Below are 143,441 nucleotides of genomic sequence, written 5' to 3' on the forward strand. Positions count from 1 at the left end.
TTTTTTCATTGTCTTTCCCAAAGAGTCGTCTGAGGCTCCTCGTGGTGCTGAATGGACAGCTCCCTAACCTCAAGTTAAAGGTCAGCGGGGACCAGAGAAGAAGAGAACGGTCATGTTTCTTATCCTGAAAATATTATATTAAACTTTTTGTTGCTCAAATTTCACCAACTCTGTTACAATAGCGGCAGATTACTTTTAAGGTTTAAAATAGATTGAATGCATACATTAGGTTAGAAAGCATTGGTGGGCTGTCAGGGCCTGCAAAGCCTTCTCTCCTGGCTTAAACAGAATCACAAAGTTAGAGCTATTTTATAATTTAATATTTGTTCTTAAATACACTACATGTATTATAATTTAGAAAAATATTTTTCCCATTATCTTATTTTCTCATTGCACAGCTACTGTCTTCCAGCTTGTTTTAAGTAGAGCTTTTATCCAATCAGATTTCACCTCTGTGTCTCTAGGTAAGAAGAGAGGCCCCCTGCAGACTCACAAGTGAATCCATGTGCAGTTTAAGTGAAAGGGGACGATATTGTTGATTGTCATAGTGTTCAACCAATCAGATCTTTAGTTTGACATGTTAGGCGTATTCTTTGACGTGTCAGAGCCTGCTAGCTGGTCTACAGCTACGTCAGCATTAACACACAGCTCTGTTTTCATGAGCAGCGCTGCAGTGAGGTGCAGGGTGCGCTGTGATTGGTCAGTGGGCGAGCATGTGACTATTTGTGAAACGAAACTTAACTTGCCAGCAGAGCTTAGTTGGAGGAGTAAGAGTTCAAATTGAAAGATATGGAAGAAATTATAACATTTTTAGGGTTTTGCTTGGTGTAGTTTATTTATTTTTTTACCTAGCTTTGTTTTATTAACACTCAACGGCTGAATAAGGAGGAGAAACAGATTTAGTGGCGGAGTTACTGACAACGCCTTTCTCAAGAAAGAAGGACATTTCAGGAAAAGCTGGGATCTGCTGCGAACCTGCCGCAGCAGACCGGTGAAATACAACTGGGGAGGCTCGACTGTCATCACTGGCGTCCATGAATCGAGAAGGACTTCTTACTGGAACTGAAACGATGTACTGGAATTAAACTAAACATTTGAATTAAAACGTTAGTTTTTTTACATAGTAACATTACTGTTCATTTGGCTATCGTGTCGTTTTTATGAATAGTATTTGAATGGCTCGTGCTCTTGTGTGGTGGAATGCGTGGATCTGCTGCAGGTTTGCTGGATTGTTGTGTCATAATGAGGTTATTAGGAGGTAATTCAACTGTAGTAGGACAGCACAGAAGGCCCAGGTATAAAATACACGGCCCGCCACTGTTAGAAAGCATGTTTCAAGTTCTTTATTGTCATGTGCACATCAATTACACAGAAGGCAAGTCTTTGGAAAGAAAATAAAATCTTGGATCTCTGGCTCCCTCCAACAATGCTCATTAAATAGTATACAAATAAAAATGAGGCAAGTAAAAATAGAATCTGTAGTGCAGAAATTAAAATATTGGGATACATTGTATGCATATACAGTATTCAATATAATGCTAATCCAACACTAACATTCCATTATGAAAATGAGAAAATATGCTACTTATAGAAATAAATAATTGTTTTGTGGACAGCGGATTAATTCTCTGTGACCGCTTCAATTAGCACAGTTATTCCTAAATAGAGCAGAAAACCAGCATGTGTGTACATGAGCACTTAGTACTGGCAGGAATTGGTGACACACTGACAGTTAATTATATGGCAATGTGGATATGGTAATAAATGGTATAATAATTTGCTTGTTTTCCACCTGATATTTATGACTCTTGTGGGGACAGAGATATCCTTTATTTAAACATGTCATGGACAGCCCGGCAAAGCTGGAGTGTACTCAGAGTTGGGTTTGGGCTATAGACTGTATAAAATAGGGTTGGGACACACAGAAAAAGTCCCAGTGACCCCCTCTGGTGCTCCAGTGAGGTCGCACCATCACCATCCATGGTTTACATCTGTGTATTTTCAAAGAGATAATCAATATACGTTTTTAAGAAACGTTTTTATCCATTTCTAATCCATGTATTATTCATTTTCATTTTCATTAAATTGTATTACATCTCAAATGTTCCCAGCCTGTACATCACATGGTTTTTCAATGTTTCAAAGAAGATATTTGTATACAATACACAACGTAACAGCACAATAATATATAGATATATATTTAAACAGTAAAATGATGTAATATGATAGAAAATATTTTAATGTAAGGTCATTTCTTAAGTTTCTTTAAGTTTTACTTTATGTATTTGAAAAGTCTGCATTTGGTGGATTCATCTGAAATGTTTTTTTTTAGAAAGGATAGAAAGTCAATCTAATAGTTTTGAGCATATTATTGATCAGGCAATTCCCGTGACGTCATCCCGTTTCTTGAAGGACCCAACCCGGAAGTCAACAGCGTTTTCTTTTTTCTCCTCCTCCTTTTTGATACGATGCGAATTTGCCACTGCATTACACTACACTACATTATTATTTAACAAACTAAATAATACAATGCCCTTATTTGATGGGTTGGGCAGTGGAGGAGAGAAGACTGCGATCGTTATTGACTTAGGAGCAGCGTACACGAAGTGAGTACCAGCCATTAGCATGTCGTGTTAGCATAATATGCTAACGTAGATACATTTGACACAATGAGGTAATTTAACCCAGAAATCAGACCAGACAAGGTCCCTGTCTGGTGTCCGTTGTGAGATAAAGACAATAACATGTTTACTGTTGTTCGAGTGACCTTAAATCGTTTTTGTTAATCACCTGAAAGCTGTCTGAAACCAAATGTCACGTCACCTATCATTATATCTTACACGTCTCTCCAGCATTTAGGTTATTTACAATGAGCACACGTTATACCAGAAATGCTACTGGTACATTATTAATCTATTTTTTTTGCTGGCAGTATATTTGGCTTCAATGCTACATAAGTTATGTCATCTTGCAGGAATTGTAGGCAAATGTATTTTATTATAAAGACGAGAAACTGTCCTGAGGCGAGTCACATGAAGATCAAGAGGACGGATTTCTTTTAATAAAGATCTCTTTGTCTACAGTTACTGTCCCACATCATTTGACACAGCTGCACTGTTTTTTTTATGCAACTTACTATAATGATCATGTCGCCCTTTGAGCCAAGTCTTTGCATGCAGTCCTTAGACTTATCTGTATTATAGAATGTCTTAAGAGTATGAATCTCAACCTTCTCGTGAAGCCCTCCAGCTGACTGCGTCTGTTTCTTGCAGATGTGGCTTTGCAGGGGAAACGGGGCCCAGGTTCATAATTCCGAGCGAGATCCGGAAACCGGGACAGCAGCAGGTGAGACGCCACTGTGCTGTGCGGAGTGTAATCATCTGGAAAGATGTTTGGAAATTGCAAAACGTATGTAAATGTGGTTATCTCACCTTCAGGCCATCAAAGTGGTTCAGTACAACATCAACACAGAAGAGCTCTATGTCATCCTCAAAGAGTTTATCCATTTACTGTACTTCAGGTGAGACTCTACTGCAATAAACATACACCGCTTTTAGCCGATGGAGTGGTCCAGCCTCATCACTCAATGTGTGCCTTCCCGTTTGTTTTCGATCAGGCACCTGCTGGTGAATCCTCGCGACAGAAGAGTGGTCATCATCGAGTCCATCCTCTGCCCGTCTCACTTCAGAGAGACACTCACCAAGGTTTTCTTCAAACAGTTTGAGGTACGAAAACCAAGCACATCCGTCTTTTACAGAAGCTGCAGAGCATGTTTGGAAAAAGTCGTAATGCGTGTCACAATTTTTGGTGTTTTCCAGGTGCCGTCTGTGGTGTTTGCACCAAGTCACCTCATGGCCATCATGACTTTGGGTCTCAACTCTGCTCTGGTGATGGACTGTGGCCACACGGAGACGCTGGTGCTACCTGTATCCTTTTCCTGTAATCTTTGACCGTTTAAAGGAATATTCCCACTCTGTAGGATACGGGTTTGTTTGCCCTCTTACCCGTCATTAGGAGACCGTTGGGTACGGGACACACAAAGACAGGAAGCAGCAGGAAATGACAAGTTCTTTTGAAGAGGAAAATAAATCCTTTAGGTTTATTGTGTATAAACTTTTATAGTTTACCGCCTTAACTGTGAACACAGGTGTATGAGTGCACTCCTATTCTGCCGGCTTGGGAGGCTTTGCCTTTGGGAGGGAACGCCATCCATAAGTAAGTAGCTCGAACATATTTAAGGAAAGTGTGTGACTTTGCATGTTGCCGTACCACTTTTGTGCACACTGTAAAATGAACACTTTTATTTTACGCTTTGTTCCATGTTGATTGCAAATCGTGTGACAATGAAGTGTTGTGCTACTTGTTCCTCTCATAACACCATGTGTCTGTGTTTATTATAGAGAATTAGATGGACTTCTTTTGGAATGCACTGTGGACACAGACACCACCACCGGGCAGAGTGTACCAGCTGCCATTGGTAATAACAGAAAGAAACTATGCACTGTGTGTCTTTGTCCTTTTTAAATGGATAAACGTGTAACTCTGATATGGACTGATTTGTTTAAAAATGCAAAAATATAATGGCTTTGATTTATTATTCATCAGAAGAACATGTTTCTGTTTGAGTGAGTCCCCTTCTCATTCCTTGAATTATACATATGCACACAGTCCATTTCAGAGTTCTCTCTCCACACCTTTTCTTGCTGGAGGAATCCAGCTGTAATATGGTGTTGAGCTGTGAGATCTACAGCTGCAGCAGAGCGAGAAAAGCTCCACATAATAATTCATCAATAATTGAGACAGACGGGCTGCTGAACGAACTGCATGTCTGCAGTAAGCACAGAGCGGCTGAGAAATCTCTGTTATCACACCAGCTGCACTGGGCACGACTGGAAATGAAAGATGTGGCTGATTTGTCACCAAGCGAAGCAAAGATAATACTTCCCCTCAGTATATGTCTTTTTCATCTTCTCCTCAGGGACCATCCCAGAGGACACTGTGGAAGACATCAAGGGTAGGTTTTGATGAAGTTGTTTTCGGGTTTAAAATCCGAACCCCTCGCTTTGCTCCCGTGAGGCTGATGGATCAAGATTTTAATTATTTCCTTCAAAGGCAGCATTCCCAAAAGCCAACGACACAACAAATACAAACTTCTACTGAGACTGTGGCTGCTTCCTTCGTTACCATCCGTCCACCGGAATATTGTCCCAGTGTTTCATAATGAAGCATTTATGTAATGTACTTGGTTTGTGCTGCAAAACAGCCCTCATCAATAATGTAATTAAAGCTTTCATTAAGGACTAATGTGCATCTTATAACCTTTTAGTTCATTCAGGACACTGGTAACATGTTCACCCTTCGTTATGAATGTTTTAGTTTGGATGTTTAATTATTTGTTTCCTGCAGTCAGAACATGCTTTGTCAGTGATCTGCAGAGAGGCCTCAAGATCCAGGAAGCCAAATTTAACCTGGACGGCACAGCTGAAGTGAGTGATTTGTTGTTTGCATGTTGGATTTTATACCTCAACTTACTTATACTCAGTCTGTAAACAAATGTTTGCATTAAATGAAGCATCGCTGTGCTTTTTATTCTCGTGAATGTGTTTGTAGCGTCCGGCCCCTCCTCCAGATGTTGATTATCCTCTGGATGGTGAGAAAATCCTGCACGTCAAAGGATCAATCAGGTAGTTCATCAAAGTGTGTCCCTTTGTCACAGCCCTACTGGTGTTCATGTCTTTCTAGAATCTCTCTGCTGCACCGTCCCATCTGTGGGACAATACATTTGTCTTTTTAACTTGCTTGTTTTCTTCACTGTGTCTTTAAGTTTCTGACACAGAGTCGTCCCTCATTAGATTCTCTTTTCTGTCCTCCAGGGATTCTCTGATGGAGATCCTGTTTGAACAGGACAATGAAGAGAAGAGTGTGGCCTCTCTGATACTTGACGCTCTGGTGAAGGTAGAGAAAAGTTCTCTGTTCTGTATTACTCGCCGTGTTTGTGGGGCAAGGTGTTATGTTTATGAACGTCCATCTCATTTAGTTTTAGATTGCACATGATAACCGGAAAGTGCGGTCCTGTAGTGGTAGAACGGCTGCTTTCCTCCTACTGCACTGGCTGTGGACACACGGATGACTGATAACATGTTTCCCTCTAATCTGTCACATCAGGGTGAAACCCATGTGAATGATCTAATCGGGTGACTGTGTTTTCCTCTAGTGCCCCATTGACACACGCAAGGTGCTCTCAGAGAACCTGGTGGTGATCGGAGGCACGGCCATGCTGCCGGGTTTCCTGCACCGTCTGCTGGCAGAGATACGCCTCCTGGTGGAGAAACCCAAGTACAGCAGCGTGCTGGCCAGCAAGAGCTTGCGTATACACGCTCCCCCTGCCAAGCCCAACTGCACTGCCTGGCTCGGAGGTCAGATATGAGATTTTTACGAGACGAGATTATTTGTATGTGGCCTCTCGTGTCATTTGGAAAAAGCCCTCTCTGTGTGTTCATACTGCCCTCTGCTCAACAGGCGCTATCTTCGGGGCGCTGCAGGACATCCTGGGCAGCAGGTCCGTGTCCAGAGACTACTACAACCAGACGGGCCGCATCCCAGACTGGTGCTGCTTGAGCTCCCCTCCTCCTGAATCTCTGTACGAAGCAGGAAAGACGCCTCCTCCACTCATGAAGAGAGCCTTCTCCACGGAGAAGTAGAATGTGATCATTCGGATAATGTACTCATCCTTTACTCTACATTATATAACAGCTCAGTACTCTTAAATGTAACATCTCAACAAGTCCTGTCAATGTCTTAAACACAGAAACAGCTCTAGATGTGTTTAAGTCTAGTCGTCACTGTGACTGTGGGCTGTGTGATGATCCGGTGAGCTGGTTTATGAGCCCACCAGACAGAACAAATATTGGGATTTTAGGCGTTTTACATTGATATTCTGCAAGGATTACAGTGTTAGAATCCCTGTGCTACATGCGTGTTTGACTTCAGTTTCATTTGAAGTCTCATTGAGCAAGACTGAACCCGTATGTGCTCACTCTCACTCTCACTCCCACTCCACTTTGTTGGCAGTTTGACTGAAACGTGTTCAGCAGAAATGTTTCAGATGATTCAAAGTTGAGCGTTATTCACCCATTTGTCAGCCAAACGGCTGAAAATGTTGCTTAACTTTGGAGAAAGCAGACGTAATATCTGACTGTATTTTGGTTTATTTGACGGTAATGTCTCATGAAGCCCCTCCCCCCCCAAAAAATACGTTCACGTATTTATTATACGGCAGTGTAAAGTGGCTGTCGACCTCAATAACACACACAGCTGTTCTCAGTTATTCCAGCTAATAACAATAACTTTTCATCTTTAATTGTTAGCACGTGTGACAGGAGATGTTTTCTATGTTTTTGTTTTTTTATTTAAACTTTATTTAACCAGGCAAGTCATTAAAAACATTCTTATTTACATTGGCGGCCTGGATGTCAATCAGTCCTCACCTGAACACATCCACAATAATTATAATCATGTGTGTCCACCGTAGTAGTGTTTGTTATTGTTGTTGTTGTTTATAGGCTTTAATAAAATATCTTCCAGACAACGCAGCCTCTCTGTAACCTTTGAATCCAACTAACAAATAAATACTCAGAATCCAATCATACGTGCTTTTTCTGTCCTTTCTGTCCTAGAGTGGCGTGTGTTTAAAATAAAAAATGACAGCTTATAGACGCCTGAACTCTGAAGTCTTAAAAACAGACTACAGACGTATTTCCAAAAGCTAAAAAACAAGCAGACTGGTTTCTGATGATGTGTCGCTCTGCCACAGATTCCCTACAAATAGACAATAAAGACACTGAAGTCACACCTAGAAATAAAGAAAACACTACAATAACTCATTTGTCCCTACCGTATCGCCACAGGTGCTGCTAAGTTCAGTTTCTACTTTCCTCCCCCGTTTGAATCTCTGAGCTATAAATTAGCTCAGAATTGGAGAGAAATCTCGTTCCCTCTTCTACGTGTCTTAACAACGCGTAGGAGGAAACACTGGATCGGTTGCCAGCATCCTTCTGGTGAAAATACAGTCAACACAAGGAAATGCACACATTCATTTATCTTGATAAACTTCCCTGACTTTTCCTTATCTAGTCTTAATTCACTGAGCTCCGTTCTCTTTAAGAGGTGAGCGTCTCGTATTAATGGAACAGTGCATTTCCTTGTTCAGTTAAACATATTCAAGAAACCCCCAACGCACTGTTGACGTCCCAGAATGGAGTTGCATCTGTTTGACCTTTTGGGTCACATTCATCCCTCAGTGTTGGTCCGTCTGGTCACTGTGGGCTTGGGAACCAGTAGCGTTACCCACAATGCACCTGCAAGCCCAAGACTGGCAAAAAAGTGTGGGAAATCCGAGAAGAGTTTGGATTCTGCTCACAGGCATTAAAATAGGACTGAACACTGAGCAGAGGAGAGCTGAAGATTATTATATTATGAATGTTGGGAGGTTTTCATCTGCCTCCCCAAAGCACTCATATGATTGCTGGGAAACATTTTCTCATTGCACAAGGTTTTCGTGATTTGTTTCATCTGTTTCCATGGGATGTAGGGTCAAAAAGAAGATTCATCGAATGAAACTCCAGATGGATTTAGGAGAGGAAAAGAAGAGCTTTGTTACTCTTTTGATGGTTGTTGTTGAAGGCGTTGACACAAGGAGTCCAGGCATCCTCCCTGTGGATGCAGGCCAATGTGTGTATGAGTTACCATGCATACACTTGCTCAAATTATCCTTTTTCTGACCATATATACCATAAGAAAACCACAGCCTGAGGATAAGCCGTATAGTCCCACCTGCTGCCTCTGCTCCAGCTGAGGGAAACCCCATCCTCCCTCCTCTAATGGGGACTGGGACTGGAGCATCAGTGTGGTTCCCAGAGACAGGAAGCAGCAGCTGTCAGTCTGACCTCTGGTTGTCAGACTGGGAGTCTGAGCAGGAAGGGGGAAACCCCCGGACAGTGGGTGAGCTGAGCCCTGCCGAACCATTTGTTGGAAGACTAGTTCAAAAGGAGCTCACACGCCCCAAATCCATCAGGATGTTCACTCAGTGTTCTCAGATGAAATCCTGACGTTAAATCCTGATTTTATCTGTATTCTGAACTGAATTAAGAGATCGTTCAGTGCAAACTCACCTTGAACTCTCTGGTTTTGCCAGGAATTATTTCACGTCATTGATATTACTTTTCTCACGTGAGCGACAAGCTGGTGCAGCATGACAGTCTACGTGTTGCGAGGAGAGGCAATATCCGTCTGAGTTTTTCAAAAATCACACCAGCTCAATTATCCTGTAAATCACACTGGCTGTAAAAACACACCTGGGCCCTCCTGGTAAACGTAGGGGCACATCTGTGCCTGTGTTTCTTGGCAAACAGGAATTGTGAAATGGCTGCTAGCACCTAACTCATTTTGACAACATAATTGGGAATCAGAATTATTTGTAACTGTAAGCATCTACAAATCAGGAGAAGCCAGGTATTGTGTAAGAGGAAGGCTAACGTTATATGTTGTTTATAGCGCTCGTACCAGACATAAACTGATGATAACAGGCATGTTACCAGAAGTAAACACACCATTGTGTATTTATGTGCCAAAATCAGGAATAACTTAACATTCCCTTCTTAACGACAAAACATGACTGGTATATTACGTTGTTTTGCGTGCAGGCAGTTCATGTTTTTCCCCACTGCTGCTGTCAGCCATTGTTTTTCATTAATTTCTGTGTTCACGTCGATGTCCATGTTTAAACCATCTATCTTCAAAATGTCAACCTTTTACGAGTGGTGAATCATGTTTTTGTGATTGTTTGTTTAGCGTACGAATAAAATGAAACACCTGATTCTTCATTTTAATGTGAAAAATAGCAAAGCAAATAGATTTTTTTTTTCAGGACAAACTTCTGAGGTGAACTGGTCCTGCTCCATTTCCACAGGCAGTGAGAGAATCCTACTGAGCATGTGCAGAGTGGCATCACTCTAACTTGTTTCTGAGGCCCCGGCCTCCCCCCTCCAGCGGGTATACCTGTATATACCTGTGTAGATACTAATTTATAGCTTTAGCTTTAGGTTAATTTATCATGAATACGGTTCCCATTACAATTGTTCAACGTTGTGTTTAGTTTAGGCTGTTATACTGCTTGTTATGATGATTATGTATTATTATGGCTGCATTAATTATTACCAGAGAGAGAGAGAGAGAGACACACACACACACTGTGGTAACTCATCCCAGCCTCTCTCTCTCTCTCTCTCTCTCTCTCTCTCTCTCTCTCTCTCTCTCTTCTCTCTCTCTCTCTCTCTCTCTCTCTCTCTCTCTCTCTCTCTCTCTCTCCTATTAATAATCAGCTGTATGTATTCAAGGGTTTGTCCCGCGCGCGCTCTCCATCCCAGTTGCTCACGCACAGCGGGACAACACGCCGCTCAAAAGAACCTGAGTCGCTTCAGGACGCTGTTATTTTGACTTTTTCACTTCTCACCGACCGACCGGAGACGAGTCGGAGGTATAACTCGTCTTTGGCACAATGCAAAGTCTCATCGGAATCTCGCACCTCTTCTCGGTTCTTCTGCTGCAGCTGGCACCTGCACAGGTAATCCAAACAAACTCAAAACATGCCCTGTGTGTGTAATGTTAGCAAAAAGAAAGCAGTTTGTATTTGTATTAAGATATAGGACATTGCACTTTTTCTAAGTTTAAGGTGTTTTGGTAATAATTGTGCAATTTATTAGTGAAATATTTGCATTATTATATTTCGCAAAGTAAAATTGAATTTGAAATGAATAAATATTCAGCGTGCTGAAGACAGCTTTAAGGTTTTTATATAAGGCTGTCTTTTCTCCTTGACTCCAATTAGCACCTCAGGTGGCACAGTGAAGCTAACAGGAGTCACATTTAAATAGCAGACTATGTCTTTCTCGATGTGAGAGGACACATCTGTTCCACACTGCAGTCTGTTTACACACTATCTGTATTTTGTCTGGCTGTGTCCCACCGTGAAGATAATATCTGCATAGGGGGGTTCGCAGTAAGTCATGTGGCACATACCAGCTTCATATGCAGCTGCTGCATGTTACAGTGACTGGGACTGAGGAAACAGTAAACCAGAATAATGCTGCCTGTCATGCAACAGCAGTTGTGGTTTGGAGACTCTGCAGCTCCAGGTCCTGCTCGTGATGAGGGTGTCTTACTGGTTTTGCACATGTGCGTGTAACAACATCTGACTCCAGGCAAGACAGATACGTTCAGTGTCTCGCAGCAGGCAACCGACTGCGCGGTGTGAATATGGTTTGCAGTTTATGTGAGGAGATTAGACTTGAGTAGCAAGCTGGTCTTTAAAGGCGGCTCTTATGGACTGAGGAAGAACAAGACATGTTTTTAATAGTGCAGTCCAGAAAGCTTCTCACAGTACTGATGTGAGATGAGTTTGCTATTAAAAGTTTAAAGATATTGTGAAATGTATTTTTTTTTATTCCAGAGTATATTACATCCATCCACAATGCTGTGTTTTACAAATGTTTGAAGTGACGTATGAATGGCCTGCATGAAGGGCACAATGTCAGTGATAAAACTATTAAAGAAGTTTATAGTTTTGGCTCCAGTTTCCACACATGAGAATTAGTTAATATGAGAAAAATATGAATTTAGCCTGCAGAATCAGGAAAAAAACATGTACTTTTAGCTTTGCCATTTTCTAAATCCCAAATGTCTTCAGTATGATAATAACCCATTGTGCATTTGTGTGGAAGTTTTGTGGAAGTTACAAAATTAGAGGACGGGAAAAAGAAACATGAGAGAAAGGACAAGAAAATACGTTTTTCCATTTTAAATGAATTTCCATATTTTTCCTTTTTTAGTAAACCACCAGTTTTAGTTCATCGTGTCCAACATCTTGCCTCTTGAATCACACTGATTGCATGTTTTATTCTAATTACAGCTGCGGTAATGCATCTGGTTCTATTGTTGGACGACATCGTGCATTTACTCTTTGGCACAAACTCATTTCCAGCAAACGTTTTTTTTAAATCCCAAAACAGCGAAAGCATTCCCTGTGTGTGACATTTAGAAGACAATGTTCCCATCGAGAGGAGAGGAGTCAGAAAGAGATTGTTGATGTTGAAAAGAAGAAGAGAGCCAAGATCAACTTTGTACTTTGTGTTTCTGCTTAATTTGGGGTTAAAAAATCCGGAGCATTGTCATCGTGAGTTTGGATTCTGAGAACTTGGACAAATACATGCTGAGTCAGGAAACTTTTCAGTGCCGTCTTTGTTTTAATCTGTGTTTATTGTGTGTAAAACTCCCATGAGTAAAAGCAGCAACTATTCTTTGCTGTTATTTTTTTCATTCTTTGAAGGTTTTTCCTTTCTTGTGATAATAAACCTTCTAGTATTACATCAGATTGAGAAATCAAGTGCGTTTTTTTGGCTGATGGCTCATTTTACTGCTTAAACAGCAACACAGTGGTACACTCCTGAAACCATGCTGCATCAATGTTTTCACTGGATCAATGTGTGTGCAGTCCCTTTTCTCCGACACAAGAGGGCGCTCTGCTATTAGAAATGATCCAAAATCGGCTATTTGAAACCATTTAATCTCTCACTTGTATCAGTTCCCTTGTTGTATTCAAGTTCTGTATCATAACAACCATGTTCAGCATTGCTGTTCATGCCTTTATTAAATATATTTAAAGCATTGACCACTGAAGATGTCAATTGTTTCTTATTATTTTTCTGTATTTTGCAGATTTCACACCCTCCAGAAGATGGTCACTCAAGAGGTAAGGGGCTGTCCCGCTGAACGGGCATCGCCACCTCTCGCAAATTGATCTAAAGACTCGGCTTGTCTCCTAGTGATGGCGTTTCGTGAGGTGATTGCAAAGAGCATGTGTCGGCCCATGGAGCAGTTGGTGGACGTGGAGCAGGAGTACCCCGGAGAGGTGGAGTTCATCTACATGCCTACTTGTGTCCCGCTGTGGCGCTGCTCTGGCTGCTGTGGGGATGACAACCTGGAATGCCAGGCCTCCCTTGAAAGCAACATCACTCTGCAGGTGCAGAAAGATCTCTAATCAGACATGATTGATCAGAAATACCAAAAGAGAGATGTTAAAATATGACATATGTGGCCCTATAGTCAGTGTTCCCTTTCCTTTGTTTCTCAGGTGATGAGGATTCATCCCATGATATCTATGCACCATGTGGAACTCAGGTTTGTGGAGCATCAGAGGTGTGAATGCAGGTAACTCTTTCTGAAACACACCAGATGCAGATTGAGATTTTTATAACACGGCTAACTGCCAGTTTTTTGTTTGTGTTTTCTGTCTTTAGACTCCGTCAGAATCAGCTGGATAATAAAAGGTCAGCGGATGAACATTTTATCCATCAGACTTGAACACGTCAATATCTTCACTGCACTTTGCACTTCCTCCACAGCAGCAGCAGCAGCAGCAGCAGCAAGTCTGTCAAGAACAGACATCGGAGGAGGAAACACAAGAAGACAGCAAACGGCTGTGGCAAGTAAGAGATGGATCGCCCTCCTGCGGCACAAACACACACACACACACACACACACACACACACACACTCTTCATTATGTCTGGACATTTATGGCTACATTCATCACTGATTCCTTTCCTTCACACTGTGAGATTATACCAGGGACAGATGAGATATTAAACAATATCATAATGTATTGTCTCTGTTGCTCTTCGTTTTGGCAGGCCTGTAATCCACCGGCCATTTATAATGAGCGTGTGCTTCTCTGTGAAGCCACGGAGCCTTTGCTACACAATCTAATAATAATCCAAGGTCGCTGATAGTTTCAACCAAAGACGGCCAGGTTCACGTGTGAGGAAAAATAACAGGAAAAAAAAAAAGAAAGGACAATGTAGGGATCAGTTGGTGAAGGGACTCAGTGTATTTTCTATGTCACATTCTGCAGCTGACGATATGTGAATTGAACAAGGAATAAATCCAGAAAGCAGCCAAATCTATCTTGTGAACAAGAGTAAAGGGTCTTTTTTGATGTAGCATCCAGTGACCTTTTTTAGTCCAAGAAATTCAGAGAAATATCAGACCATCATTTTACAGTCAGATCCAAGAGGTGGATGTTCAGTGAGTTTGGTATTTTGTTTGTCTGTGTTCACTCTTTTCACATAAAGGTGTTTATGTCTGTTGTGTCTGTTGTTTCTCTGTTATTTGATGAGGAAGATTGTTGTGTAACCAATCTTCAGTTAGTGTTTAATAAAGGCATTGCCTTAAAGAATGACTTTAAAGCTGCAACCAGGTTTGTAGAGTGTGACAAAGTGTTTCTGATAAAGGGTCCACTCCACGAGTCTCATGAAAGACAATATCCAGCTGATATAAACTGTAGCATCAAGGGCTTTAGGACAGAAAATTAACTGTTAACTCACAAGTTCCTGAACTTATTAGAAGTGCAATACTATCCCTGAAAAGATCCCAAATTAAAACAATTCCAATGGATGCATTCGGGGAACAAAATCCTCATTTGTGCAAAGTGTCATTGAGAAGTGAAGAGGCTGAGATATGCAAATGTTTAGTCTGAGTTAGTCAAATGAGTCGGGATCTCTTGGGTTATAGTCTCAAGAGGAAACTCATGTGTTGCATACTGTATATCTCCACCCTGACTCAGCAAAGAAACACTAACTTTGGAAGACATCCATTTTATTCGTCTGTGGATTTTATTCCACTTTTACTCACATTGGAATCTCATTGTGGAGGCATCTCTTCACAGCCGGTAACAACCAAGTCTTTCAACGTATAATTACGGGCATGTGAGCATTGTTTTGTCTTGAAAACATGTGAACCTCATGTGAATCCTTTACTACCTGCTCGGTCATTATAGCACGTGAACGTTTCCCTCGGGGGATTTGAATAGGTGCTCGATGTGGTGAAAACTAGGTCAACTGTTTGCAGCATTGACTAAAGTCTTTCACCATCTCCTCTGGTAAGAAGCAGAGTGAGGGGACATTGTATCCAGCAGCACAAACAGAGTTGGAAAGGAATCCATCAATCACCAATTTAACTCACTTACAATGCATGGAATATTCAACCCAAAAAAACATCTGGATAAGAGAAATGTTACGTAATAGCTATAAAACATGAAACAGGTACTTTTCATTGTTTCTCCAATGTTTCGATCTGATTGAATGATTTGAATAAATATCTAATTTTAAGGGGCAAATACAACATCCAGCAAAATGGAATAGTAGCTCAAGAATAACGTTGATTAACACCAAATGCTCTGCTGCTTGCTGGTTAAAAAAATGGACACGGATGTATTTCAAACACTTTCTGAAGTACCAATATGAATGTCTTTCATGTTTCTTTTTGTCTTTTCAGGTGCCAGTTCCCTCAGAAAAAGATAAATCGGTCCATAGTTTAATGTGGAGGAGTGACTTCAGAGGGACAAACGACATCTCTGTGACTCTTCATCTTCTGTATATCTTTCCTCAGGCATGAGACTTTCCATCGTGTCCATCTTGACATTCCCGTCATTTTTTGTTATTAATTATCCAATCAGACAACAATATCTGTAAACTCCTTTGGCTCTATCTGCTGGTTTTAACAGGCAAAAATATATCTCAGTTATAGAAAAACGTTTCTTTAAATCTAGCTGCTTTTGTGGGAGGCTTCAGAAACAGACTATGATACAACACATTCAGAATAGAGCATGAAGGGTGGAATGCTGTAAGCTTATCGGTTACCAGGGGAAAGAATAAAGACCTCCATCGTGAAGTGTTCACCGACAGAAACCTTCTCCACGACTTCATGTTCAGTGTGACTTTTGTCGTGTGACTCCTGTTGATGTGTGTTACTTTCTGTAAAGTGTCATTTACCTATGTTGGGACATAGTACATTTATATAAATTCATTAAAAAAAATGCAGTCTGATTACAAGGAGCCTCTGTGTTATCTATACGTTTGCATTGGTAGACCATGAGGATGTGAGACACAGAGCTTTTCCTCTGAGATGATCGAGGTGTGGATTGATTGTAAGGTGTCTTACATAACAGGGAGGATCCTTGTGAAGTGACGAAAAATAAATATACATATAGATTAAGTGCCACCAGGTAATCTACTTTCTAATCCTACTTTGTGAAAGCATTGTTTTGCAGCATGTGACAGGCCTATTAGCTGCTCTTACTGTTTAGTAGAGGTTGTCCTGTTTTCCCTACCAGGCATGGAGGCTCACAACTATGCCACCTCATCCTGCATTTGTGTTAATGCCGGCATGAAAACGTGCAGTAAAGAAGACCTGTAAAGAAGACCTGCAGAGAAGACCTGTAAAGAAGACCTGCAGAGAAGACCTGTAAAGAAGACCTGCAGAGAAGACCTGTAAAGAAGATCTGCAGAGAAGACCTGTAGAGAAGACCTGTAGAGAAGACCTGTAAATGAGACCTGCAGAGAAGACCTGTAAAGAAGAACTGCAGAGAAGACCTGTAAAGAAGACCTGCCCCGCTTAAGTCAGCTGCAGGCCCACCAGGCTGTTATGTAACACACCCGCACATTATGCTCCACGTCACTTCCCAGACCGGTCATTCAAGATGCGTGTGCACTATATGTCTACTGTAGGCGCACATAATGTCCCTTAATTTGCCACACATTTGGCAGTAGTCACGTTTTTGTGCTTGCTTTGCCGCGTCAGCCAATCAGAGGCCTGAAAATGTGTGTGACGTAGACGGTACTCCAGACAAGACCACGCCCGTAACCTCCCAAATATGGCTGAATGTCTGTAACTACCACCCCCCCCCCGCGTCCCTTTATTATTATTTTTACGCCGCCCAGGAACAACAACTCTCGGTAGAGTGAAAGGCTGTCGGTTGCTGCTCTTTTCCGTTTTCAACACTCACGGAGGACAATTGAACTGGAACGGTTAACGGCTGTTGCCGCTACCGCGCGCAGCACGTGTCTGAGCGGAAAGGGGGAGGGGGGGGAGCGGCGTGTCTCGTGCGGTGTACTGTGGAGTTCTGCTCGACGTCGCTGGCTGCCAGCTCGCGACGTTACCCCTCAGCGTTGAAGTCAGCGTCGTTGGAACAGAAAAAGGTACTTCCGCTTATTCTTTTTTTTATTTCTTTGTTTTTCAAACGTTTATTTGTGTTTTTGCACTGCGCTGTAACGTTCGTAAAAGAGTTTGCTTTAACGCGTGACGTTAACGTAGCTAGCCAAAGTGCTGAGTGTTGTTTACTTGCGTTTAGCTAGTAAGCTAGTAATGTTAGCCGTCATATATCGAAAGTATAACGTTGATATGTGTGTTGATGGTACAAAATCTGAATGAAAAGGATGTTTAAACTAGGTAACGTTAACCTAATATTAACTCCTTTTATTTATCATTACACTAACCGGTAACGTTACTTAACTGTTCAGTAAATTCAGAAAAGTGTCACGTTAATGCAACCTGTAAGACCAGGAAGTGACGTTTACACTATATTTAAATAACAAGCATGCACCAAATCATGATACAGATATGCTGCCCACCTCAGACTGAACGTTTAAGCTCAAGGCTTTTACGTTTTTACGTATTATTTACATATTGCTGGTGTTCTGTCATTGTTTACATAATGCTGGTATTCTGTCATTGCTGGTGTAGTTGCTGTGAGAGCTCGTCGGAGCCAAAGGACATTGTTCGTAACTTACAGCAGGAAAGGAGATGAGCACCAAGAGGAAGGCGGATAGTCACTCGAGGGCAGCAAACAGACCTCGCCTCATGAAGTCTGGAGGAACCCGGGCAGAATCAGAGAGAGACTCTGGGTTCTCAGGTCCGGCCTTGCTCTCGAAACAGTTTTATCTGCTTAGATTGTAAAAGTATCTCTGACTTGAGCCCCGTTAACACTTCTTCCTGGTCTATAGATGCAAGCTCGGAGCACATGAGCACAATGGACAACACGGACTCTGAGGACTCATCCCGACCTGTTGTACACAAGGGGCCGCAGACTTCTGGCTCGAGGCCGCAGACTCCTGGCTCGGGGCCCCCATCCTCCCAGCTGGCTGTGGTGGGAGGCTCCTACTCTAACCTCCCTCCCATGATCATCATGAACAACGTCCTCCTCAAGCAGGTACACTGCTGCTTACACAGCTTAACCATAACTCTAACATAAACCTCAGTGTACAACATAATCTGTATGGATGAATTATGGGCTTCCTGTCGGGTTCAGCCTTCAATCTTTTTAATTTCAGGCGGTCATACAGGCCGGTCACAACAGTAAGAGTTGCAGTGTAATCCCAGCTGCCTGGAATGTGTTGCCAAAAATAGACCGTGACCATTCACAACAACATAGAGAAACAGTAAATAGAAGTAACTCAAATGAATGATATTGACCTGGTTTTTTTTGTACTTCATATTGGTGCAAGTTAAACCTCAATATGACGGACTCAATGAGGTGTAACACGTGTCTGCAGTTTGTCTAAATGAATGGACTGCATGTCATCGGACCCTCCTTTGAACATGCGGGTGACCAGGGATCTCTATTACGGATGAGAGAGAGAGAGAGAGTGAAACAGTGAAACTCTATCTGATGATTATGTAACTCTGAATTTTGACTTCTTTGCAGCCTCGAGATACTTCTCCTGCTCTGAAGCCCTGGAGGTTTAGTCCCACGGTGGAGGTGGTTCAGCCGGTGGTCCAGCAGCCTCAGGTGGTCTTTCTTCAGCCTGTGGTCTCTCGTCAAGCTTCTCCAGCCTCCAAAGAGGCCTCCTCTAGACACAGGCGCCCTAAGAAGTATCTTCCAATCCTGAAATCCTACCCCAAGATCGCCCCACATCCCGGGGACAGCTCGAGTTCCTCAGGGAGAGGAACTGCTTCCTCATCTTCCTACGCATCGTCTTCTTTTCACTCCTCCTCCTCTTCTTCTGGGTCAGAGAGGGGTAGCAGTTTGAGCTCCAACAACCGGGAACACTGTCAGAGAGCGAAGCAGAAGAGAAACCTGAGTGGTGGTGCTAGTAACTCTGGCTCAACCGCTACACCCAGCACCACATCTCCTCTGGTCCAGAGCCGACTCTCTCTCCCCACAACAGAACCCAGTGCCAGCAGCAGCCCTGCCAGTGAGAGGCCTTCATCTGTTGTCAGCCAGGCAGAGATCTCCACCTCCTTGTCTGTTACTCAAGCCACTGGCTCATCGGGAGAAAGTAAACACAGTGACAGTGGTGTCGATGCAAAGAGGAAGCGCTTCTGCAACACGTACAACATCCTGAGCAAATCTGGCCTGCTCGATATCGCACTGCGCACCAAGGAGCTGCACCGGCAGAACCGGCGCACCCAGAGCGACCTAAACCGGCTAAAAGAACACACAGAGCTGTTCCTTCAGGCTCTGTGTGGCGGAGACGCCGACGTCTGGGTTAAGCTGCAGGCCGAGCTTCAGGAGGAAGACCGAGAGGAAGGGAGGGAGAGAGCTGCTCAGACCAGCTTAAAGGCAGATTAGACCCAGACTAGTGCCGGGCTGTAATCCTTTAGACTGAGATCGGGACAGGAAGGCCATGGTTTGGGGGGTTGGAGTGTATAGAGACAGATGGACCGACAGTAATGTGCCTCGCAATACACATCCCCCCACAGTCCTGTGGCCTACATTTGGGCCGCCTTAGGGTCCTGACACACCAAGCCAACTTCAAAGAATTGGTGCAGATAAAGACTTTTTGTTACTGTTAAAAGTTGCACTTGAACTCCCCGTTAAGACTGTAGCTGGTGGACAGTTAACCGCCAACATGCACATATGTTCTGCACCTGTGTGACAGGTGATGTGTTAGTCAAGCACACTATGCTACCCCCCTTTGCTACAGAATTTGTGAAAAGGCAGATAATCACAGGTTTGCACGGTCACCCAGTCCTCTCTTTAATGGCTTCTGTTACCGATTCAACGAGCTTAATCATCCAAACATAAACATGCTTGGTGTGTTTGTGATCTACAGTCCAACAAAGCAATCAAGCAATCAAGACTCAGAGAGATTTGGATCCAAAACATGAAGCGGCAAACAAACTGAAAGCACAATACAGGCTCTGAATCTGAAAGCTTGGATTAAAGACCTGATGTGTAGACGTTTTAACAGTGCATGCTAGGGGACAGACTGTCTCACTACATTGAGTTGTGTTGACAACAGTCTTTGCGCCGTTCCTGGTAGTTCTCTACGCTGTGTTCCCCTCATACTGCTTAACAGACATCCGTCAAAGTGTGTACATAATATGAATTACTTTATTCAGCACTTACAATATCAAAGTAATTCTCATGTCACGTAGAATGTGTCCAGTCAGCGTCTATAAATAGACAAACATGCCTAAAGTGTCTTTTTAAAAAAAAGTTTTTTGCTGCAATTTCAAACTTGATGTGAAAGATTTGGCACGTTGAGCGTTCCCATCATGTTGATGGCGGCTGTGTTACTGTACAAACTGGCTGGAAGTAAAGCACATTTTCCAATAACATCTCCGTGTGCTTCCTGTAGTTCATCAGAGGTTGTCTTTGTGTTTACTCTTAACTTAAGGGCAGACTTTTTCTGTGTTAAGTTGCTGTCTGTCTGCTCCTGTATGACGCATTTCATCCAGTCAGTTTTCTTGATCCTCAGCTCAGCTTCAGGCCTCATGAGTCCAGGTTTCTATTCTTTTATTTGAAAAAGAAAGAACTTTAGGAACAAGAGCTTTGTGATGCCTAACCTGAACTTTGTAAAGGTTTATAAGCTTTATGGCCTTTAATATCCAAAACCAGATGCTTGTCACAGAACTTTGCATTTGCACTAAAATAATCTGAGCAGCTCCAGAAGTCCACTGTGAGGCATCACGAGCAGCACACTGCCGGTGTGTACACACTACTCCTATCGGACAGACATGCAGCACATGACCCGTAGCTTTCTTAGGATTAAAGATGTTTTTGAATATTTTGTGCCTGTATTATACTTTGTTTAATGCAACAAAATGAATGTAAGTCTGTGACACACAGACGCAACTGGTTTGTTGCATATCTCAGCTTCTATTTTGTTCAACCAACCAGATGTAAACAGACACCGGGTTAGATGTGTGTTTATGGTCCTAGTTCCACTGAGTCTAACATTCAACCCTGAAGAGGTTTGTGGTCGTCTTACTTTCTCCGCCCAGGTTCTTGTCTGCAGAGCACCAGTTCCACTGACTGCTCCAGATAGCTTCCCACAAACTCCTCCAAAAGTCTGAGTCCTGTGCTCCGAGCATCTCGCGTCTTCCCACTATGATGAATGTGATTCATGCGAATGAGAAGCAGCCAAAGACACAGAAAACAACATGCTGACTGTACTAGCTGTATTTATTTTTATCCAGCAGATGTTCAGAAAAGCCCATAATTCATTCATGAAGGAAGCTACATGTGTTCTTTTGTGCTGGTTTGCTAATGACGCCTGTTTCCCAAACGAGAGAAAACAGAAATAATAGAAATGATTTTATGACGTAACCCACGCGGCTCTTGCAGGTGTGTCACTTGTCTTTCTTTTTCCTCACATCAAGGTTTTAAAAAGCACAGTTGGCTCATTGTGAAAATGTTTTTGATTCATGCTAAAGAAAACCTTTTTATATGGCACAGCAGCGAGACTACCGGCACTATTTCGGTCTTTCTTTGGTGAAAAAGCAAACGTCAGCGCGTTTGAGCTCTTTTAACAGCGTGGAGCCTCTACCGATGCTTATTGTGTATTTCTTCCACCAGCAACATAAATCTGTCTAAACTCAAACTATGATATCAAAACTTCTTACACAACTCATTTCTACTTTTGCAGACAATTCCTCCTCAATCCGATGAAAGACGGGGGATGTATTCTTGGTATTAATGTTTTTCTTTCTTAAAGGTTCCTGTAGGTTGCTGCTGAAATGAGATCTTGCTGTTTTTCGACTCTGGTTCACTGCCAGTGGAATAAATGATATGGAAATATAAAAAGATCAATGACATTTTGGCTGAAAATAGCACACCCGTCATCTTTTTGAGGTGGTTTCCTCGTTTGCTGCCACCTTTAATAAAGCATCAACATATTAAAAAGTAGCTCCGCTCACTGTGATCTGAGGTTAGATTTACTGCTTCTGTGACTGAACTACAAGTCTCTAAATATATGTGCTACATGCTGTGTCGTGTTTTTAACTTTCAAGACAAGAAGTTAATTGACAAGGAGTCGAGACCGGTGTTACTGGTTTGATGTGACATGCTTTTTGTTGTACATTTTAAGTTAGAGGCTCATTGCTGGTATAATAAATGTCATTCCAAAGAATCTGTTTTTGCTGGGTGTGATGTGATAAACCTAATCTTTTACAGATTATTGGTACTGCTTTATGTAGTGTATCAGTTCAGACAAACACTAAAAGCAGCGTTAAGTCTTGAGTCTTGCATGGAGGTGAGAAAGAGGAAGACTGAGATGTTTATTTTGGGAGTTTTCCACACACTCATCGCACGAGCAAAGAGAAAGTGAGAAGTTGAATGTCTGCTCTTACATCACAAACACTGAACAATGTGTGGAACTCAAGAGATGTACTCGCCAGGAGCCACAAAGCCTGTTATGCATCTATTCCTCTTCAGTCAAATATTTTGGAAGTTTATTCTTTACATTTTTGGAACTCAATCTCTGTACTTGTAAATACCCCTGAATCATAAAAACATATGTGACTCATTGATACCAGTGGTACTAGACAGGAGTTTATATACATGTGGTCAAATACAGAGGATTCACCATTTGATCTTGATTAAGGTTTAAACAATGTGCAGCTAATGATCTGTTTATCTGTTTCTTATTAATATATTGAATTTGGCTGGAGCCTCTGTACACCACCGCTTTAATAAATAAAATAAAAAAACAATTACGTAATCAATTCATAAATATTTAAACGGTGTTCTAGACCTAATCATTCTTCAATAACTTTCTGTTTTTGTGATTTCTCTCTTTACCTTGTAGTTTATAGTTTCGACCACTAGGTGGCGTCAATGACGCAACATCGGTGGAGACCGGAAGAGGGAATAATAATAAACCCAGAAGCTGTAGGTGGCAGCTCCTTCCACTAGATGGCGGTAATGCGACACCAAGGAATGCCAGCTACACGTTCAAAAACCAAAGAAGAAGAAAAGGAACAGGACTCTCACTACTTTCTTTAGCTCAGTTACACAACTAATAACAAGGTAAACGGAATAATGTCACGTTACCGACGATTTAACGACGTTAAATACACGTACAGTGTATCGTCAGCCGTTGGTATTTGACACCGGGCAGCTAACGGCTGTCTGTTAGCCTCGATAGCGAGTTTGGTAACTGCTAACCCTGCTAGCTAACAAGATAGCCTCTCGTCTGTTTGTTTATTTGCCCTCAGATTGTGCAATGGTTTTGGCGCAAAGATGACCTGCACCTCATCCTCATGACCGACCGAGAGTCTCACATTTAGCAGGTCTAGTTTGAGGTACGCATGATGTTTTGATCAGACCTGAGCCTGAATCGTAGAACACGTGTGTATGCGTTTGACGGGTCAGTGTTGATGTCTGCAGGTTCCACACAGGGTGACCCATGCTTTCTGATGAGCTCGACTCCAAACCAGAGGTGAGTTCATCACTGTCATCACCGTCGTGCTTTTAGATAAGAGTCGGTCATTCATTGCATGCTGTGCTTCTTCTCTCTTTTCTCCAGCTGCTGGTGCAGTTTGTGCAGAATGCGTCCATCCCGTTGGTGCAGGTTCTGGAGGACTCGGGGTCCAAACACTCATGTCTGCCTCTGCTGAGTCCAGCGGAGAGCTCGCTGTGCAGCCATCTGGAGCTCACAGGTGAGCAGCCTCTCACTGCTCCTGTTCTGTCCTCCACAGGTCCAAAGAACTAGCAGTAGTATGCAACTCACTTCATGAACTTACAGAGTATCTCTCACCGCTCTCGCTGCATTGTTTCTGGATGCAGCAGGCAGCTACTTGCTTCTACCTGCTCTGCACCAAACAGCAGACAGACACAGATCGGGACTAGCTGACAGACATAGTGGAGCCTTTAGCAGCTAGAAAGCCAGATATTGTCCTCAGGAGTTGGTAGAGACCAAATAAGATAAGATGAGATAATCCTTTATTAGTCCCGCAGTGCAGAACAAGTAATATAAATCAGTAATAAAAAGTGAGTATCACTTAAGTAAAAAAGTACAAAATCCACAGTAACTAAGTATAACTAAAGAATTAAAATATTATATATACAGTCAGGGTATTTGTATTGCAAAGTATGTTTCCCGCATGGGGTGGGAGGTCTGTCTCCCACCACCTCCACCGTATCCAGTGGACACCCCAGCACACTGCTGGCCTTCTTAATAAGTTTGTTCAGTCTGCTGTCGAGATGCTGCTGCCCCAGCAGACCACTCCGTAGAAGATGGCTGATGCCACCACAGAGTCAAAGAAGGTCCTCAGGAGAGCTCTCTGCACTCCAAATGACCTCAGTCTCCTCAGCAGATCGAGTCTGCTCTGACCCTTTTTATAGAGTGTGTGATCAGTCCAGTCCAGTTTATTGTTCAAGTCAACACCCAGGTACTTATAAGATCTCACGATCTCAATGTCCGTTCCCTGGATGTTCACTGGTACCGGAGGAGAGCGTTTACCCCGGCGGAAGTCCACCACCAGCTCTTTGGTTTTACCAGAGTTGATCTGGAGGCGGTTCCGCTGGCACCATCCTATGAAGTCCTGGTTCAGTTCTCTGTATTCCCTGTCATTGGCGGCAGAAATGAGGCCAACGATTGCAGAGTCGTCGGAGAACTTTTGCAGGTGGCAGTTGGCAGAGTCGTGTTTAAAGGCCGAGGTGTAGATGGTAAAGAGGAATGGAGCTAGGACCCCGTGCTGCAGGACACCAGGTCAGACTCGCACTCCCGTATCTGCACATACTGTGGACGGTTGGTGAGGTAGTCCTTCAGAAGCAAAGGCTGGATGGTGTTGAAGGCACTGGAGAAATAAAAAAACATGACTCTCGCAGTGCTTCCAGCGTTTTCCAGGTGTGAAAGGCATCTGTGTAGCAGGTAGATGAGAGCGTCATCCACCCCGATGCCAGATTGATAGGCGAACTGTAGTGGGTCCAAAGATGAGTTCACCAGGGGGCGGAGATGGACAAGGACCAGCCTCTCTAGCGTCTTCATCAGGTGGGATGTTAACGCCACCGGCCTGAAGCTGTTGAAGTCCTTGGGTCACGGAGTCTAAATATACAGAACTAAAGGAGAGTTAATATTTGATTCCTTTCACCAGGCGGCCAGAAACACGACTACAAATGAATATTTATGGTCCTCTAAACTGGTTTGCTGTCTTTAAAAGTTGAATAACTCTAATGTATGAATGTGGAACATGTCGTGCTGCAGGGACGACGTGTTTGTGTAGGATGTCAGCGTTTCCCCGGTTCCCTCCACAAAATTGGGTTAATGACGGAAAAATAAGCCCCGTAGCGAACAAACGTGTTAAATTCTTATACATGGAAAGATAATCTTCTCAAATGAACACCACTTTTATGATTTTTTTGTTTTACGTATGAAGGCATTAAACAGAAGTAAAAAGTTAACGTTAGACTAAACGAACTCCACCGCGGTGAAATGAGAGGCTGTGAAGGAGGACGACGAGTCGTGATGACGTTCAATACTTTAGTCTTTTGTTTACAACCAACGTTTTTAAGATGCGTAAAAGCTTCAACATTCACAAGAGGGGTATTTACTGACATATTATATATCCTAGAACAAAACGTTAAAGTCTCTGCAGCTTTTGTTAAACACAAACCTGATGTCAGACATCTAACCAAAAACTCATTAAAACAAAACGGCTGATTTCAAGGTGAGGGAACAGGAACTACAAAGATGCTGACTCATCTCTTGGTTTTAGGACTTATTCCTGCAGCACTCTATTGTAACGCTCTCTCTCTTTCTCTCTCTCTCTGTCTGTCTGTCTCTCTCTCCTTCCTTGGTGCTCTGTCACTTTCAGGCTCACGTTGCCATATTTCATACGTCTGTTTGCTTCCATTGCTACATTGTATGAAAGAACACGTGTTGTTCTTCGCGTTGAAGTTAAAATTCTATTCAAAGAGTAAAAATTGTGGGAATGAGATCAAGTTTAAGATATATTTTAAAGACGATTTTAACGCACTCTGAACATTCCAACCAACATCAAATCTGAGCGGGTCATTTCTCACTAATCTTCAACTAACGTTGCATGAGTTTCTAGCTCAAAGTATGATTGAGTTATAAGTGTTCAAAATGCATAACAGTAATGTAACAGTAATGTCTGAATTGAGCTGAATGTTTGAATCATCTTTCTTTTGCAATGTTAAGAAAATGTATTTAAATCCCCGACTGTGCCGGCTCTCCTTCATGTCTGTCCACACGTTTCACAGTGTTGTAGGTTTGTGGGTATTATTCCTGTTTCACAACATCTCCAGGCTCTTTAGATGTGGATCGAGATTCCCTTTAGATCCGACGAGCTCCCCGACTGCTGTAGAAAATAGGATTATTATTTGTTTTAAGACTCCTCAGCGCCCACAGCTTCTCCATTTGGATGGACAGATGCTCATTAGGACACATCGTGTCTGTGATTCCCTGTAAACCCATTTAGAAAGGAATGATATAACCAACAATAGATTAAAGAATAGATGTATTTATACATTAAAGGTGCCCTCTGGTGTTTTCTTGTAAGCAAACACAGATGTGTTTATATTCAGTGTTTCACTTTGAAAACATTTGTCCGTTACATAATTGAAAGTGTTATTTTTATATCCGTTTGTGCCACTAAAGCGATCGCTGTGCTCCTATTTTTAAACCATAGTTTGATTATTTTGGGTATTATTGACTCGCTGGTCTTCTCCTCAGATGGAGGCCTGCGCCACGAGCCGGAGTCGCTGTCGGAGTTCGCAGGTGTGTCGGAGCGAAGCCCGCTGGTGGTCCAGGCGCACTCTCACCCGCCCAGCCCGCCCCCCATCCTCCATGACCTCCAGCAGTCCGACAGCCCTTCTTATGTCCTGCTGAACCTCGCCAAAGGTAAGGAGCTCTAAATCCAAGCCTCGAATCTCCTCCGAGTCCTCACTAACAACTCTAAATCTGATCGTGAGTCAGCGCTTTGTGACTTGCAAACGGGGGTGACATATTTTCACGAGGAGCTGTGACTTATTTTTTGGGCTGAAGAAATGATCCTTTGCAGACACGCTCTCTTGGTTCATCAGACCTTTTTGGCAGGGCAGCCCGAAAAAGAAGTATTTTAGTCTCTAACATGCAGCTTCTGTGCAGCGCGCTGTGTTCTGTCTGTGACTCAGTGAGCGACGGGAAGCAGAGAAAAGGCTTTTCAGCACAAATAATCACGTTCTGTCTCTTGTGTCATTGAATTCAACTCATGAATGAAGAGGGATTGGGGGTTTTTTTTCATCGTGTTTATGTACTTTTCCAATGTTTGTTCTCCAGCATCCTCTCAGCCTTTCAGTATGAATCTCTTAACATTAAACCCCAAATTGCTGAGCATGACAGGATGACAATAATTCAGAAATGTGACCTCGAGGGGCTCAGGCTGTTGCTGCTCATGCAGAATGTTGCACTGGCTTTGAATTCATGCTTCTCCTCCCGCTTCTTCTTCTTCTTCTTCCCTCTCAGGCATCACAGCCTCCTCAGAGTCCCTGATCTTCGCCGCAGATGGCGGCGGCGAGGACGACGACGAGGGCGTCTCGTCGGGGGACTACGGGATCGACGGCAGCGCTCCGTGGTACCTGCGGGTGCAGGAGCTGGCACACGACAGCCTGATCGCCGCGACGCGCGCGCAGCTCGCCAGAGACGCCAAGGCCAGCCAGGACGCCAGGGCTGCAAGTGTCAGTAACGGTAAAGTCCCAAAAATAGACTCTTCATAACAAAGTGCTGCTAGGCTGCTGTTCTTGTATATGTGCAGTGCTGTTTACATGTGCATCCCAACCCGTCTGTGAGGTATGTAATATTAAAATAAAGACTGCTGACAAGACGCCGCACATAGTTGTGGTGAGATAAGATCTGCCGGTCTATTTAGAGACGGGCATCAGACACAGAAAGACGAGGAATGAGGTCAGCGATGAGATTAATCAACACGGACTGAGACTGTGTTCAACACTTCTCATCAAAAGTCCTCAAATCAAAATGAATTTGTAACTTTGTCTTCACAGATTTACAAGTCTTGACAGCCTGCGGAGATCTAAACGGCACATTGTCGTGAGGCGTTGATCGAGCTTCAGCACTTATTGTTGCAGTGATGTCTGTGATGATCTGTTATGTGAGCAGTTAGTGTTCTGATTAATGCTGCAGAGGGAACGTGGTGATCAGACAGACACAGGTTAGACGTCAGGGAAGAGACCAGACAGACGACACAGGACTCTCATTAGATCAGGAACACTTTTGTTAAACCCTATTGTGACTTTTTTCTGACTTTTTTTTCCAACATTATACAATATGACATTTTTTGACGTAGTAACAATTATTTTCTATGTAATTTAGTATTTATTTAAACACCATTCTAAGATGTCTTTATGACATTTCAAAGACAGTATAACGTTTTAATGAAATACCACAAATTTTAGAATATGAGTTTTTATGAGACATTTTAATGACATAATACACAATAACTTCTTTTACGTTTTAATCACTAAACTATGACCTTTGTATGACCTTTTCCAACAGTATACTATGATTGTTTTTGGACATTTGTATGAAAAACTACACTTTACCTTTTTTTACGTTTGACATACTAAACTATGACTTTTTAAAAAAATATGATACTTTTACTTTTATGACATTTAAATGACATACTATACGATTTTCATACATTTTTTATTATGACATACTTAAGTAGCTATGAGAGGCATTGTGACTCTTTCTGAAATACTATACGATGACTTTGCCAAATAGGCAAACTGATTGGAAAAGTTACCAAATCTTGAATGATAAGAAAATGTGCTAAAATGAATTCAAAGATCGCCGTGATGGTTGTTTGCTCCAGCTTCTTCACTTGCCAAAAATCCTAACACGTTGCTTACTTACTTACTTTAACTGAAGCTATCTTCTCTGATCGTGCACCGAGCTGTTGACCCACACCAGGAGTCCGGACTTCATCACGACCTCTTTTAACTTCCCTCTACAAGATAAACATGTTTTGCCCGTGACCCCAAGAGACCCTGACTCCCTCCGAGCTACATCTCTGATCTTTGAACCGAGCCAAATTGCAGCCAGAGGTCCTGCTTAGAAAGATGATACGAGAGTGAAGTTTATCCCCGTCTGTGCTCTCCCAGTATACGTCCTCCCTCCCCGACCGTGATCTCGCTGGTTTATGCTCTTCCACTCAGAATGCATAAACTGCATGTTGTCAGGTGACCATGTAGCGTCCTTAGCACAGGTGTTCTTACCTCATTAGGATCTCTCAAAGTTTATCATCTTCCACCTCATTCTTTTTCTGTCGAGTGAGAACAGTCAGCGAAGGAAGGAAGAAAACGTGTTTTTAGGTTTCCTTCGACGTGATCGAAGGGACCAAAGCGTGGTGTGTAGGACACTTTGTGGCACATTGAGAAAACGTGTCTTATTCTGAGCTAGAAGGGGTGTAAAATCATTTCTTCACTGTGGTGTCAGTGTGGGACTGAAACTCTGCTCTCTGAGCCGGTGTGACGGCCGCCCTCCCACTAACTGGCTGTAGATTGGACTCGTTCCCTCAGCAGTGGGGTATCCGTTATAGATGCATTACTGCCGGCACGCCGTATGCTGAATTGGACCTGTTAAATGCATTCACAGCGCGTGGGGGGTGAAAAGAGAGTGATCGCATTCAGCTTCGGTTGGTTGTTTCTTTTTCAGGCTGCGGTTCGTTCGGCGGGTCTCGGTACCCGATGATTGGCTCCAGCCGGGCCCCCGGGGACCGGCCTCCTCACAACTCCTTTATTGTTTTCTGCTTCCGTCCCCTTGTTTCCTAGGTGATCACACACACAGTTTGACAGCAGACGGGGACAAGCGAGAGCTGCCGTCTAGAGCCAGCCGCCCTCTCTCCAAGCAGATCCTCCGCTGCTCGTTTGAGGGCTGCTGCAGGACGTTCACCTGGCCCGCTCACCTCAAATACCACCTCAAAACACACAGGTAGCACCACACACACACACACACACACACACACACACACACACACACACACACACACACACACACGAGGGAACGTAATGGGTTCAGGCAGCAGTTGCAACAAGAAGCCACTTCCAAAGCATGAACCTTTTCCAGGCTTTCGGGGATCAATTTTCCAAATTGAAAAATAATAATGCAAGCTTGCAGCTAATTGAGGTTACAGCTTGTTATTCAAGTAATTACATTCGCAATTATCTTAGCTGTTAATGGAAACGTCGAAGCCATTATTGAATCAAAATGCAAGACAGATATTTTAGAAAACAAGGTACCATTTTAAAGTGCTTCTGTTCCCTCGGCATGAAGCATTTTATCCAAACCACTGTCCTCAGTCCACAAACAGCCTTACAAGACACCACTAATCTACATACAACATATAGAACAAGAAATAGTATATAAAAATAAAGAAAACCAAGCAGATTTTTAAACCTTTATTGTCAACGACAAAATTCTTAATATCACTGACAAAAGCATGCATGTAGAAATCCAAATAAGTACAAATAAAATGTATTTGTTCGGATGTTTTACCGCTCAAGTCGAAGGCGTGATCGCACGGTGTTTGTGGTGGAGGCAGAAGAAGGACACGGGAGAAACACAGCTGAGGCTGAGAAAGAAAGTGTGTATCTGTTCTGCCTCCTAACATCAGCGTAGGAAAATCTATTTGTGGTCATCCCGTCTGACCTCGCGGTGGGCTGTTTGCAAATGAAACGCGCACACACACCGGGTGAGACACTTGTTCCTTTTGGTTGTCTCGGGCTCCCAGGAACGACAGGATGTTCAGGTGTGGCGCGGAGGGCTGCGGGAAGAGTTTCTACGTGCTGCAGAGGCTGCAGGTTCACATGAGGACCCACAACGGCGAGAAGCCCTTCATCTGCAAGGAGAAGAACTGTGGCAAGAAGTTCACCACGGCTGGAAACCTGAAGAACCACCGACGCATACACACAGGTGGGGAGCGGGAGACACTCGGCGTATGAAAGGGCCTGAAACACGCTGGAAGCAATAACTGACTCGGGCCATTTGACTCCGCTCATTTAATGCTTCCTTGGTGCAGTCATGGCCGGAGATTTGAAGAGTCAGCAGCACTGGCGCCTCCATTTCACTGCTGTAATGAGTAACTGTACTCTTGTCATATTTTATTTAGGGCGACATTAAGATTTTTTGATGGCCTTTCTCACAGTCTGCTTCTTCCTCTATCTCGGGGCCGGCTACACTCTCCAGTGTTTATATGTTTGCCCTTACGTCTGGAAGAACCGCTTTCTGTGAGCCATAATGTCCACTTAGTCGGGCGAAAGGATCTAACGTTTGTTACGTTTTTAGTGCGTTAAAATAGGTCAGCTGTCACCGTGGGCTCCAGAAATTACTATATTAAGTCTTAATATTGTTGAGTTCAACTATATATATATATATTTGTGTGTGTGTGTGTGGCTTCTCTCAGGGGAGAAGCCTTTTCTGTGTGAAGCAGATGGCTGTGGGCGATCCTTTGCGGAGTATTCCAGTCTCCGAAAACACATGCTCGTACATTCTGGTGAGTGGGAGCGAGTTTAACAGCTGTACAGCTGAGCACTTTTCTCTTTGTAATTAGCGTGCGTCGCAGATACAAAGCGTGTTGTCACGTGCCGTCCCGTGTGTTTCCCAGGCGAGAAGCCTCACCACTGCGGGATCTGTGGGAAGACGTTCTCTCAGTCCGGCAGCCGGAACGTCCACATGAGGAAGAGACACGGGGAGGAGGGGCTCGGCAGTGAAAGCAGAGAAACAGGTCTTTGTCCTCTTATTATCTTTTTCACACACACACTGTGCAGTAGGTGGTTATGCTAATCCTTGAATTATGTGGCTTCAAGCTGCCCATACATTTAAAAAATGTGCTATAGAGATAGTGTTGGTTTAAGTTGCGTTTCGGAACATTTCTTGAATAATTAACGGCTTTAAGCACTTTAAAATGTATCATTTAAAATGTTCATTCTTCGGGGCTGAATGATGTGATGATCTAGCTGAATGGCTTTAGACTTCTGCAGGAGTGAGGTCGTTAGGGGTCGGGGAAGGTTTTCACCAAGTCGCGGTGGCACCGTAACTTAAATCCAGCTTCTCAAATGTCTCTTTGCCGTCACCGCACACGTTAACTGATCGGATACTCCAGTAAATCTCTCGTAAATCTCTCGCTGCAGCTGTGAGAAACGTCCCAGACAGAGCTCACTTTAGTGTCCGTTTCACCACCTCTTCAGAGTAAAAGCCTCTCTCAATGAGCTCTCTTATGTTCCAACATATGGTCTAACTGTACAAAACGGCTTTAACTAAATGTATTTTATCGGTGTGAAACAATGAGAGCCTCCTTGTACTATTTGTGTAGCAGTGGGGAAGCACCGCCGCTGCCAGAGCTCTTAATTATAAACAGCAGATTTATTCGGGTCAGCCTCCCTGAAGAAGCTCGTCTTTAGTAAAAGCAGAGGAAGATGCAGCTTCAAAACAGATGGTGACTGGATGAATAATTAAGTAGACTGTCTGTGTTGGAATAACTACAGTCCCCAAAAAATCTAAAAAGAAATTGTCAAAGGGGACTTATTTCGGTTTTGAACGTTGATTTCTCCGACTGTAGGTTGTAATCGTGGATTAAAAGTACAGCGTGTGTGTCTCCTCTTCGTACAGGAGAAGCTCTGACGCAGAGCAGTCTGCTGGAGGCGGACGGCGTGAATGGAGACGGTATGGTGACCATCACGACGACTGTGGAACCCATGAATCTTCACCACGCCATGCTGAGATCACCAGGTAGGCCTTCATACACGCTGGGGCGGGGAAACGCCAATACGTGCCGTCAGTCCGGCTGTTGATATTCTGAGAGGTTGGTCGCAACCCAACTGTGATTTATTACTCTTGGACTGTTTCTTACGATAATATTTTATAACTGGAGCTCTCAACAGCCAAGTTATACGGTGCAGATTCTACTGCAGTCCGTTATTGGGCCTCAATGTGAATGTTTAATGGTTACTGATGCATGTGAGGCTGACGCATGTTACTATAAGGTTGTAATATTCATCATCACCTGCTGTTTCTCCAATGTACACTGGATTATTATTACTAGTAGTTTGACTTCATAACTTAAACAAGCTTAGATTCCATATGTAATGCCTAAAGATGAATACTTCTTTCATTGGCTCAGTATTATAGGTTTAGTTGCATGTCCTTCATTATTTCCTAAACTGCCCTGTCTGCATTAATAAAAACCAGAAGGTATAAGCAGGTGGGAGCTTGCAGACACTGAAGGACAAACGTTTTAGTAGAGTTGTGGCCCCGGAAGCTGTTTACGCTCATCACTGTAGGTCCGTACCGACACTATTACCCAGCATTCACGTTGCTCTGCTCTCGTCTGTGTTTGTCCCTCCAGGCTCTGCAGACTCCGTGGTTGTTCTCTCTCAGCCACATGAATTGGTGACGATGACGAGCGACGGCCACGCGTATGGCGACGACGTGGTGACGCTGCTATAGGCCGCCATCGTGACAAACGTCACGCACTGCCGACACGTCTGCGTGTCGATAGACGAGTCGCCGACTCTCACCCCTGTAGATATTTGTAATTAGCAACCGATGATGGTTTTATTTTGACGTGCGTGAAACGGCAAAGTTTGTACAAACAACCTTTTTTCCTCAAGTTTTTTGAAAACAAATACTCCCAAAGAAATACTGAGACGGGTTTTAAAAGTTTATGAAAATATAATGACCGTGTACATTCTCCTTGTAAACAACAGTGAGGTTAAAATGCAGTGAATGCAGTCTAATAGAAAATAAGTCCCACTTACTTCTAAAATGTCAAATTTAAATGTCCCAGACACGCGTAAACCCCATTATCCTTATTATTAACTACTACTGAAGCACTGTGTATCACATTGCTGCATGTATGCGCTGGTGTAGCACAACAAGCATCAATCTCTAACTAACTGTGTACCCAGTAATGCCCAAAGCTGCATTAACGGAGTGTTATTGGTAACATCACTCAAACGTCAACCTCCAGTGCGTCGCTTGTTCTCCGAGTACGACGACACGTTACTCATTTACAGCTCAATATATTACACTTGAGAATAATTGCTTTTTTCACTCGTGAGGTTGGTTCTGCCCTCATGGAACAAGCGGTGGCTGTCTGGGGCCGTTGGATAAGGCAGCGCCGTGTTTATCAAGCGTGTTCCTGCCGTGGCCTCAGTGGATCTTCAGGTTGTGGAAGTGGTCCAACGCGGCGCCCAAAGCCCAGCTGGCCTCCACGTTATTCACTTTCTTGGTCAACTGGAAGAGTGTGTGTGTGTGGGGGGGGAGACAGCAGATCACTCAAATGCCTTTTGTATTTATTGAAATAAAAAAATAAACAAAACTTTGTGTAGTTTACTTTTTCTATTATGAACTTTTTGGCATTGCGTAATATATATACATTTATTTTTTTTTGTTTTTGACATACTATAAAAAGAATATTTTTTTTAGTCAAAGTATAATAGGTCATAAAAAAGTACAATTATAGGATGTCAATTTTCTTAGAAGTCATAGCATAGTATGTCTTGACATAAAAAGTCATTGTATAATATGTCATAAAGAAGTTTTTAAAAAGTCATAGAAAGGATGTAGTATGTCGAAAAACAAGTATTAAAAAAAATGGTATGTTGTAAAAAAGTTTTTTTTAAAGTAGCATAGTATGTCAAAAAAACGAAAAAAGATTTTAAAAAAGGAAATAGTACAAAAGTAAAATAAGTCAATATGGTATGTAATCGTATAGTATGTCGAAAAAAGTACAAAAAAATCATAGTATAAAATGTCCTTAAAAAGTTTAAAGTATTGTGTTGTAAAACATTTAAAAAAAAAAAATAAGGCATATTATTGAAAGAAAAGTCATAGAATGTCTAAAAAAGGAAATGTTGTAAAAAGGTTTTTAAAGAGGTCGTAGTATAGTGTCGAAATAATCCTAATGTAAAATGCTTGTCTTTTAATGAGACTCAATAGTTTGATTTGAACAACTCTTAAGTCTGAGCTACACAACTTCAAACATGGGTAGTTGATTTTATGACTCGCAACCTTTGGGAAAATGTTCCTTTGTGTCTATTCCCACCTGAAAAACAAGAACCTGCTGATTGTGTTGCGTAAGGCTCACCTGCAGCACAGTGCTCTCCTTGAAGCCGAACCCATCCTTGAGCAGACAAGTGATGTAGGTCATGTCCATGCACAGGAAAGGACTGATGGAAGGGTACTTGGTCATCTTATTGCACACTGAGCAGGCAAAAAGGGAGTCATGTCAGTGAGGTTGAATGATCCTCTATATTCTGCTGAGAGCGTAGGATTTCAGAGAGCAGCGAGGACACAGGTCCAGACTATTGAGATGCGCGCTGTGTTTCAAGTACAGGCTGCAGATCTGTCATAGAACGGACGCTTTGCCCGTCTCACCTTCTTTAGCTTTCTTCTTGAAGTCTCGGACCTCCAGCATCCCTCCTTGGACCCCATCTGCTACAGGAGGCGATTGGGGTCATCTTCCACACATTTTAAAGGCTACACCGTTCATTAAGACGGTAGATCCACATGCACATTTCCATAATACTAATAATAAAGAGCGTGTGTGCCCTTTCAGCTCGGACTGGCAGAGGATAGCAATTTCTCTAATAACTACACACCTATAGCTCTTCAAATCCACTGAGACGGGTGCAGATGACTCACACTTCGCTGCCTCTGTCTTGCACTAGAATGGGTAATATCCTGCTAGGTCTGTATAATTATGTACGGCGCGTGCAGTGTGTGTGTGTGTGCTAACCGATAAGGCCCGCATCCACAGCTCTGTCAAAGTAATAGGAGAATGCATAGAATACATTGCTGTCTTCGAGCTGGTACGGCTGATGAATAATCCCCTTCACGACCGTAAGTACTTCCTGATAACAGCGCTTGTATCCTGCATAACCTGGGGAAGAAAACAGACAGTGGTGTAAGGTACACGTCTTCTGTGGGAAAAACATTACGACATGACGTGTAATTCAACTCAAGTCCATTTTAATGGGCTTTGGAAACATAACTGCGAGGGGAATCTGTAGTTTTGGGCTTTTTCGACTATGATTTCTTGAGTCTATTAACTATTATTTATATGCTTGTTCCTGCTGAAAACAGGTGAGCACATCTCTAGTAAACACAAGATTTTAAGTGGTGCTTTTGCATGATTCATCTTAAAGAAACTATTTTACAGATCTGTCGAATAAATCAACTAATAGATTACTCTGCAAAATTGTAGAGTGTAAGAAGATGAAGAATTTCTTTGGTCGATGACAGCAGATGATTCTCTATCGTCACAAAAGATTCACACTCTGATATCTGACAATCATAGGTTTAACCTCATCATCATCAAAAGTGAATTTCATGATACAGTAGCTTTGATTGATTACACTTTAGGTAAACAGGAACGTACCATCTGGGTCCCCGCTCACTTGATAGGTCAGCCCTCCAAAGCGCCACTCATCCCTGAACTTCTTCGGCAGGCAGGAACTTTTAAAAACGCGCCACTCCAACCCTGTTAAGAGCGTTGACACGTCACTTGTTTTAATCTCCTAACTCGCTCCAAATGCCTCACAACTGGTCACCGCGGCGTGAGTCTGACTCAGTCACTGACACGACTTCCTCTGAAGCCCTTCGGTGATTCGTCTCAGGGTCTCACCTCAATTGTTTATCAGAGAGAAAGAACTTGAAAGTACATCCCAGAGAAAGAAAAACATCTCTCTCTCTTGTTACCTCCTCCAGGAAGGGAACAACACCCGAGAGAACACTTGGAGAACTGACTCACTGTTTGTGTCTCAGTATCTGTCTCAGACACACACCCGCAGTGAACAACACCGACCCACAGCTAATGGCATAGGAGCACCTTCTCCTCCCGCACAGCACACTACCTTCTGCACCCAAAGCGCCCAGTGTGGCCAGTCGCGCTGCCATCAGTCCATTTCCAAGGTAACTGGGTGAAGTGAAAGGATTGTTGTACAGTTACAAAACCAACCAGGAACAGGACTGTGTACGTAACAAGTAAGGCATTCTGAAAATAGGCCAAACAAATGGTGTCACACAGTGTTCACATCCTCATGACTAATTAAAAAACAAAGCAAGCGAAGTCACAAAGTTAACAAAGTCAGGAGCATTTTACTGGAGGCTAATTTTTAAAAAACAGATGGAAATTACCGTTAATAAGAGATTTTATCTAGAATTGATATCTTATGAAACATGCATTAATTAAAAGATATGTTACCTGTAAGTGTACAATTCGTATGATGTGTCGGAGATGTCAAATCTGGCAACGTAATCAGCCACAGGGACACTTTCAATGGTTTTCTACAGTGAAATATGAAGGATACAGTGTGTGACGAATCACTAAAGACTTTCATTTGCACAGAAATCTCAAAGCGTGCAAAAACAAAAACTGACCCTCAGCTTTGGCAGGAAAGTGATCTGCGTGGATCCTCCTCCCAGATCCAGGATCCCCACCGTCTTCTTGGTTTGTGCGTTCAGGTGACCTGGAAACAAGTTTCTTACTTTAATCCAGCAGCCAACAGAGAAGAGCTGATCAGTCATACCTTAGATGCTATCTTCAAAAGCCCTATTTGACACAGACTGTGCAAGAAAAAAGTAGAACATCCAGATACGGAGCCCGATAAAGATCAGAGCTTCCCCCCTTTGGGCAACGGAATCATAGTTGTATGCATTCGGCACGTATTTGTGAAGCGGGGTCTATAAAAAGACACGAGGTTACAGTACTCACCTGTCAGATAGTTCACAGATATCCAAGCCAGGATCCCTACGTTAAAGAGATGTGCAAACCAAGAACATTTCAGGTTGAACACACAAGTCAATTTTAGAGAAAAGCCGACAACAAATGTTCACAGAAATGATAAAAAGGTCACGGCATGTTCGAACACGTGAGCGAGAGCTATGATGCTAAAAAAAACAAGCTTGAAATGCTGACGAATCACTTGTGGCACAACAGACAATAACACCAATTTCTCACCACATAATTACAGACTTTTAAGGTCACAAACAACTTTGTGGTGAAGAGCAATTTTCTTCAGCATCATCACAAAAGGCCGCAGTAATCTGCTGCAATTTAGCGTAACAGTCTGCAGTCAACAGAGACGCCTTATAGAAAGTGCACAGCACACAAAGTAGGGCAGACGGATCGCTGATGCCACCTACGAAGTGCTGCAGAAAGAGCATGAGTGGCCGTGATAAGTGACGGATGTGTGTTGCTTGGTCGGGGCAGACGTTACCTTCATACGTGCCATTCATTATGCTGACGCTGTTGTCTGGGACCAAAAAAGGAGATTCATCAAACACATGTTGAACCTGTGGAGGAAGAGGAGGAGGAGGAGGAGGAGGGGGAGGAGGAGGAGGAGGAGGAGGGGAGGGGAGGCAGAATGAGTGATTGAGAGAGGGGGCGGGGGGGGGGGAGGAGAGCACGAGGGCGCCCAGGAAAGCAGCAGAGAAATGGCCTTAATGTTATCTACTGTAATGGCAGCTCAACCAGAGGTGCCCTCCGCTTGAAGGGATTAATTAATTCCCTCAGGGGGATTAATAAAGTATCATTAATCTTCCAAGGTGCCCCAGGGCCATCCATTACTACCTTATCCCCTCCACAAGAGCCTTCCCCACTAAGCTCGCACCGCTTTGATAAGCATACTTTTTCTCTCGTCTATGCACCACCTGACATCGCACTCCCCCCCCCCCCTTCCTGCCTGCTACCTCCCTGGATTAAGAGGTTGCACTTTGCCTCGAGAGTGTCAGACAATGTAGCGCCTAATAGCTCCCCTGTGATAAAGACCTGCACTCCGCTTTACAGAGGTCTCGACAGTGTGTCGTGTCCCGCTGCACTCTTGTACCTGCTCCAACAGAACCCGGGCTTTATCGGCGGCCAGCAGCCGGAGTCCAGCTGTGGCTCTGAGGCCCAGAGGAGTCCTCTTCCACTCCAGACGAGGCACCGTCTTCTTGGCCACCTTCAGCAGCATCCTCACCGTGTGTCCAGCCTTTAAACAAAACAGACAATGCTCAGAGCAGCCTGTTGACGAACAGGGTGACTAGTTAGAGTTGAGAGAACACTCGAAGTGTTGCTTATTATGCTGCTTGAATATTCACTTGTTTGTCATTTCGTTTTTTCTCACTTCCTACTTACTTTCATTCCCCACAGAGGGAGGCTGCAGTGTTTCTGAACACAATGTAGAGCCATTGGACCTTGTCGTTCAGCTCAATATAATTGATTAGATTTGACAATGAACTTACCATTTCGGGAGAGTCAGCATATGCCGACAAACCGGGCTTTATGGAGTGGAACATCTCATTGTCCAAAATAGGCAGCTCCTCTAAAAAGATACAAGAACCGCCCACATCAAATATGCAGCAGCTATTAAAACCATTAAGAGGCCTAAATTTGCTTAGCATACACATGCAGAATATATATATATATATATTAAATAGGATTATTTCTTCAAAAGTGAATGCAGTCAAGTATAACATATGTCCCCCTCTGGTGAATGATGTAGAGGCTGTGAGGACAGAGGGAACGCTGAGGAAACGAATAAAGCAAATCAGTGTGTTGCTCTGCTGTTTGCATTGTAAATGAATTGATCACAAGACATGCAAATACATTAGATGAAGCCCTGACTGCAGTAAATCCACGTGTGACTCTCACCCTAGATATTCATAACACGTGTTAAAGATGAATAGGTCTAATATTACCTGAGTCACTCTGGATGAAGGTGTAGACATGGATGCGCGTCCCGGTGCTCCCCGCATCAAACATCACAGCATAGAAGATGCGGCTGTGGTTCGCCGGTCGGCTCAGTCTGGGAAGGATGCTCCCAAAGCTGTTGGTCAAGTCCAGGAGAGAGGTCTTGACCTGGGCTCGGCTCAGCCCCGCAGCGGCGAGCAGGACCAGGAGTAGAAGTGGCGCGGTGAGCTTCATCTTCACTCTGGAGAGTCAACCAAAGAAGGGTCTTCTTGTTAGAGCACTTTAAAGCTGCTATTCTATTAAATGGGGCTGAAGCAGCTCAAACTGATGCCGACTGATGTTAAATTTCAGCAAGACAAGCGACAGAGGCGTAAGAAGCAATAGAGTTATTTATAGTGGACCACACCCAGTCAGACTCTCCAACCAACCACAGAGACATACCCCAAAATCAACCTCTCCACCTGCTGAGTCAACTCCTGCGGACCATTTAGAAAACATCGCATCAACACCATGTTTGGTGGACTTAAATCCTTTGATCTTTGATCAATACACGGCAACTCAAGCATGTTTCAACATCGCTCTACAAAAACTCAGATATCTAATGTGAGGAGTTATGATTTATTTAAAGTCGGGCAAAAACCCCTGTTGGGACAATCACTCTGCTTTAACTAGAGCTAAAGTCTGGAGAAAGTCACAGAAATGTATAGAAATGCTACAACTAGACACACCATTGGAATTAGTTTAGTGTTAAAGGACTGTCTGATAAACCCCCGCCTCTGTCCCTTTATTATTTATTAATCACTGAAACGTTTCAGAAGCTAAGCATGACATCATTCTCATTTGTGGCCTGGATGCTCATTTAAAGCTACTCTTTGCTCAAAAATGCTAAACATCAAAATACACACCAGGCCTCATGAATTTATCAAACATGACTATAGGAGGTATATAGACTGGATCTTTATGTGGCTATTCTGTAAATAAACATAAACAATATATAATAATAATTATATATATAATATATATATATATAATAATTAATAATAATAAATATGTGATAAACAATTATATAAATTGCTCGTTTTGTCGGATGTTTTACCGGTAACGTTAGCATTAGTAATACGTTAGCGTTAGCGTTAACCAACAGTCAATTGTGACTAAAGTTACAACGTAGCGTACGTAATAACGTCTACCCAATACGTATGCTCACTAGTTTTCACTCCTTAATACAATTTACAACACTTTTCCCCAATAAAACGTTACCATGCAGTTGTTTTTTTATGTCAGTGCAATGAAAGTAGAGTATCTTTGAACGGCTATCTTGCGTTATATGGATTGACCGTTACATAGCTCTTCGTTAACGTTCATTCGCAGTCAACTGACGTAACTTACGTCAGCTAGCGTAAGAATGCTACGTTAAACAAAGCTAGGCGCCGAAGTTTGTTAACAAGCTAGTTAACGTTAGCCAAAAGCCGCACTTTACTGTGTGTCGTACCTAAAACAAACTAAAACACGGTAGAGAGATTTGTTACGTTAGCTAACTTATTTAAAGTGCTTTCCGGACGCTAAACACACTCGGAGCTCACCATGATGGTACGTCCGAGTAGTCCTCACGCGGACGACTCGTCGTGACGTCACCTGTGTTATGACGGAAGTCATTTTCGGTCTCGTGCACGTGCTCAGCAATGAGCAGGAGCCTGCTCCAATGGGTCTCTTACAGCTAAATTACAGGCTGTGTATTGATGAACCACAATAAAAAGTTCAAACATTACCAACTACTTCTTGTCTGTGAAGTTAATTAGGCATTATTTAGATCTTTGCCCCAGCATACCAATATGTTGGCTTAGTGTGTAATGAATACATAGAATATCAACAGAACCAGAGGATCATTTCAACACAAATCAGAATTTAATTTAGTCAAATTATAGTTTATTCAAACTGAACTACAACTACCTTGATCTCTTAATTTTCAACCACAAATAGTCTAGGTGACTAAACTTGATGTAGCTCATATAATTTGAATGAAAATATTTGCAACATACGGTTTCATTACAATGGTTTATAGAGAATGTCAGATGTCATGTAAAACAGCAATTTACCTTTTACACCATCCATGATCAGAATAAAAGGATCACTCCCGACAATACAGTACAAAACCCTTGAACCTCTCTCTGACATACCACGTTAGTCCCAACACTGGACAGTAGGATACAATACATTTAGAGGTACAAGAACTACAACCATTATTTCAGATTTAACAGAAGAACAGAGAAACGGTGTGCGCTTTTGTTCTAATGTAGCATTTGCTCCATTTACATCTTCTTTCCAAGTATCTACACAACGCTCTGACAAACAGAACAAGCTAAAAAAAAACACGGGATAATGGTGGAAGACATTTGGGCTCATTGCTTCAAAAAGGCAGAATCCCTGATCCTTTTGAATTCTACGGTCAGTTTAAAGAAATGAGACACCCGAGTATAGTACTGATCATGAAAATAACAGAGCGTGATTACATCCATAGTCCACCCGGTCAGGACATCAACCGGAGAAAACGGCTACAAAACACAAACCCACGAAGAGACTCACGGCGCCATTCATTTCATCAGTCCAGCTTATCTCCCGCGTCGCCAAATGAGGTGAAATTTGCATTTGTTTGTGCAACATTGTTAAGGATGGATGAAGTTAAAAAAAAAAAACACCAACTAATAACCCCCAGTGTGACTATATCTAAAAAAAAAAAAAAGAGGACATGTAGCCTTTGTCCCGCCCCATTTCCCTCCATGGTCTTCATCTTAAGGCATATGAGACGTCTCTCAAAGTTACGCTAGATGTGCTGCCAGCTTAGCGTCCCATGGTGGGCATGGTCACAGCTGGGCCCGTCAGAGTGGCGTCCTCAGCCTTCCACTGTGAGGTCACAGTCTTGATCTGAGTGTAGAACTGGATGCCCTGGTGGTGAAGAGACAACTGCAGTGTCAACTACCCAAGTTCGTATCTTGATGCAGAGTCTTTTTATGATGACAAACCGCTTTTTGTTAATTACCTGCTTGCCGTAGAAGTTGGTGTCTCCTCTGAAGGAGCCTCTGGAGCCAGTGAAGGAGAACATGGGGAGGGGGACGGGGATGGGCACGTTCACCCCAATCTGTCCAAATACATAAATACATGAGGGATGGGAGATATGGCCAAACTATCACAATATAGCATGCCAACTCAAGAAATAAATTAATAGTTTATATGACAATAACTACTACTATTGTATTTTTCAGCTTTTAAATGACATTCATTGTAGTCAAGCCCTTTTTCTACTTATTCTTTAGTAATTCCTACTCGGGGCCCCCACTGACTGATTCTTACACCCTCAGGACAAGTACAGACATTTACATATCCCTGCACAACTCTTCCCTTTAAATATTCACTTTAATAACACTTGTTTTAACATATTCTTAATTTTTTGTTTTGTTTATTCTATTGTATATTTTCATATTATTTTTAAATTATGTATTATATTATTGCACTGCGTTTATTGTTATGCAATAATATAATAATCACCCAGCCAAACTCCTTGTATGTGCAAACGTACTAAAATAAACCAATTCTGATTCTGACATCATTTCTATTTATTGATTCCCAACTGGAAAAAAAGCAAATACTGAGTAAAGACAATTTCTTGAAGTTAATAGGTTCATGTAATTATTTCTCCTGTTCATACTGGCCCTTATAAAAGTCCTTTAATGGAAGAGATGGGGAGGATTTATTACAGCCAATAAAAACTACTTCAATGCACATTTCCATTATACATTTAAAGATTGACTTTAAATTTTGTGAACCTATAGATTAATGGCGCAGACAATAAGTGTGAAACAAGGATGAATTGTTAAAATTATGCAGGAAAAATCTGAGCGAGGAGTTTCACTTTCATGAATACTTTATAGCACCATTCCTTTGAGCCATCAAGTTGCTACGATAAATATTCACACTTCACATGAAGTCTATGTCCATTTCCCGTCTTTGAAACAGAACACCTCAGACACAAAACTGTGAACTCACAGTCTCACACAGTGAGGCCCAAAATAAGGCAAAATGTGACTTTTTTTTGTTTTGTTTTTTAAACCCTGACAGAGCTCTGTTCAGGGAATAGTGTTCAAAATGACTAACAATCTCCGGTGTCCTTTTATTCAGCCCTTGTAAAAGCGTCTCACCTGGCCAACGTCCACCTCATTTGTGTATTTGCGCGCTGTGGCTCCATTGGTGGTGAAGATGGCGGTGCCGTTGCCGTAGGGGTTACTGTTGATTAAAGTAATGGCTTCATCAAGACTGTCAGCCTCCAGGATGACAAGCACCGGACCAAAGATCTCCTCTTTGTAACACTTCATGCCCGGCTGGAAAGAACAGCAGAACAATCACATTAAGAGTTTCAAAAACTCCACAAGGCATCATTAACAGTCCATAATGTACCAGTATGTACACACTTTGTGAGGTTTTATCAATACATAGAGATGACTGGGAAGAAGCGCATTTAACACAACATCTTCAGGCTCCTGTTAAACAAGCAAACTCTTTCTCTAAAATACCTGTATTGTATCATATTAAGACTTTTTAGTAACTGAAAAAGGCCAAATCTCACCTCAACACCAGTCAGTATGGTGGGTCCAACAAAGTTTCCATTTTCATATCCTTTGACGTTGACGTTTCTCCCGTCCAGCAGAATCTTGGCGCCCTCTTCCACCCCACTCTGGATCAAAAACTCCACCCTGGCCTTGGCTTGAGGGGAGATCAGAGGACCCACATCTGCCCCAGGCTGATCACCTTCAGGACACATACGTACATTATATCAATACAGGCAGTATCGTGAAACTCTTAATATCAAAATGTTTGACACAGTTAACATTGAAGTTACCTGCGTTGACACGCAGGGATCTGGAGCGCTCCACCAGCTCGGGGAGCCATTCACGAGACTCCCCGACAAAAATAGCAGTGGAGAGAGCCATACAGCGCTGGCCAGCTGCTCCGAAGGCTGCGCCCACGAGCTGGTTGATGGTGTTCTCTTTGTTGGCATCAGGCATCACCACACCATGGTTCTTGGCACCCTGAAAATGAAAAATGTAGGACACGGCTCTGTAGGGTTTCTCTCCAGTTAGAATGTAGCACGGAGCTCATCACATATGTTACAAACATCAGTGATTGACGGTTAAGCACTGAGTTTTGCTCCATATATCTTTGTGTCTGTTACAACTGCAACAGAGTTTAATAAGTGGGTTATCATGGCAAACAACAGCTTCACAAGACTGATAATGCAGAATGTAAGAACAGTGTATTTAGTCTGAGGATGTTAAAAAGGTGTACTGTGAGTTCTGGTGTACCATGTTGGACTGCACCCTCTTGCCGTTTTTGGATCCCCGCTCGTAGATGTGCTCTCCAGCCGTGTTGGAGCCCACAAAGCTGATGGCTTTGACGGCCGGGTGGTCACAGATGAAGTTCACCGCTACACAAAGATGCAAACGGATACTGTGAATCCTCCGTTCTTCATCTGTGCTGCTGCACCCGTAAGGCAATACGAGAGCACAAAGGCCTCGAATACAGAGATCCAAACCCTCTTTCCTCAAACACTCATGAATTACTTACAGATATAGGCCTGCACATTTTATGGAAATTCCCCATCTACATATTGCCATGGGGTATATGATTAGTGCTTGAATCACCCGTGTACTTTTTGCCATTGGTTATTACACACACACACACACACACATTGTGTGCTTCTGAATGAAGAGGGAGACACACACTCACCTTCATGCTGGCCATGAATGATGTTGAGTGTGCCATCTGGTGCTCCGGCGTCCTGGAGCAATTTGGCCAGGAGCATGGTGCACCCTGGGACCCGCTCGGAGGGCTTCATCAGGTAGGTGTTGCCGCACACCATGCCGATGGGGAACATCCACAGAGGAATCATGGCGGGGAAGTTAAACGGGGCGATACCGGCACACACTCCGATGGGCAGGCGGTAGGTGTAAGTGTCCATGTCCCGGGCGATGGACGGTAACGTCTCCCCCAGCATGAGGGACGGGATGCTGCAGGCATGCTCAACCACCTCTGAGGGACGACGGTGAAGAGAAAAGATGATGTAAACCAATAAACTAGTGCAGTGATAGGAGGCACACAAACTAATGGATGCATGAATATAAGTTATTTAAGATGAGGTCATTTAATGTCTACATTACAAAGCATTATGCAGTTTGTACTTTAGCCTCTTACTTAAGAATAAAAACTAACTGTTAATTGATTTATTTTCCCTATGAGTGAACTCTTGTAGGAAATCTCTAATGCTGGCAGCACACCTGCTTATGTAGCCTGTCTGTCAGCTGATAAAAGTTTGCATGCCAGAATAACTCGGGCATCCCAAAACTGGGAGCTGTACCAAGTAGAAAAAAATACTCTGGCATACTCTGTCTTGTAATAATACATCTTCCATTATTTGCAAGTGTGCATGGCTTGTTTCATTTCTCAACAGGATTCTTGTTGATGAAAGTCTGCCAAAGTGCACCTTAATGAGGGGAACTGCATAATTATCTTTATATAGCATGCAACTAACAGCAGAGCCTCCAGAGTGCTTTACATAAAAACATACTAGGTAGTCACACTTTAACACCAGGTCTTAACAATGTGATGCTGAAAGGACACCGTTTCCTTAACCCGTGTTTTCTTATAATTGGACACTGTGAAAGCTTCTTGAAAAGTAGTTTAAGCTTCTATATGTCAACGTGACCAAAACAGAAGCCGTGCTACATTATTCATTTCAAAGTTTAAGTTGCGTTCGCAGGAAGTGTCTGGTTACGCGCAAATAATTGACACCCTGCAGCCACTTAGTACCAAACTTTCCTCCAGGCAAAGGGCTGCCAAAGATACAGACTTTTCATCAGGAGATACAGATACTATGGACAACAGTTTCAATGGGGGAATTTGATCTTCGCTATATATATATATATATATATATATATTCACCAGCACTCTAATCTAATCAGGATTAACTAAACCTAATAGCACACTGGGAAGCCGACGCTTTACTTACGGAGTCCTCTGAATACATCTCCCTCTGCATCGGCAAGAGTTTTGCCCTGCTCCAGGGTGATCAGTTTAGACAGTTCTTTCTGAAATATGAAGAGGAAGAAACATTGCTCTCTAAGTTGGTCTCCTTAAAATGGAAACCCAATTTTGGGAAAAATGAAAAACAAGCATGTGACACATTTCCGTACAATGTTCTCCTTGATGAGCTGCTGGTAGCGCAGGAAGACCTGCTGCCGGCTGAGGACGGAGGTCTCGGACCAGGACCGATAGGCTCTGGAGCAGGAGTCCACCGCTGCCAGCATCTCCCCCTGGGTCGCTTTGGGAACACGTCCTACCACCTCATTAGTGGCCTGAGGAGCAGGAGACGGTCAACACAGACAAGTGGACTGAGAGCAAGAGAAGTCATTACGGCATGTGCATTAATTAATCAATATTAACAACCCCATGGTTGTTCTATCCTTTACAGGTTTGATATTGTATCTGACGTATATGCTATAATCATCCATCACTGCTTTTCACTTGCTTTCTAGAGCCTTTTACGTAACAAGCTTAACTACAGCAAGGCTGGACTTCATGAAACAGGACTGGCTGTGTAGACTTTCTTAGAAATTTGACTTTATTTCCCCCTCCCCAGTGTTCATACAGTGAGTTACTACTATAAAGTTGTACTGGTTATTTGCAGCCAGCCTTTAGTAAAGATCTTGTTACTGCAGGCTGGATATAGTTCATCTATGAATACTTACAGGGTTGTGAATGTCGAGCCATTCGGAGGTGTTTGACTCAACAAACTTGCCATCAATGAACAGCTTGGTGGTGGGCTAGAGGATCACAGAGGCATATGGTTAAATCCCTTCCTGTCTGGTTACATCATGACTGAGTTCACAAGGACATCTATCCATCACCACAACGTCTACAGTGACCGTCTAAAGCAGTCATTTGAGATCTCTTTACTGTCAACTTTAAATTTAAGTCCCCCTGATCGCAGATTTCTAATGTACCGCAGCCATCTCCCAATCCCATAATACAGACTTATTCTAAGCATGTTATGAGTATATAAAGTGTACGCACTGAAACAGTAAAAGAATTACGTGCACTCAAATCAGTCAGTATGCATACTGCTATTAAAACACTCTTTCGAGCTTTCTTTGTGACGTTTTGGCAGCGGCTTTCCTGAGTCGGAGTCTAAGTTTAGTGCATGGTACATGCATGTGCTGCATATGGTTGGTGTGTGTGTGGTATGGACTTAGGACAAAGGTAATGAGTATGCAACGAGACAAAGTGCAACTTCTACAAAGAGTTCAGAATGTTGTCCATCTCACAATAAGTATGTAATGCTACTGGGAACTCCTTGTGCTTTAAACATGTTTAAATGTGCCTAAACTAAATGTTTACTTGCAGGTTGAAGTGGAGTTTCTTTCACAATCTTTTCATTCTGAAACCTGAAAAACTTTACAGAGATTTTTGTCAAATTATATCATTTCCAGTTAAAAAAACAATCAAAATCTGGAGACATCTGATGTCTGTATATATGATATTTTTAGTTATTGTGGATTTTTTTTAACTTAGTTAATATTCTTTACTGTTTATTACTTATTTATAATACTTGTTTTGCTCTTGTTTCCACTACGCTGCTGTATTCCTATAAATGTCTCCACTGCGGGAGTAATAAAGGATTATCTTATCTTAACTTAGAGCTGAACTAGTGACCAGTACAATCAGCCATTAGTTTATCGTTCTTGGATAATACGATAAGTAACAAAAAATACCAATCTGCAATTGAGGTATTTTAAAACTGTCTCTTCATGACATTGCAACAATGAAAGAAACAATGCTGAAAAGCTTATTTTTCAAACTAATTGTAAAATATCCCACTTGGTACATATCCAGGCCACAAATGTAAGTGATCCTAATAAAAAATGTTTATGTTAAATAACATATGTTGACCAATATACTTATTTGTTTAGGTTTTAAATATTGATATTAAACATACAATTAATTATGTCTTAGTGATAATATGACAGAAGAAAACAGGATGTTTGTCCGCTATTTGTAGTTTCATGGCACAAAAACATTTCAATAAAGTTATTTCAATAAAACACACTTTGTTTATATCATGGAGTCACGTGTCCAAAAATAAAAACATGTGTTAACCTTTAAAGTAATTGCATTATGCAACACAAAAAAAAAAACCTGTACTGACCACTTAGCATTCATTTATTCATTCATGCATTCATTCAGTCATTCAACTGGTCGGAAAGCGTGTCAGCGGGGGCTCTTACCGCTGATGATGACGAGTAACACATGCGACCCAGCTGGAGGGACACCTGCAATAATTAAGACACCATTAGTCAACTCAAATTCATATTTAACTGAATGTCTAAGGTCTAAGGTTAATGAATAACAGCCATAGTAATGCTTGACCCCCCGTTTTCACACCAGCATGCAAATACAATATATAAAACCTGCCCCTAAAACCGTACCTACCTAACTTAACGTGCACATAACTGTTACTTTTAAATGCTTGAAAAGAAGTAGGGATGGACTGTGTGCAACGTGTTTGTTTGGCTAACGACTTTGTTAGCTAGCAGCTGAGGTTGTTAGCTATCTTAAGTTGCATTAACATGCAACAAAAGCAGCTGTTGTGTAAAACACGAGCGTGTCGTTTGTCTCACCTTCTTGTTCGCAAGGGACCGGAGGAGAATTGCTGCCATTATGGTGTGTTGAGTTTCTCTTTTCCTGCTCCAAAAGCTCCTTCAACCCGACCCCAAAAGACACCCAGAGAGCAACTAGAAGTTCAGCTAGCAGAAGTGTAGCAGAGGACGGAGGCGGTGCTGCGCTTCAGCGCAGAGCTACAAGGACGCTGTCGGTGTCGGTGTTATTGGGTAACAGCGGCGCACATGGTTTGTTGATCTGTGAAAGCCGCGCGCGACACCATTTGCGGTTTCCGCTTTGGCGTGGGCGGGACAGACCTGATTATAACGGCCAATCACTGCGCTGGATTTACCAACCTCCCTACATTGCAAGAAGCTGATTGGCTGTTAATAAACATTAAACTGGAGTCATGTTAAAGATTTTTAAAAAACTTCTTCCTGAAGTTTAAAGCCAGACACGTTGCTTGGATTTCTTACAACAATATAATTTAAACAAAATGTAAATATTACTAAATATGTTATGACTGGACAGTGAGGGAAACACATCAATACCTAGTTGCAGGCAACAGTTTCCATAGCAACATGTCTACAGGCAACATGGAGTTCCTGTGTTGGAGTTGTGAGGATGTTGCACAATGGATTGAGTCTTTAGGATTTCCACAATACAAAGTAGGTTAACATGCACCTGACTAAACAGGTATAACGTTAACTGTTGAAGGACATGTGCCTGTCTGGTTTCATACGATACTATTTTGTTTTTTCAAAGCTCTAACCTCATTATTATACATTTCTCTCATAGGCATGTTTTACGGAGAACTTCATCACTGGAAGAAAGCTCATTTATGTAAATTGCATCTACTTGCCAAGACTTGGAATCACAGATTTTGAAGACATGAAGGTATTATTATTATTTATTCTAACCTTCAGGAGAGATTGGTGTTATTATGGAGACAGACTTGTTTACATATCAAAGCTGGAGGCTCACGCAATGTTCAAGGCAGTTTCAACACCAAGATACACACCAAGATAATGACAGCACTGTGAAAACTACTGTACTGTAGGCCCACCCACATAACCCACTCTTATCATCAAAAAGATGAATTTGTCTTAATTGATTCAGATTTTGATATGTGATTAATTATTTAAGTAGCCTAACTCATACCAAACATTTGCTGAACATCACTTTGGGGCTCAGCGACTTGTGGCATGCGTATTTTTGCTTGATTTGCTTATTCACATGGTAAAGTCAAAGATTATTTAAAAATAAAAACATTAAAAAGATTAACCTTCAGGAGAAATAATTGTAGCCACATCAGATGTATTCAAATATCCCTCTAGTAAGCTCTAAGTGGACCGTAAACATTGTAAACCGGTGTCTAGTCTGTGCCAACCCAGTTTTACATCCCATTTGGCACTATAACACTCTGTCTTTGAACACTATGATATCAATTAAAGTGTTGAAACAGAGCGTCTCTGCCAGCAGATCAGCTGTATCACATATATGCTGCTTGCAGTTAAAGCAACTGTTCTTCTTATCCATCCCTGAGGTCAGAACTAAATTGGCTAAAAGCGAGTTTATGTATTCAGCTCTGCTTTACTGTACACGCATCAAACCAGAAAAAAAAGAACTTGTCTCTCTTAGTGAGTGTAAACTGATAATGAAATAACAACTCGAGACAGACAGACTCTGTCAGGATTGTCTTTGCTCTATTTAGTCGAGATTTACTGCAGAGTGGGTTAGCCCAGAAGTACTTTGATGCGTTTGTTTTTGGGAGTGTAAAATTGTAACCTTTCCTCCCATGATGCCACAATCTTGCTGAGATCTCCTGGAAAGACGAGACACTCTCCCTCTCAGTGGGACTGCCTTATTAAGTGAAGGTGAGATACTGTGTAAACACACACCTTATCAAAGGACTGAACCCTGCTGTGTGCCCCCGCAGGTCATCTGTGCTCGTGTGCGTGAGCTGCTTGGGATCACAGAGACCCCGTGGAGTCGCAGCATCGCTGACCCTCCGCGGGACAGCACGGGCCTGTTCTTGGAAAAAAAGAGCCGGACAGGTGAACGGGCGGACGCCCTCGCCTATACCAGCGCTTGCTGGATGACATGCGTCAGTGACAGAGAAAGAGAGCGCCTGACATGAATCACAATAGTAAAGGAGTGCAGCAAAAACCAAGACATGTCAGTGTCATTTCATATCACCAACTGCTCATGATGACTCGGATGAGTCACAGGAGGCCACATGCAGGCCTTGACATTAACACTTCCCACCAGCAAAATGCTCGTATGTTGTTGTTGTTGTTATTTTATTAGGTTTCTTGTGCAGGTGTAGCCAACATGAGTGCAACACTTTTTCATACATAAATATTTGTGCACGCACGGCACAGTATGAAAAACAAGTTTCAATAGCTCTACCCGTTTCAATTCAGGACAACCATAAACCACTTAGGATATTTCTATTGATCTCAAGTGGATATGTTGAAACTGGATGGAGCTATTGATCTGAAGGAGAGATCCTCAGGGTAATTCTGTGGATGACAACAAGCACCTATTTCACAGGCCCCGGGAGCAGTGTCGTTCTCTGGAATAAAACAACAACAACAACAACAAAACACTGAGTCTGCGAGTCCAAGTCTCCTGTGCCGCTGTATTGTCATAGACTTATGCACATATGGGCTCATTTGCCAACTTGCATAAAAGGCCAAAGGATCATTGCATCAGATAGTGATGGGTTGAGTGCCAAGAAGACCCACAGGGAGCCAGGGCTTTCAGTTTCAGCCAACACAACACCGCCTTGCCAATAATCTATGTAATACATGCAGGACTGTTAAACTATATGGCTGCTATATTTGGCTTTACAGATGTTGGCCTGCTGTTCACCGCAGGTTTTACCTAAAGGAGTGGATGGATTTCCAATAACAGTCTTGTTTCGGCTTACTCTTTATTTATTTATTTGTTATAACATTTCTAGAGAATATTATAAACCTACTGCGTTTCGTGCAGTATAGTTCAATCTACATGAATAAATTATGATGCCTGCCTGTGAGAGATAGGCTGGGAGGCACTGCATCTGTCTATGCACACAAATGGTCTCTGTGCAGCTCGGAGCGCGCTGATTACCATTCCGAGCACAGCACCTCTGGTCAGAAATGGAGCCGGGTCGGTGGTTGACAGTATAGTCCGGGGGCAGAAGGAGGAGGGGTGGGGTGGGGGGGCGCGCATATTATGGCAGCAACCCTTCAGTCAATCTGGATTAACTCGCACTGAGCCCTGCGTCGCCAGCAAAAGCCCGTGAAAGCGATACGAACATCTGGCTGGATTCCGCACGGCACCATGTCACTCACAGCGCTGTAGATATTAAACAGCCTGTCGCTACAAAAGGCGTTTTCTCTTCTGGAGGTGCATATACAGGCGGATGCGCAGTAGAGGCGAATCCCCCCCCCCCCCCCCTGCACAGCTGCAGCCTCACAGCCACACCGGGACCCCTTCGGTTTGCGTTTTCCAGTATTTTTTTTTTTTTTTCTTCACGAAAGTGGGGAGCTGAGTTACATATCTCCGGTGCGAGCGGATCGGAGAGGACTCGTCCTTTACATGCTGGTCATGGATTTCTTGAAGGGCATCGCTGGTTTCGCAGGCCGTCACATGTTATAGGCGCCAAGACGCGTGTTTCGGGACACCTGAATTATCCGAGAGGCACCGTCGGTCCCATTTTAGACGAGCCGCTGTCAGGATGCTCTCAGCCCTCCTGGGAGGAAATAAGCTCAAACACACCCTCCTCTGACTTGGCTTGATGTTTCATCTGCAAGGTAAATTCAATCATTTACAGGCTGAGAATTGTGGACTCTCGAGTCTGAACTCTTTTGGGTAAACTGTCTTTGAAGAGGTGCAGTGTTGACTTGAAGTACTTCTCCCAGGACCCATCTGAAAAGGGTTCAGATTCTCCCTTGTGACAGGGGTTGTGGCTGTAACCCACCAGCCCAGGACCTGTACCGCAAGGTCAAAAAAATCCCCTCAATTACCTAGAAACGCCGTCAGATATGATTTTATTTTTAGTGTGCGCCTGGGCTGCATTCTGTGCTGTTTTCTCTCCCCACAGGTGAAACTGAGAATCCTCCCTAATGTGGCCATTATTCAGCGCGCTCTCTGAGGTGCAGGATAAGACTGAATTCAGATGTGAGATGCTTCTTTGTTTTCTTGTGTAGCCTATTTCCTCAGCACAGAGGATCCAGTGATCTGCTGCTCTGTGCTGTGGTTAAACCCCTGCTGATATGCAAAGTGCACATCAGCCATTAAGGTGTGATGAAGTCTAAATTAGGCTAAGTAACAAAATTGATAATAGGATGAGTGTGGGGGCAGGGGGACGTGTTGCCAGGTGACTGATGAAGACAGGTGAAAATGTGATGATGTTTTTTTACAAAAGGGTGAGGTATAACTGTCTTCTTATATCGAGTGTTAGTTATCACATATCTTATTATTCATGAGTGCCTGAGGCAACATTGTAACACCAGTAAAAATCAGGCCCACGCCTCATTTTGCTGCTTCTATTTGCTCTTGCTGCTATGTTAATGCACTCGGTGATGTAGCTTGTGTGCCGCTACCTTTGACTGAGGAGTGATGTGTGGTTCCTTCAGCGGCGAGGCTGTTTCTGCAGACCAGCTCTGCATTCGCTGACCCTAATTTTTACTCGCCACAAAATGCACCGTTGTTTCTGCTGAAGGAGGGCTTTCATTAAGATCTGAACCACCTGAGGTTGTTTGGCAGTCACAAACTTGCATGCACACACACCTGGTCCACATGTTGTGTATACGGGAAGGTTGCTTTTTGATTACACAACACAACAAGGAGAGGGAAGATTATGCATTATTTAACCATTTTGTTGCTGTGTGTGGTAGAAAACACAGGATCCTGATGATCGTCTTTGAAAGAGGGAAAATGAGTCAATAGGGTGATCGTGGACTTCACGTTGGCTGTCCTTATTTCCCCACATTTAGACACTAACATGAATGAAAGAGAGGTTAAGATTTGCACCCTACTCTGCACTTGAGAATTGGCCAATTTGACAGTCCACAGACGTGTGGGCCCGTACTGTGGGGAATATTCACTTGAGGAGGCCATATTGATATTCAGTGGTGGCGTTTCACAGGTTTGGCATCGCTCTTTCCGGAAGAAAATCCCAGTTCATAAGCCCCTCACATCGGGGTACGTCACAACGGTGGAAGAATTAAGATCCAAAGTCAGTGATCAGCATTTCAATTTGCCCTCCCGCTGCAACACAAGACAGCATCTAGAACATGAAGAGTGTTTTCTGTGCTTGTTTGTTTATTTTGTTGGACTGATGCTCCGGTGATGAGATAGCCAGCGTATCAAGGTATCACTGAATTTCCTGTGCGAGTGTGTGAAGGAAAACATTTAGAAATGAAAGGGGGGGGGTTGTAAATGCTGATGAACAGCACTTCTATTGATGCAGTTGGGTCTGCTTAGTATGCTATACCCCTGACACACACACACACACACACAAGCTTGTCAGACTGAAAAATTATTTCAACTCCATCAGAGTGCTACATCGAGTCATTTAGGTTTTTATTACGCGCAAGATTGGGAAAACGGTAATGATTCAGTCACTCCAAACATTGAATCCAATACAAAATTAGCTGAGTGCACAGTCTGCCTCTCATCACCACAGAGTCATAAATGGTGCCATGAGTCGGCTCTGGCCTTCAAACACAACCTCGATTGTCGAGGACTCTTTGTTCGAAATATTATTAGGTGATCTGAAAATGAGCCACTGATTACATCTCACCCAAAACTGACGTTTCCTGTGTTGCCATGGCATCAAGGCTGTCACCCAAGAGCTATCGCGTTCTAACATTGGCAGACCGTGTAGGAAAAGGGTGTCACAGCACACACCCTCGTTCACAAACACAGATGTGTTGGTTAGACGGTCCGTAACGGCATCGGTGTTTGGTCAGGATGTTTGGACTCGGGGCTACACGAGCGTTTACCCGACAAAATAGAATTCCTACCAGCTCAGACACAATATGATCCTCTTCAGCTGCTGCAGCAGCTCCATTCGGTTTCATAAAGCGAGCAGGCCGAGGACCTATATATATTTGTCGATACCATTTTACCATCATGCTGCCACATCAGTTTACCTCCTTGACCCAACAGAGCTTATTTCATGTGGTAGCAGACGCCCGGCGGCATCTCCCAGAGGAACCCAGGTGAGACAATGCCGAGACGCTGCCATGTGCCATCGCGTCGACCTGCGTGGAGGCGCAACGGGCAGGCTGCATCTCGTTAACTTCCCCTCGCAGGGCTGCTTTCCCCGATTCCCTTCCCAGACGTGGTTTTCAGAAGGCTTTCTCACATGAGCTCCAGCATAAGTGAGACCATCTGAGAACATATCCCCCATTACCTCACTGGACGACTGGCATGCAGTATGCTGCATAAGGCTTTTCTTGGCGAATGCGGCCCCAGGGAGACCATAGATATCCTCTGCTACAGTATACTGCTGCTGCTGCTGCACATGAATGTCTGTCTCCATTGCTGGGGGTTGTTGTGTAGTGAGCTACCTCTATTAGGCACAAATCCACCCACCGGTGTGCGTGTGTGGGTGTGAGCTGTCAGTCTGTTCTGTCCTCGGAGGGGGAAAAGACCTGCTCAGAGGTAGTAAACGAATATTTGATTGACTATGAAGGAGATTATGGTTAATGCATCAGTAGATTACCGGTTTTCTTGTTTATTTGTGGCCTTCCAAAGTCGCCTCACCATAATGAACAGCTCAACCTGGATAATGATTTTCTGGGGATGTGACATTTAAAGATGAAGTGTGTGATTGATGAATGCATTGATTGATTATCTAGTTATTTGTTCATGTACCTGATGAGTGCAACCTGTTATGCAAATCTCCTTGGAACAACCATAATTAAATGCAAATTAGGGAAACGGCAGCGGACAGTTCCTGCTCCGTCTCAGCAGCGAGGGGCTGTCCTTTAGTCATCACAGAACGACACTTGCAGGGATTACCATTGCAACCATTCTCTTCACGTTCGGTTGAGTTTTCAGCAGCGAAAAAAGCAGAAAAAAAAAAGCCCCGTCTCCACAGAGTGAATCAATATCACGTCTTCAGCGTCATTCGGGTCTGGAAGTAGCAGGTCCTCTCCGCCTCATTGCACATCCAGAGGCCGTGCCATTGAGAGTCAGAGCAGAAGCCGGTTGGCACACCAATACGGACACACTTGCGTACTCCTCAGCTTTCATACACACACACGCACACACACACACACACACACACACACACGTAAAGTAGTTTCCACTTATGTACCACTACCACATAGCTTTGCAGCCCAGCTTGACGCTGAAGTCATCTGCCATCTTTAAGGAGCGTCTTGACAACATTTAATAGTGACTCCACAGGCCGTTTTTCAGCAGCTCAGATCTCTGCAGCACTGCACCCCAGACTACAATCCTCAAAAACGGGGCTCTTGTGTGACTCTGTGAAGTTGTCCCGTGTAAAAATGGGTCGAGAAAGACATTGATTCATTGCTGCTCGATCAGCAGTATTCATGAAAATGTCACACCCGGTGTGCTACCTCCAATGATATCATTCCTCCATTTACCTTTTTACCCAGCTAACAAATTGCAAATGTTGTCAGTGGACACCACCAGGCTTCCTTCACTCGCCTCCTCACATCAAAAGCATGGGGGGGGCATAGTAAGGATGTCTACCCACCCATGTTTTCATTACTCCATGATATTTTCCTCATACTCCGACTGTCAAGGTTATTACACTGTGAGTTGTATGTCATAGCTCCGGTGCGACAGAGGCTTTTAAGGCATGTACTCAGTTGGCATGCTCTTTGCTGAGGCAAGACTTTCACGCACTCTCTCTAAGACCCGACATCTACAATGGAGACATTACCAGCAGACCACAAAAAAGCTATAATCATAAATCAGCCATTCTCCCCTGTAGTTAAAGGTTAGCCTTTGGAGTTTTACTACAGTTGTGGGATTGGATCTCTTGTTCCCTGTGTTTGATTGGATTGGTGTACCTTTCTGTGTGCTGTAATGGGACACCCAGAGGGCTGAATATTGCATGTTCTACCAAAATGACACTGAATTTCAGTTCTAAGAATAATTGCAGCGAATGTCACTCTCGCTCCGGTACATTGTGTCGTGCACCCGCAGAGCTGCAATCTGATCTCTGCTGTCTTAGTTTTATAACATGCTATATCCCTGACAAGGTCTCAGGATTCATCAAATAGATCCCTCCTTATCCCCATCTCAGCTGTGTCATAAGTAAGAGTAGCAGCAGAGAGAAAATCAATAGCAAGGCATAGCACATCCTCGCTGAGGCACTGGGCCCAATCATCCCTTCCTATTGGAGATATGATCCTGGGAGATATCAGTCTAATTCTGATGAGGCCTTGGACTGCCAGTCTAGACTTTCATCCTTCTGTCCACAAACATAAAAAGGACTGGCATTATCATATCAAAAAGAGTGTGATCGGGGAAGCTGGGAGCTAAAAAGGAGAGCTGTCAGAAAAAATATTCAAGATGACTTATTAATGTTTCACTCTCAAGTCTGCAGGTGAATAATTTGTTTCATGTCTGATAGCACAGCATTTATTGTTTGTTCAGACGTCGACTCTCTCTCCTGCTTAGAATTTGGACTCTGTAAATCTCAGCTGTGAGCTGGCAATGATGGTGTTTCAAATCTAGCAGAAAAGCTTTAACCTTACACAGCAGTTCGGCAATTCCCCAAATTCCCTTTTTAAAGAGGGAGCTCTCCGTGCAAGTGTGATTGGCCAACCACAGAAATTACAGTTTGATAAAGATGATACAAATAACAATCACAGATTTCCTGAACTCCTTAATGAATAATGCAACCTTCTGTTTCTCTCTTTTTGATTTGATGTGTTTTTAGGTGTATTAACCTGACTGAGAAGCCAAATGGAGTATCTCCTGGTTTACCTGATAGTCCTCGGCGTGGCTGTGAAGGCTCACAAAGTTCAGGTCTGCCCCAAACGCTGCGTCTGCCAGATGCTTAACCCCAACCTGGCGACTCTGTGCGACAAAAAGGGGCTTCTCTTTGTGCCCCCGAACATCGACAGGCACACGGTGGAGATGCGTCTCGGGGATAACTTTGTAACCAACATCAAACGCAGAGACTTTGCCAACATGACCAAGCTGGTGGACCTGACCCTCTCTCGGAACACCATCGGCTCCATCGCGCCGCTCGCTTTCAAAGACCTGGAGAACCTACGAGCCCTTCACCTCGATAGCAACCGGCTGGCGCGCATCATCAACGACACCTTCAGCGGCATGTCCAAGCTGCACCACCTCATCCTCAACAACAACCAGCTCAACCACATCCAGATCGGGGCCTTCAATGATCTGACGGCGCTGGAAGAGCTGGATTTATCCTACAACAACTTGGAAAGTGCGCCATGGGTGGCCATTCAGAGGATGCCCAATCTCCACACTCTCAATATGGACCACAACATGCTCAGCTACATCCCAGAGGGCACCTTCTCTGGACTGCAGAAGCTCAAGAGGTTGGACGTGACTTCCAACAAGCTCCAGAAGCTTCCTCCCGACCCAATTTTCCAAAGAGCGGGGGTCCTGGCCACTTCTGGGATAATGGGGCCGATGTCGTTCGCGTTGAGCTTCGGAGGAAACCCGCTGAGGTGTAACTGTGAGCTGCTCTGGCTGCGGAGGTTGCGGAGGGAAGACGATCTGGAGACCTGTGCCTCACCGCAACACCTCGCCGGACGCTATTTCTGGACAGTTTCTGAGGAAGAGTTCCTGTGTGAGCCTCCTCTCATCACCAGGCACTCTCAGGTACAACCCCCAAATTGAGCTGTGCAGACACACCACTCCCTACTGTACACTCTCTGAGCCAGACATTGGTTTCTGCCTCAGTTAATCCGAGGTGGCGCTTTATGCTTTCTTTGACTGTCACACCAAATATTAGCTTTGCAAGCCAGGAGAGTCTTACAAGACTGGTGGGACTCATCTGGGCCGCTCAGCCAACAAAATATTGTAAAATGTATTGGACTTACTTAAAAAATGTAATCAAACTGTGGCCTGTGGAGAGTTTTTAGAGATGTTCTGTTACCATTTTAATAAAGCTATATGCAGGTTTATGATGGATCCGCGGTGAAGCTCTTATTACACAGGGAAAGCTTAGAGTGGTTTAGCCCTTGATTCATGCATACAAACAAAATTATCTGATCAAATCCTTGCCAAACAACTACAGCTATATCATCTCATTTACATTCTGCAGACTGCTTTTGCATAATTGCAGTTGGAAATTACATTTTGCTTGGACTCCATCACATTCACTGCAGTGTACCGTCAGATTGATTATCTTTCCTTCATAAGCATGCTAACTCAACATCTAGACAATGATCAAGTGTTGATAATATTTATAGGGAATTAAGCTTTTAAACACAATATCATCAATAAGGGCATTGATTAAAATATTGTAAACAAACTTACAGATAACTGTTTGTCAGTGTTTTTCAGTTTCTGCTGAAAACCTTCCACTAACTGCCTTTCCTCCCTCTACTTCAGGAGCTGCGAGCCTTGGAGGGTCAGAGTGTGACTCTGCGCTGTAAGGCCAGGGGCGACCCCGACCCCATTATCCACTGGATCGCCCCTGACGGACGCCTTATGTCCAACTCCTCCAGGGCCGCCGTCCACACAGACGGCACGTTGGACATCCTCATCAGCACCGTCAAGGACTCTGGTCTGTTTGCACCCCGGGAGCTGCGCTTGTGTTGTTGACTGAACAAAATTAGTTGTTTGCTCGTGTCCTCAGAAGGCTGTAGGACTGAAGTATTTGTCTACATCAGGCGATAAAGTTTAGAGTGTGGAAGAGTGCTGGCTTGCACACTGATTGAGGTCACAATGGAATAAAAAATGACTTTCTCACATTGTTGGATAAGTCATGTAGATCTACTTTAACAAAAGGAACTTTCTTGCACCTTAATGTTTTTGGAGTTGTTCCAATACCAATATCAGAAATGCCTCCGATTAAGCCCAAAATGGTGGATCGGGTATCGGCGAGGACAACAACAACACGCGTCACACGCTACCCGATCCTCGCATCCCGACCGATCTGTACTGCACATGTGCAACTCTCAACAGAGATGAGAAGGAAGCGACTCGTTAGCTACTTCAATCATCAGCTCCCGTATATATGATCACTGAGTCCAAAATCGATGATGGAAGCTAACGAGTGAGCTTCATCTTATCTCTGTGTATTTAACAATATTTACCCTGGAAAGTAAATACCAACAGCAATACCACGACATGTTTTAACACACTGGTATCGGACAGATACATGGTATCGGCCGATACAGAAGTTCAGGTATCGGGAAAAATGGTATCAGAAAACCTCTATGAGGTTAAGTCATCACACGTTTAAAACCTCTGACTTATTTGCTTTCTTGCTGAGAGTTAGATATCATGTCTGTCCATTAAATATGAAGCTACAGTGCAGCCAGCAGCCAGTTAGCTTAGCTTAGCGGACTGTAAACAGAGGGAAACAGCTGGCCCGACTCTGTCCAAACACAACAAAAGCCACCTTCCAGCATCTCTTAAACTCACTAATTAACGAACCATATCATGTTTGTTTAATCTGGGGGGGGGGGGGGGGGGGCACACTCAAAACTCCAGTAAAGCCACCATTCGTTGTTTTTACACTTATGTTGTTGTCTGGATTCAATTGAAAAGATATAACATTATTTATTAGTGAGCTTTAGAGGTGCTAGCAGGTTCCTTTTGCACTGAGCCAGGCTAGCTGTTTCCCCCAGTCTTTATGCTAAGCTAACTGACTGCTGTAGTCTTATATTTACAGATATGAAAATGGTATCATTCGATCACCTAACTCTCGGCAGGAAATCAAAAAAGTGCATTACCATGGAGCCTCTGAATTCCAATATCTTTCATGTTGTGCGCTCAAAATAAATAAAAAGAAAAATTCTTTCAGGATTGGGGGCTTCGTATAGTTCCCCAAATGGCAAACAATTTTATTTAATTACGATTACATATGTTTATATTGCAACTTGAATGCATGTGTGGCCCTTAATACTAATCCGTATATCACAATATATATCAGGAAGGACGATAATCGATTCAGTTTGTGTTCCAGGTTCCTTCACCTGCGTGGCCTCCAACCCGGCAGGTGAGGCGCAGCAGACGGTGGATCTGGTCATCGCTAAACTCCCTCATATCACCAACAACACGGTGGCAGAGCAGGAGCCCGACCCCGGGTCATCAGATATCGCCACAGTGACCAAGACGGGTGGAGACGGAGGAGGGTTGCCTCTGGGGAACGCGAAGACGAGCCAGGAGAAGAAAGTAGTGACTGCCGACGCCACGTCCACCTCGGCCCTGGTCAAGTTTAACTTCCAGAGGAGCATTCCTGGAATACGCATGTTTCAGATCCAGTATAACGGCAGCTATGATGATTCATTGGTTTACAGGTAAACAGCTATACCTGACCTGCTGGGTTACTACAAAGCTTCTCCTTTTCTTAAAATACTGGCCGAATAACGCTGGCGAACAAGCCTTAAATCTGAGTCTGAATTGATGCCAATAAACTTAAGCTGATTTGGAATCATATCATTAAAAATCCTTCACCCTTGCTTTACCTTTATAGTCTGCTTTGATTGCTTAAATCCCTCTAAATATTTAGTCATTGGGAACTGGGTTGTCTGTCGACATGATTATTTGTGGAGTCTATTAATCCCATAAGGAAGACGGACTAATGCACTGTATCTGACTCCTTATTCTTTGACTCATAATCCCCCTTCTCCCCAGAGTGTATCATTTACTATGTGCAAAACCTTGATAATGCTTAATCAACAAAATCAAAACCGAATGTCAGCACTAAGCCGCGGACTGATAGGAAGATGAAAGAGTCTGTTTTACAAAAAGCATCAGAGGCTTTCGCACATGCCCGTCTGTGAAACCGGTGTACACAGCATTCTTTCATCTCGGCCCTCTTTCTCTCCCTATTTAGTGCTAATCACTGTGATGTGACAGGATTCGCCGCACAGACTACTTCTTTTTCCAAAGAAACTCAAAGTCAACTACACATGTGGTGTTTGGCAGTGGCTACTGAATTCAGGAGGCGGCAATCCTGACAAAAAGAGAGGCATCCTGCATCCCCAGCGACTAAAAGCAATCTTTTATCAGTAAACATGGTGGAGAAAAATAAATCAAATGTCACGAAAGATTATGCCAAGTCGGATCTTAAATAGGCTCCTGAGAGATAAAGGATTGTCATGTCATTTCATCCCTTCAAAACAACAAGCTGGATAATCTGATTTGCTTCTGTCTCCTTTCATTTAACCCTCCCTAATCTATGTCAGAACTCACCAAAGGATTTTTTATTTTTTTTTCACAGAATGATACCCCCGACCAGTAAGAGCATCCTGGTAAACAACCTGGCGGCCGGTACGCAGTATGACCTGTGTGTGTTGGCCATCTACGATGACCAGGTGACCTCGCTGACCGCCACCAGGGTGATAGGCTGCATCCACTTCACCACAGAGCCGCAGTACCTGAGATGTCATTTCATGCAGTCCCAGTTTCTTGGCGGCACCATTGTGGTTATCATTGGAGGGATTATCGTGGCCTCAGTGCTCGCCTTTATCATCTTCCTCATTGTGCGCTACCGGGTGTGTAACCAAGGAGATGCAGATAAGGTCAGTTTTGGCATTGCTTTGTTCTTTTTCTGCTCATTATTTCTTTTGATATTGACTCAGTCTAATAGCGTTGCTTTCATGCTTCTCTCCGGTCATGTCAGGCCCTAGAGATGGGGGATATCCGGTCACTGAGCAGTGATGGGCAGCTACAGGGCTGCGGGATTCCAAAGTCCCTCTCCAAGCAGGTTCTGCGTCCAGAGAAAAATGAAAAGGAGTGCCTCAGAATCACCCTGCCGCCCCCGGAGCCGACCAAGCAGCGTCCGCCGGTCGTTGTAGCCACCACCAAACCCTGCGTCCCCGACTGCACTGTCTCTAACTCCGCCGCCAGTCACAGCTGGCACCCGGCCTCCCCGGGCGCTCCGAGGCCCAAGCGTTCCGGCGCTCCACCGAAATCCTCAGAGGCTCACCGGGCAGAAGCTCAGGTGGACGTCGAGCTCGATAACATGAACCGGAATAACTCGTCAGCAGAGGTTAAAATGGCCGCCGCCGTCGCTCTGGACGTTCCCGGCCAGCCCACCAAGTGGACTGCTGTTCCCAGGGGTCCGCGGCCCCAACAGGCCCCTCAACATTACATGACTGTGCCTGCAGGGGGAGTGAGAGTGAACCGCAGGCACTCCCTCAACGCAGACTCATATAGGGAGCGCTGCTACGTGGCCTACCCCAAACCCGGGGCTAGCCTGCGCTCCAAGCGCAGCCTGTCGATGAGCGGAGAACTGCCGCAGCTGGAGAACACAACAAACATTCGACTGGCCAGGGACAAGCTCTCCAAGTCTGAGTGGCTTCTGGAGAGCACTTTATGATTTGGAGTTTATGATCTGCGTTCTCTCGTTTTCTTGGGATTTGTGGCCCGTTGTGGAACACACAGGGATTTTATGCCTTGTTTGGAGCTTTTGTGCTCTCTATTGAGGGACCTGTAAGCTTCTCTCATATTTATATATATATATATATAAATATATATATATATATATATATATATATATAAATATATATATATAGGGCAGAGGCAGGCATACAGGGTTATGGGAAACGTTTCACATTTGTTTTCTACCTTATAACCAATCAAAGTCGTCTTTATTACGACTTTTGATCAAACTTTGACGGAAGGCACAACAATGTATAAAACAACGTCATGTACAAAAATGTTTAGCTGTGTGAGATGCTGTATATCTCAGTGCAACCTTAAGTGTTCATGTGGTATCGAATACAGTAACCTTGACATACTGTATTATAACAAAGAAAGAAACACAGCCTCTGTAGAATTCGAACGCAAATCCTTGTCTCCGGATCCACAGACAGACGGTGACATGTCTTAATTACCTTTGGAGAGATTACCAATTTGCTTTACATCCCAGAGGTGTTGGAACAGAATGTAGAAAGACAGCGCTCCATCTTCTCATGCCGACACCCCGCACACACAGCACAATGCAGTATTTTTGTGGCACAAGTCGACTCAGCCTAATACTGCCCTCCGGTTTGAATCGATACATTTTTATCACATAATTACATAAATACTCAACTCTGATAGGATTCCTGTCATGGCTGATTTGAGCGACAATTGAACCAACACCAACCGCGTGAAAAGGTGCTGGACGTAATCTGATATTACGCGTGGATGAGATCCAGAGGAATGTCCCATTTCCATATTTTTTACTCACTGACGTTATCATGTCGATGGCAACCATTGTAAATGAACTTGTCGATGTAAGAGAAACGATAATCACAAGTAGGGAAGGACGTCAGCTCTTGATTTTGCTGTTGTTTCTGTTTGATGTTTACCAGTATAAATAAACCAGTGATAAAAGGGACAAACTCAGACTTTTCTCATTTTCAGCTTGCCTTGTGAACACTTCCCACCATCAGAATTAGAAAGCAGACCCATTTCGTTTGTTTAAAAAACAAAACGATAGATGCATTCCTTTAGTTGAGAAAGCTCAAAAGTAGTACTGAATTTGGGGTTTCAGCAGTCTTGCAGCAGCATAATTCCCCTCTCTCTGCGAGCGGTGGACCTCTGACAGATTCCTGCCCTGAGCCCTTGTGTTTGTTCAAAGAGAGGAGGGAAGCAGAAGATGAAAAGAGGCCATGCTAGTCACCGGGGACGCCTCCCGCCAGAGCTTCCCCGCGCTCGTCTGACAGCGCCGTGCTCTCGGACGGCAGCCACTGCAGAAAAACCACTGCAGGAGAGGTTAAACACAACCCCCACAGTGGGAGCCCGTGCACAACTAATTCTACAGTTACAGTGAAATGTCTCCCTGACAGCAGCACCGACATGATATGCATTATCTGCTGGAATACGAGCTCTGATTCACTGTGTATTTTGGTGGTCGGATTGATTTTGATATCCATGCACTGGCATGCGTCTCAAAGGATACGGCACATTGGGTTGAAACATTGTACAGGGAGACCTGTTAAGGTGATCTGCACATACTGTATGAAAGACACACATTAATTGCTGTCGCTCGCACAGGCAGGATTCAAACACGTTTATTCAGTATTTCTTGCTTCATTATGGGCGATTAAAATGCTGAGGAGCTTGGCCTGAACCTTGGCTCGGTCTTTGGCGAGAGCCAGAGGTGTGTGTTAATAATAGATGCATTTCTGGGGAAAGAGAGAGAGAGAGAGAGAGAGAGAAAGAGAGGGGAGGAGGGGGGTGAAGCAGAAAGGAGTAGATGGAAGGTTTTGTGAAACAAATACGGCGACGAGGGTGGGAGGCGAAGAGGTGAGGGTGAGGATGAAGAAATAGAGAGGGAGAGAGAGGTGCAGAGAAGAAAGCGAGACAGCTCAGAGATGGAGAAAGAGAGACGAGAGGAAGGGCGCACAGGGAGTGAGAGGGAATATAGAGCGAAACAGAACGAGGAGTGCAGGAGACGGAGAAAAGAGCATCCTTTGTAAGCCAGCCGTGCAGCCTCTGGCTCCTCGGTATTCAGTGCACCTTCACAAAGGGGGTGAGAGGAGAAGGGGGGGAGGCAGCGACGGCGGGGTGACTGTGGGTGATAGACCTCGGCTGGAGGTCTGGCAACGAGCAGAGCGGAGTGAGCCCTGTGGCCAGATCCGAACCACGCACTCCCCCTTCACGACGCTGCACGAGCCTGACCCGCTTTCCAAACCCCTATAATGTGTTTCCTGGCCTTTTGTCTGGTCGTCCTCCTCCACTCGTCACCATCTGACCCCCCTCCTCTCCTGTCTACTGTCTTGCATCATGCTGACTCACGCCTCTGCTCCTGAGAAACAACCCCCACACTGGCCCACTTGAGAGCTGAACCTGCCAATCTCTCCGCGAGGCTGACCTGCCTTCTGCAAACAGACTGGCCGATCCCTCATCAGCCTGTGCTGATTCGATATGCTGCTCAAATGCCACCGGGGTCAGAGTGACCGTCAGAAGCATTCTGATTAACTCCCCCCCCCACCCAACCTCCTCTCATCTCAATGGTAGCCTCACTGTTCCGCTGATTAAATCCATTTTATGCTGTCACTGCTAATGGGCTTTTCATTTGTGTGAGTTTCACTTGGCTCTGACAGGACGAGTCCCTTTACGGGGGCACTTAAACCAACACGGCTTCCGATGGCACTATTGCCTGCTTTTAATGACAATCATGACGTGGGGAAAATCACATCGGGGAAGTGATGTGTTCAATTTGTGGTCAATTGTCTTATTTAAAGAGATTGTTGGGCCTATTTCCACAAACCGAAGAGCCTATTAAAATCACAGTTAAGAGAGGGGTAATGCGAAGGCTAAATCTAAGACTGAGGTCCTTCAACAAGTGTGTTAGCACCTTTTGCTCTCCATGCGGCAGCTCGGTGTTTCATTATCTCCGCGCAGCAGGCGGTCTTAGTCAGAGAGACGCATGAGACATTGTTCCCCTGGCGAGCATTATCCCTGGGAGTACATGTAGAGAGAGCCTGGGGCAAGATAACCCAAAAGACCACTGATATCCCTCTCAGGGGGGGGCACGCAGAGGGGGAGGTGGCACAGTGTAAAATATGCACATGCAATTCCAAAGAGTATGCATTATTGAGAAGAGTAAATGGGTCTAGGATGAACATCATGGCTCATTAATAGTGAATGTGATTACTGTTTCTGGGAAAACAGCAGTCTGGGCAAAGGGGGAGATAATTGAAATGGTCAAACCTAAACTAAAGACTTACTTGTTTACTCAGCAACAACTGTTTCTGTCTAGTCAAAAAGTCGTGATTAAAGCCGACAACTAACTCTGCCCAGTGTCCCGTTATGATGTTAAAGGAGTCTACCCGAAAAACTACTTCACTCCCCTCCTGACCGGTGTTTACCTGGCCCTGACTCTGCAGATTTCAGGGGTTTAGCGAAGAGCTGGAGTCATTCATTTTTTATGATCTCAGCCTTTGAGTCAACTGTGCTTCAATTACCAACAGGATTTTGACAAAGCCGAGACAGAAAACGAGCGAGTTTTTTTTTTTTCTTTCTCGAAATCCCATCAGAGAGAGTCGGCTGAGTGAAGGTCACACAACAGGGGGTGCTGACTGAGTGACTTCCACTGATTGACACTCACTAAGTGACACCAGACACCAGATTTGGTTTGACGTGGAACCCAGATTATCGTTGGCCCCCCCACCCGGCCCCCCTGAGGGGTTCCCATGCTGAAAGGAACAGATGCTTCCTTCCCTTCCTCTCCTCTCCATGCCGCCTCCCCTCCTTCAGTTACATATGCTCCAGGGTGATGGACGACAAAGAGGCTGGCTGCAGTTTACACCAGACACACCAGGCACCATTAGGAACCATTTTCTGCCCATTTGCTCGATAGCTGCTATCGCTTATAGAAGTGATTTGCTCTGTCTGTACACCGAACGTCCACCCAATGATGGATCTCCCATTGATTTGCCAGCGTCTGAGATCTCTAAGAGAACCAAGCAAACGTGCCAGTCAGCTCCCAACTATCTATCAGCTGCTGGTGAAGCGGGGGACAGTTTAAGCCTCTTTAAGGCTCGCATTCACACTGACTTACTAAAAGTGCTTATGCTAATCTTGTTATCTCTTCAGGCTTCTGGTAATGGAGGACATGAGGCTGTTGGGAGGTCGTGGGCCACGTTATTTTGCTCGCCCATCGCAGAAGTGCTCCCAAACTATTGCATGATACTGCAATGCACGTCTGCACTTCACTTGCCCACTGCTGAATCATTTCTACAGAGAGAAAGAGAGAGAGAGAGAGAGAGAGAGAGAGAGAGAGAGAGAGAGAGAGCAGAACCTCAACAACCTCAACCTAGAGGGCTCAACAGGAAACACCAAAATAAAACAGGATGTAACAAAGATTTTACACATGCATACAGGTATACACAAAAATGCAAACATGCTCATAAATTATACAAGCACATGGTCTGCAAACACACACATATATGCATGTACATGCACACATGCAGCTGCTATCAGAGCCTGTTTAGTCTGCAGGAGTGTGTCACCAACCAGCAGGCCGAGAGGAAGCGATGTAAGACTGATTCTGACATCATCATATTTTTATAATCTCCCTCACACTTCAATAGGTGTCACATTACTCAGTTCAGTTCTTCAGAAACAAATCAGATAATGATAATAAACGTTGTGGTCGAAAGCAATTCATGCCGCGTGACACGGAAAACAACTAAATATTTCTCGTCCCTGTACAGGAAATCAATAGTTTGCATTTCGTAACTATTTCACAAACTGCCGTGTGACTGTGCTGCCGCTGCTCTTGTCTGTCTCTTCCTCATTGCTGTATTTTTGCAACAAATTGTCAATCGATCTACGACATCTCACCAAAAAGCTTCCACACTTTTGAAATGATCTTTGATCAAACATTGTATATGAATGGATAATAGTAATTAATAACAATTAAGCTCAGATAATCACAGGCCCGTAGCTTTAGCCAGCATACTGTCAAAAGTCAGAGGGAGAATTCTCCTGGTTAGATTAAATGACTTTATTAGTTCCACAGATAATCAGTTTGGTTATAAAGCTAAAGACGGCACTGACCTGTGCCTTAAAGGAATTACTGAACAAACATAGAGGACACAACTTATCATATTTTATGTGATTTATTGATGCTTCCAAAGTCTTTGATTGTGTTAAGGCTGAAAATACATTCAAATACTTAAAGCTAAATGACGGTGGATTAAAATGTACACAGAGACATGAAACTGAGCTCAAGCTGCTGCAGCTTCAAAAACAAACAGTAAACCTTAAAATCAGCTGTGAAATGTTCAGCTGGGAGACAGTTTAAGGAAGTTAACAAAAGTTAAATGTTGTTTCAACGGACAACGGACTAAAATAAAATGATAAAAGCTGTTTCACACCAAGCACGAATTTTCATCAGAAAAATATTCACAGAAATGTACAAAAACAGATTTTTGGGGTTCTTATGAATGCTTCATCACCACTGTGGAACATATTCTGACGGACCTCGATTTCTGAAGATTTCCACCTGTTGAAATATGTTTGACCAATGAAAACCTTTGTTCCAAGAGATGCCATACCACCAGCTCCATGTAGGGAATGTTTTATCAATTTGGTTTCTCATCACCCAATATTGTACCAGAAACAGCGACGACCTCAACAGCCCAATAATGGTCATGTATTGTGTAGTTATTGTTAACGTTTGTTGTGACAATTTTCTTCTTCTTATTTCCAATCTATAACCACTCATGTAGATCATGACGAGTAGATCAGTGGAGTCTGATGGAGGCAGACGTGTTGGTCAAACTCCATCAGGAGGTCTGATGTTCTCATAGGTCACTGTATCATCTTCTCCATCATAAATCACCTGTGAGGAACAACACAACACAATCAAACCCACACTTTCCAATCCCACTTCTGTGCTCTGTAGGCGTCCACTGCTCCACACTTATCACAAGGAAAGAAGAAATAAAGTAAAAACACACTGTTCATTGAATTATACTTTGGTTTTAGCTCCCAAAAACCTCCCACACCCCCCACATTGTCTTTCCACATTACTGTTGATGTTTTGAAAGTGAACACAGTTCACAGTTGAGTCAGCAGAGCCTGAACGCACCATCAGCTTCTGTCTGATTCTAATGCTGGACAGTTTGCATTGGAACTAGATTTCATTCTGTACGTTATCCAGAGTAACATGGATGTTAGTTCTTGAAATAAAACCAAACTGTCTGCATTGTATAAATGTTCTCTATTTAATATTCAGAGCATTAATATAGCAGCTAACAACTATTATCTCTGTAAAGATTTAGAGGAGTGATGTCGACCTGAGCAGAGGATGAAGTCACTCTCCCTCTGTGTGTGTTGTAATCTGAGGGGACCTCATGTAAACACTGAAAGCTTTGTCAGCAATTTTGGCTCTGTTAGCATTTTTAGGGCTGTTAGCATGTTAGCTACTAGCCGCTGGCTCAGCTGTCTCCCTCATTGAGAGCCATGTGGAGGCAATAGAAATGCTCTCTAGACAGTAAAGAACCTTTAAAGCCATTAGTGTTTCAGTGAGAAAATACTGTATAAAAGACTGTAATGAAAACAAAACATTTCATTATTAGGTTGCAGAAAAACTCACAGTGATTTGATCCATCTGTGTTTTCTTCTCTGAAGAGACAAAAGAAAGAGTCGACTTTAGTTTCAACAGTAAAAATCCTCTTTTATGATATTTAATATGTGGATGTTCTTCACCTTTAATTCTTGCCCACATGTTGACGGCCACAACTATTATTATGAGTGCTGCTAATCCAACAGACACAAAGATGAACCTCCACCAGCCTGGAACCAGAATAACATAAAACAAATATTTCGTTACAGCTTTTAGACTTCAAGAGAGAAGAGTGAGAGAGATTTTACAGATTATTAAATTAAAGAGTTTAAATTTAAATTCTTAAATGTTCCTTTACATCAGTATGAAAATGCAAAGTTGTATTTATTCCTGATAAACTGATTTAATTTATCAACATTAGAGAAAAGGCAGTTTAAACCCGATCTGATTAAACCCGTCTGTGACTTTAATTACAGAGAAAAACTTGCTCTCCAGCACTATTTATGCTTTCACTGACATCTGAAAAATAAATCAATTCATTATTTATCGATCACTTTCTATTTTGAGCAGAAAAAATAAAAACCTAATTTGTAACAAATATATCACGGAAATAAAATAGTTAAATGTGAGGAGAGAAAAAGACAGGAAGAGAGATTCCAGATAAAGACACATCAAATGTTGAGTCACTACTTTGTAGTTTTGGTGAAGCATCACTGATTGCAGAAGTTTTCATGGTGTTAGATGCTTTAGTGCCGTCTTCAGTTGTTGTTGACTCAGTTGTTGCTGTTATTGTGTCTTCACCTGAACAGATTAACACAAAATTACACACCATGAAGAAAAGCATAGGTCAGCTTCTTTAAAATGTTCTAACCTGTTTTCTCACCTGAGGGAGAATTTCTGAAAGAAAACTGCTGCACCTGGTTGAGTTCGGTCACTTCACACTTAAATGAATTAAACCTCGATGTGTAAACGGAATGAGAAGTCAGAAACTTCAGAGAGACGAAGCAGCGAGACTGTGAAGTCTTAAAGTCTTTGTTGTCTTCATCAACATCTTGACCATGAAGCAGCCACTTCACTGTTGGTCGACATAGTTCATATGTCGTGTGAGAGCAGCTTAACGTCACCTCATCATTGTCCTCGTGTTCAGTCACTGGAGAAGATGGAGACATTGTGAGAGGAAGAAGAGTAACTTCATCACTATAATCATGATTGTTTCAGTTTATTGTTCTGACAAGACAGTTTGAAAACTTTATGATGTAAATATACTCACAGGTAAAAACAGACAGAAAAACCAGAGCACGTTGTTTTCCTGAACTGAAGGCATAACGACCAGCATCTTCATCTTTGACATTCTTTATAACCAGAGAACAGTTCTCTGAAACACTCAGTCTGTCTGATTTAGCTTTGACTTCTTCACCAATCGTCCCATTTATAACCAGCTTCGCTTCTGTTGATTCTGGTGAATCTCTGAAGAACCACGCAGTAGAGTTACAGTTCTCATGATCATCTATCACACTGTCACAAGGCAAAGTGACTTCATCTCCATCTCTGACAACGGCGTAGAAGACATGGTGTCCGAACAATCCCATTAAGACTGCTGCTGAGAATATGAGAGAAATAAAAAGAATAAAGAGAAATAAAAACATGACTTTTAATGTGAGTGTGAAGATCATTTTAGATTCAACAACAGTTTACAAATGTGCCTCATCGTTGGTTTTCAAGAGTTCATTAAACTCACTATTCACCTCGATGGAAGACAAACACACTACTTGTCTGTCTTCTTTAAATGAAGGTTAGGTAATAAAATAACATTAATGATGTTAATAAATAAGCTTTTTAATGTTTCTGTAGTCATATACACATTATATGTCTTCTTACCTGTAAACTGAGGCACCAGAATCAGAAATAAAGAGATTTGAATCCATCTGAATTCAGCCATCGTTCCTCTCCGTCTCTTGTCTCTCTGCTTCTTCTACTCGTCTCTGAACTTGTTCCATCTTAAAGACAAACGTTGAATCTACATCCTATAATTAGTAAAGTGTCACTTGCTCCTCCCGCTGTTCTCTCATACGTCACTTTTTGATTTTTCTACGCACTTATGGCCGACATGAGCAGGTGTGAAGTTCACACTGACATCAAGTATCTGGAATTAACATTAGCATTTCCTGAATAAGTCCTGTGTGATAGTCCAATATTATTCAGGTTTCAGTAGCATTCTTTGGACATACAGCGCATTCAGAATATGCATCTTCATCCCAGTTTACGCGGTTTCTTGCCTGTTTACGGCCGGCTCTGTGAGTTGTACACCGAGCTCGCCGATTGGTTTGCAGAGATGCACGCTGAAAAGAAAAGCCCACATTTATGTTGGGAAGATGAAACACACCTGCTTTTAAACACTATGAAAGACTTGGATATCAACATGTTTTTGAATATGCACAAATCTCGCAACGACAACCTTTTTAAGACGGAATGAAAAGGGGAGGTTGTGTTTGCATGGTCCAACAAGTCCACCACCGGTTATGTCAATCGAGGTATGCACATCTGCATGTAAACTACGTTATTAGTGGAATATTCATTCCACATTCCACACATATATGCATCCACATGCACACATGCAGCTACTGTCAGAGCCTGTTTAGTCTGCAGGAGTGAAGTGTCACCAGGCCGAGCAGGCCGAGAGGAAGCGATGCAGGATGTGATGTATTTTTATAATCTCCCTTACACTGCAATAGGTGTCACATTACTCACTTCAGTTCTTCAGAAACAAATCAGATAATGACTTCAGTTGCAAGCTAAAGCTAATTTGTGTGATGATGAATAGTCGGTGTTTTTTCTGAGGAAAATGGAACATGGCAGCACGGAACATTATGACCAGTGGAGTCTGATGGAGGCAGACGTGTTCATCGTAGTGTTCGTACTGGGAAGCTGGTTTACCTTAAAAACAAAAATGATCCGCTGATTTACAAACATCTCTTCCCCCAATGTGACTCTATGGGAAAAGGGCTCATTCGGGGCCTTTGTCATCACGTGACCGACCCAGAACATGCACAAGTATCGCAACGACAACCTTTTTAAGAAGGCGGTTGATGATGGCTCTCCCATCACAGAAGTGCTCCCAAACTATTGCATGATACTGCAATGCACGTCTGCACTTCACTTGCCTACTGCTGAATAATTTCTACACAGAGGGAGAGAGAGAGAGAGAGAGAGAGAGAGAGAGAGAGAGAGAGAAATCTGCATGGCTTCAGGGATTTTATAACCAGCTCACACCAGGATCATGAATCGACTGTGTTTTTGTGTGCTAATCTTATTTATTGCTCACAGTGATCTCATCAAAGTGTGCTTGTTGAGTTGAGATATCAAACCACGGAGTCACATTTAACTTGAATTTCACACTAATTGGGCACACAAAGTGCACACGCCAGCACACACGGTGATATGGACAGAGACTAACACGGCTATACTGTTTGATCAGTTGTCACCCGCTGCAGCTGAAGGGGACACAGTCACTGCGGGTAAAATTGATAATGTCAGGTAGCTCTTCATAAACAGAGCTTTAAAGGTCTCTTGATCTGACTGTGACCACCGTTTGCAGTGCTCAACCTGCAGGCCGATCACATCTCTGGCGCGGCCGTACAGTCAGTGATTTGAAATGTAGATGCAACGGCTACGCTCTTTTGAAGAGAGTTCACCTTTAGCGACCGTGTGCAGCGAAGCGGGGACGTGACGAGGATCCTGAAATGAGGCATTGATCAAATAAAGGTCGATTTGTGATTGACGTCTGGTGGCTGATGGGGGAGAGAGAGAGAAAGACAGGTGGAGACTACAGTGACAGGACAGGACAGTACAACCCCTCACACAATCTGGATCAAACAGTACACCAGTTGTTTGGGCATGTACTAGTACAAGTTATTTAGCACTGAATAGAATACAAAGTGAGTGATCACAACCTGGCCATTGAGACTGGTGGACGCAGACAAACCTGGCAATGCAGAAGAGAGACTGACACTAACTGTGCGTTTAGTATGTCACAGTATGTAGTATGTCAAATGCAAAATGACAAAAATACAAGGATGTCCGACTGCATCCGGTCGCATTTGGCTGCATGCAAGCTAGCATGCTATTCTGGCTATTCTGACGCACAATCCTGACCAGATCTTACTGCGCATGTGTTAAACCCCAATGATATAATGCATCTCCTCTTTTAACTCTACTTGAAGCCAATGCGGAATTGCCTTAAATTTGCATTCTTTCTAATGGCCACCAGGGGGCGACTCCTCTATTTGACCTGCTATGTATTGGGATATACCAAATCTTTTTTTATGGTGTACTAAATAGTATGGTATAGTATGTTGTAGAGGTAGGGACTGAGCAGCACTCAATGCTTCACTGCCGCCCGTATAAACACAGGAGAAGCTCTCAGACTTCAAAGCTCTCTCGTTATTCCAATGTACGATATTTTAGGGCTGCAGCTGATAATTATTTTCATTGGTGATTAACCTGCTGATAACGGTGGAGGAAGTACTCAGAGAAATACAACAATGTAAAAGTATTACAAGTAAAAGCCTTGCATTTAAAATGATGCTAATGCAGAGCAATGTACTTATGTGTGAAATGCAGTAGTACTTGTTCTGCAGTAAAATGGCCCCTTTGACAGTAAAATTATTATACATAACATAATTAGATTATTAATACTGATGCATGAATAAGCAGCATTGTATTTGTGTAGCTTGTCGAGTTGGAGCTAATTATAACTGCTTCATATACAGTCAGGTAGTAATTGGCTAGTAGTTTAGATCACGAGGTAAATCTGAGGCGTTAGGGAGGAGGCAGGATTGATGAAAACAGACCTGGTACTCAAATGTGTATTAATTCTTCAGACTTCTTCTGTATACTTTGCTATTTCTGTTAAATACTGTGAATTGTCGGTTATTCAAATGAAGAAACCACAACGAAACACTGCTTATTGTCACTGCTGATTTCATCTTTAACAATACAGTGTATTTAATAAATCCATCATATAACTTTTTCATATAAAATCTCAGATGATTCAGTAAAAGTACAACATTCCTCCCCCGAAATTAAGTTGAATAGAAGTACAAAGTAGCATAAAATAGGAAGTAAAGCACAAGTAGCTCAAAATAGTAGTATTGCGTAAATACGCTATTTTAGCTCATTTCTACCAAAACCCAAATCAATGAATCATTTAGTCTATTTGTCAGAGAACACTGAAAAAAGGACCATCAAAATGTTAAAGATATTTATATATTATATTTCTTATATAAAAGCAGCAAATCCTCACATTTGAGTGTGCACTTCTTTTACTTTTTATGCATGATAAATGACCTTAGCAATGAATCCATTAATGATTAAATGGTGATTATTGTGTATATTTTATATCATTTTGAAATGAGCGAAACATTTGCAGTATTTGTTACATTCTGAACCATCATACTGAGATTGTAAACCTTGCACAACGTACTTTGGCAACAGCGTAGTTAACGACAGCCGTCCCAACGAAGCAAATATGACAGAGAGGGGATGAGAGAGGAGACAGGTGTAGATAGATAGACTGAAAGTGAGGCGGAGGAAAGAAGGAACGGCAGTCTATATATAGGTAGAGACAGAGATAGAGAGAAAGAGAGAGAGAAAGAGATAGAGAGAGAGAGCTGATAAGGAGAACAGAGGTGAAAAGAGGCTGAGATGCAGAGAGATAAATTACAGCCTATGCTGTTCTCTGCTGTGACACTTCGACAAATAAAGACAAAAATAAAAACCCAACAGTCTTGACATTTAAAGCGTTCAAAGTCGGCCTGCAGATGCGTAACGGGTGTTGAACACGGGCTGAGAATCTGCTGTAGTGATGCCGACAGGGTGGAGCGTTGTGCTCTACGTCCTGGTATTCAGGGGGTATCTCAGCCTCTCTCTCCCTCAGCCTCTCTCTCTCTCTCTCTCTCTCTCTCTCTCCCTCTCACATACTCTCACTCTCTCCTCTGTTACCTTGGCAACATATTTTCTGCTTGGAAATAGCATCTCTCTGCTGTGCCCACTGCAAAAAAAAAGAAAAAAAAGAAAGGCACTTCAAGAGCTTTAAACGGGTCTAGAACAGATTTAAGTTACAGACCTGCAGATTGGATGGAATTGAGTTATATTGTTCTGCATGCCTTGGCATCAAATTGGCCGTGTGACGGAGAAATGGAGGAGTTAAACATCACAGCCACTGATGGGCTTTCACTATATGCAACCACGGATGTAGAGGAAGGTGTATCTACAAAGGAGTCCTTTTTGTACAATTTCGTATTCGCAGAATAGAGTTTACTCTGATAGTTTATGCAGTTTAATGTATACACAGGTGGTTGTTTGCCTCAAGATATATATATACATCTAATATGAAATCCAGCTCTTGACAAGAAGAGCACAAGAGAGAGAAAGATCCTCGGCAGAGGTGTTATTAAGAAATGTAGAATAAATAATAAAGCACACAGGGCTGAGGGTTGATCTGTGTGGATTTCCTGATTTAGTCTCCACTCACAGATGAAGGGGTTTAGTGCGGCGGTAAGAACTGTGGGTATATCTCGCTGCCGAGGCCGCCTGCTATGCTTCGGAGTGATACCAAAAAAAACAACCTTTGTTTGCTTGCTGCCAGTGCAACACAGAGAGCGACAGGAACAAACTAATGAAAGAAAACCCGGGCGTTGAGATTGTAGGTGCAATCACACTTTCGGCTGCAAATAAGCTTAGATCTAACCGGAGCAGAGAGAGAGAGAGAGAGAGAGAGAGAGAGAGAGAGAGAGAGAGAGAGAGAGAGAGAGAGAAAGAGAAAGGGAATCACATCCAGGTATTAAAAACAGGAAGACGAAAATAAAAAGTGGCTTGACTCCTGGGAGAGAGGAGCCATAATGAAATAAGCATCTGAAAGAGAGCAGGTGTTGGAGGCTTGACAGACTTCAGCTGCATAACAAGTAGCGCATTTACTCTCCCATGCCTTTGTCAATCAAAACAACCAATCTCATGGATAAATGCTCTCTTTACTTATAACGTGACTCTCTCTCAATCACCAGGGTTGCTCTCAGGTAGAGGAAACGTGTGCCTGGTTCTGAATTTCAAGCAGCACATCTTTAAAAAAAAAAAGAAAATGAATTAAAAAAAAACGCCAATAAGACATCAAGAATGCACTGGAGCTCAATCAAGTCATTTCCTCATGAAAAACACAAAGCAACACAGCTCCCTTTTGTTTCTCCTGCTCCTCTTGGATCATTAATGGGACAAAGAGGAAGCAAAGACTCAAAAGAGAACTCTTCAAACACAAACCTCACACACACACACACAGAGAGAGAGAGAGAGAGGCTTGATGTCATTGCTGTATCCAAACCCTTTTGGGATCAGCACCATGGATAGCACCGCCACCTGGGCACCACTGTTTAGTACCAGAAGGGGGCAGTAGGAGCTGGTCTGGATTCTGCAGTGGAGGAGACCAGGATCAGGCCAAAGAGCAGGATCTTAGCAGGACGCTGAGGTCGACAGTTGTGCTAATCCTGCTGGCTCAGCAGAAAAGGGAATGGATTTATGTGGAAACTGAAAAAACTGCAAGTGCAGACCGGAGGAGGAAGTAAGGAAATCCCACCGAGCTGATGCAGCTTTATGAAAAATGAAGAGAGCTACTATTATATATCAAAAACACACGTTGGGAAGCATGTGGCGTGTTTACTAATCAAAAGAACTGAGACTAATGTGGTCCTGCATAAAAGAAATACACTGAAGTAAGCGTGCATATGTTTTAGCGAGTATTAAAAATGAAAGCACTCACCGAGCAGAACGGCTCCTGTCTGTGTTACATTACTAAATTATGGGATGATTAGTGATGCATTGTCAGCAGTACTTTAATGTTGTAGCTGACCTGCTGGAGATAATATTAACTGCTGTATATACTGATCATAATAATCTATAATAATTCATAAGATCTTCTCTTTGTAATCCGCAAAGCAACGAGTAACGTGTTTCAGAGGGAAATAAATGTGTTTCCCTCAGGAATATAGTGACGCAAGGGTATAAATGAACATAATACTCAAGTATCACATAATTGTACTGATTTTCCACCACTGGTGACATTTACTGTAACTGTGTATGAATGTGGGCCAAAGGGAAACATCTATTCTGGTGTTGGGAAAAGGATCTGACAGCATGTCGCTTTAAAAAATGGGCAGGTTACTGAATGTTCTCGTGCCAAGCAGGTCTTGATCTTCAGACACGGCCGCTATCAAATATGACGTTGTTCGTGTGAAAAAATCACATTCAAATTCTAGGCCGTACTCTATAATTTACAGACTCAAACCCCCCCATGATTAAGCACTGGGGGATGATTATACAATTCTAAAATTGCTAATTCACTTTCTTGATCAACTAATTGATTTATAAACCTATTGTTTCAGCGCTGAATGATAAACCTAATCTTGTATTAAATGGGCTAAAAACAGTCATTTTAGATGATGTACAATAAGAACAAGAAAGGTATGGAATGCATTGATAACAAATCAATGAAAAAGACGCACTTAATAAAAGCGTTGGTGTATTTCGACAGGGTTGGAATGAGCCATTTTATTGTGGGCAGTTGAGATACATGTGTGTAAATATCAACAAAAGGAAGTTTATGGTCGACGTCTGTACATTACATTCTAACAAAAAGAAAAAGTGATGGTCTCGCAGTGGATTCAATGCACGCTCCGGATATTGTAACCGAGACTCGCTCTGAGTAACTCATAACTCATTCATCTGTGTAAAGACAGTTCATAGAAAATAGAAAGCAACTCATGACTAAAAGTTTAATTGGTTAACACTTTAAATCACACCTCTATCTATGTCTACGTAATTTCAATACAGCCATACAATACAAGTATACACGGTTATTGTGTGGTTAGAGAAAAATACAACCGAAGAGGGTATGGAAATGCAAACATACAGCTGTTTTTAAACTTCTCATACATGTGAAACGGGTCAGAAAAGGCCGGAGCCTTTTAGTATCAGCGGTACGATCTCATAATGCACGAGGGGAGAAAAAAAAAATAAAATCACAATTTTACTAAACATAGCCTGAGACAAGTGTACAATATGCACGCTCGTGGGAAAATAAAAGCTATGTGAGAAAATAAAAATACTAAATAGACGGCTGCTTCTCTGCTCGCTCTGGTAAAAATAAGTCTCTGATGTTTGTCCACGAGTTCCATCTTCTGGCAGCTGAGTGCCACTGGAGCAACAGGGGGACTGTGTTGGCCGGGGCTTTGGGGAATAGTCACTGAGTTCCTCATCCGATGTGACCGCAGGAGAAAGGGGACGCGGGAAAACTAGCTGAATTTCAGTGTTTTTAAGTCTTTTTAATCTGTCTGATTTTTCCATATAAATCAATAAGTCTCAAGCTTTTCATTCCGGTCCTCAGAAGAGGTTTCAGGTGTGCCGCTGGGATGCTTTTTTTTTTTTCCTTTCCTTTCTCTTCTCTTGTCGTCTTGATGCTGGTGGATGGGTTCTCATTGGTTATTTTTGGCTTTGGCGTGTGTGAGAATGTGAGACTTGAGGTTGGTCGACTGCGCAAACTTCTTATTGCAGCCGTCGAAGGGGCAGACGTAGGGCCGGTCTCCAGTGTGGATCCGCACGTGTGTGCGCAGGTTGAAGTCCAGAGAAAACCGTTTCCCGCAGCCTTCAAAGGTGCACTAGAAGAAAGGAGAGGCAAGGGGGGGGGGGGGGGGGGGGGGGGGGGGGCAGTCAGTCTTTACACTGATCACACAGTGCGTGACATCCAATTCATGGGCTTAATTTAACTATTCGTTACACCTCCCCCGAAACAGTGATTGTCCAATCACGGCGGGCCTGTCAGGCTTTGGATTCCCCCACATGGTGAGAATGACACTCTGCATTTCAAAGGTTTGGAGGTTTTGTGTATTTCTTAATATTCCCAAAAACAAAAACACAAGAAAGACCTAAGGAACGGACTTCAACCGTGAGTTTAGCTGCTCTTATGTAAGCGGCTAAATGTTAACTAGCTTACTACACCTACAGTAGCTACCAAGTGTTGTAGAATAAACAAACTACTTTGGGTTTTACAGGTTCAGTAAAAAGATTCAGTGTATTGTTTCCCAGCTGTGTGGAAGTTGGTCTTTGATGCTATCAGAGTTTAGATCAACTCTCTCTCTCTCTCTCTCTCTCTCCTGCTCTTTGAAGATTACACTCCAGCAACCAATGCTACCCAAATACATTTATGTATGACAAACACATTGGTTAGTGTTCATCCGAACAGCCTTTTCTCTTGTTTTGTAATCAAACAATAAAACTAAGAGTTACTATGTTGAGGATGCTGATATTTTGTATCTAGCCAACAAATGCATAATACAGAAATATTATAAGTTATGTGTCAGATGTTTTCAACCAACTCTAGAAGCTAACGTTAGCTTCATGTGATAGCTAGATTCATCATTCAAACTTTGTCACAGTCGGCAAAACCGACGGTTCACGACTAACAACGATGAGCTCCCTGAATCAGAACAATGTTGGTGAATCGGTCAACGTTATTAATGTAAACTGCATTTGTGCAGGAGCAGGAAGTTTGACAGGCGCAGCTAACGCTCAATGGAAAAAGACTCCTCAACATGTCAACAACACCAGCGAAAACACACAAATGTGATTGAAATATGTCAGGAATTATATAAAGGAACGGCCAATCCCCACTGAAAGGTGTTTGTGAAGTCCATCACTCGTGCATGTCACAGAGCAGTTACATTTTATCTAACGCATCAATCCTCACTGGCTCCGTATTGTGTTTCTCTGAGGACTCCGTGTGCACAGAGCCGAGACGCCACTCGGCGGTCCGCTGCCCTGCCGCTCTCGCCACCGATATTAACGGCTCCGACTCCAGAATGTTGAGCTGGAGGAAAATGTGCATGCAGGCTGAAATACAGCCGTGGTGTTGAAGGAAGAGTAACTAAAGTAAAACTAGTTTATGTGAAAACCTTTTTTGGTAGATTACAGCCGGCTTTAGAAGCACAGCAGAAGGATTTACGTTTTGCTTTTAGTAATGTTTATTTAGTGAGGCGGCAAACAAAGCTTTTTATATTATAGCATCATTTTTTAAAGCACATTTATCTGACTGCTTATGTTAATTCTTGAAAAAGGTACCATGTGCGGTAATATAGAAAGTCGAGGACGCAACGACAATCGTTGAATCGTAATGAAGAGAAGATTCCCACCTCTGGGGGCTACATGACTTATCATCCCTTTCTCCCTCGCTTGAATTTTGATTTAAAACTCCGATGGGCTTATGTGCTTAAAATGTAAAAATAGTGCGAGTGAATCTGCGCGTGTGGGGGTGTGAAGTTAGTCCAGATGCCAACCTGGAAGGGTTTCTCCCCCGTGTGAACGAGTTGGTGACGTTTGAGTTTGGAGCTCTCGACGAACGCCTTGCCGCACTCGGCGCAGACGTGCACGCGGGGGCCGTGGGTGTGGAGGTGCTTCCTCATGGCCGAGTTATCCCTGAACATCTTTGTGCAGCCCTGGAGACAAGAGAAAGGGCAAACACGAAGAGTTGACACACAGCACAGACGAGCAGATAATGTCAGGTTACATGCAGCAGATCTGTAAAGTGGTGCACTAAACGGGGTTTTTGCTTCCTTGTGTATAAATGTCAAGTGGCCCCAGCATTGTGTTTGATTTCCTTTAATCCTGAAAAGAAGTGGAGCTGCGACTATTCTCCCCTGAAATTGCTCTGTGGTCAGCTCCCCACTCACACAGTGAATAATCCCTTTACATTAGCAAAACATGTAGTTCAGATAAGGTTTGATTGCTCTTGTAAGTACAAACAAATCAATAGACTTGAGTGCTTTCTTCACTTTTAAATAACCTTTACAGGAATGTTCAATTACCCAGAAAGCAACAGTGTCAGACGATTAAGCCCATCAGGAGCTATGCGGTCTGTTTTGTGGTGGGAACAACGTCATTAGACTCACTTTATGAGGGCAGGCTATCGTCCGGGGAGCGTCGTCCTCTTTCACTTTCCTGGGCTTCATCCTGATTTAGGAAAAATAAAAAAAAAGGACATGTTTTAGATTTGAATCGAACAAAAACGGACAAAGCCATATCTTTCCTCACAAGCGCCCGTGTTATCCTCTAGTCCAGTGTTAATGCTGATGTGTTTTAGTTAATCAGTAACTGGTAGTTAGAGGCCGTCTGCGACAGCGGAAACATCCTCACTTGACATTTCACCTCGAGAGGGAACATGTTTACAGAAAAGTGAACGGTGAGAAGACTCTGAAGTTATTGTGGTAAATGATTTCACAATAAATACTATAAACATTCACTGTTCTCTCTCTCCACAAAACAAGCCCGCTAACCATGCAGCTGACATTTTACAGGCTGCATGATTAGATGACAACATAACTGGATGAATAATAAATAATGAAAAAAGAAAACTACAGTGGGTGTCATTTTACACATCCAAAACACAACCTGACAATTTTGGGCAGCAGCACTACAGTTATTTTTGTTATGGTCATATATATATATATATATATATATATATATATATATATATATATATATATATATATATATATATATATATATATATATATATATATATATATATATATACTTTCTTCTGGTCTATTTCAGCCCATTACAGTGGTATACTCCTGCTTAATAAATAACATACACAGAGCTTGCACAAAGCTTTTGGATTAACATGAATAAATATCTGCAGACACACAAAAATGCCTTCAAATCTTTGCTCTTTCCCCTTATTTTTATTATTATATCTAATATTATTTTCTTTATATTCTATTGTTATCCTGCATTTAAACTGCACACATAGCTTGATTTGTGACAAATAAAAGCTTTAAATCTTCAATTTTGAGAGAGAATTAAAGCAAAATTATAATAAATAAAAAACAGAATATCTGATAGTTGTGTAGAAGAACACAGTCATGTTTATCTCATACTACATTTAACCGTTTGCATATTTATCCACAACAGGTGTGTTTATATGTGGGAGACCCCCCCCCCCCCACCCCACACCCCACACACACACTCACCTGGCGAACTCGGCCAGCTGTTTGGGGTCTGAGAGGTCGATCCCCGGGATACCACCAGGGGGCAGCTTCTTCCCCGTCATGTACTCCGAGTAGTCCGGGGGGGAGTTCTCCCCGACGATCTGCTCCTCCACCACCGACTCGTGGTCGATGTCTGTACGGTCATCTAGGAACACATTATAGAGACTGAACGGATAACACAGTGGTGCTTCCCTAAATACACGCCGGGGGGAGGGGGGCCAACACGTGACATTCACTCCATACTGCACATCAGTTTGCAGGTTTTAACTTTGCAAATTATACTGTAAACATGTTAAAATAAATGCTATTAACATGACAAACGTGCAGAGTAAAAACAACAATGAGCTACAACCCTTAAAAGGAAAAAGATATATAAATCATATTTTCAACAATATTATTATAATAAATAGTACAGAAAAGAACAGACTATAGTGTGCACATTAACCTAAAGTCTGAATTGTACATATTATATATATATATATATATATATATTTATGCAAGCACAAAAACTAATGGCCTCCTCCAATGTAGACGTGTGTGTGTAAAAGAAGCTAAACTACTGAATCATACTTTGTTCCACCCTGCAGAGTGCCCTAAAAACACCCCATAATAGCTGCTGTGACCCTTAAAAAACAATATTAAGCAGTACATCAGAGTTTTTCCCCCACCTGGTTGTGAAATTACATGGGTAACCTGTAGAATATCCTAAATTGAAGGGTCAATATCACACTGCACACGCAGTACCACCACTTCTGCACAGAGGCAGTAGTTAGCTGTCTGCTGAACCACCACCAACAGCAACAACCAGAGCTAGCTGCTAATCGATCTACTGGCTAATGAAGTACTAGACTCACATTTCCACGCGTGTTAAACCTCCACACGTACACCCACGATCATCTAGTTGCAGTTGAGCAAACGCACGTGCGCCACAGTCGTTTTTGCGGCCTGCAGATATTCAAACCCCAGCTGTCTCGAGCTCTCTACTCCCCCTTCCCCCCCCCCCCCCTTTAGCACCGCCGCCATCTCTGCCTGGCCGCGACTATCGCCATTTTTTCGGGGGCCGCCGCCATACTTACTAGTCTAGGGGAATATGGCGGCGCCCAGCAACACTTAAAACATGGCCTCCCTTCAAAACAAAAACATTTCCATACGACACGGCGGTGTTTCGTGGAGAAAAAATGTAATATTTGTCGCTTTTCGCGGCAGTGCGTACGTAGCACTCCAGGAACTAGTCTGGTGCAGCAGGACAACGCCCTGGCAGCGAGGCCTCATGTAACGGCTATCAACGGACAGCATGACAGACAGACAGGCTAACGTTTACTCACCCGATGCCCACATCGTAACAGAGAACTCCCCCTCCAGTGTCTTTATTTGCACCTGCTTCTGTTCCCATTTTCTCCCGCCGGCCTCCGCGCCGCTTAAGTAGCTCTTTTTGCCCGCTTTCTTGCCCCCAGTGCCGCCGCCCCCCCGTCTCATCCGACCCACGGAGCTTTTCCCCGCCACGGTCACCAGAGTCTGTTCGATGTACTCGTCCTCCACCCCGGGAGCCGGTACCGGGATGAGGATCTGGTCCTCGAACCCGCTCCCGCCGTCCGTGTGCATGTCCGAGTCATCCCCACCGACCACCTCCTCTCGGGTCTGGACCAGGATCACCTCCTGGTGGTGGTGATGGTGGTGGTGGTGGTGGATCAAGTTAGGGTCGTCCGTGACCAACGGCTGGAGCGCGATCATGGGCTGCCCGTCGTCGTCGTCGTCTTCATCATCTTCATCGTCTTCATCATCGTCGTCGTCGTCCCCACCAACCACCGTGGTCTCGATAGTCTCCACGGGTATCGTTTCCACCTCTATCTCGTGGAGCTCCACGATCTCGGCCGGCATCTCCGAGCCGTCTGTCTCGATGTACAGCGTATCTCCGGATGCCATGTTGAAGTCCGCCAGCTTGCCTCTCTCATTCACACCGTTTTGTGCTTCTTTTTAGGACCTCAAAAACACACACACTCTCTCTCTATCACACACACACCCCCAGCTCTGCTCCTGTCTCTGTCTGTTCTCCCTCTTCCTCGATAACAACTCTCTTCGCTCCGTCCCACGCCACTTCTCGTTCTCGTCGCCACTATGCTCTCCGATACTGAAACATCGCGAGATGTTGGTGAACCCAGCGATAACGTGATTACAGTGGTGCTTGTGGTTTGTTGACATGAGGTTTTGATGTATTTGTCCCATAAGCACTCATTTAAAGATGTTTCTTTTAAGAGGTACATTACATAATTATAGTCAATGCCGTGAACATCTGATCCAATTGTATCGATGTTTTTAAAATTAGAGCTATAACTATCATTAAGCTTCATTTGTTGACTTACATTATTTTTTCAAATATTCAAATTTTATCAATAAAATACTCAAAATAGCAAATGTTCATCACACGTGACCAGATCCCAAATGCGTAGGAGCTATTTATTTGATCTCAGTATTTAGTTATTTTATTCATAAGTAGTATTGTTTAAACATTATAGATTTTGCTTATTTAGGTTAGATATTTTTTTATTTAGATAGCTTTTTCTTTTGATGGTCATTCGTTTAGTTTAATTTTTTGTTTTGTTTAGTATACATATAGTATATGTTTAGAATAGTTTTGGGGTTTGTTTGCACCTGCGGTTATATTTATGAGTAGGTACAGGTCCAGCATGCACCGGGGTGGGCCTATGGTGTTTTACAAGAGCAGGAGAGACAGCGATGGGATTTTCTTGTTTTGTTTTGTAAATTGAATCATGAGAAACAACGATCCTGTATGGACAATTAACTATTTTGAGTAAACCACAAACCCACGGTGCATCAGTGACCATTTCATTTATGTTTGGACAAATGGCCACTTACAGATTGATTGATAGTAGTTTCATCGGTTAATCTTAACTGCTTTTATTTAGATTTTTTTGATAGTCCAGCATGACTTCATGAAGATTTTCAACTTTTATTATCAGCTCTATGACCTCAACTGACAAATTCTGCAATTGCTGCATCAGCTAAGTTTTTATTCAACTTACTAAATATTGTATGTACATGGAAAGCTGTGGGAATTGTAGCATTTTTTTAAAAAAGTTTAAAATCAGGAACACACCACACTCCTTTGGTTGAATTTATGAATTGATGTTATTCATTATATAATGAATTACATTTTATATCAAACACTTTCATGAACACAAAGTAAATATATAAATCAGTACATTAACTGATTATCTGGGTTTATCCTTTGAATCTATGTTTTATAACAGCATCCTAGATTGTGTGCAACACGTGCATAACACAATAAGGTTGCAGAAAAACTGCTCAGATGTTTCACACTTTTCTTCTGCTGCACCAGCCTGAATCTATGGCATCTATTCAATAAGCACATGTTTTCGTGTTATAAAAAAATGGAGTCAGACAAAATCACCAGACAGGCATCGAAATAGCACCAGAACAAACACAAAAGGAACAAGACAGCCTCATTAATCCAAGACGTTGTTCACAGTTTTATTTGAATTCATTTTTAAAGTCAGTGCGTTTCTTTTTTTTTTTGTTGTCAACCAGGAAGCACTTTGTATTAAAAGGAGAGAATAAAATGAAAAATACTTCACCATATCCTTGCAGCCAATAAACATTTTATTAACAACATGATCACAAATACTCTGGTGTATTATTTTTTAATTTTTTTTTGTTTATAAGATTGCAATATCCAAAGAAGTTTATTCCACCCTCGGTTTCAGGTCAGAGCCTGTATTTTTCTGCCGTGGTTCCACAAATAGCCGTGTTGGCGAAAGGGATAAAAAACCTTTTAAAAAATGTTCCAGGTTAAATGATGAGACATCTTCTTTTGGGATGTGCTTGCAACTGTATCTAAAACAAAAACAAATGTAAACAAACAATATAAAATAAAAAAAGGCTGACATAAAATGATGTGCAGTTATAATTATTATCGTTACTATCATATTCTCATGATCATTTCCTCATTATTACCATTGTACTCACTACACTACTACTCATTTCAACATTACAGTGACAATCATAACAATGATAGTAATAATAATGAAAATGATAGTAGTAATAATAGTAATAGTAATAATAATAGAAAGTTTTAAACAAATCCAAAAAAATAAAACCATATGAATTTTATCCATTTTTCTTCAGGCAGAGGACAGAGGGGCGAAACGGGCGAACAAACAGAGACAGAAAATGTGAGGAAATCAGAGGAATCAGTGCGAGAGTGAGCCCCATTCAAACAAACAAACCAAATGTTACACAGACATGTCTCGGGTGTCACAGCAACGTTGCTGCGTTGCTTCAACACCACAGCTGAGCAGGATGAGTAGATGTCACAGTCTGGGCCTCCATTCCTGACTTCTCTCCTCCTCCTCCTCCTCCTCCTCCTCCTCCTCCTCCTCCTCCTCCTCCTCCTCCTCCTCCTCCTCGGGGCCACAGCGGCGGCTGCAGGGGCAATGGTTCAAAAAGGTGGTTCATGTCGGGGGAGTGGCTCTGAAAGATTATGTCGTGCTAATTCGACTGAGTTCATGTCTAATGGCTGTAGGCGAGAGAGAGAGAGAGAGAGAACATAGGGACAACGTTAGGTTCACAATGCCCTGTTAACAACCATCATAACACAACACTCTGCCTCCATTGTCCTAAGTGGGGACCTGGAGTGACACATTAAAAGGGCACTTCATCAACAGTTAAGAAGATGTCATAGTGATGTAATCAGGGTGGTTTGGTATTGACCCTTCACTAAGCCCCGCCCCCTGCTGCTACTCCATCAAGCTGTCAGTGCTTCATTACCATGGAGGCCTCACTGTCACTAACTGCACTCCTCTGAAGAAATATCCTCGAATTTTTTTGGGGGGAAAAGAAAAAGCCATTTCAGAGAGGAGCAGACAGAAGGCTCTACAATATGTGTTTAAATCACAAACAGACAGACAGGGTGCAGTGAAAGACACTATCCAACTGAATTATGGAGAATGTGGATCCAGTGTTTTTGAAGCTTGATCCACTGAAGAGAATAAAAAGATAGCTCGGCTTCTTCTGTGATAAATCTTTCATTCTTTCTTCTGTCCCCCAGAAGCACATAACTATGTATTCAGAGTTCATAAATGTGGGACAAAACTGGAAGAATATGGTGCAACTTGGGGATTAGATGTGTGAGGAAAAGTAACCAACAGAAAGAAATAGAAAATAATGCATTCATTTTTCAAAATGCAATGCAAATGATCCTCTCAATGATGTGGATTTATTCAAATGAATGTAATAAACATTCCTATTATACGAGTATATAACGCATATCTTAACTGATGACTGTGATTATACAAAGTATTCACAATTGAGTTATCTGTGAGTTTATGAGTCAACATTATTATTAGCACATCTTTAAACTAATGGTACATTTATTTATCAGGTAAATAGACCGTTGTAATGTATATCTAATATATGTGTTACAGTGTGTACACTATGAAATACAGTCTATAATGTAATGTTATGTATTATTATTCACTATATTATTGAAAAAATATGTGCTTAATATATGTACTTAATGTTTACATTTTTTTTATGGACTATACATTTTTTATTGAAATATATGTATCAAGATTATTTTGTATAGTAATATTTTGTCATAATATTTATCATGAAAATGTGTTGCTGTCTCTATGATGTAATATTTACGAGTCAGTATAATCATTTAGGGATTGAAGACAATATTATTAGGAGTTTTTAGGCCAACATGAAATAAATTCTAACATACACTATTTTCAGCTCATTCAGAAGGACATTTTAATATATTTGTGCAATCAATTCGGTGACATTATCCATTCACACGCTCACAATGTGATAAACATTCTTATAATGCAAGATGTTTAACACATTTTTAACCATCAAAGAAATAAGAATATTGACGTAAAACACAATCTATCCATGTTTTAAAATAGTGCTTGTGGTAAAATAGTGGAATGCTTTGACATATTAAGTTTCCATGTTAAGGTTTCTGCGACTCTAGTGCAACCTAGTGGTTACAACTCTACATAACTACCAAACTATCGTCCAACTAGTCAGATATCCAACTAAATACTCATTAACATAAATCAGGGGAGAGACAGTGTTCCTAAATGTTGATTGATTAAGTGTTTCAAGAGAAAATTAAACATACCATCGATGATTTCATCCTTCACTTTGTGCAATTCACGAAACACCTCTTCCAAGATTTCCTAATGAAGCAAATAGATCAATAAGTGTTCATCACACATTTGTTCATTTACTGTAGAAATCCTTGTACATGATGAGAAGAATCCAAAATTAACTTTTGGAAAACAAATGATTTTTGGACAGTTAAGTGGTCTGACTGTCTGTGTTTTCTTTACCTGTTTCATTCTATCGAGGTCTAACGAGTCTGCGTCGCTGCCACCCCCCGCGGGCCGTACCCTGCACGATAAAACAAATAAACAAAAATCACTCTCTGTCAGATTCCCTGCTGTTGTTCCTCCTCACAGACACATCCAATGCTGCTTCCAGCTCTCACCTTGAAACCATTGACCTGTCTGCAGAGTTAGCTCGGTCCCACGGCTTCTTTGCACCATCTAGACGACAGGAACAACCAGGGTTTACTGACAGTCACACACAGTTGATCTAATGTATTCTTCTGTTTTATTTTCTATTGCCTAGTCTTTGAGTCTGAATAATTGCATATCATCTTTAAGGAAACTTTTAACTGTTTGAAGAGGCATCATAACCACTATCCTCTAATGACAAGCCTCCAAAACACACTTTCTTCCACTTACATCAGATGTGTTTCTCTGTGTATATTTCTTATTCAATATGTTTGACTTCCTCTAAGACTATAAGAGATACCTCAAACCATGGAAAATACACCAAACATAGTGCCCACCTGTGGCATTCTGTCCGCTCCGGGTGGAATTTGGGTCGTCCTAAATGAAGACATGGGGATTAATTCATGTATTACTACATATCGTCAGTACAACATCAGTTTCTTTCATATTCCTTTTCCTTCATCCTTTGTTTGTTTTCCTCATAGCCGTGATTGTTTTCATCACAATACATATAAAACATCAAAATAACAATGATCATTATCATGCTCATCTAATCACAATCACAACGGCCTCAATTATCATCCCAATTATCACCGAGTGAACACCGGCTTCATGAAGAGCAAACATCACTGTTTTCTGTTCACTCACATTTTGGCTGTCCTCGGGCCTCTCTGAGGCTGCTTTCCTTCTGGGGGGAAAGAAGAATCCTCAAGTAAGAAGAGGGCATTTCATCCAATGTCAACAGTTTTGAAGAGCGTAATAATAATAATTATCACTGATGAATCCTGAACCACCCGTTGATTAAAGGCTTCAGTGACCAATTACATCTAATTTAGCTGCAGGATGTCAATGCCAAATTGTTTTTGTGGTTTTCTGAACTTATCACTCTGACCTTCGCGCCAACAGAGCGTTCATCTCCTCCATCAGTCCTCCGCTTCCTCCACTTGAGCGGTTGGCATCGTTTTTGGCGCCTGAAGAGCTTTCGTCTTGGGGCTGGGGAAAGGAGAGGAGTGATGTTACTCTCTGGTGTGCACAAATAGTAAACAATTCGAGTGTGTCAGCCAGGTTTGTTGGAGATTATCCAGTTACATCGTGTCTCACTCTTTGAACGCGGCGCAGTTTGGCTCCGGCGATCATCGCGGCGAGGCCCGTCTGGGCGGGGGGTTCGTCCGCGTCACTCCCTCCACTCATGGGAAGCGGAGGTGGGAGCGGAGGCGGGGGTGCCCCGGCTGAAGGTGGTGGAGGTCCCGGCGGTGGAGGTCCCGGCGGTGGTGGAGGTGGAGGAGGGCCACCCATGTTCATTGGAGGAGGTATTACTGGGGGGGCCACGGAGAGCACAGCAGGGTGGCCCTGGAAAGGAGAACCTGGAGGGAAAGAGTGACATGTGAAGATGGAGACACAAAGAGTCTTATTATATAAACTTCAGTTGACGTGTGCTCTTTACGGGGAGACACTACAGGCATGTTTTTGGGGATTTTGGGCTTTTTTGCTTCCATAACTTTTTCTGTCAGACTAGTGGAAAGAAAAACATCCAAAAAACACATTTAGGTGTTTATTTAACTATACTTTGTCCATGTGTCTGTAGATTTCTCCTATAGATAGCATTAAATAATGCCTCATTTGCATATATAAACATACAAATTCAGAAAACTTGTAATATAAAAAAGAATTGTCCTAATGTAAGTAATCACCCGTGGAACTTTCAAGGTGATATCTATTATTTAAATGTTTCCCGATTCACCTGGGGGGGGGGGAAGTCTCCACTTAATGTGAGTACCTGAGTTGGACGACCGTAGCTCCCGCTCCATGTGCGCCTGCATTTGCTGCTGCTGCTCCATCATCTGCCTAAAGACACCGGAAGGAAACGCTGCCGGTCACTTAACATCACAAATGTCAAGTCACATTCGTGATGCTGTCATTTTACTATCCTGCAGGAACAGTGCAGCCAACTGCTGCCTTAAAGCTGCAGCAAGAAACTTCATCAGGTCCAAATAAAAGTGACAAGTAACCTCAAAAGGCTTCACACGCAGTAATTACTGCAGGGTCTACTGTGCACAAGCTGGAACCAGCCAGCACTGAATATATCAAGGACGACAGTTTCACAATTACAATTTTACGGTTTCCTTTCCCCACTTTATACAGATAGAGGAGACAAAATACCATCCTTCTTCTTAGGTCTTCATCAGAGCTTTAAATCATTTTTAAAGTCTTTTTACTTTCTCTAACTTTCTTTTGTGGCCACACAACACTGACACATTATCCTCATGTCAAGTTGATATGGCTAACATGTTTGCCTCTTCACACATGGAGCAGACACTCAGCAACATTAGCATTCATTTAGAGTCGTGCTTTTAGCTCTGGTGTAGATCAACCCGTGGGAAATATCTGGCTCATTTGTGGCTAAATGCAAGTGTCCATCCACCAGCTTGTCACTAACTTTGTCTGTGTTTTGGTGCTGAGCATGTAGCGTGTGGTGGGTTTATCGGAGCGTTTTTTTCCTGAAACAGTTGCTGGAAACAAAGAGGTGAGAAGAACCAAATCATTAAAGTTGAAGGGTTGTGAAACCAAAACAATGACGGATGCTAAAAAGCGACGTAGAACTGAGAGGAACTGCAGAGTCAGAGGATAATTATCTGTAGGTTTGTCACGACGAGCAACCTCCTTCACGTTACACATTGTCATTTATTCCATTCTTAATATATTAATTGTGATTGGTGCAGCTTTAAAATCATGATGCAGAAAACTATATAATATTTATACCCAACTTGATAAGAGATGTTTTTTTCCAAATCCAACAAAACAAAGGTGAATAAAATGACAGAAAGAAACTACAAAGTATATTTGGAGTACAATCCTTTCATGACCACCCAGAAATGACATAAGAAAAATGGGTAACCCGTTAAAAACGTATTTGTCTTAGAGTTGCTCCTGAAGTTGCTGCTTTTTAAGAGCAACTTTAGTGTCTCCATGACTGCACTATTTTGTGAAAATTGCATCTAAATTGTGGCAGATGGGATGAATTTATCTGTTGCTGTCATCCAAACCCTCAGGACGTCTTTAAGATTATTTATTCTACATTTTATACTCGGAACTCAAACTTCTTTTGCTTCATTCACCGAGCAACTTCCATTAGAATGAACGGGGCCCCGCCCCTAACGCTGTGTCTACTGCTCTTTATACATCCACGCTGTCATCACACTGAAGGCAGCTTTGATACGAGTAGCTTGTAGACTTAACACGACACTAAGTCATCTACTCAAGTGCTTTTGGCATCGCTTCACAGTTTCCCCTGCAGCATGAAGCCGACGTCCTTCTCCTCGTCTGTCCAAACCCACGTCGCTGTCGCTCCTTCATCTCCGTCCCATCAAACCTTCCCCATCTTTCCTCACAAATCTCTGTCTTTGATACGAAAAGCATATGTGTGTCAGGACTCAGGAGAGAGAAAGAGAGAGAGAGAGAGAGAAAGAGAGAAAAGGGAGACAGCTCGTTGAGAGGAAGTGGAATTTTCCAGCTGTGTGTTGGAGTGCAGAAGTGCTGAGCCAGCAGCCTTCTCGACGTGACAGCAACGCACACAGTTCGGAGCAGAGCTGCTGAGCAACACTGCCCTGCTGCCGCTGGAGAGAGCTCAGGCAAATTAATTTGCGTCCCCTGACACACACACACACACACACACGCACACGCACACGCACACGCGCAAGCACACAATCTCCCCTCACAATCACAGAAGTAATCCTTTTGTGCCAGAGGTTCAGTTTAGCAGACATGGGATCAGAGGGAGCCGTAACTCCCGTCATATTTGTACTCTTAAACTCTGGCGTTAGTTTGGATGAACCAATAGGCAGAGACCTGGAATAGGTTTAAAAACAGCAACAAAGACCTAGTTGTGTCTCTGAGGGGGAGAGAAGAACCGTGGCCACGGTGGAGGAAATGCTGGCCGCTTAGTAAGCCATGGAAACTGCCTCAAGCATCATTTCCAATACTGCTCATCCATTATTTTTGGATTATTTAATCTGCCAGTATGATTCAGAAGAAAAGAACGTGTTTTAGTCCTATTTTTTATTTTATTTTTTTAAATCTCACTGTTATCCGTGCGAGTTAGTCCTGGGAGGCCGGCAGATAAGAGGGAATTAGAGAGGGATGAAAGAGGGTTGAAATAAAATTCATTGAAGGCAGCTGTCTGCATATATTTTAGAGTTCATTCTCATTCTGTGTGACAGGTTGTCAGACACACGGGGCTGAAGCTCTCGACCATGAGTTCACCTAAAGTTCATCCGCTGGTTTGGAGATAATTCAGTTAAATGTCCTGAACGAGTCATCTTACCTTCACTAATACACAACGAGTCTCACCGGTAAACATTTCGGAAGCAGGCCGTGAACGTCACATCACAGGAGAGGAGCTCTAAATATAGCTGAGAATCTTTTATCTTATTTAAACAAAACAGTCTTTTGGAGTGTCAATAAAGAGAGGAGTCTCAACCAGCTTCTTGTCATGACACGATTTTCTGCCACAGCTTTGGTAACAACACATGAGTGATTTTATGTATTTGTGGGTTGTTGTTTTTTTGGTTTGTCCCTTCTGGGCTACTGTAGAAACATGGTGGACTCCGTGAAGAGGACCCGCTCCGTGTGCAGATATAAACGGCTCATTCTAAGCTAACGAAAACACAACAGTTCTTAATTTCAGGTGATTATACACTAAAGAATACATACTTATACATTTTGTATTCTATTTCTGCCAATAGAGAGTGTTCCTTTGAGATTTGAAGCCACATTTTCAGGGGCTTTAAATATATTTAAATATTGTTCAACCATTTCAGTAAATAAACTTTACCTCGCTCTCTGAACTTCCATCTCATCTGAAGTTGGTCCGTTCTGGACATGGCGCTGGACAGCTGGACCTAAAGATGCAAATGAGAGAGAGAGAGAGAGAGAGAGAGAGAGAAAAAAAAACACAGATAAAGTGAAATTGACCTTAATAATCCATTACGAGCAGCATAATGTTAATTGAAATTAGTGCCAGTAAAAAGACAATTAACGATCAAATGACTTAAACAGCAGTTGATTATGTCCTCGTTCTTCCAGAATGAGCAGTGAAAAGCACATTAATCCCTCACTCTTGGTAATTGGTTCATCCGCTTGTTCAGTCGGAGGCAAGCAGACAATAATACAAAGTGTGTGCAGCGTGTTTACTCCTGTTACATGTTACATGACGCTCACTTTACTTCTGCCTGAGAACAATACACCCATCAAACACACACAAAGCTCACACACAGAGAGGTCCGCCTGAGACTCGTGAGCAATATTCTGTGATAAAATGCAACTTGTGGTTAAGGGTTATGATCCAGAGCGAGGTTTGGCAACCTTAAATTGTGAGCAGAGGAAATTCTGTCTCCTGTTGTCGACAACAGTTTCTGTAACACCCTTAAAAGTTTTGGATAAAAGCTTAAAGACCATTCGTCCCTGCTTCTTTCTTTCATCAAAATCCGCCCGGACAATGTTGTGTTACAAGATGTAAAGTCAGTTTATTGATGAAAAGGAATCCCAGGAGAGGAGGAGGAGGCTCAATATCAAAGATCTGGGACTCCCTTTAGTGAGCTATCTCCCAGCCTCTTGCTCATGAGGAGATTTTGAGCTACAAGGCACTTGGATGTAATCCGTTTAACACCGTAAGTGAGATCTGCAGATGGAGAGCCATGATAGGGAATGTAATTAATTGCAGACACGATAAGATGAGGACAAAAGGACTTTAACTCAGGGACTACAATCTAATCAGAGTGAATCATCAGTTTTCAACAAAACTTTTTCTCATCGCTGAACTCCTCTGGGACAATATTAATCTTCATCGTTCCTCCTGACAACAACTTGAGAGCAAAGGTTCAGAATTTATGCTCACATTTGTGGTTTGGCAGCGGCCTCTTTTTGAAAAATGAGGAATGGGATGAAGTCATTTTAAAGTTATGGGAACAGAGGAGAAACGCTGCAGCGCAAGGACCTTTTACTTTGTTGATTTGTGGTCGGTTTGCAGTCAATCGCTAATGGAAAGCCGACGTCGATGTGAACAAAACAAAAAACAATAGTGTCCTTCCAAAGAGCCTGACCTCTTCTGTCTCATGAAAGGTTTTAACAGCTCTACAGTCAGGCTCTTTTCAGGGTCCATCCTCACTGACGATCCTCTCCACTGCTCACATCTCTAATGGAATAGACTCTCTGTTGAGCCGATGGTTGATCGAGTAACAGAAACCCAAAAATAACACAGGACGACAAAGGAGCTGACTCACGCCTGCTATCGGGTACCTCATCAGGTACACACTCACACTTATTACAGACAATGTTTCTCTCAAAACACAAATACTGTGACGATTATCACATTGATCTATAGATTCATTCATCTTTAATGGAGATCAGGACTGAGACGGCAAAAAAAATAAACACTTTATAAGAGATGTTCCACTTAATGGTAGTTTTAAACACGTCTGTGTTCTTTACACACGTGGGTAGGACAACAATGTGAAGTCTCTGATGAAGACAGCAGGTCACCGCTCACAGCAATAAAGTGCTGCGGGGAGGATGTATTTTTGTAGGCCAAACCCGCGAGCTAGCATCACACCGGCTCCCTTTACAAAAAGTCAATGGGATTTCTTTCAAAGGGATTTAGGATTATTGCAGGAAATAAACTCTGTGTTGAACACAATTTATGATACTTCCACGTTTTGTTCAGCTCACAAGATCATTTTGAAAAATGCCAGAAGCAAAAAGCTAACGTTAGCCTATAAACCAACTACACCACTGACACATGAGCGATAGTGAACACTACGGGGCTGTGAAGGCGGACTAGTCAGCATGATGATGCTTTGTAGTCTCATTTAGCCACCTGTTAGCAACCTTGTTAGCCTTTTTTTAAGACACGTAGGTGCTGGTAGAGTCAGACTAGCTGCTTCCAGTCTTTGTGCTAAGCTAAGCTAAGATAACTGCGGTAGCTTTATATCTAACAGACAGACACAAGAGGGGCGTTGAACTTTTCATCTGTTGCATTTTGAAGAGCATTTCTGCTTGATTAATTACTTAAAAGTATTAACTGATTATTAAAACTGTCAATTCAATTCCTGTGGTTCACTTGTTGTTTCAAGACTAATATACAATCAAATATATACAGTAAAGCACAAACTACAAGGTTACAGGAAACATACATACAGGTCCAACTGTTGCTGCAATATGTTGCATTGTTGCTCTAGAGCAATTGTTAAGCTTGAGATAACTTTTTTTTGTGTGTCAGGAAATTCCTTTTAACTCAACTAGTGTCATTTATCACGGTCACACTAAGTTTCAAGAGTCATTTCCAGCTCCAGCTATTACCAAAATCTTCAATCATGATATGGGTCATTTTATATCTCAGTAACAATATACATCACAATATAGCATGTTTTAAATAGTGTATATGAAATAACCACATGGTTTTGTTTACTCCTATGTGAATTAAATACTTGGAAAATAAAAAGTACAGAGTATTTTCTCAGTAAAGAACTTTAAAGCAAAATAATCTGATTTTCAGAGAAATTTTAGTAAGCATTAACTTGTTATTATCAATTTAGACAACATTATTGTATGTAACTATATTTACATATATGATTTCATCACAATATGATCATCATATTGAATTACCACGCAGCCTCATCCCGTCTCTCTCCAAGATATCAATATCCAATAAAGCAGAAGTCGCCTCCGTTACAGAGTGTGAATGTTGCCGACTCTGCAGCATTTTGGGCACTTTATGTTGCAGGTTCCAGTTATTTTTCATTTAAATTAATGTCTGAAATCTGTCCTCTCAGCCCTTTCACAGCCGTAAAGGTCAGAGAAGCAACGTTCTTTCTACTCTGGTGGCTCAATAACTTTAAAAAATGGGCCATTCCTTACTTTTACTCAAGTCGGTTTTTAAAACCAAAATGATTCCACTGAGGTGGAACACTGTGGTCCATAAGACAGAACAGAAAATGGGGAAGTCACACATTTGTATGAACGGACACCACAACCTTTAATAAGCTATAAACACACGCAAACTTGAAATAAAAGTTCAGACACACACGGATCTTTAGTACCTACATGACATGCTGAAGAAGAGGAACCGGCTGTAGCAGACACAGAGGCACTGACAGACCCACTCCCCGCTGACCATGTTTCAGCTTCAGCTGCCCTTCCTCCCTCCATTACCTCCCTCTCTCTCTCTCTCTCTCTCTCCTCACCTGCCTTCCTTCCTCCCCCTCCCAGCCACAGTATCATCTGTCATCTTCTTGTAACCCACACCTGCGGGCAGCAGCAGCGCAGCGAGCATCTCTGGTTAATGTTTCAAAAGGTCGGGTTTGTCTGTGGGCTGCGCTGTCTAATTCCACACACACACACACACACACACACACACACACACACACACACACACACACACACACACACACATAATGCAGCTGATCCACATTCATCCCTGGTCCAGAATGAGCCTCGTACATACAGATCGTCAAACGAGCTATCATATTTAAATGTCCCACAGAAAAAAACAATGGATGTGTTGTGTTGTGTTTACTACGGTTGGTATTTGACCTGGAAGGTTCAAACACTAAGTGAAACACAGAATGTCTGCTAAAGATGCAATTTAGGATTATTCTCATTCTTAATAAATCTGTAGATTTCAGATTCTTGTCACAATACTAAAAATAATGTAAATCTCAACATTTAAGACTGACGATCTGGCGAGGAAGGTTATGTGTTATGACTGAAAGCTCCAAAACATCTACTAAATGGACCTTGTGGTGACAAAAAAATCTACTTTGATTCTCACTCTGTCATTAGTTTGTTCAATAAGCTAATGAATAATTTACTCTATTAAAAGGTAAATATTATAATAATAATAATAATAATATTAATAGAAATCTCCTTGTATTCAAAATGGAATGATTTTGAAATTACAAGAATCAATCAAAATCAACTATTTTCATTTGTGAAGCTGTTACCAGCACTTGCTTTGGCATATTTACTTGATTAATGACAAACGTAAGACACATTGTCAGGAATAAAACGACAAAGTCCAGGACTTATTTCAATCGTTCTGGTCGAAACAATCATCAAACTGGAATCTCTTCATTTTGTCTTCATCTTTTTTGATCATCAAACAATAATAAACTCAGTATTGTAGCGCTGGAGCAGAATTTGACATGGGTCTTTACACCTGATCTTTTCACTCTTACAGGCGAAAGGAAGTGTCTTTCTGACTAAACCAGTGGTTATCGCTCATTACTTCTGCTAGAGTCTATGGTGTTTACACTGTGCTCCAATGTGAGGACAAAAGGTCAGGTTGTGACCTTCTTACCACTAGAGGGGGCCGGCACACCTGCTATGAGTGGAGGGAAAATCCCAAGACATCCTAATCTTTGCCTCACGAGGGTGAATGTGTTTTATAAAAACAATATGAGCACACAAATTAGATCTTCTGCCACGTAGAAAGGAAGCAACAAAGGCAGCGACACAAATCAAAATACTTTATAATTAAATGCCTCTTTCTGTCTCTCTCTCTCTCACACACACACACACACACATACACGGTCATGGAAGCTGCTATTTGTGTGTTGGAGTCACTGCTGTATCGCTGGCTCTCTGTCGAGTGTGTGTGTGTGTATCCTCCTCTTGTGTTTTATTTTTTTTGTGCACTTCTGTTTGTCTGCTGTCACTCGAGCCTCTTTGTTCCCCGTACCCGTGTTATTAAGCAGATGAAAAGATCTGCTCTCTAGCACGGGACCCAGGGGAGGTCTTCTCAATGACTCACTCAAATTAAGAGGCTGCAGGCGACTGCAGCTGCAGCTCCAGTAATGACGGGCGAGCTGCGATACTCACTCTGCCTCTCGCTCTACATCAATTTGTCTGTCCTGCCTTTTACTACACACACATATACACACACACTCGAACACACGGAGAGCTCATGAGGATAAGATTGGCTCTCTTGCATGTGTATCCACCATTGTAATAAGTCTTTTATAAGCAGGAAAACACAGCTGGAACTAATAACATAGATTTGTGTGCGACTTGATCCCGACCCGCTTTGAAGGCAATGATAACCTCACAAGATTAAGCCAAGAGCTGCAGTTGCTGCAAGACCCAGTGCATGATGGGAAACGCCTGGCTGTCGCCTGATCAAAGAGTTGATTGGCTCTTAGTTTAAGTACAGAATCCAAATAGCCTGTGTAATTGTAATATTTAACACTAGATTAGTCTAATGTTGTGCAATGAAGGTTTAATCTACCAAACACATACGCATTTCCACATTTATATATATTTACAAACAAATACAAACAAATCTCGACGTACCGCTTATCTCAAGGCTGTAACCGGGAACGCTCTGGAAGACTTTAAAGGTGATGAGAAACAAACAAACAAAAAAGATTGTCACATGGCAGCGAAGACAAGTGGTGTGACAAAGCACCAGCAGTCTAAATCACTGTGAGTCCATCAATGGCTTCCTGCTGCACTCTGAGTTTCTTTGACATTGTTGATATTTACCATACGAATATTTGGCTTGATTAATAAAAACAATATAAGGATGTGTGTTAACTGGGGGAATATAAAATGTTTCTACTACTCTGATATAGTTCACATGCACCTAAAATGACCTCCGTCAATATGATAACTAGCATTTATTCTGCTGACACGAACCTTTCCAAAGCTGTGTACGGTTTCCTGTTCAATCTGCTGAATTGAACATATGTGAGCACTAGAAGCCAATAAATACAGTCTGATGCTCTAGACAGGAAGCTGAGCATCAAGCAGGTAATATGTGTGTGAGCTCTAGAGGAAATCATCCATAATAGACTCCTTAAGTATCATTCCATGAGGAGAAACGCACCTCCATCCTGAGCGCTGAGGACGTTGAGGGCGAAGAGCATGGCGTTGGAGAAGGTGGTGGCCTCCTCCTTGCTGGCGAAGTTGAGGCCATAGACCTGCCTGGCGTCCCGCCACTGGTGGAAGGTCGGGGTGGCCTGGTTGTACTTGAGGCCCTTCACTATGGAGTAGTTGATGACCACCTGTGAAGGAGGAGGAAGAGGAGTAGTTGTCTAAAGAAACACTGCAACACTGCTCTCATTACTCTTCTGTGTTACTGGCAGAGGAAGTGGGATTTGATTGCATTTCAATCATTGGTACTAATAAGGCGTTGACTTTGGAAAGACGGACAGATGGGAAGACGGAGAAGGATTAGCAATAATAAAGGGTTCTCGGGTTCATGCATACACAAACACAGACTTTGACCAACATAAGGTATTCTTTGACTCTCACCTGCACCTGTTTCTGTTTTAAACCACAACTATTTTCTCCTATTAACAATCCCAAATAACACAAGTTATGTGCATGTTGCAATCCTCCACACAGCCTGATGAAATCTCTCTGTCTGGTGACTAACCGGCTGAGATGTACTCCACATCTACGCTAATCTCACGGCAGCGTTACCTGCTGGTCCTGCAGTTTGACGCCCACCACTCTGAAGGTGTTGTTGGCAGTGTTGTGGTAGATGTTGATGCGGCTGAAGCCCTGCTGTCCAGGCTTGATGGGCACCCACTTCTTGCTGGTGTCATCGTAGACCATGACCGAGGCCCGGGCCTGGCAGATACTCTGCTCACTGGGAGAGGGAGACAACAGGACAGAGATGAAGGAGTTAGTTATGTGCAGAATTCATCAGTTCAACAGTGGACCAAAAAATAACAGAACAGCCCAAAATTAAACACAAGATCACCATTTTGAAAAGTGTCTTTAGGGTCAAATCTTCCTTTAACAGTGATGACTGCTGTTTGTCTGAGGATATAAGTGAGATCATTACAGTGAACAAGGCAACAACTCAGTCTGTTAATCTTGTGTTACACTAATAGTCTAATCCGAATGTAATCAAGTGCTTGTCCAGCATCTGGTGATGTTATTAATGAGAGGCAATCGTAACGTGTGTGTGTGTGTGGCCTCCAGTGTTGGGTCTGCCTGCCCTCCACTTTCCCTCACAGTAACACACACACACACACACACACACACACACACACACACACTGGTACTGTAAACAGTACGGAAGTGGTGTTTCATGACCTTCTCCGTGTGTTTTTATTATTATTTACAATGCAAAGAGACAGAGGAAACGGGAAAACAATTCATGTCTCTCCATTGACTTTGTGTCGTGTGAAGGTGCCTCCTTGTCCCTTTCGCCTAAATGCTGCCGTGTGGCGTGGGATGCACTACCAACAGGGTCAAGAACCCAGAACTAAGATTTCATACGCTGCCAAACTGAAGTAGTGAGCCTTTAAAAAGACAAAAGTCAGGCATCATCAGGAAGAACGGGAAAACTGTGGGATCCGGACACTCAGGATGCCGAAACCCAGCAAGCATTTTGTCCAAATGTCAGTTTTAGGCAAACTACATTTCTGTAAATTACGCTAAAGAATTTTGACAGCATGCAACTTGTTTAATAGCGGAATGTGGATCAATCAGAAAGCTATGCAGTATTATGTTTACAAGTGCCTTCACTAACTAGCTTGCTAACAGCTCTGCATCATCACCTGCATCCTCGGTAGACATAGGGCGGTTGAATAATAATCTAGGCATTTTGTAAGCTGTCTCTGTGGCAGACAAAAAGGCATGTGCTGAATCGCTACAAAGTGAAGAGGAAAACAGAAGATCAAGGTGGAAGTATGGCAGGAATGAGGAGAAAAAACACAGGGGAGGAACAGAGAAACAATTTTGACTTGCAAATGAGATTAACAAGAAGAGTCCCATCTGTGCCTTTGCCTCTTTGCCAAGCTAAAATTAGTGGATCGACCCCTGAGGCCGATTGAAAGAGCTGCGTCAGAGAATAGAAGGAGAGAAAAGAGAAAAGGGGGAAAAGTCTTGGCTTGTAGAGTTTAGTGTGTGGATGCAGCATGAAGAAGCCTACAGTGAGAGACAGCAGTGCACCATAGCCATACGTGATTAAAGATAAGGATCATGTTTAAAAGATATTATAGAAGGAATAGCTTCACATTTGCCAAGAGATTAATACCACTCTCATGTTTCTACTTTAAGCAGTTAGCTTAGTATAAGCTTAACATAGAGACTGAAAGCTAAGCTAACCTGGCTCTGCCCAAAGTTTAAAAAATATATACATATACCAGTATTTCTAATAAGTAAACTGTTGTTTGTTAATCATGAAATACACATTAAACCATCTATACAAACAATAGTTTTTTTCAGCTGCCCGTACTTTGCGTTTAGTGCTAGTTAGGAAATGTTAGCATGCTAACTAACATTAAACTAAGTGTACATTCTACCTGTAAAGATTAGCGTTAGCATCTTAACGTTGTCACTGTGAGCATGCCAGCATGTTGTGTTTTGGATTAAAATAATCACTGTGTCCATTTCAGCCTTGTTAGCATGGTTGTGGATTCTTGTTACATTTCTGTCGCACATATTTAACAAACACGCTACAAAGTTAGTGAGCGTTGAAAGATGCTGTAGAGGCGTCTGTTTCCTGCCAATCGCTCAGCAAGAAAGCGAGTCAGCCAATTTCCAAAACGTGTCAAACTATTCTTTTAAGATTGTAATGCTCGGATATTTTAGAATTTTGTCATCCCACCGTGGAAAGAATTTACTCTGGGATAGAAATGTTTTCATAATGCCAAGCACTCTGCAAGCTATGTGCACACAGAGCATCAAATAGAAACACGTCTAACCTTTCTGAAGATAAGTATTCATGAAACAAACGCACCAGGTTAACATTAGGATAAAGAAAATCATACTAGCTGTCCTTCTCTTTCCCTTCAAAGCACACTGAAAAGAGAGCAGTAAGAAGCTGAAACTTGTAGGACCAGAGTCTATTCAAATAACTCAACAAAAGGAAAAAAAAAGCTCCACATAATACCCTGCTGCATGAATTTTAATCTGGAGTTATAAATAACTTTCTCCCAGGTTGAGCCTTACTCACACACACAAGGGTTATTTTGCATTAGCGGTTTTCGATGTGCACACACTTGAAATCAGCCCGAGCACCAGCAGGGCAACGATGTATTTAATTTATTGTCTTTAACTTGTCGACTCTGTTAATTTTTAAAAAGGAGTTCTTGGCAACTAGCTGAAAATGGCATCAGAGGCCCAGAAGCATGAATAAATGAGGTTCTTGTGCTAAAAGAGACTCGAGCTGGAAAAATGACGAAGACGGGGAGAAGAAGATGGAGTGGTGGAGGGAAAGGAGAAGACAGAGAGAGAGAGAGAGAGAGAGAGAGAGAGAGAGAGGAGCTGTGAAGAAGCTGAGGCAACAAGAAAACAAGTTTTTCTGACTGACAGTTATAGGACGCACACACACAAACACATGCACATGCACACAAATGCTAGAAGGTCGTGTAGATCCCTCCACGCAACACCCGTTGAAAAATTAACAATTGCTGCTCAGGACATGAATAAATCAGATGCTTTGGAATGTACCTTGACAGCCACACACACACACACACACACACACACACACGCGCACGCACTACTCTAAATGCCATCCTCCTTCATGGCCTGTTCATGTCCGTGCAAATTCAAGCTGACAGGGACAGACAGAGAAATCTCAGAGAGCTGCTCAGAAATCGTCTTCCATTGAGTCAAAGAAATGGTCCAATCCCAGCGCAGGAAGTAAAAATAGAAAGGTGCTCACTCACTACTCAGGCACAAAAGCATGATTTTGCATGACGGTGCAAATTTTGGTTGGACTCTGGTATATATAACGATGAAAATGTGACATTTAAATCCAGCTGTAAAATATCTAATTTTATCCCTCAATGACTTTAAGCGTCGCCACGTAGCCTTGAGAGTGCAGACAGAGCTGACTGCACCGTAGGTCATTGAATGCAACACAAACGCTGAGAGAAATGCATGGCTGCAGCACAGTAAGAAGCTCAGTCAGTCCAACACTTTCCACAAGTATCCCAGAGTGGCCTGTAGCTTAAATGACTTTAACACAAAATAATACTATACCATCATTATCAACATGGTTTGCACTGGCTTCTCAGCACCAAACCTGTTGAGTTAATAGGTCAGTGTGTCTGTCTAAGGTCACGTTAATGAGGCTCTGTAATGATAAACACATGAATTATGCATCCACAGTGCTGCTTGTTTGAAAAGAATAATTATGGCTCAAACGCAACCCCTTTTTCTTTTTTATCTTCAAGCTAACACACACACACACACACACACGCTGTGCACACACAGCAGCTCCATTAAGTTCTCCTTTGAGTCTCAGGTCATCGCAGGGTTAATGGGATGCCTGCTTTGCCCAAACTCCTTCCACCATTGTTGGGTTTTCTAATTTTCCTCTCACACACACACACACACACACACACACACACACACAAAATAGAAATAAAATGTCTACAGTACACAGGTCAGATGCAAGCGTTTCACAAGCGTTCAGCACTTCCCTTCATCACTGATGAGGATGTAACAGTCTGCTCACACCTGGACCAGTCACGCCGTCGGCTCACTCTATTCTCTCTAACCAGCGGTTTCAAATCGTCAAAGTGTTTCGTTCCCCTCTCTATTTCTGGTGCCGCACTTCCTGTCTGCCTGCACTAAATTTACTCTGCTACCGTCACCCCTCTGATCCAAGATGAACAGCACAACCACGAGCTCAGCAGAGGGATACGCTTATGACGGAGGAAACGCAGGTAGAATTAAACACAGGAAGAGGAGAGAGACATACGATGGGAAACATTCACATAAAAACCCTGAAGCATGAAACATAATTAGCACTTTGATCCTCTCTTCTGCTGATGAATTGCCAAAGAAGGAGGTGGAATTTAAATATAGCACAATTACTGCTTGGTAATGGAATTTTGCAATAGAGCAAAGGTGAAAATTCTCACATTTACACATAATTTATTGCTTTTGTGTAAATTGGTGAAATAAAGAGAAATACGTATCTATTTAGAATTTCACTGAAACTGAGTCAGCAAACTTCTAATATCAGTAGCTCTGAGTCAGTTATGAGCCTTTGGTAGCTGAAACATTAAACACTATAAATGCTACTCCGTTCTCACGATAACATTTGTGCAACTCTCCGTGTGTGTGTGTGTGTGTGTGTGTGTGTGTGAACTCCTCTCAGTGTGTGTGTGCGTGTAGCTGTGACTGTTTGCACGTGTCTGTCTGTTACACTAATCTGTGCTGTCAGAGGGCCTCGTATGCGACTCGGCCTCCGTCCGCGCAGCAGCTCGTACACCACCCTGCAGACATCACAACATCAAAGCTATTGTGCTGCTCCACTTTCTGGGGCCTCCGCGCTCAAGGCAGCGGTGCGCTAAACAACAAAGAAGGATGTGCCCGAAATAGAAGCTGCATGCAAATTTGTGTACACACGCGCAGTTCAGATTAATACTGCTCGTCTACACTCCATTTTGGGTGAATGAAGTGACAGTAAATGGTAACCAAAAGCATAGACGGTGACAAAAACCTCCAACCAATGCTCGAAAAGATTTAGTTTGAAATGTTGACGATGGATGTTGGCATGAGGGACGTGATTTTCTGCAACGCAACATGATCAGTCTCAGATTTTACAAACAAGTTTCTCCAAATCTGATTAAATTACTTTCTGTTGCAAGTAAACTGTGGCCTTTTGCCAACAGTGAGAGTGGAGGGCAAAGGTTGCGATGTTGAACATTTCAGCAAAGGCCAAGCACATCTGTTGACACTGTGAGACCGCAGAGAGCAGCAGTGTGTGGCTGATACTGTAATGTTTGGGCTTTTATCTCTTGGCAGCGATGAGAATGAAACCTTTTTACTATCCATGCAAGTGGAAATTTGTCAGACAAGATAAAAATAGACAAAGCAAAAGAACAAAACTAGAAATACCGCCTTGAGGTCGTTTGGCTTCGCTTCCAGTCGTGTTGTAGTTTACTTGTCGTCAAATCATCATTTTATCCTTTTAGACAATTGTGTGAAATTGTCATGATAAGCATAACAATTCTTGAGTCATGGCCAAAAATGTATGAGGTCCCAGTGACCTTTGACCACCAAATTATAATTAGTTCGTCCTTGAGTCCAGGTGGACGTTTGTGCCAAGTTTGAATAAATTCCCTCCAGACATTCCTGAGATATTGCATCGCCAGAAAACACAATGCTTCAGGCCACAAACCCACCTTATCGATATTCTATATTTGCACACTCTTCTACTTCGCACCGCAACTTCTGCACAAAAATGTCCCCTCGGGATGAATAAACTTCCATCTTATTTCATCTTAAGACATCAGAGACATATAGCACCTCCAAGAAGAGCTATGAAAGCAATCTCAGAAAGGACGTGTCAATAATTGACAATAATGTATCCCCAAGTTGCTGCCACAAGATGAAATGTTAAAACATCAAGACACGCGCGCACTCTTCTCACAAAAGAGAGCTGTCAACAAACAAATCTTTATACTTAAAGCACCATTAGCTGGTATTCTTGGTGATGCTGATTACGTTTTGGGGTATTTTGTGATTTTAAGCTCAAAATGTGAGCTGACGAAGTGACGTTTGACCTCATGACTCATGATTTAAGCACCAAACATAGCTTGAATAGCAAGATTCCATCAAACCTGGATTCAAACCAACTCGTTCTCTGCGGGTCACGGAGAGATAATACACTATCAAGCAAACAAACTGCCTGACAATATTGTCCCCTAATGGGAAACGAGCCAGTGGGCAGCAGTGGCGGTCATTAGGAGATCAAAATGTCCTGAACTGATTGGAAGGATTAGCTCATCCGGTGATGCCGCTGAAGCCAGAACAAGAGGTTTATACACAGTAAAACCTCCTGATGACGCACCGCCAACGAGAGAAACCGTGAGCACGGAGCTGTAGCCCACTCGCCCTGAAATGACAGGGTATCAGGAAATCATAATGATATCATAGTAAAAGCCAGCATGCATTAAAGACAGAGACAAGGAGGATGCTAGGTTTTAGATTTTAAATATAGTGGATGATGCATGCCACTACTTTTGTCAAACAGAGAGAGAAATCCCCGCTCTTATTCTGAAATAAGACGTGAGTGTGATCTGTGAGGTGAGAGTGACACGTGACACTTGAAAACCAAATACTGCGTTCTCTGTGATTTGTCGCTTCTCGTCACTACACGTTGCAGCAGCGAGGCTAGCTGAAGATTTAGCACCACATTCCTGGCTCATATCACTGTGTTCTGGTGCATCAACAGTCTATGAGTTTGAGTTCATTCACATCACAATTTAAGGACATATTAGTATGTTAATTCCTTTCAGGTGAATAACAAGATGGAAACTTAATCAAGGATGTCACAGTTGCTTTAAAATCTTAATTTATATCCATTTTTGTTGCTGAGTCACTATCCTTCTTCACTGTAAACCTTGAGGCAGTTTTTGGATTTGTGTCTCAGTAGCAATGAAAGAGGAGTAGAGCGAATCATAATAAAGTGTCTTTGTGTCCCGCGGCCAGCTGCTTAGAGAGAACAGCCAGATCCCAGAGAGTTAGCTGGCAGAACAATCGTCACCACAAATTGTTTGTGTTTTTTGTCTAACTCCTTGACAAAATGCTCTCTGTTCCCCTCGACAGGAGGAAAATCATGGAGCCTGCAAACCGGCCCAAAAAGGGTGCACAATGAAACGTCTTGTGTGTGTATTTCTGCACGTGTGAGCATTCATCTGCATGAAACATCAAAGCTGCATAAAGCAGAAAGAAGAACAGCTGACAGCTTAAACATTTATAAGCGTGCCAGGGCAGAGCTACATTAGCAATGAGACTGAGCCTGAGCTAAACCGCAGCTTTCATGGAAAATGGGATAAATCGTGCTAAACCGACACCACGATCCAACCACAGGGGCCAGTTGACATAATGAGGAGCCACTTTGGGTAAATTACATTAATTTGTGCTCCCATCTGAGTCTATCTGCTGTCAAGCGTTACTTCAGCGAAGATGCACACGCACTGAGAGAAAGAGTTCGCCCCAGTTGCTGCCGCGGCGTCTGTGAAACTAGAGCCTGCTGTTTTGGATGTCGGCCATGTTTGCTCTGCAAAAATGTTCAGGCAGCTTGTTCTCGTGAAACTTTGTGGAATGATCAAAAAGTTTTAATGTGCAAATGTATTCTCTGCACATAAAACATTCTGCAACAAGGACTGCGGTGGGAATCAACTAGAAGCAGGCGGCAGTTTTAAAGGAATATTGCAGTCATCTGGGTTCAAACGTGGCCTAACTGGCATGGAGCAGAAATGTGAGTTAAACTAAACTGCTGAGAACATTTACATCAACTGAGCTCCGCAGGACACAACTGCTCCTGGAAGATAAAAAATGCCACTAAAATCAAAGATAAAAAGGCTATTCGCTAATAATAATTACATGTTTTCATTTTAACAATTGACACTACTCACATATGACTACTTGAGTCCAATAATCATACATAAATGTATCTATTGTACGTATTTTGTGGCCGCTTGAGCAGAGATTTGTGGTTGAAGAAGATGCAGAGGACGAGTTCTTATTGAGAAAAACTACAGTGTCCGTAACAGTAGTAAAAATCTCAGATTGCTACTTTGTTTATGTGATGTTATATTAAATCCTGAGTGGTGAAATTCAGTGTAAAAATCTGGCTCATGTGTTAAAAGATGCCTTCTGTCCTCCAACCTACAGTAGAAACATACTGAAGAACGCCACATTACAGCCTACGGATGCTGTCTACAACAGTATCTGTAAGTGAAATTGTTGTTTGACTCTTTATATTTTCTAAAGCCCCATGTATACTATAATTAGGAATCGAATGAATAAGGACAGCTGTGTGTGTGTGTGTGTGTGTGTGTGTGTGTGTGTGTGTGTGTGTGTGCGTACTTCTGTTCGGTGGTATAAATCGCTGCATGTTTATCTGTGGGAGCATATTTATGCATATATCTGTGACAAATGTTCTGGGAGAATGTAAACTGTCAGGCTGGTTTGCAGGCCAGTTATATAAGCAGCTTGCTTGCTTGCGTATTTGAGGTTTTGGTGGTGAACGGGGGCAAGTGGAGAAAAAAAGTGAAGCAGGGAGAGTGAAAAGAGACAGAAGACTGAGAAGAGAGAGAAATGAGCCTGCGCTGACAGCAGACTTTCAAACAGCTGGTTCTAATACAAACAGTTAAAAAAAAAAAAAAAACTGCAGCAATTTGCAAAGGAAAAGTCTAAAAATAGCCTTGGCTGATTTAGATTACAACCTAATAAATGTGGAAGTGACCCGCTCCCTGTGTGCTTGAGTTACATGTTATAGTTTAGGACTGACCGTCTGTGGCCTGACAGAGAAGATGGTCACTCTGACCATAAAGCAATGGTTCATGGGAAAGCTGTAGCGTGACTCAGTCATAGTTATTATTGTTGGATATGACACCGCATATGAGTACCAAAATAGAGCTGCAGTTTTTAAGCTTCATCTCTATGGACCCAGAGTTTTAAATCATCTCTCTCTGGCCCCGTTTTTGCCGGCTATTGTGAAAGCCAATCTGGCAAACCGTGCACTGTTTTAGACCACTGACACCGATTCAACATATTACAGCCAGAAAATAGCAAATGCAACGAACATGCCACTGATTTTGCAGTACAGTGAATTTGTATTACAGACTACATATATTTGTGTTTTTAGCACCTCTTTGTCCCAGTCCGGTCTCACAGAGACTCTGGTTGCAGACGTGTTTACATTTATGGAATGGTTTTATACCGGGTCAGTACCGTGGAAACTTGCAGAGACGTGAAACTGGTCGGCATTATGATTTCCTAGATGGTTAATTTAAACGCCTGTTGGATTCATAGACATTTACAAAAGTGGTTTTAATGCTAAATCGCATAATCCTTTAATGCTGTTTTTCTGTTTTCTACCAAAGCTTGTGAATTCAGTGCTATCAGAGGACTAAGTCCCTTTAATCAACCCCAAGAAGAGTTGGGAAAATACATTCATCTGTCGCTATGCTACAGAAACATAAACACACATTATGTTCTTTTCATACGAGGCCACGTTTTCTATCCGACCCACTGGCTTCAAGAAAACTTTTGTAGTTCTTCTGTGCATGACACTGTTTTCATTTCTTTGGTTGTGTTTGATGCTGCAAACCTCTATGTGATGTGACGCTTGCAACAAAAGTTATTCAAAAGCATGCTAATCAAACAGTCTGAGAGTGTGTGTGTGTGTGTGTGTGTGTGTGTGTGTGTGTGTGTGTGTGTGTACTTGAGTGTATTTGAATGCATGCCAGAGCCTGGAGACCCTGCAGAGAGGACGCCACACAGACACACACACACACACACACACACACACACACACACACACACACACATACTCCTATCCTCTACCGCCGACTGCTGAGACCACGCAAGAGCACGCTAATCTGTTGGCATGACAACTGGAGTGGAATATTCGCTTGGCCTAGAAAATATGGCTGTGAAGAAAAGATGAATGAGCAGTGAGATATGAATAAAAATGTTAAAAAAAAAACAGCAACATAAGCCTTTCTGACGGTCTGCTCTCTAATTACAGACCCCTTTAATACACAACATCCCGTCTCATCCTCTCATCATCACATACGTGTGGCTGTGTGTTTGTCCGGCCGTGTGCATCCACATGAGTGTAACGTTATGGAATATTGTTTGAGCCCGGACCGCTGTCCCGTCGCCTCGGAGGCATACACTACAGACTCCGCAGACCGTAAAGCATATTCATAACATGCTTGCTGTGTCTACTGTACATGCTGCTGTGCTTTGGGGGGTTTTGTTGTTCTCTTTTCAAACCGCTAATAAAGCCTTAAACGCCTCTGACAGTCGGAGGTCAGCTGGGACGGCCAGGAGGGAAAAAACGCTGCGTCCTGGTGCCATAAAACAGGTTCGAATTTATCGTTTAATTCCAGCTGAAAGATTGCGAGGAGAGTGCAAGGATGAGGGTTTCTTTTACTGCTGCGCCGCATGATCGCGTAAAGCATTTAAGAGTTTCCTCAACCCCGAGCACGAATGCTGAGAGAGCACAGCAGCGGGAGGGCAGAATCGGGAGGTTTAATGTGATATCAGGTACTAATAAACGCATGTATTATTAAGTGTGATGGATAAGATAATATAGCTTGAGTTTAAGTGTCGTGTCAGTGGATTGAAGGAGGACGTTTTAATTTCTGACTGTGGTTTTTTGAGCCGCGTGTACAAAATCTAAAAGCTCTTAACTGGTTGTTGTCACGTCAGCAAAATTGCTGGAAGGCCTACACAAGGTCTGAGAGAGTTGGCGAGCTCACTTTGCATCGTCTCTTAACTGTTGTCTTTAAATTGAGTTGTTCCTGAGTTGTTGACTGTCTGACCCCACTTGTCTTATATCAGCAAGACAGAAGACAGTTATAAATAACTGAGAGACTCAGCGGCGCAGGATTTAGACTTCGGATGGTCCTTTATGTCTTTGCAAAGACGGACAAATCCTCTGACATAACAGATGCATCGGCAGAGACAACACATGGTCAATAGATGCCTGATGAGTTGACTGCAGCCCTAAACAAACACGTTAATCCGCTGTGAACTCGGTGCAACCCGACACACCGCTGAGTTTTGATAAGATGCATGAAGATCACCTTGAAGGAATAATTCCACATTTTTAGGGGCGAAAAACGCTTATTCTTCCCTGAGTTAGATGAGATGGTTGATAATACTTAGAATGCATATTTTTCCGATAAATATGAAGCCCCAGTCAGAAGCCGGTTAGCTTAGCTTAGCATAAAGACTGGAAACAGGGAACATCTACCCTGGCAAAGGCAAAAAAAGAGCACAGCAACTCTAAAGCTTATGATATTACGTGTTAATTAGTCAGCTGTGCTGTTACATTTTTCACTTTTGGGCAGAGCCAGGTTAACTGTTCCTGCCCTCCAGCCTTTATGCTAAGCTACGCTAATTTATTTCCTGATGAGGACGTTAAATATAGAACTGATTCCATATTTAACAGACCCATACGAGTGTGGTATCGATCTTCTCGTCTTACTCTCAGCAAAAAAAAAGCAAATAACTGTATTTCCAAAAATGCCAAACTGTTACTTTACGTGACATTTCGTTTCTGTTTCATGTGTGGCATTAAAGTCTTCAAGTCCAGCAAAGAGCCAGACGTTCCTGTCTAGTTTGCTGTTCGTGGGAATCTTGATCCCAGGTTAATGAGCATTTGCTGGAATGTTTAATAGAGTCTAGCGCCTCAGGACGTCCTCCTCTACCTCCAGCTGAAGCAATGTGCGACTGTAAACGTATAAAGAGGAATCAAACTTTGTTGACTGAGTGTGTGCAAGCATACAGGGCGGTCAAGCATTCTCCCAATCAAACAAGACGTGAGCCGACAAATTCAAAGGGCAGAGGGGCTTAGACCTCATGCTGAGAGGGAAAACGAGAAAGACTGGAAGGGGAAAACACGGAAAATGAAGAAAAAGAAGAGGAAGGGGGAAGAGAAAGACAGATGCAGGAAGATAAATCGAGGAAGCAGAGAAGATACAGAAGATAGGGAGAACAGCAGAGAGCGGGGGTGGCTTTAAAAATGCATGCGTCTCCATTTGGCAGAGGGGGGAAAAAAAGAAAAGGATTCCCAGCAGGGAGAAGGCTGTAGGTGAGAGCATAGCTGGAGCATTAACACTCAAGATTGTCCAAAACAAACGCGTCCTCATCCCGGGAAGAAAAGAAGAAGGGAGGAAGGTGAGAGCGAAGGGAAGGAGAGGAGGAAGCTGTGGCGATGCCCTGAGGCTGTGCTCCATGATGCCGTTTAACTTCTGCTACTTACTGCGAAGCCTCACACACACACACACACACACAGCGCAGACATGTTTACATGTAACCCATTTTACAGTTGAGCGTTTGCTGAAGGCCATCAGGTTAAGTGCTCTCCATTGCAGACAGCAGAAGCTAATAACTCACACTCACATAGCTGTAATTATCCGACTCGTCCTCTTTTGAAACACAGAGTGGCGGACATGTGGTTCCTATTTGTGCCACAAATCATCCGTCAGCGGATTCAGTGACCCAGAACGTTTCACAAATTTCCAGCAGGGCTTTCTTATGGTTGACGTGTGGGTGGACTCCGTCTCTAATCTGTCAGGCCACAGTGCACTGAGGGAATAATACAGACATTTGGTCTCCTCTGGGGAGTCCTAAAAAAAAAACAGAGAGACCCTCCATCATCCCAAGACATAATCCTCAAGCAATAATGTACAGCAGCGCTTGGATTTAGGTGAAATGCGTTCAAGGTGAAGATAAAGTGAGTGAGCTGAAGACGAGAAAGTACAACTGAAATCCTATTTTTGACGACAGCAGGGTTTTAGAGAAAAGACATGATGATTCATGCAGATATTTAAAATTTACGGAAAAAACTGAAATTATAACCTTTTGGAAGTAAAAGAATCTTGCTTATCCTGTTGTTTAACACAGAGCATGTAAATGTATCTGTAACATCACGTTGTGGGAATCTGATGTCTCTGAGAACTCACCCCTCATGTCCTCTAAACTATGTGGTAATGTGTTGTTCGTCAATACTTCCCAAAACAATACCTTCTGATCTGCTACTGTTTTGGTAAAGAGACTCGGTTAAGGTGAGGAAATGAAGTGAAGGAAAGATCGCAGTTAAATGAAACTGTCGTGGTAATTGTCGAGGAACGAGACAAAAATCTCTTCGAGTATTGTCACACTTTTAATGCTCAGAGCATGGTACACAGGACAGGGGTTACGTTTAAATGTGGACCTCGATAGAAAGCTGTTCTCTGTGTTTGCACCGTGGCTTGGTCAGCCCCCCCTGGTTGCTTCTGTGAGTTAATATCTTGCATGTCGTTGTTCAAAAGACAAAGTGTTCATTAGCCTTCTGATCATCTTCTGATGACATTCAGGTGGGCAACGATGCTTTAGTTTAGGCCAAGATTCGTGAAGTCAGTGGTTACATTGTTCAGGACTCAGCATGGGGAAGTTGACATGATTTCGTTGAGCACGATCAGAGGAATTTCCCTTCAACACTGACTGTCAAGCTATCGCGCTACTTTTGCCTTTGCTTCTGAAACAAAAAACCTGCTGTCTGAGCCGTGTTACCCAACATTTCATGATTTTGCTTTTAAATAGCAAATTAACAGGGAGACTTTCATTGTGAAAAAAAGAATTTATAGGAAATAAAACGTGTTTATCCATGGTTTTACAGCCGCTCCTTTGAAAACAAAATATACCGATCACCATCTGATCAGTCAGGTTGCACTGAAGTGTCAAGTATGTACAGACGTCTGTCACCACGGCCTATGTCAGTTACATAACGGTCCTTTTAAATATTTGAGCATATGACCAACGCTGTTTTTCTCTTAAGGACAGTGTCAGCTGAGAACAGAACTTTAGCTTCAGCCTCCAGGTGTAATGCCTGCTTTTTCAATTAATTATGATTAATGGTAGTTAAACAAGCCAAAAATCATGCTAGTTTAATCAACCATCGTTGATGTGTACTGACATTCCAGCACAAGAAGACACATCACTGTGTGGTGGATGTCACACCTGAAGGGAACAGCGGCTCATGGAGAACTGTTTCAGCAGAGCAATATTGCTTGCAGTATTTTGTTAATGTTAGCAGGGGTTGAAATTTGCTTACAACAACAGGAGATTTCTCTTTTGGTAATCCTCATTTCAAATTAGAGTGGGAATTAGTTTTAGTAACAGACTGTATATCAGAAGTGGACGTCGTCACCTCGGCGTCACCCAGTAGTTTGTGGTCTAAACGGTTCGTCACTTTGGCCGTCGCCATCTTGGCTTTTTAGAACCAGAAATGACACAAGAGGGTGGAGCCAAGTACAACTGAACCCTGAATAAGACCAAAATGTTACAATTAACTGATTAACATGAACTGCAAACACACTGTTGAAGGGTTAAAGTTGTAAGACGAAAAACAAAGACAACTCCCGTGAGCGACCTGTCAATCCCAAGGTAGCCCCGCCCTAAAGCACACCCTGCTTTATGGTCTGTTTGACTCTAAATGGACCATCATTCACTAAATGAACATCATGCTGTATTGAAGAAGACTTGAAACTAGAGATTGAGATCATAAACTCATGTTTACAATGTTTACTGAGGTAATAAATCAAGAGAGAAGTAGAGTCATTTTCTCATAGACTTCTATACAACCAGAGGAGTCGCCCCCTGGTGGCCACTAGAGGGAATTCAGTGTTGGCTTCACTTTTCAGATCCAGACGTTGCCTCTTGGTTTATGTCAACAAAAATAAGACACAAGGCCAACAAAAAAGGCCCTGTTGCTCACTGACAAGCAGCTAATATGGATTAATGAAATTATTAAATGCTTTGGAAACCATTTTATATTAAATATCCCTGCACTGGATCTTCAGAATAAGGAAAAAAACAGACACATTACCAAAAAGGTTGGGTTTTGCTTGGAGCACAAGATCTCTCTCTCTCTCTCTCTCTGTATGTGTGTGTGTGTGCATTTCTGTGCATACATGTACCATACGTGTCTCTATCCTCCTATGGATTGGCAAGCACTGTTGTCATGGTTTTCTGGCTATACTGAGCCTATACTCTGGTCACCATGGAGCCCAGGCTGGAGCTGATATCCCAGCATACCCAGCAGAGGTTTGTCAAAGGCGTGTTCCACACCAAGACCCCACCAGAAACCATCATCAAACGTTTTGTCCATTTTTTTTTTCTGCACAATCACACCGGCTCCTCCTTTCTCCTCTAATTCCACCTCCATCCGTCTGACTGTTTCGCTCTCACATTTACAATCCACTCTCTCTTCCTTTTGCTTAGCTTTGCTATTCTCACCATCCCCCCTCTCCCTCCTGGTCTCTTATTTTCCCTCGCTCTTATCGCCCTCTCTCTCTCTTTCCATCTCTGTCTCTCTCAATTTCTAATTTTTCATCTCCAATATCTCTCCGCCTTCTTCCATCTCACTCAGCTCTAATGAGCTCACCTTATAATAATATGGTAAGAGACGCTGCTGCTGTGTAGTTGTGTCCATTTAAAGTGCGCTAAATTCACTTCACAGCCAGGAAAACGAGTGATTAATCTGCTCAGAAATAGATACAGCTGTCTGTTTATTTATGTGTATTTTCAGTCAAATCTCTCTCTGCTTCCCTAAATGAGTATTCATTGCATACAATCTGATTTGTGAGACATTAATATTGCTGAAGGGCCTGGATTGGTTTTGTGAAAACACATCGCTTTTTAAACCTCTTTAATCTCTGCAAATGCTCGCAGGGTTTGTGTGTGTGTGTGTGTGCACGTTTTTCTATCCTGTGTGTGTGTTGGTGTGTCTCCCTTACGAGAGGTGAGAGCTGGAAATGTGCGAGACTGTAGTTTATTTTTTTATTTTTCATTGAGGCTGCAGTCTACACAGACACGTCAAACGCGGGTATTTGCTGACATTTCTTGATGTTTGCTGATGTGGACATTTCTCAGAAGGTCACTGAGGTGAGACCGCAGTGGATCGAACTTGATCAATTGTTGATTAGGCTTGAAACACTTCTAAATGAAATACTAACCTGGGTATTAAACAGCAGGTGTCACATACAAATTGTGATGAGGATAACTAAAGTGTGTACAGACAGTTAGAAAACTGGGCATACGGCCTCACTTTCCTTCCCTCTCTTTCTCCTGGCGATGCCGCCCAGCTGCGATCGCCCTTAGACTCCCGCGGAGCCACCGGGGAGCTCGGCCAGGCCGTGACAGCGACACGCTGTAGCCCCATAAAGCTGCTCCGGCCTGAAGCACCGACCAAACTAAAAGCTGCTTAGTGGCGCAAAACTCTGGCTGAGTACCCTTAAAGCTGCACTAATCAGAGCTGTGAGAGGAGGAATCGCCAAATGTATCGCACACAAGCTTACAAGGACATGTCAACACGTGAACGCAAAGACTGATGGTGAACAGATAACTAAAAAAAACAAGCAAAGACAATTGTGATTGTGTGCTTCATTTCTGATGTGGGTGTCACACAGCATCAGACTGGATGCAACAGCTCCATCCGCCACAATTACATCTCCACGAGACAAAGAGCAGGGAAGCTGTTGCATGTCTGAGCATGCGTCTTTGAGCGCTCTGCCACCATGACGGCAGGCGTCGGCTATGGATGCAACAAGCCAAACTGAGCACTTTCAGCGTTGATCGGGTGGCAGAGAATAGCAGAAAGAGAAGAGACAGACGAGTAAACACGGAGAACAAAAGAGCCACAGAGGCAGCTAACGAGAGCGGCCACAGGACGGCAAATACAACACAACCGCGGCACTGTCATCCCCTCGATCCAAACTTGGCAAGCTCCTCCAAAGGCCATCAATGCCCTCTGCTTCTCCCAGGAGCCTGACACTTTTTTCTGCACAGCTAGCTAACACATTAGCATGCAGCCCCATCTCCCTGCAAGGGCAACCAGCCGCTCACAGCAGCACTCCACATACACAGAAATGCTTAATGTGCAGCAGCAGAAGCAGCAGCTCTGGTGGACAATACAGTGATGAGGCTCGAGCTACATTTTGGGTGGATCTAAAAGGCAGTCGATACTGACAAAAGCAAATGGTGACATCAGACCTGGGTGTCTCCACCAATCAGGAATAAGTGCTCTGCCTCTCATCTGTGGATGGGTCCATCGTAAACACCTTTCCCTTGGAAGCTTACCTGACTTTGAACTCAGTGAGCTGTGGCTGTGCCCCCGGTTCAGCACAGTAGATCTGGGGGAAGTAAAACCGGTGCGACTGAAGGTTGATGTCCATGGTGTCCACACACAGCAGACGCACAAGTCAGCCCTGTGTCGCGACAACAAAAATGCAAAATGCAACAAAAAAAAGGTCTGTATTTGTCGCTTTGTTTTCTTTGTCTGTCCTGAATTTCGTCGCTGACGCTTTCGCTAAAGGTCAGAGTTCGGCGCCAGCATCACCTTCTCCCCAAGTGGTCGCAGGGCTACAGAGCGTTACCGCCAGGAAGGCATCCCCCTCTTCTTCGCCTCCTCCGAGTACAGCCACATTCAATCACCTCTGCTGGCCGCCACCGAACAGGCACACTAACCTATTTCCCCACTAGCAGCCACTGTGCACTCAGCAGCTGTGAGCACAAGGACAAAGATGACTCCAGGAACAGATGCTGCTGCCTCCCAAAGACATCGAAAAATAATCCTGGCGTGTGCTCATCAATGCGTCCTTCAGCAGGTGGAGAAAAATCAGGAGGAAGTGAAGGAGAATTTAGAACTGAGGGGGGGAAAGGAGAGGCTTACAGATCTGAGAGCAGCCCTCAGCCACATACAGAGGAGAATGAATGGGAGATGAGTCTTTTGGTTTTTACGCTTCAGAAACAGAGGAGGGGGGAAAGAGAGAGAGAGAGAGAAAGAGAGAGAGAGAGAGAGAGATTCCCGGTGCTGTGAGGCGTTGCCCTCGCACTGCCTCTCCTCTCTGTGTCTCATTGGATTACCTCCTCCCTCCCCCCCTCTCCCCCCTCTCCCCCTCCTCCCCCCCTCCCAGCTGTGACAAGAACGATGGGCAGCCAGCCCCGGAGGCTGCTGGTCCTGCCCCTCCTTCTCCTCCTCTCTCTCTCCTTCCTCCTCTCACGGCTGCCGGATTGGCCGAGGCGAGGATGCGTAAGCCGGCATGGAGGGGAGAGTGGGGTCGAGGAGGAGGAGGAGGAGGAGGAGGAGGAGGAGCAACAGATTTTAATTCATCTGATGGCTCCCGTCTTTTCTCGCGTATGATCTGAGGCTGGCATGCCGGGCTTGGGTGGAGCTCTGGATACAACACGATCTCTCTTACACACACACACACACACACACACACACACACACACACACACACACACACACACACACACACACACACACACACACACACACACACACAGTCAGCTTTTACTGGATGTTCACTTACAGGGACACAGGTGGAGAAATAGCAATACATCCCTTTGTTTGAACTAGTGGCTCAAATTGGCTGTGCACAATTACATAGTTGGAAGAATATATCTGAGGCTGCATAAAATGTAATCAAATTAAATAGCGCAGTAATGTGTGATGCCAACATTTGCCTCTTTAACGTCCCCTTGCTCTGTCTATCTAGATGCTTGAAGATTACAACTTATATACAGTAAGTGTTGTGTGTGGCCGTAACACTAATATTCTGGGTTGATTCCACATCACAGCAACCTGCCTGTAACCAATAAAGCCCTCTCATATTTACTGTACATCCTCTGTCATCCCAGGAAAATATCCGCTCACCCCGCTCACATCACCCACATCTGTCCTGCTGTGCTGTGCCAGCAGGCAATTTCATTGATTGGACTGGCTGTAGAACCGTTGGATGACATGGTTTGCTCTGTAATCGGTGTGGACGGCAGCGGACATTGCAATTTAGTCCCTTTACTCGCCTGTCGACAATAGTGTTTGGCCACAATTCTTTGTGCCAATAAAATGTCATCCTTGTCCATTTTCTTTTTTTATATCCGTGTCATATTAGTTCACATATTTGCCAAACCCTAGACAAAACCTATCTACTTCAAAGCTAGATGCAAATGTCTGCTTGCAATGAGTTGCATCATGTAACCCTCTCACACAAATGAGACAATATTAAAGCTCCACAGCAATTTAAGCACAGATTGAAAAGGGGAACTCCAGCAATCTAGTACTGCACTTCCACAAAGTTGGGAGGCTCGCGAGAGACGGATTTAAAAACGAACTGTAAACATCGAAACAGAGATATGTCGTCTAGTAAAAACGCCGGATCCTACATTACCCATAATTCACTGACGCTCTGTGCAATAACAGATAACGGAGTTGGATCGTCGTGATCGTAATTCCTCTCCGGTGTAACTTTACACACTGGGGCCCAATCCCAATCTCCAACCTCACGGACTCACAGACTTTGATGCGAAGTCCGTGAGGATTTAGTTTCTGTCCCACTGTCAGATTGTTGAGTGTTGGAGGGCTCTCTCGCAGACATTTTAAGCCCTTCGTGAACACTTACCGTCAGTCCGCATTTCTGCAGACTTTGCCTGAGGGGATTACCCACAATTCATAGCAATGTGACGTCAAACACGGGGGTTACCAGTGGAAGCATGGAGACGTAAGGTTAAAAAAAAGGTAAACAAAGAGTGTGTGTTCAGGCTGGCATATTACATTTACACGGAAACATTCAGGATTAAGATGTGTGTATTACTCAGCTGGTTTATTCATCAAACATTTATTTTCATTTTGTTATTAAAGCTGTTTCGACAAAAACGAGTAAATAGATCATTTGACAAATAACGGAACATGATATGACGTTGTCATGCTAAGTGCTGTCCCATTCGTATCGACACCATTTCAATCCCTTACAGCCTCTCGCACTCAACCATTTACCAGATGACGTCAGATAAGTCCCTGAGGGTTTAGGGTTAAAGGCTTTAAGGGGGGGCATTGGGATCGGGCCTATGTTTTTTCACCAGATACACACATATATATATATATATATATATATATATATATATATATTGCACCACTTGTGTCGCATTTACAGTCTTTGTTGGGTAATGCCCTTACAAAGCTCAACAAGCTGTTGCACTCTGTACATCCGTTGCCAAACTGAATGCGCACACTCAGGTAACTGTAAAATGGTCGATACAGCCGACGACGCGTTGGACCAATCGCAGCTGGCCTTTGACTTGCATGACACAGACAGGTGATCTCTCCTTCTCAGAGGGTAGAAAGAGGGGCGGTGCAGTATAGTCTGCACTTTACTGTAGTGTGATTCATTTTGCACAACGCTCCTAACCTGAGTGTGAAAGTTAAATGTTTACAGTTGTTCACAGAAGAGCACTCTGTGCTTCAATGGGTCATAGAAGCTGTGTGAGGCGAGAGAGGCCAAAAATAAATTCTCACATAGCAGCTACTTCATTAGGACTTAATGAAGCGACCCCAAATGCTGAATCAGTTCTCTTCCACTGCAACACGAGCAACTGTGGTGCCCGGCGATGCAGTTTGTTGATGATTTTGGTGGGTGAGCCGTGCAGGACGCTGTAGCAGCAGTCCAGTCGAGAGGTGATGGAGGCGTGGATGAGCGGCTGAGGAGGAGAGGGAGGGGCGGAGACGGGCGATGTTTTTGATATGAACGAAGGCGGGTTTTGTGATGTGATTGACGTGCCGTTCGAAGGAGAGGATTTGATCGAAAATGATACCAAAGGTTCCTGATACAAGTGCACCTGTCTGTCTCTGTCTGTCTCGTACGTCATAACAGCAACAACGGCTGAGATATCCTTGAAACAAGACATATTTCACCGTAAATAAATGGATTTCTTTTCCTCCCATGTGCAGCAATTTTTTCTGATAAATAAGTCCCAAAATCCGAATATGACACTAAATCACTTGTTTTCAGGGATGTTTATTGTGGAGTATATTGTGGAGTTTCAGCTCGATTTATGGGCTACATGAACTTCCACAGTCACCAGTGTGTGTCCATTCAGATTGTACACAGGACAGTTAAATCAATAAATTACATTTTTTCCAAATTAAACTTTAACACCCCATCCCTTTCTCTTTTTCTGATTCACTGACTTTGACACAGACGGAGGCAGAGCTTTTATATGAAAGCATGAATCGATTCTCTTTACGAAAAGGCAGCGAAAGACTGCTCGCCGGCTGAACAGTAACTCCTGCTGAAGACATTCTTCCTTCATCTCTCCTTGAAGAAGAGGAGGACTTTCTAGTTGTCCCAATGAACACCGCGGAGGCCTCCTCCAGGTCTTTGTCTGAGCATCGCGGGCAGAAAACACAAGAGTACAAGAGAGGAAAAACTAAAGAAAAAACCACATGCAGCAGACTGACCGATCACAGATGGGGAGGAGAGGAGGAGTGATGTCACAACAAACGAGTAATGAGGGAGGTGGAGTAACAAGGTGGAGGGGGGGGTTCAGAGGAGCAGACAGATGGACAGGCAGGTAGAGAGCGTTAAATGCCTGGCAAGAGCGAGGGGGAGGGAAACAGGGGGAGAGCTAGAGAGAAAGATGGAGAGGCAGAACAGGAAGGGTGAAAGGACATCCAGCCTCTACAGTATACACCCATCCCCCATCTCTCCCTCTCCCTCTCTCTCGCGCAGGTTAGGCTCCGGCAGCAGATTGTATTCTAATCCTCAAAGCTACACACCTCCGTTTCTACTTTGTGTCTATATGTTTGACTGTGTTTGAGAGCTACTGTAACAACTTGGCTTTAGCATACATCGTACATACCAATTGTCAAAAAAATTGGGCATTTTTTCTTGTTTTCGGAAATAGTCCCAAAAGCTGAATATGGCACAGAGCGTGTATCAGCAAAATGTACTGCAAAGAAGCAAGAAGTGTAACCGGCAAAAACACCATGAAACCAACCGCGGAGGAATTGTAATTAAACTCATATCTCATTTTTATTGACTTTTTTATTGCCTTTATTCAATCCCTGTAAAGAAAAAAGCCAAGTATTAAATGCATTGTAAAGAAACAAAAGTTGTATATCATCAATATGATTACGTACAACTTGTTTTGGCTGTAGAAATATTTACTCAAATGTATTATTTTTAAGATCTCCAGTTTCTAAAGCATCTAAAAAACAAATTGGCCATCTTTGTCAAATCCTCAGACATGTTAATTATGCTTTTATTATGTCTGTAAAGCTCAGTGAGCACGCAGCTGACGCACAGATGGGAAAATTCAGAGTCAAGAGACCAAGCGCTTAATAACTTGCGACGCCTTTGCTATCAACGCGAAAGCCATTATGATGTCATTTTCCAGCGGGAACACCTCGCGCCTACGTCACCACGGCAAGCACGAAGCATGACGGAGTGAGTGAGTGAGTGAGTGAGTGAAGCAGGGAAGGAGGAGAGGACAGAAATGTGATGGAGCTTTGTGATGGAAAGGAGTTAAAGTGTACGACGCAAAGATGGCGAGAAAAATGCTGCTGCTGATGAGAAACTACAGGAAAAAGTGATCAAATGTGTGAGGATGTGTAACCACGGTTTGACAGATGAGGGGGTGTTTGGTTCTTGGGTCCTGAGCTGGTCACCTTTTCCTCTTGAATGTTCCTCTTTCCTTCACTCTGCTGCAGCTTGACCTTTGTCTCATATGTCAAGAACTCTACCGGACATTTAATTACTTTTGTACATTGCATTTGAACACTTTTTTGGACATCTTCTCTGATTGATTTGTTCAAAATGTTCAGCCTCATGATGGTGATGATTGAGAGACAACAACAAACAACAAATGCTTTAATTAGTTCACTGAATGTCGATGAACCCCATCGGAAACACTTGAGCGTCCCTAAAATTTGGGGGGGACTAAAAGTGGCAACATATTCCTGCACAGTTCCGCCAACATAGACGTGAACACCCTCGAATTAAAGCTGAGTGCAAGCCCTTTGACCTCACTGCCGTCGTTTCATTTCTAATCCACCGTGCTGGAGTCAAAACAACAAACGAAATGTGGCGCCGCCCAAATGCATGCCGCACAGCGACCCAGCCACACGCCCCGCATAATCCAATCTGACTTCTCAGTCCCGTCATCCCCCACAAAAACGCCCACAGTCCACCTGTATGCAGTCACGCCATACAAGGTGGGACGAGGTGGAGAAAGGAAAGGGATTAAATGAGTGTGAGAGGTGTGACGGAGGAGGAGGTCAGAGATCTCCGACTGTTAACTCACACTAGCTCATCCTCAACCGGCCCGCGGGTCGGATTTCAGCTGCAAAGAATGCGTCTGCCTCACATCAGCCAATCGTTTTAATTACGGCACACGCCGATGGGAGCTGGCAGAGGAGATCCAGAGGGGGAGGGGGGGAAGGGAGACAGAGCGGGGGAGAGGAGGAGGGAGTGATTTCCCTCTCATTCACAAAGATTTGATTACCTCTCTCTCTCTCTCTCTTAAACACACACAAGCACACGTCTGTGGAGATCAGCTTCAGCGCTCTGCCTTGTGACGCCTCCGTGTGCATAATGATGACTCACGCGCCGCACTGCTGTCACCCAGAATGCACTGTGTTATTACAAAGATTCCCAACAGAGACGGGACACGTGACCTCGCACCTGACACTGGATGTGTGCAACATCCCTCTCCATTTTGTGTCGTGTTTGTCCGACTGCATTAAGACAAATGTGGAGCGTTATTGCGCACACATGTGATGTGGCTGCAGCTTTGTGCACCGGCGTTGTGGTGGAAGCTGTAAACTACAGCTTCTGTGATATGCTAATATATCCTCAACCATTAATGTTCCTCATGCAGGCAGAGACACTGAACAACAAGCGGCTGTTCTAGCGTCACAGATGTCTGATTTTTGCCACATTAAGTGAATATTTTTCATAGAAATTGTCTTAAAATGGAGCAAAATGAACGAGAAGTTGATGACAGCAAATAAAAGCATCACATTTCTGCTTTTGGTAGAAAGAAACAACACTAATCTTAAATACTACAACATGTAAACCTGACTCTTCCCTGGATTATGTTCAGTGGACTTTCCATTGCACAAAGTATACGTTCTTGTTCTGCACAAAGTCATTTTTTTACAGTGTTTAAGCAACACCACGGTCTTTCCATAACCATAACCAAGTGCTTTGAATTGCCTCAACACAACCAAATATTGTCTTCATGCCGTGGGCAGATTTTGAGAAACAAATCACCGTCACTGGAAGTTGAGCAGTTATTAGAGACGCACCGATGTCAGGGCCGATACTGACTCAAATAGCTGGATTGGAAATCGTCATTATGTGCATAAATCCACAATTTGTATCACATTAATTTTCTTTCTAAACATATTTACCGTTACTGTAGTATATATTTGTATTTTTTAGGGTACATATAAACTATAGTATCTATAAGTGAAGTCTAAAAGCTTTACTTCTGATAAATTGTAACTTTAAAAGCAGAGTGAGTTGTTTCTGGCACAACTTCACCTTCCAAAACGCTGGTAGAATATAGAATATTAAAGTTGTTCTTTATAATAAAAGTGTTGCTGGAGTTAATTGTAACTGCTAACCCATCAAAATGATGAACAATAATTGATAGCGGAAGACAATATTTGTCAAAATAGAAATCTCCTTGTTAATTAACTTACATTAACTTATAGATAGATAATCTACACATCCAGCAGATAAACAGCAACATTAGCATTCATAATGTTTGTGACCAGCTGATGAATGTTAGTCCAATATCAACTCTCTTTATTATATTATATTCACTCTCCTTTAGCAGGGAACTATCTGTCTCTTTAGCTGCTGCTGCTAACAAAACAACAACAAAAAGCTGCAGGGTGATAATCATCTGTGGGCTCATTTGATCCATTGCTCATATAAAAATATTTATACACAGCAGCTGAAACTATTCACCAGGTGGTGTTTTATGAACACTGATGTTAAACCTATTTTTAGGATCATCAACATGTTACCATGTTGAGGGAGACATTAGACGACTGCATCAGCCTTGAAAATATGTCAGAATGTCCAACATCTCTGGAAGAAAATGTCAAAAGAATGCACACCTGTGCGACTTCAAAGCACGCAGCTGTGCACCGAGAGAGAAATCTGACCTCCTCTGATAGTCATGGCTCTCTGGTACGGCTGGGGGACATTAAAGGCAACACCATAAACCGAGATATTTTGATTTATTTCAGGGCAGGCACCAGATGCACACAATATTAGTTTACAGTGTGGGTGTGTTGTGGCTCCTCCTCTTTGAAGCATGTTCCTCAAAAAAGCTCACCTACAGTGCAATAAGAATTGATGCATTCCCTCTCACTTCTATGCGGTCGCTCTTGTCCTTCAATAATTCGGCACACGTGAACTATTAATGTTGGTATTCATGTGGGTCACACGCAGACCACCGACCGCGCCTTGTCAATACGCGTCGGGGCAGCAGTGGCGATGCCGGATCGATAAAAGCCCACACTTCACTTTCAGAGCATAATGAAACGCTCCGATTCCACGCAAATGGAAGTGGTGGCGATGGTGAGAGGCCACCACGGGCCGCACATCAATCCCGCTGTCACACTTTATGATCAGTCACAAGTGAACGGACCAGGCACTCATCTGTAGCTACAGAACACAGCCAAACAAGAATTCATCTCAGTAGAACTTAGCCAAAGTGGTGACCTAGTATGTGCAATCATCTGCAGCACATCACATCTCTGGTCATTTGCATAAGATGACAGTTAAAGTTACTACAAGGAACTTTCATTTCCCTATAGAAATAGCCAATCTTTCCACTGTTATTCTCATTTACTTATGTCGGCCATAAAGAGGGATCAGTATTCAATTGAGACTGTTTCATTACCAGTTGGGAGTTCCTACTCATTACAGTACAAACATCTCCAATTCAGTATGAGCAGTGGGGCTTCAAACCCCAAATATCAAATGTGAAAACTATAAAAGCAGCTTGATACAAGACTTAAATGATCGATCAGTCAAAGTCTACAGACATGCCAGTGGCTGTGATTAATGATGTTGTGTCAGACTAACGCAGAGAAGAGGCTACTGTCTCTACAGTCTAAGTGGGAGAGACGGAGCAGGACACTGCAAAGATAAAAGGAATCAGACATTCAGGCTCCACAGAGACTAGAATCACCAAACCCCGGCTTTTCTTTTCCGCCCAGAAACCTGCAGCACCTTGAACCTCTCCACAGCTGGAGATAATTGAACCTCTTACGTCTAATCTTGACGAATGAGAAACAGATACTATGTGGCTGTGTTGGTTTCAAGCTTTTGACTCCCTCAGTAATTGAATTAGGAAAAGCCAAGACAGGATTAGATGTACAGATTCATCAAGCATGAACCTTGTTTGATTTTCAAACGTTGATGTAAGATGATATATGAAAAATGTATTTAAAAGCAAAAGCAAACTACCCAGACGGGACTTTCTATGATGTCAGGATATTAAATCTAAAGCCTGGCAATGACGTGTGTCCTTTAAAAACACATGACGTAGTGCTTAGCGATGTAAGTTATTTCATATCTTGATAACAATGTATATCATGGTAAAGCATGTTTTCTGGTGATTCAATAAATAAATAGTCTATATGAAATAACCACATGGTTTTGTATACTCTTGTGTATATTAAATACAAAAAATTACTGAGTATTTTCTCATTTAATTAAAAACTTGAGTGCAAAATAATCAGATTTTCTGATACATTTTAGTTAGTATGTGCTCGTTATTATCAGTCATATATTTTATATATCCTGATGTACGATTTCATCACGATTCCATTGAAAGACAATTAACTATCTATAATGCAACTACAATGAATTACTGCCAGAACTTAAAAGCAACTTTCTGCAGTTTGCTTTGATGCTTCCGTCTATCTGACCTTGACTAATGCATGTTTGAGCTGCAGCTCACTGAGATCGATGCTCATTAGATCGAAGCACTAAACAACTGTTTGTGCCCTACAAACATACTATAGTGGCACAGAAAGACACACACACACACACACACACACACACACACAACCAGCTTAACTGGTGTGCATAACAAACACCGTCACACTCTCAATCAACAGACACAGTGTATATTTTTCAAGTCACAAGTGCAAACGGACGGAGGAAGATATAAACGGGACACAGGCAGAGAGACACTCACATGCAAACTGTATGAAGCACTGGCTTGTCGCGTTCAGTCACAGTCTATGTTGCCACCTACAGAGCACCTCTGTAAAGCACAGAATCACTCGAACCAAATCACAGCTGAGCATCAATGTGGCTGTCAGAGAAAACCTAATAAGTGTATCCGCAGACAGCTTGTCAGGGTGCTTTACATCAAACAAAACCTCCACTGCTGAAACAAAACCTGGCAATGTTCAATACATGCTAGGTCGAAGCAGAAATGACTCATTTAAGGATACTAGAAAAGGCAAACTGCTTTTAAAATTGCATACTTTTTACTTTTAGCACATACTGCTAATGGATACGTGACATTTGAAGTTTTATTATTAATGTCTTTTATCATTTTCTGTTGATGCAAAATCATTTCTTGTATACTAAATGGCAACAACTAAGTATGTAGTATGAAGTAAGTCATCTGGCTAGTTTACCAGCGTCCACACAGCAGGCTGCAGTACCAGCGTACCTGAGGATAAAGAGCCTTGCTCAAAGGCACATGTCAGGCCATTTAAGTGCATGTTAGGACAGAGCCGGGGAGAGCAGCAGCACAGAGAAAAGCAACGAGGGTTTGAGGGAGAGCTTGTTAAAAGAGACACTAAAATACCATGTCCACAAAATCCCACTCTGACCTTGGGACAAACACTCATTCACAGATTTCAGAGCCAACAGTAATTAGTGCCAGCTTCGGATTCCTCCTGTTCACGGTGAACCTGTGCCAACCGCCGGTGCCCCGCCCACGACCGTGGAGCCGAGCAGGCTCGCCGCTGATTGGCTGCCCGGCTGGGCCCCTTCCAGTAACGTTTCACCCGATTGGCTCCCTGCAGTCAGCCAGTAAAACCAGGGCTTTGCGTCGCTGATGACAGCTTGTGTGTCTGGATGCCGTAAGTGAATACTCTCAGCTGATTGGCTCCCAGCCGGGAAGGTGTGTGGGCTTCACCGTGCATAGGGTGTGCTTAAAAAAAATAAGATTTAACACATGTGGTCGCTTTGTCGCTCGGATTATGTGTCGCAACTAAGAAGAAGAACAATTCCTGCACGTGTAGTCTGGTTTCCATGACAACACCCCCCCCCCCCACCACCACCCCCACCCCCGCAGACAACCTTCCACGTGACACATCACAGAGCGAGCTGGAGTCAGAAGATGTTAGCCGGATACATCAAACACTGTGTCTCAATGTGCTGATCTGAGAGCAGCCGCACCTCTTTAAAGGTGCACCTTCTGTCGGCCAACAGGTGACCTGCCGGTCAGTAGCGCGTGGCCCCCCTCGAGATATACACCTTTTCGCGCTGCGGTGACATGCACATCACGGGCCTTCTGAACGAAACTGCGCCAATAAAAACCAACACTGTGCTCTTTAATGGGATGTTTTTGGTCGTATCTCGCCATATCCTTTAATATCCCATAATAATGCGCAAGTGGAATCTGCGCTTTAATGTGCAGCAAAACGTGCTTCTGCTTACCTCATCTTCCGCTCCTGTCCCGTTTGAAGGAGATGAATAAGGTGTTTCCTTGAGTTCCAGTAAAAAATAAAAATAAAAACCCCGGTCCAGCAGCAGCAGCAGCACCTCTGGGTGTTTTAATCAGAACAGCGATGCTGCCAGCGAAGCCGGCTCGGTGTGCAGATGTTGAGGGTGGGAAAAGGCGACAGGGTGTGGATAATGCTACACGGATTGGCCACAGTTTTCAGGTCTGTCTTTAAAAAAATTAAAAAATAAATATTCTCCGGTGTCGTGTCAGGCGGCTGGCGGTTCGGTCGAGGCCATTTCAGAGGGAAGCACGCCGCTGTCCGCAGGACGAGAAGCCGGGCGGAGTGGCTGACAGCGGCTTCTGAGGTGCCATCTTTTCCTCCCTTCGACCACTGGGAGGCTGCACGGGGAGAGGGAGAGAGCAGGCTGCTCAAATATTCACGTCTCGGTTGGTTTTGCTGCACGGTGGCGCCCTCGGTCTGGTCGTGCAGCTACCGTGCAGGCAGGTATGAAAAACGAACGCACATCGTCGTGTCTCGTCAAAATGATTTAAAAAAATAAAAATAATGTTTGTCCACAGAAAAATATCACTCATACTGTTGTAAAATTATTTTTATATTATTTTATATTCTACTGCAAAACAATTAATGGCTTCACAGGAATATTAGATTAAAATACCACAAATACTTTAAGCCTTTAAGACCCTACAGAGACAGTTTTAGTTTGTTTGTGTGTGTGTGTGTGTGTGTATGTGTGTGTGTGTGTGCTATTTCCTTTCATCTGATATAACAACTTGAACACTTCAGTGAATATTTTCCTTTCATGACATGTGAATTCATTGAGTTTAACTATATCAAGAGTATAATTCTGAACTCTCTTACTGGTATCTTAAAGGGTATCTTACCTGTAGTGTTATTTATCTATCTAGATTGTATTTTGTGTGAGTTGCCAAGTGTTTGAGTTATCGACCAAACAACACATCTGAAAACCTCAACAGCAGTGTCTCCTTCCAGGAATCATGACCCGGTTACTCGAGATAATCCAAAGACCTTGATGTGAGCAGTTTCATGTAGGATCTATTTTCTTTCAACCATCAGTTCCTCCATTAAAACTGCTCACGACAAGGTCTGCGGCTTTGAGCACCACACGCCGAGTGCCACATCCAGAGAAGGCAGACATCTCTACAACAAAACAACCTAGAATGATATAATAGCACAACAGGTTTTGGGGTGAACTGTCCCTTTAAGCTGTACTACATGCTGCTGTACAGAGGTGTACAGTATTTCATGTGTAAAACAGACAGAGTGTGATACTGTATACAAAAGGACAGAGAGGCAGAGTGTATGTAGCACACACACACACCTGTCGACCAGCTAACATCTGTCTCTGTCTGCAACAGCAGCTGCTGCCTCCTCCTCTCATGGAGGACAGACGGGCTCCGTTCAATCCCCACCGAGGATCTGAGTTCATCTGAGGCTTCCTTAAAGACTATTTGTTATTGTTACATTAGTGCTGTGTGTTTGAAATGATGCAGCCACAGATGTGTCTGTGTATTTGCATTAAGAACTTTAAAGATTGAAGCCACATTGTACATCTGGACGGCAGTGAGTGAGCGTTATCGTCAAGAGAAGAGAGAAGGTTGTTGGCTGTTCAGGATGTACATTTTAAGGTGTCATTCTATTTTTGTTTTGTTCTACTATGTGCAACAAAAAACACCACATCACACCTAAATATCCTGCAGACCACTTCCTGTGGATTACATCATACTGCCATCCGTGTGTTTTTCTCACACATGGAGTTTGCACACTTGCACAAGACTGAACCACGTGCAAACAAGAGATATTTAAATGTATGTTTCTCTCTTTAGATTTTAATAATAAATACAGCTGTTAAATATCCCACGGCACCCTTTAATTAAAGGTAATGCAGGCTTTGACTACAATCAATCTGCTGTCTCACCAGCAGAGGTCCTCCTATAGCTTCTAAGGAGCACACGAGTTTCCACTGTGGTTTGGTGAAGACTTTTAGGTGAGACCGGCCACATGTTGGCTGAGTGATCATGAAAACAATAGCTTGTGTTTTGCATTCACTTTTATTTTAATGGTGCAACTTTAATATCCGCAATATGTTACTCTGATGACCCTGTTCAGGTCTTTATCTCCACAGGAGGGCGCTGACACGACTTTATGAAATGTACAAATTTCATAGAAGTTTAAGTTTTGAGTTGAGATACATTAAAATAAAATCCATGCAGTGTTACCATACTCTGTTAATTGAGGTCCTTTTCAGATGTTTTTGAATAACAATAATGTAGATGTTGATTGTCGTGATGGAGGTTGTTTTTAAGGGAAGTCCAACAATATGGAAGATAAAAGTCCTTATGTGGAATATGAGTGATCGTCTGAGGAAGACTGGAAAAAAGTAATGAGTTGGGTTTACAGGATGTTTACACAAACACAAGTCTGGTATATGTTCACATTGAAAATGGAAACGTTTACAGAAGAGAGGAGCAGACGAGTCGCATCTTTTAGCAAAACAAAATCACTCAAAGAATTATTTTGGATTAGGGAAATCTTATTATTAAGTGATGGCCCAAACTGTTTTTGCAGTGGGAGTGGAAAAAACGTTGCGCAAGGCACAGCTCAAACTGTTTACGCAACTGTAAAGGTCACGGCGTGTGATTTTCAGCAATTTCCTGCTCATCAAAAATGTTCAGTGGCCATTTATTCCCCCGCAGTGACTTTGTGAAAGACCGTTTCCCGTCATCAGAGAACGACTTCAACGTCCGATTGAGGTGACTGCACTTTTCTTGCTCTCCAAGTGGCTGATTGAACTAAACCATGACAGGAAAGTGCTGCACATAGTGTAACAGGATCCCTGCTGGGATATAAAGTACTCTCCAGACAGTCGGGTCAATTAGGCAGCAGCCACTCACAACCCCAACCCTGCACACACTCACACACTAATACAAGGGAACGTCATCGCCTTAGTGATCACAGGTTTTTTTTATTGTTCGTCCTGAACTAGAATGATTCTGGTACACACTGTATGTTAGTTACGCTTAAAGTGGAACATCAACTAAAAACAGCTAAAAACATCACAGCACACTCAATGACATCAAACACAGTCGGTGCTCAAAGACAACTACACATCCTCGCCTTACGAACTTCAACAGAGAGAGAGAGAGAGAGAGAGAGAGAGAGAGAGAGAGAGAGCGTTTACAGTAAACAGTCTTTCAGTGAAACAGGTACTAGCATCCTGTGAGAAATGGATCTAAGACTACTGAGGATTCAGAGGAGGCTAAAGATGCATTAAAGCTTTCGTACTGCACTACCCTTGAAATGTATAATCATGCCATAAAATACTGCATCGACAGTTCTTGTTAGTGTTTCAAAAAGCTAATGTCACACATAACAAAAAAAAAGCAAAAAAATCAGGATGCACAACAGAGGGAAATCATGCCATTACTGCAATTTAAGGAAATGCACTGCTACCAATTTAAAAAAACAATTTCTTGTTTTTTTCAACATTGGAAGAGAGTCATTATTCGCAGTTTCTGTTTGAGTGGTTGACTGAGGCTTTTAGTAATTTGTTTTGGTCAGTAAACTTGATAACAGGGACACATTTTGTACCAAATCTATCTCCGCCTCAGTAGCAAATCTGAAAGTACTGGCTGGGCGATTTGAGGGGGTTCTTGTAGCTGGACGTGTCCTGCGGTGCGCTCTGGCTGGTCGTGGTTTTCTGCAGGTTCAAGGTGTAGGACGGGGTCGTCTTCTTGGCCTCTGGCTTGCCGCCGCCCTTCGCCTGAGGGCGGTTAGGCCCGGCCGGGGGCCCGCCGTTCGCAGGCACCGTGGACCCGGATTTGGCGGCCTCAGAAGATCCAGTCTTTCTTGTGAGGGGGCTCAGATAGATCTGCATAGTCACTAAGTGAAGTGGTGAAATGAGGTGAGGAGGGCGAGTGAAAAAGACAGACGGGGAAGGAAAGGGTTAGAACGGAGGTCGGAGGTCAGGTGGGGCGGATTTTACAGGAAGAGGTGGGGTCAAAAAAATAAGGGTGCAAAGGGGTGAGGGAAGGCACACACGTCATGGTGAGATGTGACAAAAGAAATTGAAGATAAAACAACAGCTCATACAAAATGCTCTCAACTTCTCTCGATATTGTTCAGTATCAATCCTACCTTTGCAGTGTGTCACCTGTCTCGTCCCTGCAGAGAAACAACACACAAACAGAGCGGTCACTAACATGCAACAAACAATACCACCATCATGTCAGTCTTTTGCTAAATCACTTATCTCTCTCTCTCTTTTTTTTTTTCAAGAGGCTTACTCAGCAGCTGTTTCACATTCTTATGAACTGAACGCTGCCAGATACAGACTGGAAAAAAAAGACAACTGCCGGGAAGCAGAGAGAGTGCTCACTTACCTACACTAACGGCAGCCTCCTTGGACTTGCTGCTGTTAAAATGAGAGAGAGAGAGAGAGAGAGCGAGAGAGAGAGAGAGAGAGGACAGAAGAGGACACGAGAGAGAGGGAGAAACAGAGTAAGACACACAGCGACACAGAGTGAGAGAGATCAGTTTCAGGTTGACTAAACAGTTAAACATCCTTTCTACTGGCTTTGAGAATGTAATGCTTCTCTGTGGTCTGAGGTGTTTTTAAGACCATAGTAACTGGGTCACCTCAAAATCAGTGGAAATGTAAATATACCCTGGCTTGCAAGAAGTGTACGTGGAAAAACAATGTCAAATATATAAAGAGAGACACAGGGATAACTGAACAGGCTTTTGTCTTCTCACCTTTCCGGAGGCTTCCTGCAGGAGGCTGCAGAGGTGGGTCGCTTAGTGGTCTTGCATGGACTGTCCTTCACACTACCGGATGGGCTCCTCACACCACTGGAAGGGAAATAAAACAAGCGCCGTGAGGTCACGGACCATTTTACATTTTCCTTTTTGCTAAATTTAGATTTGCTAAATATTTCACCGCAATAAATCCAATCGTATTTTATTTTATTTATTAAATACATCTTAATCTTTAAGTATTAACATTAAATTAAAATGATTAGCAACATATATTCAGTTGCTGATGAAATTAAAATGATTATGTATTATTAAAGCTACTACGGAATACGAGCGTTAAGAATAACTATATATATATAAATAGCAAATCATCTCGTTTATGGTCTCGTCTACTTACGTAGGTCATACAGAGACGTCAGTATTCAATTGAGACTGTTCCATAACCAGTAAAGTTCCTCACTGTGACTTTAATTTGAAGCTACTTGACAGGAATATCACAGTAAGGGGGGGAAGTAGTTATTGAGCCTGATGCAGCTGGGAAGCACATTGATATAAATCATTTTCCACTCAGTTCCTCACAGCACATGTTCTGTGTGCAACAGTTCTACATCACACTTTTGGCGACTTTGTATTTAAACAGATGCAACATGTCAGATGGTGAAACGTGAACGTCTCACGAATCAATTTGAACACATTTCCTTGGAATAATATTTCTGTAAACTGAAATGCCTGCAGACATGGAAGTCAGTGGGTTTCTGAATATATTTTAGAGAAAAAAAATGAATGAAAACAGACCATTGACAGATGAGAACATGAGACATGAGGAGAAAAACAAGTGGACATTAAGAGATGAGTGTGGAGAGAAAACCCACTGCTGGCAACGATGACGGTGATAATGACAATGATGATGATGACGACGATGCTTCTCACTTCATACTGAACGGACAGCCTTAAGTGAATGGAGAGTTACCTCTCTCTGTGCAATTACATCAACATACTCCAGATACGGCAGCGGCCCATTACGGCCCCGCAGAGAGAGACCCATCATGCTCTCTGACTAATATCTCACGGCAGCGTCGTTTGAAAGGTGATAGAGAGGAAGAGCAGAGAATGGTTTGCTGCTTCATTGCTTTGAAATAAAGGCGAGCGTTTGGAATAAATCATGTGGTGTTTCTTGGACAACGGAGGGCATCTGCTGATTGCTTTTGCACATTAGATAATGAGAACTGAAGCTCGCGATATCAGGCCGAAGCCTCATTGTGAGCTGCTGTGTTCCATCATACGCTGTGTGTCGGCCCACTGTGAGATGAAAGGAACGCCACTGTTTTTTGTGTTTATTACAAATGTGGAACTTTTGTTTTACTGTTGGCTACAAATATTTTGTACATATGTACCTAAATCAATCTTGTATATGTATATATGTGGGTCTTAGACTGTCTCATGGGATCATGTCCAGTCTGCAGACTGACCAGCAGCAGCAGCAGCAGCAGCAGCAGTGTTTTACCTGAGCGCCGGTGTTGGACTGTAGTTCCTTGCTGTGGCGCTGGAGGGCAGCGTGGAGCTCTTCTTCAGGGAGGCGAGGCTGGAGGTCAGCATGGGCGGTCTGGAGGGCAGAGCGAGAGACACCGGCCTGGCTGTGGGGACACACACACACACACACACTCTTACAGTACAGGTCTACGTGACGAGAGCTGTTCAGACCGACACGTGGATAACAGAAATAATCCTCACTCACCTTTAGCGCCCGATGATCTCCTGCTATTACTGGCTGTAGCCGCCTGGTGCTCCTCAGAGATGTTGAGCCTCTTGAGGACGTCAGCCAGAGCCATCTTCAACAGCTGGATTTCATCTTCCTGCATCTGCATCCTCTGCTCCAGGTAGGTCAGCCGGTCGCCCACGTCCAGCCGGTCACCCACGTCCAGGCCGCTGGCCGCAGAGCTGCGGTCATCTGATAGATAGATGGATAGGGACAGGGTTTATGCCAGGAAACAGATTATGTTGTTCATTTTCTATGCTTTTGACCAACATTATATAACTGATGAGATGCTTAAACTCCATTAAAATGAGCAGAGGAAATCCGATGCATCCATTGAACATGTGCAAGACTCAGAACCATGTCTGTTGTTTTTCATAAACGACTCCCAGAGCAACAGTCAGTGAGATTTGTTAACCGACAAATACAACCACACACACAGAGAAAGGTGCCAAGAAAACAATGAGTATTGACTCATACTACAACCATACAACCGTTTTTTTTAAGATGAAATCTTGAGAACGAATAAAAACAATCCTCCAGTCCACTAAGAGAAGTACTGGTGAAGACATAAAAACATAGCAAAAGTACTTCCACGTCCACACTTTTAGCCAAAACTTGAAGCCAAAGAATTATCTGCATCATTCACTTATGTAATTCTAGCATAAATGCTCCTTTAAGGCTCATCTCTCTTGGCACGGACATGTAAACACAATCAATGACGCAATAAGCTCTTAATCATCCCCTCTTTATGCTTATGTGGGAAAAATCAAGCTAATGAGGTCGCAGCACAGCTGGGCACGACAGATCATCCACACAGCACAGCAGCGTGTAAACAAAGGTAGCAGAGAGCACATCGAAAACACACTTTCAACTTCTCTTTCAGTCAGTCTCTACTTGGTATGTTAACGCTGTAACAATAGTTCAGAGGCGGATACCGTGGGAGACACTGGACTCTGATGAACGGTCAGGGGGCCTCTCCTGGCCGGTTGGGCCCTCCTCCACCACACCAGACGTCTTCCTCCTCTTCCTCTCCTCTCGCGAGCACAGCCTCTCGCTCCTCTTTCCTCCTCCGGCTCCAGTCAGACAGGCCGGCTCTCCCTCCATCTGATTCCGATCCACTGGCTGGTGTCCACTAAGAACTCATCTCTGTTGCTCCACAGCCGGTCCGGTGTTTGTCAGCATCCGAGCAGTGTAACAGTGTCTACGGTGTGTTGTGATCCTCTCGCGGTCCCCTTGGTGGTCGCTTGATGAGTATGACGTTTAAAGCTCTTTTGCTCAGGGTGTGTGCTTATATAAAGGTGGGGGGTGGGGTTGATGATGCTTAAAAACTCAGCAGTCGTCCAATTCAGCCTAAATTGTCTGTGCATGTGCATGTGTGTGTGTGGGTGTGCAGACTACAATGATAATCCCTCAGACTGAGCCTCTGTGACACCGCCCCCCACACATAAGCCCCACGTCCACTATGAGAGATGGAGACACAGAGAGGCAACAGCAGTAATAAACCTGTGTGGCCCCGATAGTAAACAATCTCGTTCATCTAAGGGAGTTACAGAGGTCCCAGGCTAAAAACAATGCTTTAGTTTCAGAGTGAACACCAAGGAATCAGTTATACAATGACGTACTATTTACCAGCAGATCGACTATCAGAGATAGTTTACTTAAAAGTAATGGATAAACTGTTGTGAAAAGACAAATGGCTGAAAAAATTAATTAAAGTAATGGTCGACATCGGCTCTATTCAGTCGTTTCAGTTCAACCACAGGTGGAATCAATAACATTAATCACGGCCCTGGTATTGTGCATGCTGGCTCACTAGAATGATTGGGACATCATCAATTAGATCAACTACACCTGTGTTTACCCGGCTTTGTCAAAATGTCTGCTGTAAAAAAGTAATGAATAATTGCAACGTCCAGCCCCGACCACTCCGAGTTATATCAGTGCGACAGCTTAAAGGTGCAGCGCGTGGGAGTTGGTGTCATCCAGTGGTGAGTTTGCAGATTGCAACTATCTGAAACTCCTTGTGTGTCGGAGAACTACGGTGGCCGACGTGAAAAACACGAATGGCCAGTGTTTGTTTTGTCCGTTCTGGGCTACTGTAGGAACATGACGACCGGCTACGTATGTAGAAACAAGTCATTCTAAGGTAACGAAAACACTACAATTCTTTTTTTTTAAGGTTATTATACACTAAAGAAAACGTATTAATAGGGTATTCCATTTCTGTCAATAGAGGCCCCTAAATGCGTCACACCGTTCCTCTAAGTAACAGACATAAACAGTGAAATCCACTATTGAATCTGTGTTCATATAATTAATAGTTCGATAAAATCCGGTTTCAAATCAGTTGAAATGATGCTGTGATGCTTGTAAAGTTCTTAGTTTAGTGTCTATGAAGCCTCAGACTGCCAACCTGCTGTAGATGCATGTTACACAATATAAATCTCAGTTCTTGGGAAGGATATCAGAGATTTTCCTCCTGACAGAGATGATCTGCTGTGGGCGAACACTTCCAGTATAATCGCCGGAGCATGCGTCCTGCAGTAATCCGCCTCTCGTGGAGAGTTGTGACCCTGTGTAGGCCTGTGATTTTCTGTTCGTCCTCTTGTCCCGGCCGTGACAACATCCTCGTGCCACCTCCACACACCCCATATGGGATTGGGATTAGAATAGCACATAATCCCAGCGCTGTAAAAGGGAATTAGCAGCCCAAAGCTCAATCTCTGCACTTACTCAGCTACACAAAGAACAGGCAGCCTCCCTGGACGCCTTTCATGCAAATTTAAACAAACATTAAGTCTATCTCTGCACCTCTGACTCACACACACACACACACACATTCACCCGTGTGAACACAGCCAGAAGAGCGCTAACAGTTTCACAATTAATACGCCTGTAATACATGTTAGCAAAATGAAAATGCATGAAGGCATAGAGACGCAGCAGAGTGTTTTAATCTCTGCTCGCAGATGGTGTTTCTTGAATGAAGGAACAGCATCTGTCTGCTCATATCAGCAGCACCCTGCATGCTGACACACACAGGCAATCCTTCTCATATTAGTCCACCGATGCTAATGTCCCTGAGGGGACGAGGCTTTTCACTCAATCTCCTCAGCTGAGGCGCATTCCACAACACCCACAGTTTGACTGCGTGATGCATCGGACAGGTATGCGAAACTTGTGTGTGAAGTTTAACTCGCTTGTTTAAAAGATTTGTACAGGTTAATTAAGTAAAAGTCTGCAGCGGCAACGTCATAGAAGACAAGAGGAAATTTACGAAATTTGGCTTTTCATGAGGTTATCCAACAAGTTGTGAATGTGTAGTCAATCATAGTTGTTTTCTGGTCGCAAATTAAAAGCAGAAATCTGTTTCAAACCTGTGCAAACTCACACAGGAAAGGAAACCCGTGTTGTGGTGGATTGCAGGAAGTTTATACTTGTCTTTTTGTCGATTACAGGTAAAGATGCACTTCATTCATACAGAACCCCTCAGCTCTGTTTGATCACTTGCTCCTCATAGTACACAGCAGTTAGTCTGGGTTTTATTTGTGCAGGCCGTAAGATAAACATCTAGTGAGAACAAACAAAATCAAACCGGTCTGCATTCATCTCCATTGTGTTGGGGGTGGAGTTGAAACTGTCTGCATAGCTACGCACCACGAGAGCTAAAGGAGAACTTTTCTTTTTTTTTGGGTGGGGGTGGGGGGTGGGTCATTTACATGAAACTGGCCCATCAGCTACCTGTCATGAAGTCAGTGTCGGGCGCCAGCAGGGAGTCGCTGTGGTAGCTCTCCTTCAGCGAGGGCCTCCTCAGCAGGCCGTGGGCCGTCTCCTCCATCCCCAGGCCCTGGTCCACCAGCTCCTCTGTGTGTGCGTCTCCCTCCTCCATGCCCGCTGCCATGGCCCTGACGGAGTGTGTCGGAGTGATCCTTCGTGCTCCTGCTAATTCTCTTATTACGCTTCACTGCCGGGCTAATTCACCTTCTCTAAACCACCAGTGGCCGCCACCACCACTCCTCCCCCCCCCTCTCCCGCTGTCCTGGGAGGAGTGTGTGCAGGGTGCAGGGAGAGGGTGATGTCACTCAGACTACAGATTAAGGACCTGGTAAACCATCTGAAGCTCAGGGGGGAGGACAAGACTATATGGGAGAGTATGTGAGCGTGAGAGTGCAGACAGGGGTCAGGGAGGCCTCACACGGGGGAAACATCTTCACATAAAAGACCCCAAAAATAACTTACTGGAACACCACAACTCTCCTGTCTGCAAACACACAGCTACCGTTTCTATGAGGAAACAATGAGGAACAATAAAAGACCTGTGTGCTGAGAAAACACACACACACACACACACAGCAGGGTGGGACCATGCAATTTGCTGTTGCACGCAAAGTTGCAGGCAAGCGCACAATTAGGCTCCCAAAAACAGCTTACATCAGGCTGCCATCCGGTGTGGCCGGCCCTGGTGCACTGTAAGGATGATGGGATTCTGAGATTAGGGAGCAGAACTTGATTAATTACAGTCATCAAGAGGACAATAAGCCGGACGTGGTAATTAGACCAACCGAGAAAGACAACAGGAGCAGATGAAAAGCCAGTTAGGCGATGGTCTCAGGGTCTCCCCCCCCGGTGTAAGCTGACTTTCTGTCTATTTTGCAGTCGCTGGATAGATTTTGTTTTTGTCCAGCAGATGCTTCTCTTTGCTGATCTGTGAAAGCTTCCTGGCCACATACAGGAAGTCCTCCGTCCCCAAGAATGTAAAAAAAAAAAAAAAATGCTTTGCCCTAGATTTCTTCTTCCAGATGTTACAGTCTATTAAAAGATAAAGTAAAGCATTGTTGGCAAGGATCGAATGTCAATGGGTCATGTTAACTTTATTAAAAATAGAAGCAGGGTTTCACCTTTCTCACTTCTCTTCATTCCCTACATTTCTTTTGTCTTCTCGCCCAGTCATACTTCCTGTTTAGTCTGTAGTCATTTCTCTGTGTGAACAGAGAGAGACAGACCGTCTCTTTATACGTCTTTGTACTGCTGAACATCACAGAATTACAAGTACATTATCTAAAAGTGTATTAGTATTAATATAGCAATCACAGGACACAATATGTGGTCCAGTTTGGAAAGAAAAGAAGAATGAATTATAAGCATTGTTTGTATAAACAGGAAATAAACGTAAGGGAAACAAGAAATTAAGACGTGGCATAAAATAAAACACATTTGAAGGAAGAAAAGAAGTGATAGAATTAATTGTTCTTCTTATTCTTTAAGATATAACTATTAATCTCTTTGTATATCACATACCTTAACATACATTCCTGTATATTAAATACCTGTCCATACCTGTGTGCATACATTCATTCACTGTATTCTTATTTCCAAATTTGCACTAACCGGAAATTTTACCAGACGCTATCTCCGTTTATATTTAGAGTATGGGTTCTAGTTGTAGTTTCTAGGATAATTTTATTCTATATTTTATCCTCATTGAGCGTCCTTGTGATTCATGTGTTCCTTGGCTGCTATAAGACTGCAATTAGGGTTAATAAAGTATTCTCTCTCTTTCTGTCTGCTTATCAATCTCTCGACTTATAACCCTTGAAAAACAAACTTAAAAACTCAACTCAAATCATCATTAATGACAGAGGGTGGATATATATGTATTTACTTATTAGAGGTGTGTTCCCAACAGCCATTGATGAAGAGTTTCCACCCTTCAGGACTAAACAGCCGTGACTTATTTTATAAAAACAGTTTAAGGTGAAATGTGTCCAGATTCTGAATGCAAACACAACAGCACCAAGCAGCCAATAGTCTTACAGCAGACCGGCACACCTGAGAGGTCAAAGTGTGAAGCTAGTTAGATTATTATGGGACAGTAATCGTCTGCGGTTGTCTCTGTGTAACAGACACTAAGGACCTGTGGTGTGTGTGTGTGTGTGTGTGTGTGTGTTGGACATTCCTAATGCTCTCAGGCCTGAACTGGGATAAAGACCGAAGACAGATAACTCTGCTGAGGACATGAGCGGAGAAGAGGACATGCGAGAGGCACAGGAGAAGGTTGAAGCCCGTCTCCTGCTGTGTTTAAATTAAAAAAGACGACCATGCACTTTATGGCAGAAATGACAAGGTCACAGAGGGTTTGACTTTGACCTGTGCACGCTGCCTCACTACCGACCTCCTGTGGACATCGTGCAGCACAGCAGTGGCACGCTGGAGGAACTTTACAGACTTCCTGTTGACCTCGTGCAGTGAGAGCAGCTTCCCTTTTTGCTCAATGTCACATAGAAAAGAAAAACACTGCAGGAGAAGGTTTCACTGGATTCAAATGTAATAAATAAAAGAGCCACACACACATTTTCACAAAGGACTTAAAATTTATAAATATTCTTTCAATGGAACATTAAATCAGCAGGGATGTTTATATAATTCTTCCCAAAAAATCCAAGAGATTTTCAGAGAGCATGACAAAGTGACAATAATCTGAT

The 143,441-nt window shown here is 43.0% G+C and overlaps 9 protein-coding genes across 12 annotated transcripts; 5 read left to right on the forward strand and 4 right to left on the reverse strand.

Moving 5' to 3' along the window:
* The first annotated feature begins 2,426 nt into the window (after window positions 1-2,426).
* Window positions 2,427-7,640, forward strand: actr10 (actin related protein 10). Of its 2 annotated transcripts, none has more exons than XM_079179887.1 (13): window positions 2,427-2,606; window positions 3,273-3,345; window positions 3,438-3,520; window positions 3,617-3,725; window positions 3,819-3,926; window positions 4,148-4,215; window positions 4,401-4,477; window positions 4,979-5,014; window positions 5,377-5,486; window positions 5,611-5,684; window positions 5,874-5,955; window positions 6,215-6,416; window positions 6,520-7,640. In XM_079179887.1, the coding sequence occupies exons 1-13, from the start codon at window positions 2,530-2,532 to the stop codon at window positions 6,699-6,701; spliced, it is 1,281 nt and encodes a 426-aa protein (XP_079036013.1). In that variant the 5' UTR covers window positions 2,427-2,529; the 3' UTR covers window positions 6,702-7,640. The 2 variants fall into 2 exon arrangements, with proteins under 2 accessions (XP_079036013.1, XP_079036012.1); XM_079179886.1 differs by having other exon boundaries at window positions 5,407-5,486.
* Window positions 7,641-10,454: 2,814 nt separating this feature from the next.
* Window positions 10,455-15,922, forward strand: LOC306711560 (vascular endothelial growth factor A-like). Of its 2 annotated transcripts, none has more exons than XM_079180558.1 (7): window positions 10,455-10,621; window positions 12,772-12,805; window positions 12,879-13,075; window positions 13,187-13,263; window positions 13,353-13,382; window positions 13,458-13,541; window positions 15,387-15,922. In XM_079180558.1, the coding sequence occupies exons 1-7, from the start codon at window positions 10,556-10,558 to the stop codon at window positions 15,427-15,429; spliced, it is 531 nt and encodes a 176-aa protein (XP_079036684.1). In that variant the 5' UTR covers window positions 10,455-10,555; the 3' UTR covers window positions 15,430-15,922. The 2 variants fall into 2 exon arrangements, with proteins under 2 accessions (XP_079036684.1, XP_079036685.1); XM_079180559.1 differs by having other exon boundaries at window positions 13,461-13,541.
* Window positions 15,923-16,926: 1,004 nt separating this feature from the next.
* cipcb (CLOCK-interacting pacemaker b) lies at window positions 16,927-20,442 on the forward strand. The gene is made up of 4 exons (XM_079180016.1): window positions 16,927-17,089; window positions 17,634-17,802; window positions 17,894-18,099; window positions 18,595-20,442. Exons 2-4 carry the CDS (start codon window positions 17,694-17,696, stop codon window positions 19,459-19,461), a joined length of 1,182 nt encoding a protein of 393 aa, XP_079036142.1. The 5' UTR covers window positions 16,927-17,089; window positions 17,634-17,693; the 3' UTR covers window positions 19,462-20,442.
* A 2,615-nt stretch (window positions 20,443-23,057) lies between these two features.
* Window positions 23,058-34,448, forward strand: znf410 (zinc finger protein 410). 2 transcript variants are annotated; one of them, XM_079180271.1, is made up of 12 exons: window positions 23,058-23,145; window positions 23,334-23,420; window positions 23,506-23,557; window positions 23,645-23,777; window positions 26,816-26,983; window positions 27,587-27,808; window positions 29,911-30,070; window positions 30,870-31,051; window positions 31,542-31,631; window positions 31,743-31,862; window positions 32,747-32,866; window positions 33,483-34,448. In XM_079180271.1, the coding sequence occupies exons 3-12, from the start codon at window positions 23,525-23,527 to the stop codon at window positions 33,581-33,583; spliced, it is 1,329 nt and encodes a 442-aa protein (XP_079036397.1). In that variant the 5' UTR covers window positions 23,058-23,145; window positions 23,334-23,420; window positions 23,506-23,524; the 3' UTR covers window positions 33,584-34,448. The 2 variants fall into 2 exon arrangements, with proteins under 2 accessions (XP_079036397.1, XP_079036398.1); XM_079180272.1 differs by lacking the exons at window positions 31,542-31,631; window positions 31,743-31,862.
* Window positions 34,240-40,046, reverse strand: entpd5b (ectonucleoside triphosphate diphosphohydrolase 5b; the record flags this gene model as incomplete). Its single annotated transcript, XM_079180273.1, has 13 exons — window positions 34,240-34,372; window positions 35,226-35,341; window positions 35,516-35,572; window positions 35,877-36,020; window positions 36,519-36,620; window positions 36,994-37,055; window positions 37,344-37,426; window positions 37,520-37,608; window positions 37,854-37,889; window positions 38,359-38,434; window positions 38,968-39,111; window positions 39,365-39,444; window positions 39,821-40,046. 13 exons carry the CDS (start codon window positions 40,044-40,046, stop codon window positions 34,289-34,291), a joined length of 1,299 nt encoding a protein of 432 aa, XP_079036399.1. The 3' UTR covers window positions 34,240-34,288.
* Window positions 40,047-41,701: 1,655 nt separating this feature from the next.
* LOC306711094 (methylmalonate-semialdehyde/malonate-semialdehyde dehydrogenase [acylating], mitochondrial-like) lies at window positions 41,702-49,675 on the reverse strand. The gene is made up of 12 exons (XM_079179881.1): window positions 49,538-49,675; window positions 49,145-49,189; window positions 47,609-47,683; window positions 47,054-47,215; window positions 46,870-46,948; window positions 45,591-45,893; window positions 45,167-45,288; window positions 44,704-44,893; window positions 44,431-44,612; window positions 44,006-44,185; window positions 42,850-42,948; window positions 41,702-42,755 (listed from the first exon to the last, which is right to left on the reverse strand). Exons 1-12 carry the CDS (start codon window positions 49,574-49,576, stop codon window positions 42,651-42,653), a joined length of 1,581 nt encoding a protein of 526 aa, XP_079036007.1. The 5' UTR covers window positions 49,577-49,675; the 3' UTR covers window positions 41,702-42,650.
* Window positions 49,676-58,466: 8,791 nt separating this feature from the next.
* lrfn5b (leucine rich repeat and fibronectin type III domain containing 5b) lies at window positions 58,467-62,012 on the forward strand (the record flags this gene model as incomplete). Its single annotated transcript, XM_079179994.1, has 3 exons — window positions 58,467-59,357; window positions 60,093-60,267; window positions 61,675-62,012. The coding sequence occupies 3 exons, from the start codon at window positions 58,467-58,469 to the stop codon at window positions 62,010-62,012; spliced, it is 1,404 nt and encodes a 467-aa protein (XP_079036120.1).
* Window positions 62,013-79,303: 17,291 nt separating this feature from the next.
* Window positions 79,304-85,875, reverse strand: yy1b (YY1 transcription factor b). Its single transcript, XM_079180071.1, has 5 exons — window positions 85,139-85,875; window positions 83,796-83,946; window positions 82,713-82,773; window positions 82,101-82,259; window positions 79,304-80,426 (listed from the first exon to the last, which is right to left on the reverse strand). Exons 1-5 carry the CDS (start codon window positions 85,734-85,736, stop codon window positions 80,244-80,246), a joined length of 1,152 nt encoding a protein of 383 aa, XP_079036197.1. The 5' UTR covers window positions 85,737-85,875; the 3' UTR covers window positions 79,304-80,243.
* A 2,383-nt stretch (window positions 85,876-88,258) lies between these two features.
* On the reverse strand, window positions 88,259-119,115 carry evlb (Enah/Vasp-like b). Its single transcript, XM_079180476.1, has 13 exons — window positions 118,994-119,115; window positions 101,855-102,023; window positions 101,256-101,433; window positions 95,208-95,274; window positions 92,154-92,221; window positions 91,478-91,740; window positions 91,269-91,369; window positions 91,025-91,064; window positions 90,715-90,754; window positions 90,349-90,406; window positions 90,191-90,251; window positions 89,980-90,037; window positions 88,259-88,368 (listed from the first exon to the last, which is right to left on the reverse strand). The coding sequence occupies exons 1-13, from the start codon at window positions 119,086-119,088 to the stop codon at window positions 88,331-88,333; spliced, it is 1,236 nt and encodes a 411-aa protein (XP_079036602.1). The 5' UTR covers window positions 119,089-119,115; the 3' UTR covers window positions 88,259-88,330.
* Between the last annotated feature and the right edge of the window lie 24,326 nt (window positions 119,116-143,441).

This window comes from Pholis gunnellus (genome assembly GCF_910591455.1).
Source record: "Pholis gunnellus genome assembly, chromosome: 19".
NCBI classification, from domain to species: domain Eukaryota; kingdom Metazoa; phylum Chordata; class Actinopteri; order Perciformes; family Pholidae; genus Pholis; species Pholis gunnellus.

Coding starts and splice junctions, on each gene's coding strand:
- actr10 (XM_079179887.1), top strand. CDS start 2,530: ATGCCCTTATTTGATGGGTTGGGCAGTGGAGGAGAGAAGACTGCGATC. Junction 5,487..5,610: donor ACCTGGACGGCACAGCTGAA/GTGAGTGATTTG, acceptor ATGTGTTTGTAG/CGTCCGGCCCCTCCTCCAGA. Junction 5,685..5,873: donor CACGTCAAAGGATCAATCAG/GTAGTTCATCAA, acceptor TCTGTCCTCCAG/GGATTCTCTGATGGAGATCC.
- LOC306711560 (XM_079180558.1), top strand. CDS start 10,556: ATGCAAAGTCTCATCGGAATCTCGCACCTCTTCTCGGTTCTTCTGCTG. Junction 13,383..13,457: donor AATCAGCTGGATAATAAAAG/GTCAGCGGATGA, acceptor CTTCCTCCACAG/CAGCAGCAGCAGCAGCAGCA. Junction 13,542..15,386: donor ACAGCAAACGGCTGTGGCAA/GTAAGAGATGGA, acceptor TTGTCTTTTCAG/GTGCCAGTTCCCTCAGAAAA.
- cipcb (XM_079180016.1), top strand. CDS start 17,694: ATGAGCACCAAGAGGAAGGCGGATAGTCACTCGAGGGCAGCAAACAGA. Junction 17,803..17,893: donor GAGAGACTCTGGGTTCTCAG/GTCCGGCCTTGC, acceptor CCTGGTCTATAG/ATGCAAGCTCGGAGCACATG. Junction 18,100..18,594: donor ACAACGTCCTCCTCAAGCAG/GTACACTGCTGC, acceptor ACTTCTTTGCAG/CCTCGAGATACTTCTCCTGC.
- znf410 (XM_079180271.1), top strand. CDS start 23,525: ATGCTTTCTGATGAGCTCGACTCCAAACCAGAG. Junction 27,809..29,910: donor GGCTGCAAGTGTCAGTAACG/GTAAAGTCCCAA, acceptor CTTGTTTCCTAG/GTGATCACACACACAGTTTG. Junction 30,071..30,869: donor TACCACCTCAAAACACACAG/GTAGCACCACAC, acceptor TCGGGCTCCCAG/GAACGACAGGATGTTCAGGT.
- LOC306711094 (XM_079179881.1), bottom strand. CDS start 49,576: ATGGCAGCAATTCTCCTCCGGTCCCTTGCGAACAAGAAG. Junction 44,186..44,430: donor CCATACTGACTGGTGTTGAG/GTGAGATTTGGC, acceptor TGTTCTTTCCAG/CCGGGCATGAAGTGTTACAA. Junction 42,949..44,005: donor ATGAGGTGGACGTTGGCCAG/GTGAGACGCTTT, acceptor GTATTTGGACAG/ATTGGGGTGAACGTGCCCAT.
- yy1b (XM_079180071.1), bottom strand. CDS start 85,736: ATGGCATCCGGAGATACGCTGTACATCGAGACAGACGGCTCGGAGATG. Junction 83,947..85,138: donor TGTTACGATGTGGGCATCGG/GTGAGTAAACGT, acceptor ATGACCGTACAG/ACATCGACCACGAGTCGGTG. Junction 80,427..82,100: donor CGGGGGAGAAACCCTTCCAG/GTTGGCATCTGG, acceptor CCTTTCTTCTAG/TGCACCTTTGAAGGCTGCGG.
- evlb (XM_079180476.1), bottom strand. CDS start 119,088: ATGGACATCAACCTTCAGTCGCACCGGTTTTACTTCCCCCAGATCTAC. Junction 92,222..95,207: donor ATGGAAGTTCAGAGAGCGAG/GTAAAGTTTATT, acceptor CGGTGTCTTTAG/GCAGATGATGGAGCAGCAGC. Junction 90,755..91,024: donor GGCCCGAGGACAGCCAAAAT/GTGAGTGAACAG, acceptor GTCTTCATTTAG/GACGACCCAAATTCCACCCG.